Below are 144,179 nucleotides of genomic sequence, written 5' to 3' on the forward strand. Positions count from 1 at the left end.
GTCAGGGTAATTTCAAACTTGGAAGCTAATTGGCTAGTCTTGAATTAGTCCATATAAGCTACTCATGCTGCTGGAGGCCAGATTTTCCTTAATTGAAGGATTGTCACGGGCTCTCCAGGCAACATTTCTATTCTCTGAGTCCTGCAGACTGAAGATCTTGGTTCCAGGGTCATCCTGGGGTCATGGGTTGCTTCCTGGAGATGTGCAGTTCTGTCTCTGTAAAATAACACAAGGTTTGATTAATCAGCAACCTATTTAAGGAGGCAAAACCAGTTTAAGCTGATCAATTGTTTTACGTGCTGTTTCACTAGCCCCGTGAGCTTGAGCACATTAACCAAACAGCAAGACAAAGAAATCGCAATTAACTAAAATGCTGCCTAGCAAGGACAATCATGTAATATCCACACCAGAGGATATAATACATAATGCGCTTGTGGGAGAATCTTTCCTAGTTGGAAACAACTCAAAGTCCTTAGAATTTTTGTCATTGACCAGTATCTTCCCTACCAGCTACGCTTTCTTCTAAATAACCATTATTTCCACTTATTTAACTACCAACAAAAATCTAGAACTTGCCTAGAATTTGCCAAATTACACACAAGACAGAATAATTGAGTACGCTTTTAATGGCGAGGTCTCTGGCTCCCCCAACCCAGGGTAAAGACTGCCAGCCCAGTGGATTCTGGATTCTCTGAGGCCCTCCATCTGAGGCTCTGGCCAGGCTCACCACTCCCACAGTCTCATCTAGCCCACCAGGCAACCTCACTTGAAATTACTTCTCACTGAAGGCTTTGCATTTTCCTAAGGCTCCAAACTGCCTTGCCTCAGGCCATTTACACTTGAGTGCTTTCAGCTCCAACTGCCTGCGCTCTTTAACCCTACTTTTTACTTGTTCTTTAGGTCATAGAGCGCATCCCACCATCTTTTTATATAATAGCAGCTCCTAGACCCTAAAATTCAATGGGCAGGGGCTAGATCTTGTTTTTGTGGTGGTTGTTGTTTGGGGGCTTTTTCTGGGGGGTGGCGGGGGGAAGCATCCACAGTACTAGTATGATGCCTTCCTAAGAGCTCATTCTCGATTAATGATTGGGAAATTAAAAAGGAGTAAGCATGTGGCCTAATGCATTAAAATTTAATTTATCTTACATTCCTGAATAATCTAAGCAAATCCAGGTGTATGACTTCTACTTTTACAAGAAGAAACATGAGAAGGATTTAGGCAAACCACAAATTGACGATCTTTCCCTTATTTATAGTCTTTCTTTCGGCCTTTATTGATTAAATATAAGGTACCTACTGTATACTATGCACTATGCTCTGACTACAACCCCAAATAAAACAAAATATGAGCTTTTTTTTTTTTTTTTTCGGGTATGCGGGCCTCTCACTGTTGTGGCCTCTCCCGTCGCAGAGCACAGGCTCGGGACGCGCAGGCTCAGCGGCCACGGCTCATGGGCCCAGCCGCTCCGCGGCATGTGGGATCTTCCCGGACAGGGGCACGACCCCGTGTCCCCTGCATCGGCAGGCAATTCCTACTGCAGAAATATAAAAGAGCCCATTATGGAGGCAGACATGCTGAAGGTTGTCAACAAAATGTACAGGGAACAATTCCCTGAGATCCTAAGGAGAGCCACTGAGCACACTGGTTTTTAATGAGGTTCCTTACCTCCATGAGAGCTCTGGGAGGAAGTGAGTATGACGCATCATGTCACCATGCCTAAGTGACATAGCCTCAGGTCTGACAACAGGGACAGTGCTCTATGTGGTCCCCTTCTTTCTGGGAGAGATCCTTTCATTGTCAGTCACTGTCATCATGTTGACTCCTGTTAGGAACTGGGTACCCTTCCTCTGCTGAATGAGGCCTCCCCCATCAGTCCAAGGACTTTGAGTCCCTGAAACCATCCTCCTTCAGGCAATAAGGGATAAACTTAGTCTGAAAGCCCTGTCTATTGCCTCCCCAGGCCAATTACAGACGCGGGACTTTCTAAGGATGTATCTGTAACGGGGTAGTTGGTTGCCACACTCCTCATACAGGACTTTTACTTTGACACTGTCACGCCTGGGATTCCACTCTCTGCTGAACAGCCAGCCTATAAACCAAGGTCCTCCCCTCCCTGACACCCTCCAGGCAGAAGTCAGGGGGCACTTGACCCTGCCAGCTCTTGCCTATGCCTCCCAGGGCTAACAGCAGAGGAGGGGCTAAGTGTAGCCCTGACAGTGGTGGACTGAGTGGTCCCCATGTCCACAGACAGGGTCTTCACTATGACTCTGCACACTTCCTGGGGCTCCATTCTCTGCTGATCTAAGGCTGAGGGCTCTGCTGATCCCCAGAGTCCCCACCTTCCCACGACCTGAGTTGAAAGTGTTAGTCACAAGCAGCCAGGACTGTTCTGGACCTCAAGGGGCTGCCAAAGGGGATGGGACTTTATGGGATCCTACTGTTCTGGCTGGGTCTTTATTCAGGTTTATCACTGTCATTTCTGTGAGAGACTCACACTCTCTCCTCTACCAACCTGAGAACTCTGCCCTTAGACAAATTTCTTATGGCCCCAAGAAGCCTGAAGAATAAGTGAGGGTACGGTTAGCCTAACAGGTCTGCCTGAGACCCTCTGTGTCTGATAGCAGACAGGACTGGTGTCCCAATGACCACCCCCCAATATTCTGGGCTTTGGTCTCCTCAGTCCTCCTACACGGGGCCCTCATCTTGCTTTCTATCTCTTGGATTAAAGCCTGCTTAGGAAATTCCACATCTCTGCAAACTCTTGAGCAGTTTTCGCTCTGCAAACCTTACAGAGAATGGGTCCCTGGCCCAGGAGTAATGTGAGATGGGGAAGCTGTAGCACAAGGCAGGAGTCCCAGAACAGGTGGTGGTAGCCTGTCAGGGAAAAAAAGTACACCGATCTATTCTATCTCATCAGCCAGATGAAGATTCCCACGTCACTTCTGTTCTGATAGATTTACTTTCTACAGGGAAGAGACTGTGAGGATGATTTTGAGAGCCCCTAGTCTTTTGAGGTTATCTAACATCGCAAATGTAGATGCTTATACTGTCACCGAATATTGTCTCTTTCATTTATTTATTTATTTATACCTCTCAAATATTTTGGTATTCTTACTGCTCTGGCTACGTATTCCAATCCAGTAGTTTGAGCACAAGGCCATTCTTTTTATCACCTAAGACAAAGTTTGAAGTACTGAGAAAACAACTGAAATAAAAGACACAGGATGTGTCTCAGGGTAGGAGGAGTAGAACAGTACGAGCTCTACAGTAATTTAGACCAGGAGTCTAGTCCCACCCCTGTCATTTACTAGCCTTATGAATTTTGGCACATGACCAAACTCTAACTCTATGAGCCTCAGGATCTTCACTGTGAAGTGAGTTTGATAAGACCTGTCTTGTAGGACTGGTGGAATATACGTAATGTATGGAAAGCAGCTGTCACTGTGCCTGTCTTGTATTGAGACGCTAGGGAATGGCGGTTATTACTATGATTATCTTGACCTCAGACGTTACCATCAATCCAGCTGGGATTTTATTTTTTTTTACATCTAAGATATGTCAGAGAATATGCAGCATTCTAGCCGGAAAAAATCCTCCCAATCAGCCAAAATTCTGCTTTAACAATGAAAACTAAGGAATATGTTCTCTCCACCCTCTCTTTACCCTGCTTTTTTACTTGCTCTTCTTGAAGTAGAGAGTATCTCACCCTTTTCCATACAATAATAGCTTCTCTGAGAAACTGTAATTGCATGGGCAGAGGCTAGGACTTTTTTGATTAAACATCCCCAGTACGAGCACAGAGACTTCTTAAGAGCAGATGCTCAGTTAATGTTTGTGTAAAATAAGAGTCATGAACAAATCATTTGCTATAATTTGTATTCTCAAACATTCTTGAAAACCATAAGCAAATCCAGTATATATCTTTTAAATTTACAAAAGAAAGACTAAATGGAGTAAGGCAAACCAAGAATTGATCAACTTTGACTTTAGCTCTCTATCTGTCTTATCTATCTTATCTCTCCATCTAGCTACCTAGCTATCTTCTGATCCTATTTTAGCATGGTGTTCTTTCATGTTTCCAAGGATATTCTTATCCTAAAGTGATATTATTCTTGTTCTGGACCACAAAAGTGATTTAAGGATTTCCAATTTGTATTTCAAACAACAGAATTCTTACTCCTAAATCTGACAAGCAGCAATAAGTGTGTGATCCATGTCATTCATATACTTTATATTCTGAATCTAAATAAACTTTCTGTTGAAAGGAACACCAATTAAAAATGCAGGAAAAAAGTCAACAAGTTATTTAAGCATATCAGGAACACTGGTTAACAGGCTTTTCCAACCACAAAGTGAAGAATGGGTGGGCTTCAGACCTCACTAGGGGTGTGAGGAGAGGCTGGATGTGGCCCTGGAACGCGCACGGCTGTGGCAGTAGTGCCAGCCCTGGCTGCAGCCCTGGTTCGGGCTCTCTCTCCCTCATCTCTCAAAGCCTCTTCATTGTGGGGTGGAAAGGCAGTGGGGACCGTATCGTGGATCTCCAGATCCATGGAGATACGGTTCTGGTTCCGCATCCAGAACCTCCAGCACTTTCATCTTGCTGGTTTCAGCGCGGGCTCTCGGGCCCCACAGGAACTCAGAGCATGGCGGATCGCTGCTGGGCACCTGGCGGTACTCCAGGCACCTTTCCTGCACCAAATCTTCTGTGATAAGCTTCCTGGGCTCCACCAAGATGAAGTGCCTCCTTCCATCAAAAACACCCAAAACATTCAGGGATTCCCAGATCTCCTCCTCAGAGGCGCGGTCGCCATGCAAGAAGATCACACCGAGGAGAGGCATCAGGGGCCCATTCTTCCAAAACCGCCCGCCACTGCTCCGACGCCCATCATCGGTGAGATCTAGCTTGCCGACAAGGGCATAGGAATGACTGTTGGGCTTGACTTCCTTCAATTCTAGGCCAAAGACCAGCTCCATGCACTCGGAGGCTCTCCTGGGGATCTCGGGGAAGTGCTCCCTATACCTTTTGTTGACAATCTTCAGCTTTTCTCCCTTTTTAATGGGCTCCTTTATCTTATATTTACACAGCATGAACTGCACCAACATCCCTGCCTTCCCGGTTACAAGATCCTTTCCAGGGTCACTGGAGGTTGAGGCCTGGGAGGAATTTTTACTTTCCTCAACTTGGCCCTTGGCACGTACATCATATCCTGGGCACGAAACCCCTGCATCACGAGAGCTAGTGGCTGGGGCTCCCTGAGGCTCCTGGCGAGTGCCAGCAGCAGCGGAGCTCGGGAGAGTACCCTGAGAAACAGAAACGGGTGAGGAAGTGGTCTCTTCTACCCCTGCTGTGGTGGCCTGAGCATTAAGACCTTGGGTCTCACCTCTGTTACGGCGGCGTTCCTCACGAGCACGGAGCTTACTCTTCTGACCACGAGGCATGGTGGCTGTGGTCAGGGACAGCAGACAGGAGTGTGGGCCAATGACAGGTGATTTGGACACCTGGAGGCTGGAGAATGAGATGACGTGAGCACCTTAAAGTAGGGAGATTCCACCTTGGCTTTATCAAAGGCTGCCTCTGCAAGTTTCCTTGAGGGCACTGCTCTGGGAACCCACAAGGTTCCTGTTTTCCCGGTCAGCCTGTCCTCCCAGAATCCCATAGAGGAACCACAGAGGCCTTAGAGTGTTACTCTACATCCTATCAGCCCTGCCTTGGATTTACTCAGGTGACAACAGGTGCTGGCAGTGGGGTCCTCTCGGTTCATCTTCAATATTATCATGTCAGGTCTCTGCAGAGCCTGGGCACCCTCCCCGCTGCTACTCTTAAGCTGACACCTCAAACCTCCCTGCGATCCAGGAGAAGGAAGTGAAGGGGTGCCTCAGTCCACCTCCCTGCCAGGGGACACCAGAGCTGCGAGCTCAGTAGGGTCCTTTCTATCCTGAGTTCGTTGCGATCATCATTCGAGGTCCTCACCTTGGCTCCTTAAAAGGCTTGGAACCACTACTCTCCATTTGCTGACTGGTGGATGCACCTTCAGACTAAGGACCTCACCTCTCTTAGACGTGATATAAAGAAGTGAAGCAGACGCTCTACCTGACAGTCCTTCCCAGAGATTTCTTGGGCTGAAATCCAAGGGTTGGGCTGGACACTTTGAGTCCTAACTCAGGTTTCTCAATTGGGCTCCTGGTAGAGAAGCTCAACTTTTGCCTGAATTGATGTCTATATGATAGTAAGAGCCAAACCACCCTGTGTCCCAATAGGAGGAAGTGAAGATGACCGTATCTAACTAAACGTGGTCTCCCAAGAATGAAAGCTATTGCAGGCATGCTGAAGTCCTTGTGGTCCCACACAAGATCCCAATTCAAGGTCTAAATGTGCCTCCTAATAGGGTCTAAGATTTCTCCCTCTGCTGACATGGGACCACTCTCCTCAGACCAAGACCCTTATTTCCCTGTTAGCCTGTAGTGGGAACTGATGGGCATTTCTGCCTGACATCTATGCTTGAGGTCTCCCAGGGATGCTAATAGTGAGGATTCTTTGTGGCCTGAATGCTTTCATGTGGGACATCCCCACAGTCCTCAAGGTTCTCACCATGACACCTGGCATAACCTGAAATCCTCCCTTGCCAACCCGAGGCTGCCCCCTTTGACCTGGTCTCTCACCTCCCTGAGATGTCCTGGTAATAAGTGAATGCAACTCATGTCAAAATACCCAATTCTCCCAAGCCTGAAAACAGGGCTGGTGCTTTATGCTGCCCCGTTTCTTGTGGGAGGGGCCCCCATCCCCACTCGGTGTCACAACCATGAATGCTGTTGAGGACTAGCTCCCTTTGCGGAATTGGGCTTATTCCATTAGACCAAGGCTCTCATCTCCCTGAGACCATCTCCAGAGGAGATGAGGGGGCACCACAGCCTGCCAGCTCCTCCCGGAGGCTCCTCTCCTGAGTTTGGGAGCCATGAGGTAGCCCTCATTTCCCTTCGTCACTAGAGGGGAATTTAGGTCACTCAACATCTGTCTACCTTGCTAGGGCCTCCTAGAGCTGAGAGCAGGGGCGCTGCTCACTGTGGCCCGCTTTGGGGGTCGAGGTCTGCTCACTAGCACTCAGGGCCCTCATCTAGGACTTAGACCTTCTCCATTTGTAGAATCAGCGCTACTCTCACAGACCAAGGCCTTCTGCCTGAGACATCCTAGGCCGAATTCAGCCCGATAGCTCTGCTGGGGCCTCCAAGAACAAGATGGCAGGGGTGGGATGCAGGTGGGTCACCTTTGCTATGGGGGGAGGGGGGAGGGAAGGTCCCTTCAGGCTACATTTAGGTCCTCACCGTGGCTCCGGACGAGTCCCGAAAACCCACGCTCGGACGAACAAACGCCGCGGCTCCCGGTCGGGCTCCTCGCTTCCGAAGCGGAAGTCGGGGGGAGCCGCATCCGGCGCGGCGTGGGGTCTCCGAGGGCTGACGGCAGGGGCGGGACTCTGCGGGCACGCCCAATGGTCAGGGGTCAGTGGTCCCTGCATCCTGCTAGTGCCTTCTATCAGAGCCTGGGACCCCTCCCTCTATGGTCCCGAGTCCTCCAGCCTCCGAACCAAGCCCTCACCTCCCCGAGGCCCTGGCTGGGGGAAGTCAGGGCGCTGAAATTCATAGAGCAAGGTTAGAAACTCAGATGTTACACTCTTGAGTCCAAGGTCTGTATAGCAGGGCAGGCATACTGGAAACTCAGGCAGGGTTTCTGTGTTGCAGTCCTTTTTTTTTTTTTTAATATTTATATATTTATTTTGGCTGCGCCGGGTCCTCGTTGTGGCATGCGGGATCTTTAGTCGCGGCATGGGAACTCTTAGTTGCAGCATGCATGTGGGATCTAGTTCCCTGACCAGGGATCGAACCGGGGCCCCCGGAATTGGGAGCACGGAGTCTTAGCCACTGGACCACCAGGGAAGTCCCTGTGTTGCAGTCTTGAGGCTGAATTCCTTCAGGAAACCTCAGTCCTTGTTCTTGGGGCCCTCAACTGATTGCACGAGGCCCAGTCACACTATGGGTGGCAATCTGCTTTACTCAAAGCCTACAGATGTAACTATTAATCGCATCTAAAAAATACCTTCACAGTGGACATCTAGACTGATAATTGACTAAACAACTGTGCAGCACAGCCTAGCTAAGATGGTGTACAAAATTAAGAGCTGGGAATGATAGGGAGGAATCTAGACTTGGAAATACGATGCTGCCACTAACTGGGACAAAGAATACAGGAAGAGGACGAATGAGGTTGGGAAAAAAAATAATGTGTTTATATTTTTTCACATTGAGTTTGAGATATCCTTGAATCAGTCATCGTTGGATTTATGTTTAAAGCTTTGTGGGTAGGTCAGGGCTTGGGATAATAGATCTGGAAGTTAGCAGCAGATAGTTTGCAGTTAGAACTGGAGGAGTGGATGAAGGTACCTGGGGATAGTTGTGGGGAGAAAAAAAATAGTGGACCAGATATGGTAACTTGGGGAGCACCAGTTCCCCAAGGGGTGACGGAAAAGAAGTCCATTGAGGAGGCAGAGAAAAAACAGATTGAGTGGTAGAAGAACCAGGACAGGGCAGTGTCTTAAAAACTGTAGAAGACAGTGCTGTGCTCGCCAAACCCAATTCTATATTCCTTCTTCTCAGGCACATGGAGAGCTCCATTTTTCAGACTCCTTGAGGCTAACCGAGGATTTATGACTGGTTTCAGCCAATGAAATGGGAGAAGAAGTGATGGATTTGGCTGAATCAGAGAAGAGCCCTTTAGAGACTCTCTGTCCACTCTCCCCTGCCTCAGTGAATAGGTAAGCCCCAGAGAAAACCCCCAAATGCCCCTCCCTCCCCCATACCCATTGAACATGTAGTGTGGTTGAGAAATAAACCTTTGTTGTGGTAAAACACTGAGATTTCAGGATTAATTTGACACTCTAACATAACCTAGTTTATCTTGACTAATACAGAAGCCAAGGCAGCAGAATATTTTGCAAAGGAGAGAACAGTCACAACAGTCTCACATGCATCAGTGTTCCAGAACAGAGACCCTTCCATGGATTCCCAAATGTGGAATAATTAAGCCAATAAGTCCAAACAATTTAGGGGGTCTCTCAATCATAGCAGTCTGACAGGGAACCTGCATTGTCTTTTGGCTTTAGCAAACAAATGTGCTCATCAGATCAATAAAATGTAGAGTTAACTTGAATTGGACATTGACATCACAACACCTATACACATTACAGTGTACTAGTCTTGTGGTTTGGCTTGAAATCTTGAGGTGATGACATAAATTCTGATTGAATTATCTTTGCCTTAGTTCTCCATTTATGTTTTGCAAAAAGAGTGGTCTCAATATTTCCCCTTAGTACAAGAGACCCCAATTTATAAACAACTTTATCCTATATATTTAGTTATGAAGTTGATTGTTTAGCGTTCTGGGTGCCCTTTCACAAGTGGAAAGAAATGATAAAGGATGATTAGCTTCCCAGGCCATATCCCACCACCTACAGTGCAGCCAGACTAGAAATGCGTATTATTCCAGGACATATTTATGACTTATGTTATTGATTCTAATCAATGAGAAGCAAACTAAATGTCATTTTACATAAGGCACAACAATAGAGTCAAGCAGGAAGCTGTGCCAGATATATATGCATTATACTTGAAAAAGGAGAATTCCAAATTCCAAAAGTACATTGATGTAAAATAAAGGAGGTCCAACTGGCCTAAATGCACACATCTAATCATAGATTCCACATATTTGTATAAATAAAAATGAAATCTCTGATGAGACTAGTAATTATGACACAAAATGTTCCAGCTACAAAACATTAAGCTAAAAAAATCACTTAAAAACTATAAAATATACATGAAAACAATGCTTTGATTAGGCAGCATTTCCAATGTATTCTGGTCCTTCTTCCACATATTACTCTCAAATGAGATCATCACAATCTCTTTTCTTCTCAGATTTATAGAAATTACATTAAGAGGTATCCTTGGATACCAAACAATCCTTAAATCTCACTTAGTCCAAGATGTGGTCAAAGCTGAGTTCCTCAGTTCTTCACTGCTTAGCTATTTACTAATGATAAAACATAAAATCTCTCTCTTTTGAATTACCTCATTTATCCTATACAAACGGGGAGTGAAGTATTAAGGCTAATAAATTTTTCTGATAACCATGGCTTGTATTTAAACATTAATACTTTTTATTGACCTAATTAATATTAATGGAAATCATCCGATAGTGCTTTAGGGACTACATATGTGACAGATTCCCTCTCAGAAGGTTAGTATTTCTACACTGTAGTTTTTAAGTGTTAAGGTTATCTATAGGGCCCATATTCTTCCTGTATTAAATGTCAATTAATCCTTCACTGAAAACTCAGCAAAATGCTTTGATAATAAAATAATGGTTAACACATATATAATACTTATGAATTCGTGGGCACCGTGCTGAATGCCCTACACTTAATTCTCAAAATAATCTTATAGTTAGGTATTATTATCATCACAATTTTACAGACAAGCAAAGAGGCACAAAGAGGTTACAGAATTTACCCAAGATTACACAACTAGTAAATGGTAGTGCTGGGATTGAAAGACCAGGTGTCTGGTTCAGGAATCTCATGCTCTTACGTACTACATATTGCCTTTCTAGATGGTGTGAGATAAACATGCTCCAGAACTATGTTGAAACTCATGAACTAGAACTTATCCTCTGATATAAAATTTCTCTTAATCGGGTGGAGGGGAAGATGGCGGAAGGGTAAGATGCGGAGATCACCTTCCTCCCCACAGATACACCAGAAATACATCTACACGTGGAGCAACTCCTACAGAACACCTACTGAATTCTGGCAGAAGACCTCAGACGTCCCAAAAGGCAAGAAACTCCCCACGTACCTGGGTAGGGCAAAAGAAAAAACAGAGACAAAAGAATAGGGACAGGACCTGCACCAGTGGGAGGGAGCTGTGAAGGAGGAAAGGATTCCACACACTAGGAAGCCCCTTCACGGGCGGAGACTGCGGGAGGCGGACGCGGGAGCTTCAGAGCCGCGGAGGAGAGCACAGCAACAGGGGTGCGGAGGGCAAAGCGGGGAGATTCCCGCACAGAGGATAGGTGCCGACGGGCACTCACCAGCCCGAGAGGCTTGTCTGCTCACCTGCCGGAGCAGACCAGGCTGCGATCTGAGGCTCGGGCTTTGGTCGAAGAGCAGGGAGAGGACTGGGGTTGGCTGCGCAAACACAGCATGAAGGGGTTAGTGCACCACGACTAGCCGGGAGGGAGTCCGGGAAAAGGTCTGGAGCTGCCGAAGAGGCAAGAGACTTTTTCTTCCCTCTTTGTTTCCTGGTGCGCAAGAAGAAGGGTTTAAGAGCGCTGCTTAAAGAAACTCCAGAGACGGGCACGAGCCGTGGCTAAAAGTGCGGACCCCAGAGAATGGCGCGAGCCGCGGCTAAAAGCACGGATCCGAGACGGGTGCGAGCCGCGGTAAAAGCGCGGATCCCAGAGGCGGGCGCGAGCCGCAGCTAAAAGCACAGACCCCAGAGACGGGCGGGAGACGCTAAGGCTGCTGCTGCCACCACCAAGGGGCCTGTGTGCGAGCACAGATCACTGTCAACACCCCTCTTCCGGGTAGCCTGTGCAACCCGCCACTGCCAGGGTCCCGGGATCCAGGGACAACTTCCCCGGGAGAACGCATAGCGGGCCTCAGGCTGGTGCAACGTCACGCCGGCCTCTGCCGCCGCAGGCTCGCCCCGCACTCCGTGCCCCTCCCTTACCCCGGCCTGAGTGAGCCAGAGCCCCCTAAGCAGCTGCTCCTTAAACCCCATCCTGTCTGAGGGAAGAACAGATGCCCTCCAGCGACCTACACACAGAGGCGGGGCCAAATCCAAAGCTGAGCCCCTGTGAGCTGTGAGAACAAAGAAGAGAAAGGGAAATCTCTCCCAGCAGCCTCAGAAGCAGCAGATTAAAGCTCCACAATCAACTTGATGTACCCTGCATCTGTGGAATACATGAATAGACAACGAATCATCCCAAATTGAGAAGGTGGACTTCGAGAGCAATATTTATGATTTTTTCCCCTTTTCCTCTTTTTGTGAGTGTGTATGTGTATGCTTCTGTGTGAGATGTTGTCTGTATAGCTTTGCTTCCACCATCTGTCCTAGGGTTCTATCCGTCCGTTTTTTTTTTTAAATTTTTTTTCTTAATAACTAATTTTAATAACTTTATTATACTTTTCTTTCTTTCTTTCTTTCTTTCTATCTTTCTTTCTTTCCCTCCTTTAGACAACGAATCATCCCAAATTGAGGAGGTGGACTTTGAGAGCAAGATATATGATTTTTTCCCCTTTACCTCTTTTTGTGAGGGTGTATGTGTATGCTTCTGTGTAAGATTTTGTCTGTATAGCTCTGCTTCCACCATTTGTCCTAAGGTTCTATCCGTCCCTTTTTTTTCTAAATAATTATTTTTTAATTTAATAACTTTATTATGTGTTACTTTATTTTATTCTACTGTATCTTCTTTCTTTCTTCCTTCCTTCCCTCCTTTCCTCCTTCCTCCCTCCCTCCCTCCTTTCTTTCCTTCTTCCCTTCTTTCTTTCTTTCTTCCTTCCTTCCTTCCTTCCTTCCTTTCCTCCTTTCCTTCTTTCCTTCTTTCTTTCTTTCTTCCTACTTCTACTAATTCTTTCTCTCTACTTTTTCTCCCTATTATTCTGAGCCATGTGGATGAAAGGCTCTTGGTGCTGCAGCCAGGAGTCAGTGCTGTGCCTCTGAGGTGGGAGAGCCAACTTCAGGACACTGGTCAACAAGAGACCTCCAGGCTCCACATAATATCAAACGGCAAAAATCTCCCAGAGATTTCCATCTCACCACCAGCACCCAGCTTCACTCAATGACCAGCAAGCTACAGTGCTGGACAACCTATGCCAAACAACTAGCAAAAAAGGTACACAACCACACCCATTAGCAGAGAGGCTGCCTAAAATTATAATAAGTCCACAGACACCCCAAAACACACCACCAGACGTGGACCTGCCCACTAGAGAGACAAGATCCAGCCTCATCCACCAGAACACAGGCACTAGTCCCCTCCACCAGGAAGCCTACACAACCCACTGAAACAACCTTAGCCACTGGGGACAGACACCAAAAACAACGGGAACTACGAACCTGCAGCCTGCAAAAAGGAGACCCCAAACACAGTAAGATAAGCAAAATGAGAAGACAGAAAAACACACGGCAGATGAAGGAGCAAGATAAAAACCCACCAGACCTAACAAATGAAGAGGAAATAGGCAGTCTACCTGAAAAAGAAATCAGAATAATGATAGTAAAGATGATCCAAAATCTTGGAAATAGAATGGACAAAATGCAAGAAACATTTAACAAGGACCTAGAAGAACTAAAGATGAAATAAACAATGATGAACAACACAATAAATGAAATGAAAAAGACTCTAGATGGGATCACTAGCAGAATAACTGAGGCAGAAGAACGGATAAGTGATCTGGAAGATAAAATAGTGGAAATAACTACTACAGAGCAGAATAAAGAAAAAAGAATGAAAAGAACTGAGGACAGTCTCAGAGACCTCTCAGACAACATTAAATGCACCAGCATTCAAATTATACGGGGCCCAGAAGAAGAAGAGAAAAAGAAAGGGACAGAGAAAATATTGGAAGAGATTATAGTTGAAAATTTCCCTAATATGGGAAAGGAAATAGTTAATCAAGTCCAGGAAGCACAGAGAGTCCCATACAGGATAAATCCAAGGAGAAATATGCCAAGACACATATTAATCAAACTGTCAAAAATTAAATACGAAGAAAGCATATTAAAAGCAGCAAGGGAAAGACAACAAATAACACACAAGGGAATCCCCGTAAGGTTAACAGCTGATCTTTCAGCAGAAACTCTGCAAGCCAGAAGGGAGTGTCAGGACATACTCAAAGTGATGAAGGAGAAAAACCTGCAACCAAGATTACTCTACCCAGCAAGGATCTCATTCAGATTTGATGGAGAAATTAAAACCTTTACAGACAAGCAAAAGCTGAGAGAGTTCAGCACCACCAAACCAGCTTTACAACAAATGCTAAAGGAACTTCTCTAGGCAAGAAACACAAGAGAAGGAAAAAACCTATAATAACGAACCCAAAACAATTTAGAAAATGGGAATAGGAACGTACATATCGATAATTACCTTAAATGTAAATGGACTAAATGCTCCCACCAAAAGACACAGATTGGCTGAATGGATAGAAAAACAAGACCCATATATATGCTGTCTACAAGAGACCCACTTCAGACCTAGCGACACATACAGACTGAGAGTGAGGGGATGGAGAAAGATATTTCATGCAAATAGAAATCAAAAGAAAGCTGAAGCAGCAATAATCATATCAGACAAAACAGACTTTAAAATAAAGACTATTAGAAGAGACAAAGAAGGACACTACATAATGATCAAGGGATCGATCCAAGAAGAAGATATAACAATTGTAAATATTTATGCACCCAACATAGGAGCACCTCAATACATAAGGCAAATACTAACAGCCTTAAAAGGGGAAAGCGACAGTAACACATTCATAGTAGGGGACTTTAACACCCCACTTTCACCAATGGACAGATCATCCAAAATGAAAATAAATAAGGAAACACAAGCTTTAAATGATACATTAAACAAGATGGACTTAATTGATATTTATAGGATACTCCATCCAAAAACAACAGAATACACATTTTTCTCAAGTGCTCATGGAACATTCTCCAGGATAGATCATATCTTGGGTCACAAATCAAGCCTTGGCAAATTTAAGAAAATTGACATCGTATCAAGTATCTTTTCCGACCACAACGCCATGAGACTAGATATCAATTACAGGAAAAGATCTGTAAAAAATACAAACACATGGAGGCTAAACAATACACTACTTAATAACCACGTGATCACTGAAGAAATCAAAGAGGAAATAAAAAAAATAACTAGAAACAAATGACAATGAAAACATGACGACCCAAAACCTATGGGATGCAGCAAAAGCAGTTCTACGAGGGAGTTTATAGCAATACACTCCTACCTCAGAAATAAGAAACACCTCAAATAAGCAACCAAACCTTACACCTAAAGCAATTAGAAAAAGAAGAACAAAAGAACCCCAAAGTTAGCTGGAGGAAGGAAATCATAAAGATCAGATCAGAAATAAATGAAAAAGAAATGAAGGAAACAATAGCAAAGATCAATAAAACTAAAAGCTGGTTCTTTAGAAGATAAACAAAATCGATAAACCATTAGTCACACTCATAAAGAAAAAAAGGGAGAAGACTCAAATCAATAGAATTAGAAATGAAAAAGGAGAATAATAACTGACATTGTAGAAATACAAAGGATCATGAGAGATTACTTCAAGCAACTCTATGCCAATAAAATGGATAACCAGGAAGAAATGGACAAATTCTTAGAAATGCACAACCTGCCAAGACTGAACCCGGAAGAAACAGAAGATATGAACAGACCAATCACAAGCACTGTAATTGAAACTGTGATTAAAAATCTTCCAACAAACAAAAGCCCAGGACCAGATGGCTTCACAGGCGAATTCTATCAAACATTTAGAGAAGAGCTAACACCTATCCTCAAACTCTTCCAAAATACAGCAGAGGGAGGAACACTCCCAAACTCATTCTATGAGGCCACCATCACCCTGATACCAAAACCAGACAAAGATGTCACAAAGAAAGTAAACTACAGGCCAATATCACTGATGAACATAGGTGCAAAAATCCTCAACAAAATAGTAGCAAACAGAATCCAACAGCACATTAAAAGGATCATACACCATGATCAAGTGGGGTTTATTCCATGAATGCAAGGATTCTTCAATATATGGAAATCATTCATTGTGACACACCATATTAACAAACTGAAGAATAAGAACCATATGATCATCTCAGTAGATGCAGAATAACCTTTCAACAAAATTCAACACCCAATTATGATAAAAATTCTCCAGAAAGTAGGCAAAGAGGGAGCTTACCTCAACATAATAAAGGTCATATATGACAAACCCACGGACACCATCGTCCTCAATGGTGAAAAACTGAAACCACTTCAACTAAGATCAGGAACAAGGCTGCCCACTCTCACCACTATTATTCAACATTGTTTTGGAAGTTTTAGCCACAGCAATCAGAGAAGAAAAAGAAATAAAAGGAATCCAAATCAGAAAAGAAGTAAAGTTGTCACTCTTTGCAGATGACATGATAGTATATATAGAGAATTCTAAGGATGCTACCAGAAAACTACTAGAACTAATCAATGAATTTAGTAAAGTAGCAGTATACAAAACTAATGCAGAGAAATCTCTTGCATTCCTACATACTAATGATGAAAAATCTGAAATTGAAATTAAGAAAACACTCCCATTTAGCATCGCAACAAAAAGAATAAACTACCTAGGAATAAACCTACCTCAGGAGACAAAAGTCCTGTATGCAGAAAACTATAAGACAATGATGAAAGAAATTCAAGATGATACAAACAGATGGAGAGATATACCATGTTCTTGGATTGGAAGAATCAACATTGTGAAAAGGACTGTACTATCTAAAGCAATCTACAGATTCAATGCAATCCCTATCAAACTACCACTAGCATTTTTCACAGAACTAGAACAAAAAAGTTCACAATTTGTATGGAAACACAAAAGACCCCGAATAGCCAAAAGCAATCTTGAGAGAGAAAAATGGAGCTGGAGCAAGCAGGCTCCCCGACTTCAGACTCTACTACAAAGCTTCCGTAAGCAAGACCATGTGGTACCGACACAAAAACATAAATATAGATCAATGGAACAGGATAGAAAGCCCAGAGATAAACCCACGCACATATGGTCACCTTATGATTGATAAAGGAGGCAAGAATATATAGTGGAGAAAAGACAGCCTCTTCAATAACTTGTGCTGGGAAAACTGGACAGCTACATGTAAAAGAATGAAATTAGAAGACTCCCTAACACCATACACAAAAATAAACTTAAAATGGATTAAACACCTAAATGTAAGGCCAGACACTATCAAACTCTTAGAGGAAAACAAAGGGAAAACACTCTACGACATAAGTCACAGCAAGATCCTTTTTGACCTGCCTCCTAGAGAAATGGAAATAAAAACAAAAATAAACAAATGGGACCTAATGAAACCTAAAAGCTTTTGCACAGCAAAGGAAACCTTATACAAGACGAAAAGACAACCCTCAGAATGGAAGAAAATATTTGCAAATGAAGCAACTGACAAAGGATTAATCTCCAAACATTACAATCAACTCATGCAGCTCAATATCAAAAAAACAAACAACCCAATCCAAAAATGGGCAGAAGACATAGACATTTCTCCAAAGAAGATATACAGATTGCCAACAAACACATGAAAGGATGCTCAACATCACTAATCATGAGAGAAATGCAGATCAAAACTACAATGAGATATCATCTGACACTAGTCAGAATGGCCATCATCAGAAAATGTACAAACAATAAATGCTGGAAAGGGTGTGGAGAATAGGGAACCATCTTGCACTGTTGCTGGGAACGTAAATTGATACAGCCACTATGGAAAACAGTACAGAGGTTCCTTAAAAAACTAAAAATAGAACTACCATATGACCCAGCAATCCCACTACTGGGCATATACCCTGAGAAAACCACAATTCAAAAAGATTCATGTACCACAATGTTCATTGCAGCTCTATTTACAATAGCCAGGACATGGAAGCAACCTAAGTGTTCATCAACTGATGAATGGAGAAAGAAGATGTGGCACATATATGCATGGAATATTACTCAGCCATAAAAAGAAACAAAATTGAGTTATTTGTAGTGAGGTGGAGGAACCTAGAGTCTGTCATACAGAGTGAAGTAAGTCAGAAAGAGAAAGACAAATACCGTATGCTAACACATATGTATGGAATCTAAGAAAAAAAATGTCATGAAGAACCTAGGGGCAAGATGGGAATAAAGACACAGACCTACTAGAGAATGGACTTGAGGGTATGGGGAGGGGGAAGGATAAGCTGGGACAAAGTGAGAGAGTGGCATGGACATATATACACTACCAAACGTAAAATAGATAGCTAGTGGGAAGCAGCCGCATAGCACAGGGAGATCAGCTTGGTGGTTGTGACCACCTAGAGGGGTGGGATAGGGAGGGTGGGAGGGAAGGAGACGCAAGAGGGAGGAGATATCGGGATATATGTATATGTATAGCTGATTCACTTTGTTATAAAGCAGAAACTAACACACCATTATAAAGCAATTATGTTCCAATAAAGATGTTAAACAAAATTTAAAAAAATTAAAAGAACTGTCATTACAGAAACCCACCCAGCTAACTTATTCCTTAGTTCACATCTGTATAATAGGCAATGAAAAAGTGAGAGCAGCCAAGAGAAGTACATAACATATTTATATTAGTTAGGCAGATCAGTGATTAAAAAAAAAATAGCAGCAGCATTTGCCTTTTTCCAATGAAATATTATGTAAAATTCCAGTATGTAATCCAATAAAGAAGAAATTCTCTCTTACAATTTGAGATGGGGCGGGGGTGGAATGCTGAACTTATTTCCCAACCTTTCACTCCATCATTATTTAAAACCATTGAAATCTTCCAATTCAGACAATTTCATTCTTTTCAAATTATTTTTAACATTATCATCCCCATAACAGACCTTTAACATTACCCCCTGTCACCAGTGTCTTCTCATCTCATCCACCTTGTAAAGTTTTACAGACTAACCTTCACAGAGGACAGATATTGACCCCTCTCCTAATCATTCAATAGCCCCTCTGTAAAACTGAACACAAAATTCCAAATGTCTCATCAAAGATTTTCAAAAAGTAAATTCCCAAATTCTTAGCTGTTGACTCCCTGTCATTCGCTGAGAAGTGTCTCCATGTTTTACTGTATCCATGTTTTTGCTCTTGCTTTATATTCTGATTGGAATGCCATTCTCTTTGACATACCTCACTTGTTACTTTTAAGTGTGTCTTTTAGACGTGTCTTTTAAGGCATATCTCAAATAGTATGGACTCTAAAATCTTTCCTCATTTCTTTCCTTTCCAAATTGAACATATTCTCTTCTTCAGACCCCTTCTAGTGGATGTCTACTGTTTTCCCTATCCATGCTTTCTTCTCCTGCTTAGAGAACCCCAATTTATCATAAGAAGTCATATCTCTACCTCTGACTCTACACGGCTTTACAATATAGATGCCCAGAGCTGGTCAATAAAGGCATGATGCAACCCTGATTACAGTAACTACCTCTTGCATGGGTACAGAAACAAATCTGTCTTCATAAGATTAAGTTTGGGAGTAAAGTATTAGGAAGAGAGATACTGTCTTTCTGCTCTTCTTTCTGAGATGACAGAATATTAGCTTGGCCCTGCTAGTCATCCTTCTCTTGAAGAAGGAGAGCGCCTAAGATGGTTGCATAGGGAGCCAGCACAGAAGAAAGCAGACCCTAGGGATGGAGAATGTGAGAACAAGTATTGAAGATATCATTCAAGCTTCAGTCATCCCTAAAGTCCCTTATATCTCTAAATTTTCAGGTTTGTTCATCATTAAAATTTGTATTTTGCTTAATCCATTTTGGTTGGTTTTCTATCACTAGCAAATGATGTAATTCTTAAGGATTTTCTCATAGAGTACTTTGTGTTTATATTGGGGGTCCTACTCTAACTCTAATGCATATTATAGTCAAATTTGCATATATTTCCATTTCCATTGCCTTATATTTTTACCCTCCTACTGTAGCCTCCCTCATTTTCTATGAAACTTCTTATAGGACATTATTTTTATTATTCCATATCAAATCTGGCAAACATCCTAAAACATAGTAGACAACTAATTGATTCCTGAATTTTAAAAAGTGCAGCTAATCCATTTATTTCTTAGTATGTGAAGACAGACTAAAACAGCAACCCTCCTTTTGAGTGAAGTGTTTCAATTAGAATAAAAGATATATTGATGACATAGGTCCCATTTTTCTAGTAATTTTTTATACAAAGAAGAAAAATGTGCTATTCACATGACTATAAAAGTTTTTGTTTTTGTTTTAGAATTTAAAAAATTTACCAGCAAACTGATATCAAGTAGATTCCATTTCAAAACCATTACTGGTGGAAAATTTTCCCTATCCTTTTGAAGTTTTTCTGAACCTTCCCTTATGGTAAATTAGCAGTGGTGTGTGGTGCCTGCATCTTTAAACTAAGGAAAGTAAAATTAAAGTCCACTATGTCTGGGTGCTTATGTCTTATGGAATTGATACTTATTTCAGAGTAACTATAGATTAAACAAAGAATCAAAATAATTGGGTAAAAAATAGGCAACTCTCCCTGCTGGTGGAATCATAGAAACCACAAATATTTAGTAGTTAGATGTGTAACAAGAGAATTAACCATATGTTGTCTTGTTTCTCTACTGTCTAGAACATCAAAAGCAATTAGAGAGAATAATTTAATAGGCTGACTCTTCAAAAAATGGAAAATTCTTTTTTTTAATAAAAGGTTAATGAAGTTCTTGTACTCCGTTTGTGAAAAATTAAGCAGTTTGGGCCGTTGAGAAATTAACTCCCTGTAGTTTGTGTCAGTAAATTGAGTCTACTAGCTACAATTTTTTAAGAAATACAGATGTCTGGATGCATGTGATTTGTATTGGTAAAAAATAATGCAAGTTATTCATATGCCTGAAAGTTTTTTAAGAAGAAAATACGGATGCCATTTTTCATTCTTCTATTATGACATCTGGAGTGGATTCCATTGAAACATATAAAATAGAACCATGGAATGAAAGTAAAAAAAATGGTCATCAAAAGAAAGAATTGGCATTTTACTCTCCCTATCCCGTGCTTTTTGTTAATCCAATACTTCACAAGGCATGTGATTTTCTTTCATAGAGTGCGACTATCAAGAAATTATCCAACCAGAAAGTGGCTATGAAAGTAATGGGAGGAAATTCTCTACCTTGTAAACCATAAGGAAATAATATTTTATAAAACTATGCCAAAAATTCAGCAGAGAAAGCCTTTATGTTTACAATATATAGTGTTAATAACTTTAAGCTTTACAATAGCTAAAATACTACATTTATGCTAAATCTGCTATTTCATTGTAAGTTTTTGAATTTACATGAAAATTCCAGCTAAAATTCTAAAATGAAGAACCTACTAGATATTCAAGTTATTTTCATTCTTTAAATTAATTGGAATGGAAACAATAATATCAAATATAAAGCTAGAGTTTATCAGTTAAACATTTTGTCTATTGTAGTTTAGTTGGAGCTAGTAGAATCAACATGATGTCAATGGGAAAAAAAAAAACGTGGCAAATAAGGTTTCCCAATATTATAGATTGATAAATTCGTTAAGAAATTTGTTATTTTTTGCTTCCAATTTTCATAAAATGTTAGTTAAATGAAGAAGGGGAATAGAAGTGTTGTTCTTTGCTCATTAGTTCTGGGGACCTGGGGAAGTAGGTCTATGAGGGTTTCAATTAGGAGTCATTTACAGTACAGTATATTACACCAGCCAACAGCTTAATTCAAGTATGCTTGGAGAACACTGACATTGACCCAAAGGAGTTTTCATATTTCACCCTCTGCAAAATTACAATACTAAGAATTTTTATTTCCCAAGGCCAAGATTCCAGAGTCCAAAGCTATAAAAAAAATACTCGTAACAAGTAGTAATCACTTGGTAAATTGATTTTAATTTATAGTAGTTTACAAGACAAGCTAGAGGGTACCACAGTTTCTGTCAAGGGACACTTGGCCTTAGAAGTGGGTCTGCTTGGGAATTACATGAGTACTTTAGTTTATCTAATGCAAATCCCAGTATGTTAGAACTTTCTTATGCAAACTCAGGAATTTTAATTACTATTTGTTTTGAGAGCTTCTCATTTCTTAGTAATGAAACTAATGTGTTCAATCAATGACAAAACAAAAAAGTCACTTTAAAATCCAGCCTTCAGGGCTTCCCTGGTGGCGCAGTGGTTGAGATTCCGCCTGCCAATGCAGGGGACACGGGTTTGTGCCCCGGTCCGGGAAGATCCCACATGCCGCGGAGCGGCTGGGCCCGTGAGCCATGGCCGCTGAGCCTGCGCGTCCGGAGCCTGTGCTCCGCAACGGGAGAGGCCACAACAGTGAGAGGCCCGCATACCGCAAAAAAAAAAAAAAAAAAAAAAAAAAAAAAAAATTCCAGCCTTCAGAAAGACTGTTAGTGTTTACAATATGAAGATATAATATATAAAATCACATCTTATAAGTCTGGATGTGTGATATTTTATTCATAATCGTGCATTCCCCCATATGCAGATAATTACACATAATTATTTATAAATATATACTATGCATATACAATGTGCATGTAGATAATATTCAATATATTTATGAATAAATGTGCATGTCTTTGAGGTAAGGATGGTAAGCCACTATGTAAGCTTATAGTTAATTTACTTTTCATTGTGTTTTGATTTCCCTTTTAAACATTTTATGTTTACTTAATATTTAAGATATGTATGTAGGAGATTCTATAACTTATAAAATGCTAAATGGTATTTTTGGAAGATTGAGGTGTGAAAATTTAGTTTTTAAACCTTTCTTCAACATTTCTGATAATAAAGTCAAGTCCCAATTTTCTCACTTCTTAAGTATAAGAATATTTTGTTATGGGCAAAAGCATAATTTTAAAAATTTTCTTCCAGGGCAAAACATTCTCACTTCTTTTCTCTTTTTGTGGGAAGATTGTTACAAAATTAAAATTTCAAGAAAATAATCTGATGCATATTAATCCCCTAGGTAACAAGTAGTATAGATTTATAAAGACTGTGGCAGGCTTTGAAAGCAGCAAAAATTAGATATGAAAATAATTCCGAAAGTATGAAAAATATATCTTCTGGTGAGGATGTGGAACAATAGGAACTCTCATTCGTTGCTGGTAGGAAGGTCAAATGGTACAGCCACTTTGGAAGACAGTTTGAAGGTTTCTTACAAAACTAAACATACTCTTGCCATATGATCCAGCAACTGAACCCCTTGGCATTTACCCAAAAGAGCTGAAAACTTATTTTCACACAAAAACCTGCATATGATGTTTAGAGCAGCTTTATTCATAATTGCCAAAACTTGGAAGCAATCGAGGTGTCCTTTGGTAGGTGAATGGATAAATAAACTGTGCACAACCAGACAATGGACTATTACTCAGCACTAAAAAGAAATGAGCTATCAAACCAGGAAAAGGCATTGAAAAACCTTAAATTTACATAACTAAGTAGAAGAAGCCAATATAAAAAAGCTACATTTTATATGATTCCAACTATATGACATTCTGGAAAAGGCGAAATTATGGAAACAATAAAAAGATCAGTGGTTGCCAGTGGTTGTGGGGAGAGATGAACAGGAAAGGCATAGACAATGTTAAGGGCAGTGGAAATATTCTGTATAATATTATGATGATGGATACATTTCATTATACATTTGTCCAAACCCATAGAATGTACACCACCAAGAATGAACTATGGAATTTGAGTGATTATGATGTGTAAAAGGAGGTTCATCGTGGGTAAACAATGTACCATTCCGGTGGGTGATGTTGATAACAGGGGAGGCTATGCATGTGTGGGGACAGGGAGGATATGGGAAATCTCTGTACCTTTCTCTCAGTTTTGTTATAAACCTAAAACTGCTCTAAAAAAATAAAGGCTTTAATAAGAAGTATCTTTAACACAAGCTTCCTTTAATTTAAAAATAAAAGGTGTGAAAGAGTAAAAAAAAGCAAAATCTAAAATTTTTATTGTAAACCAAGGAAATTATCACTAAAGGAAGAAGAATCCATCAAATCCAAGAATATTCTGAATGCTTAACTTTCTTCTATCAAAGCCCTCTACAGATCTCAGAAGGTCATGAACTGTGTATGAATAACTTTAAGGATGAATATGGTGACATCACTCCCTGATTGATCATTCAATTCCAGTTTGTATACTGCTAATGTGAAGTTATTTTTTAATATTAAACCAAGATTATTCTACTGGCCTTTTCTGTTCAGTGTTTTTGATTCCACCTTTTATAGACATATTGTTTTGTTTCAAGTCCCTGCATAGGCATCTCACCTTATCATGTGCCCCAGGTTGTGCATTTCCCTATAAAAATGTGGCACACAATTTCTGCTCTGGGAATGACTGGAGCTGATGAGAAAAAAAATCACCCTCCAAGTCCTCAATTTTTACTTTCTATTAATATAGTATAAAATATATATATTTTAAAATTTTGTGGCCATTTTACATTTGTTATGAAATGTATGTTTAGCCAAACAAAATTTTGAGGAAGAAAATACTCTTTATTTTTTAAAGATTATTGAACAATGAATTAAAATAAAATATATTTTGAGATTAGAATTTAGATTTATTAAATTACTGGGAGCATACAAGGAGAGCCAATTACATGTTTTTACTTTTTTGTCATGCCTTTAGAAAGGTTTTAAATTATTATTTCTATAAAATAAGTATTTTGCCAGACTAATTTATTAATTGAAGAAACTGTGACATATTCTAAAGAAAATGGTATAATTAAAAAGTAAAAATGTGGGGCTTCCCTGGTGGCGCAGTGGTTGAGAGTCCGCCTGCCAATGCAGGGGGTATGGGTTCGTGCCCGGGTCCGGGAGGATCCCACATGCCACGGAGTGGCTGGGCCCGTGAGCCATGGCCGCTGAGCCTGTGCGTCCGGAGCCTGTGCTCCGCAACGGGAGAGGCCACGGCAGTGAGCGGCCCGCATACCGCAAAAAAAAAAAAAAAAAAAAAAGGAAAAGTGTTAATAATGATAACTTACTATAAATTATCAAATTTTAGTATCATATTTAAATATTACATGAAATTTTAATTAAGCTCAGTGCAAATATGTCATTTAAAGTAATTGAGAAATTAATTTGATAAAAATAGCAGTATTTAACTATGATCTTGTAGTAAATACAGCCCATTCTTATTACCATGAATGAACTCCTAAATGGAAAGTAGGTAGATCAACTCAGAAATTTTAAAATAAAATAACTTTATTTGTTGCTGATACCCTCCAAAAATTTTTTGTTACTATATAAACTGTGTAGTAATCTCTTTTCAATATTAAATTCTCTTTTCATTTTGTCTGCAGTGATTGTAGTAGCCTATTATAAGTCTTTTTTCCTTTTTAAAAATGCCATGGTGGTCTCCATCTGTAAGATTATTTATCAATGCATAAAATTATTGTATGCAAATAGGCCTAAGAGGGGAAAAAGGCAATCTAGATTTATTATGGCCAGAAATGAAAGGGTATTTGAAGTATCACAGAAGACCTGGAACAGAAACAGAGAGTCCCAGAACATTCTGCCTGTAAGAGAAACTGTAGAACATCTTTAAACATTCTTCTTTTGTTCAAGGATATTGACACACAGAAAGAATGTGATTAAAGAAGGCTCCTGTCTAAACGTATGTGTTTGAAGTTTGAGAAAATTCTAATAATACATACTGTCTAAAGTAATATCAGATTATTTAAAATGTGTATTTTCTTTAATTTTCTTGTTAAAAATTTCCTTATATTTTAACTATAAAACAAATATATCTATATTTCTTTAAAGTTCCAAACATATAGCTCATTTTCAACCTATAGAGCCTGCCATAAAAAACTAGCATCTAGGCCAGCAGCGTCCAATAGAATTTTCTATCATGCACAAGCTAAAACAGCTAAAATAAGAAGATTGTCACCTCCAGAAGCTGACAAGGATTTAGAGCACCTTGACTCTCATATATTGTTGGTGGGAGTATAAAATGGTAAACCAATTTAAAAGTCAGTCTGGCAGTTTGTCATAAGGTTAAACATATACCTACACTATGATCAAGCAATTCCACTCCTAGATATTTACCCAAGAGAAATGAAAACATGTGTCCACAAAAAGACACGTTTAAGAATCTTCAGAGCTATTTTATTTTCAAGAGCTCTATTACTTTTTTAAAACACAGATATGATTGCTTTCTCAAAAACCCATTGCTTGTCAGTTTACTAAGAGGAATAATCAAAGTTTACATCTTTATTGTTTTATTGCCAATGAGATTATAATTATCTCTTTTTCTCATAATAGTATGTCTAATGAAATCAAGGTTCCTTCACACTAATTATATAAGGAAATAAATAATCTGTGTATGACTAACTAATATTGATTTCTGCCTTGTTACATGATGATGACTATCTCCCTAGAAAGTTGTAGCTGTATTGATATCATAAGTTCATTATGAGTAACACAGAAAATATGCAAAGGAGAAACCCAGGAATAAAAAATAACAGGAAACATAAGCAAACTAATAAAATTTTAAGATTCATGTTAGTATAACTTTATGCCCTTATTTATCAATAAAGGCTAATTCTTTAGAAGTAAGTTATATTTTTATAAGTCTTTTGGGCAATAACATTTCATGTTCAAAATAGAATTATATATTTTTACTTTAATTTTCACTTGAGTAGTTTAAAGTATTATGAATATTCATTTATAACCCCAATTCTATCTGACTCTAATTATGACACTTGGATTGAATAAACTATTCCTGTTTTCCTGGATAGAAGTCATAATTATATACAGTTGACCATTTGCATTTATATTCCAAGATAGCAGTAAAATATCAGATGCAGCTTTACTAGATTTGAGGACACTTTGGAGGCTGAGGTATACCAGGAAACAACAATCCTTTAAACTACCTGGATTTGGAACTGATTGAGACATGGACAAAAAAATCAGTTGACTGGTGATAAACAATGTTTACATTATTAACACCGTTACTAAAGAATGCATCTAAATTGGGGAGCAAAAAAACTGGTCTTTACAGTTTAAGGCAGAGTATTATCAAAGCATTCTCTGAATAAAGGTTTCCTTTTGCCTCTTGCATGCAGCTACTCTAGAGGCACTATCAGTGTCAAATCACTTTTTAATCCAGTTACATATTTATGTAATTCAAAGGTGAATTTCAACCACCATGTGAGTTGGTCTATTTCTATGTCACTCTTATTTTGTAGAGTCCTACCACAACTATAGGCTATGATGCTTATAGCAAAGAGATGAAAATGATCAAATCTGTGGTATAAAATGATCATCCTTGTGACTGTGTGGAAAATGGAGTACATAGGAGATAAATTGGAGGCAGGATACCAGTAAGTTATGGCACAAAAGATAAGTGTGAATTAGAACAGTCGAAATAGAGATAAGATGATAAGGTCTTGTTTTTAGATATCTTAAAAATAGAACCAACTGGTGATTGAATAAGAGAGTTTATGTCAGTCTTTACCTTGTGGACACAAAATGATCCTGAGCTTGAAAAACTGAGTACATGGTGATGCAGTTTTCCAAGCCAAGAAAGTAAGTAGGAAAAATAGTCTTTTTCAGGGAAGATATTATGTTGGATTTTGAGCTTGTTGAGTCTGAAGTTAATAGAACCTTATGAAAAGTGGGGAAACTGAGGGTAGGAAAACAAGTTCACAAGGTATTACAATAGCCCTGGGTCCAATTTTCTAGTGACCCATTTCAACTTGAAGTTCAATGCAATGCCATAAGCACTTATTAAGCTCTATGCAAAATAATAAGCTGTATGTAACTATGAGATATAATACCCGTTTTCAAAATATTCTAAAAGTAGTAGGTAGGTTTGGAGATACATTTAAACAAAAAATCATAATGAATGGAAATTTTCTGATTCCTAATTTAGTGATCTTTCCCCTATGCCATTAGATGTGTGATTGGAAATTGCTGGGTTAGGTATAATAAACACTATAAAAGTAAAACTAACATGTTTAGTCACTGAGAGGTTATGTGGAAGAAGTTAGGGCCTATTTAGAGAGAGAGAGAGAGAGAGCGCGCATTAATAAAAGTAATTTTTTTTTTTTTTTTTGCGGTATGCGGGCCTCTCACCATTGTGGCCTCTCCCGCTGTGGAGCAAAGGCTCCGGACGCGCAGGCTCAGCGGCCATGGCTCACGGGACCAGCCGCTCCGTGGCATGTGGGATCCTCCCGGACCGGGGCACGAACCCGTGTCCCCTGCATCGGCAGGTGGGCTCTCAACCACTGCGCCACCAGGGAAGCCAAAGTAATTTTTAAATAATACAAATACATGAATATAATCTCAATGGAAGAGAATAGTAGTGAAAAAAGAGGTGGTATATCCTATTCTGAGCCAGCAAGTTTTGGAGGTCCAAATAAATCTCTACATGGACATTAATCACAGCAAAAGGGAAATTTATGTCTAGAGCTTGGGAAACCATGATTACCTTATAGAAGGTATGGTTTGACAAACTATGTAATGTTTACTTACCTTGTTTTGGATGCTATAAATATTTATGTAGTCTATTTTGCATCTTTTGGAAAATATATCACACTGTTCCATATCAGGCAAATAAAACCAATGGTTCCCTTTCAATTAAATACCTGATAAATTGATTCTTAAACAATCTGTGCATGTAAACTTTGGGTTTCTGAACCTGAATTAAGGGCATGCATCTCTACATCAAACTTTAAATTGTTACCTTACCAATGTGTTTCTTACTTTTAAAGATAGAGTGAAACATTATGCCTAAAAGTGCTAGATCAACCCTGAAAAATGACTCCTAAAATATGCCAAAATTCTCAGACTCATTTTTTGAAAAAAATATTAAGAAGTCTTCAAAGATGAGACTACACATAATAGAAGATTTTAAAAATAGATATTGAAACAATAGATATATGAAACCAAAACTATCACTTGGTGTGAAGAGATAAATTTCCATCACACATATGGAAACAATATCACATTTCTAGTGGGAGGAATGTCCTGATGTGCTAAGTGCTCTACATTTATCCCAATCCCCATGTGCTCATAAACACCAATGAATGATGAGACTGCCTTTAGGATATTCTGTAACTTCATCAATTATCTGGAGTGTCTGACTTGTTCATTCTGTCAATCAACTATTAGTGTGCTTACTGCCTACAAAAATGGACACATATTGGCCTTTCAATTTTTAACGAGTATTTCTAGGCTGCCACTGACTATGATGAAATGTTTCCTAAGCTCATGAATCACTATAAAGATACTTTCTAACGCCACTTTCTAAAGTCACCTCAATGTTGCATCATTCTAAAGCAACCTAATCACAAACATTGAAATGGGAGAATTAACATAAAATAGCCATTTAATTTCTAGGATTGGGAATTATAAGTATCAGTAGGGTGGTTCTATATATTCCAACTGGTATTTTAGAAAAGCCACTCTGGATTACCTTAAGCAGTCAGTGGTTAGATTCACATTTGCCTTTTTAAGTGTAGTTTAATTTGTACTGAAAAGTCTTCCCATAAATTGGGAAATGATGCTAGTATACATTTATTTCTATCTTCTACCGGTTCTGACTATAGCTGCATGATTCTAGCTTTGCCTCTAGGGTCAATTTTAAGAGTCCATTTGCCATGCTGATACAGACAGGTGTAATCATAGTTAAATATAATTGTCCTCTGGGAAAATAAGAAGAATTATCCTCCAGAGGTTAGCACTAGGGATAGTGGTAGAAGATGATGGTAGAAATTAGAGGGAGAGAGATTATGTCTCTATCTATGTACGACAAGTTTAGCAATTTGAATTAAAAATGAAATGTGGTGCTGTTTGGCATGGTGAATTACCATCACTGGGCATTTTCAAACAGAAGTTGAATCACACACTATTTCACTCACTATTTTATCCCCAACACCTTGCATATTGCCTATTCTTAGTAAAGGTCCAAAAATATTTTTAAATCAAAGAATAGATGACTAACAAAATGAGTGAGTAGCAGAGAATGAACAAATTTGTAGAAGAGATTCCTATAAGGAGAAGACAATGGCAAGAGGCAGGCTTCTACAAGTTTCATACAGTCGTGAGATGTATGAGTCAACATACGGGATTTGGAGACCCAGGTGTAAAATCTAGAAATAGGAATGCAGGTTCCAAAGAAATGATGCTTATGCTGAGAGCTTCAAGTTAGTCCTATACTGAGTTTAAAATATGGGAAATGTGGGAAGAGAAATAGAGTTGTATGACAAAGATAGACAAAGATAGAAACACAACTGTCATAAAGGTGACAAAAATTAGATAACTTGCCCCAGAGACTAACATTACTTTTACATTCTTTGTCAGCAGCAAGATATCCAAGGCCATACTAAGAAATAAAGCTTAAAGCAATACTGGAACAATGGCAGTGAAGCCAGTAGGGAATTTTCCCCTATGTAAAGATTACTCTGTTGGGTCTGGTTGAATAGTGCTTTTTCCCTCACACAGAAAATTAATTCTAACAGGGAACTAAAGTTTGAAGGAAGACTGAACCCCAGAAATTGTCAAATTCTTGTTCCAGGTCCTCATTTATCAGAGGGAAGGATTTCAGCTTGGGCCATGAACAAGAGGAAACTTAGCACTGCCTGAAATAAACATTATATAAGCTGTCACTCCCAAATCGCAGGTGTAGATAGTCCTGAAAAATAACTGTGTGAGAAAACAACTTGCAATAAACAATGTCACTTAGATAATCAGTCTAATACTCAAATACTTCCTGCCTAAAGAGACCTAGCAGCAAATCTGTTCATTACAGCACTAAGAGTTTTGATAAAGGATACTCACTCAACAAATAAAATGAGACTCCTTTTTCAAACTATAATGAAATAAAAATATATGTCACATATTTGGTAAACATTGACATTTCCAATGTCTTTTTCTCTACAAAGCCATAGATAGTCACTAGCATTCTGAGAACACTCTATTACATTTAGAATTTTCTATAACCGAACTAATCTCTAGTTCTCTGGTTATCTAAATTTTTAGAATCCCTAGTGTTTTGATCTAGGTCATCCAGAATTAAATATAATGGTTTTCACACTATGGTCCTCTACTGACAAACATGTTATATTACTTAATGTTCACAATAATCCTGTGATGTCATTAGTCCTAATTTATGTATGTAGAAATGTAGGAGAATGACTGCTTAAGATCAAGTTGATAAATGGCAAGAATTTCCACTTCTGATGAAGAAAGATTAACAAAGACTAGTTTTATTTGCTGCCTGAAACATGTACAAAATGGGTAAAAGACATGAGTCAACAATTTTCAAGGCACTGTTCATTAGGCTAGGAAGGAAGGACAATGATCTCACTGAGATGGGAATCAAACACAGTGAGCCCTAAGATTGCCCCAGATTACTGCCTTGAGAGACTTTTCTGGGCAAATTCTTGGCCAAGAAATAGGTGACTGAAATATGATAGAAGAATTTTGTGGTGTTCCACAAAATTGTTCTTGTTCTAAGACCCTCCCTGGCTTGGCGACAGTCTTGATGATGACAGTTCATGGTCCTGGTATATGTGTCTAGTTCTACAGAGAGCAGAGTAAACCTTGATTTCAATGAATTGTATTTGTCTGTTTTGATCTGTCTGGGGGCTCCCTGCCGTACTGATGTAAGAGGCTTGCCTTTATTAACCTAACTTGGAAATTTCTCAGTGTGCAAAAATGGTTACACAGAGCATATCCCTCAAAAATATTGAGGGGCAAATGAACAAGCCACTGCCCTCTGGGGCAAAAGATTATGTTTGTGTCAAACAATAGACATACTGAAAGACTGGGAAGACAGGCTGGGGAGTGAGATACTTTGGAATATAAGAATTTGAAAAGTTCTTACATTTATCATGGACTCTAGAAAGCCACACATATGCCCAGGATAAGATGCATGCTCAGAAAAGACCTGAGAAGATTTTAAGATTTCACATACGGCTGATCAGTAGGCTCAATGAAAACAGGAAGTGAAGGCTAAGCCACTGTTACAAATGGCCTTGTTAAGCAATGAAGGAGCGCCTCAATACAGAAACAATCAGCAAATTCCAAAAGGTATTTTTGTTTGTTTGTTTGTTCCAGGTGTTTACGGAAATTCATCGAACCACTTGATGACCATTAAGCTAAAAGAAATAGAGGGACTTCCCAGTAGTTAAGAATCCTCCTTCCAATGCAGGGGACATGGGTTCGATCCCTGGTTGGGGAACTAAGATCCCACATGCCACTGGGCAAATAAACCTGTACACTCTAGAGCCTGCGCACCACAACTAGAGAGAAGCCCGCGTGCCACAACAAAGGGCCCACGCACTGCAACTAAGATCTGATGCAGCCAAATAAATAAATATTTTAAAAATAAATAAATAAATAAAAGAAATAGAGATTTCAGAGATCATACACAATAGAGAATGCACTCCTAACAAAAATAGTTTGGCTAAGTCAGTAAAGGAAAAATAACTAAAACCTACAAAAAAGCAGCAACAACAAACACTGGGAGGGAGAGAATCTGATCTCCAGAATTACCATGTTATAATATCAAACCTTCCCGTTTTTAACAAAAAAATACAAGGCATGAAAAGAAACAAGAAAGTATGGAATAAACACAGAGAAAAAAATAAATTAATAGGAATTTCCCCTGAGGACAATTTGACTTACTACACAAAGAATTTGAACCAAATGTCTTACATATGCTCAAAGACACAAAGGAAACCATGAAAAGTATAAATTCAGGAAATGAGGGGGAAAAATCTCAACAAATAGAGAATATTAATAAAGAGACAGAAATTATGAAGAGGGAACCAAATAGAAATTCTGAATCTGCAAGTAAAATAACTGAAATGAAATCTTCACTAGTGGTTTTCAGTAGCAGACTGAACAGACAAAAGACTCGGTGAACTTAAATACAGGTCAATTAAAAATATCCAGTCTGGGGCTTCCCTGGTGGTGCAGTGGTTGAGAGTCCGCCTGCCGATGCAGGGGACACGGGTTCGTGCCCTGGTCTGGGAAGATCCCACATGCCGCGGAGCGGCTGGGCCCGTGAGCCATGGCCACTGAGCCTGCGCGTCCGGAGCCTGTGCTCCACAACGGGAGAAGCCGTAACAGTGAGAGACCCGCGTACTGCAAAAAAAAAAAAAAAAAAAAAAAAAAATCCAGTCTGAGGAGCAGGCTAGTGGGAGTCTCACAAGGAGAGGGAAAAAAGGGGGCAGCAAGAATTTTTGAAGGAAGAATTGCCAAAAACTTCCCAAATTGGATAAAGATAGAAATATACACATCCAAGAAGCTCAATATCTCCAAGTACAAAAAACACAAAGATATTCACACTGAGACACATTATAATTAAACTACCAAAAGCCAAAGACAAAAAGAGGGAATTTTGAAAGCAGCAAAAGAGAAATGACTCGTCATATATGAGGCATCCTCAATCAGAAAATAGCTGATTTCCCATCAGAAATCATGGAGGCAAGAAGGCAGTGGGAAGGTATATTTAAAGCACTGAAGGAAATAAATCTGTCAACCAAGAATTCTATTTCTGGCAAAACTACTTTTCAAAAATAAAGGAGAAATTAAGACATCACCATATTTTTTTTTAAATGAAGGCATTCAGCGCTAGTAGGCCTGCCCTACAAGAAACACTAAATGGTGCCTTTCAGGTTGAAATAAAAGGACACTAAACAGGAACTCAAATGTGTAACAAAAAAAGTAACACTGGTAAAGATAAATATATAGGTAAAGAAAAAAAACAGTATTATTTTATTAAAAAAAATTTTTTTGCAACATTTGTTTCATTTACAACAAAAGGGCAGAAATGTTAATAATTTAGAAATATGAATTTGCTGCACTAATAGAATACGCTGGGGATGAGAGACAAAACTCAAGAAGGCTGTGCTTAGGTAGTGACATATTTCAGGACAAAAGGATTTTGTACTGGGGGATGATTCTATTCTGCTAACAAACAAATGAAGCAAAAGATTATTTTTGTGATCTTTACGTGTTATTCTTGGAAAACTCTTTTCATCATTTGGAGGTGAAAATCTTTTGACTGTTCTGTGATTTCTTTTTAACCAACGATCTGATACTTTTCTCAACAGGTTTTCACTTTATCAAGATGTAATTAACATTCAATAAAATGCATGAACTTTAAATGTTCAGTTTGATGAGCTCTGACAATTAAATATAGCCATGCAACCACCATTCAAAATATATATAGTAGAACAAATGTTCCCTTGCACTCCATTCCAGTCATTTCTCTCCCAACTCCTACGTCTAATACGGGATTTCTATCATCATAGATTACTTTTGTCTGTATTTGGATATTACATATATGAAATCCTACAGTATGTGCTCTTCTGTGTATAGCTTCTTTTGTTTAATATAATGTTGATATGTAACCATATTGTGTATTATTTTATTTTTGATTAGGAACTTCTTATTTTTTCCTGTTTTATTTAAAAGACAAATGCCTAAAAATAATTATAAATGTATGTTAATGGGCACACAATGTAGAAATATGTAATATGTGATAATAACAACAAAGAGGTAGGGAAAGAACTGTATAGGAGTAGAGTTTTGAATACTATTGAAGGTAATTTGGCATTAATTAAAATTAGATTATTATATGCTTAAGATGTTGTAATCTCCAAGTGACCACTAAGAAAAAAAGTGCGCAGGAAAAAGATATGAGAAGGTGATCTGAATGTAACATTAGGAAAAGTATCAACTACAAAAGAAGGTAGTAATAGAGGAATTGAGGGAACAAAAAAATATATATGATATATAGAAAACAAATAGCAAACGGTAGAAGTAAATTCTTCCCAATACTTAAAAAAAAATGAATTGAATTTTCAAGGTAAAAGGTATATATATATACACACATACATATATATATATGCAAAATGGATAAAATACATGATCCAACTATATGCTGTCCACAAGAGATTCACATTGACGGACGAACGGATAAAGACAATGTGATACACACACACACACACACATACACACACACACACACACACACACACACTATGGGATATTATTCAGTCATAAAAAAGTAGAAAAGCTTGCCTTTTGTAACAACATGGATGTATCTTGAAGGCATTATGCTAAGTGAAATAAATCAGGCAAAGAAAGACAAATACTGTACATTCTTACTTACATGCAGTATTTTAAAAACTTGAACTCACAAAAATAAAGAATACAATTGTGGTTTCCAGGGGTGGGGTGGGGTGGAAGAAACAGGAAGATGTTGGTGAAAGTGTATAAACTACCACCTATAAGATGAGTAAGTTCTGGGGACCTAATGTACAGATTGAAGACTATAATTAACAATACTGTATTATATACTTGAAAGATTTTAAGAGAGTAGATCTTAAATATTATCACCACACACAAAAAAATGGTCATTATGTAGAGGGATGGAGATGTTAACTAATCTTATTGTGGTAATCAGTTTGCAATATGTATGTGTCTCAAACTATCATATTGTATACCTTAAACTTACATATGTTATAAAACAATAATATCTCAGTAAACTTAGGGGGGAAAAGAATAGAAGTTAAAGAAATAAAATTGAGAGTCTCCAAATTAATTCATATCTATGGTCAATTGATTTACAGCAAGGGTGTCAAAAGGATTCAATGGAGAAAAATAGTCTTTTCAACAATGTTGCTGGTACAACTAAAAATCCACATGCAAAAGTATGAAGAGAGACCCCATCTCACACCATATTAAAAAACTGAATCAAATGGAAGAAGACTTAAATGTAACTAAAAAAACTGCAATACTGTTAAAAGAAAACATGGGTATAATTTATGATTTTTGATTTGGCAATGGATTCTTAGATATGCCACCAAAAGCACAAACAACAAAAATACATAAACTGAACTTCATGAAAAATTACAAAAAAAAGAACTTCCCTGTATTAAATGACACTATCCAGAAAGGCAACCTAATCTCCTAAGAGATTACTATGAAACATTGTACACCGACAAATTAAAGAACCCATAAGAAATGCATAAATTCCTGGAAACATACTATCTGCTAAGACTGAATCATGAAAAAGAGAAAATCTGAACAGACTGATTAATAGCAACAAAACTGAATCATAATCAAAATACTCCCAATAAACACAAGTTCAGGACCAGATGGTTTCACATGTGAATTCTACATGTGAGTTCTACCAAATATTTAGAGAAGATTTAATACCTATCTTTCTCAAACTATTCCAATAAATTGAAGAGGAAGGAACACTTCCATACTCATTCTACAAGGCCAGTAGATACACTGATACCAAAACCAGACAAAGACACTACAAAAAAAGAAAATTACAGACCAATATCTCTGATGAATGTAGATGCAAAAATTTTCGACAAAATATTAGCAAACCAAATTCAACAGTACATTAAAAGAATCATACACCATGATCAAAACAGATTCATCCCAGGGATGCAAAGTTGGCTCAATATATGCAAATCAATCAATGTGATATACATATTAAAAAATGAAGGATAAAATCATAAAATCATCTCAATATATGCAGAAAAATCTTTTGACAAAATTCAACACCTATTTATGAAAAACAACTCTCCAGAACATATCTGGAGGGAACATATCCCAACATAATAAAGGCCATATTTCAGGGGTCCTCAACCCCTGGGCCGCACAGCAGGAGGTGAGCAGCAGACAAGTGAACGAAGCTTCAACTGTATTTACAGCCACTCTGCATTGCTCGCATTACTGCCTGAGCTCTGCCTCCTGTCAGATCAGCGGCAGCATTAGATTCTCATAGGAACGCAAATGCTACTTTGAACTACGCATGCAAGGGATCTAGGTTGAGGGCTCCTTATGAGAATCTAATGCCTGATCTGAGGTGGAGCTGAGGCGGTGATGCTAGTGCTGGGGAGTGGCTGCAGATACAGATTATCATTAGCAGAGAGGTTTGACTGCACAGAGACCATAATAAATCAATTGCTTGCAGACTCATATCAAAACCCTATCAGTGAGTGGCAAGTGAAAACAAGCTCAGGGCTCCCACTGATTCTGTGTTATGGTGAGTTGTATAATTATTTCATTATATATTACAATGTAATAATAAGAGAAATAAAGTGCACAATGAATGTAATGCACTTGAATCATCCTGAAACCATGCCATCCCCCCCCAGTCTGTGGAAAAATTGTCTTCCATGAAACCAGTCCCTGATGCCAAAAAGGTTGTGGACCACTGCCATATATGACAAACCCACAGCTAACATCATACTCAGTGGTGAAAAGCTGAAAGCATTTCCTCTAAATTTGGTAACAAGATAAGGATGACCACTCTTGTCACTTTTATTCAACATAATATTAGAAGTACTAGTCACAGCAATCAGACAAGAAAAATAAATCAAAGTCATCCAAATTGGAAAGAAGAAGTAAAACCGTCATTGTAGATGTCATAATAATACACAGAAAAATCCCTATATATTCCACCAAAAAACTATTAGGAATAACAAATAGATTCTATAAAGTTGAAGGATACAAAATTAATATACAGAAATCTGTTGTGTTTCTATACACTAACAATGAACTATCAGATAGAGAAATTAAGAAAACTATCCCATTTACAATTTCATCAAAAAGAATAAAATACCTAGGAATTAACCTAACCAAGTGGGTAAAAAAATTTTTACTCAGAAAACTTTAAGACACTGGTGGAGAAATTGAAGACAACACAAATAGATGGAAAGACTACAATGCTCATGAAGTGGAAGAATTAATAGTTTTAAAATGTCCACACTACCCAAAGCAATCAAAAGATTTGGCATTTTTCACAGAACTAGAACAAATAATCCTTAAATCTGTATGAAGCCACAAAAGACCCTGAATATACAAAGCAATCTTGAGAAAGAAAACAAAGATGAGGTGTCATGCTCCCTGATTTCAAACTATAATACAAAGCTATAGTAATTGAAACAATATTGTACTGGCACAAAAACAGACTCATTGATCAGTGGAACAGAATAGAGAGCCCAGAAACAAATCTATGCTTCAATGGGCAATTAATCTATGACAAATTTGTCAAGAATATACAGTAGGGGGGAACAAAAACTAAAAAATAAATGGTGCTGGGAAAACTGGACAGCTAATGCAAAAGAATAAAACTGGACCATTTTCTTATACTATATACAAAAAAAAACCTCAAAATGGATCAAGTACTTAAAAGTAAGACTAAAACCATGAAACAACTAGAAGAAAATGTAAGTAGTATGCTCTTTGACATCAATCGTTTTTTGAATCTGTCTCCTCATGCAAGGGCAACAAAAGCAAAAATAAACAAATGGGACTACATCAAATTAAAACTCTTTTGCACAACACAGGAAACTATCAACAAAATGAAAAGGCAACCTACTGAATGGGAGTAAATATCTGCAATGATATATTTGATAAGGGGTTGATATCAAAATTATACAAAGAAAACAAAGAACTCGACATAAAAAAAAATCAAACAATCCTATTAACAAATGGGCAAGATTTGAATAGATATTTCTCCACAAGAGACAATCAAAGGCCAACAGACACATGAAAAGATGTTCAACATCTCTAATCATCATGGAAATGCAAATCAAACCACAAGAGACATTATCTCATACCTGTCAAAATGGCTATCGTCAAAAAGACAGCAAACAACAAGTGTTGGGGAGGATGTGGAGAAAAGGGAACCCTCGTGCACTGTTGATGGAAATGTACATTGGTGCAGCCACTATGGAAAAGAGTATGGAGGTTTGTAAAAAAAAATTAGACTTAGAACTACCATAAGATCCAGCAATTTCACTTCTGGGTATTTTTCTGAAGAAAACAAAAACACTAATCCAAAAAGATACACACCACCCTATGTTCATTGCAACATTATTTACAGTAGGCAAGATATGGAAGCAACCTAAGTGTCCATCAACAGATGAATGGATAAAGAAGAAGCATACACACACACACATACACACACACACACACACACATACACACACAATGGAATATTACTCAGCCATAAAAAATGAAATCTTGCCATTTATGACAACATGGATGAAAGAGGGTATTTTGCTAAGTGAAATAAGTCAGATAAAGAAAAACAAATACCGTATAACGTCACTTATATGTGGAATCTGAAAATCAAAACAAACGTACAAAGAAAAGAGAAACAGGCTTATAGATACATGGAGCAAACTGGTGGGTTCCATAGGGTAGACAGGTGAGGTGTTTGACAAACAGCTGAAGGAGATTAAGAGGTACAAACTTCTAGTTACAAAGTAAGTCAGGGGGATGTAATATACAATATAAGGAATATAGTCAATAATACTGTAATCATTTTGTATGGTGACATGGTTACTAGACTTATGTTGTGATTATTTCATAATGTATTTGATTGTCAAATCAATATGTTGTATGCCTGAAACTATCTAAATATTGTATGTCAATTATACTTCAATTAAGAAAAAGAGCAAAATGTGGTACACTCATACAATGAAATAATCATTTAACCATAAATAACAATGAAATACTTATACATACTGCAATATGGATGAATCTAAAAACCCTTATGATAACTGAATGAAGCTAGACAAAAATGTCACATATTATATGATTCTGCTTATATGAAATATTCAGAATAGGTAACTCTATAGAGATATAGAAGATTAGTGGTGCCAGGTTCTTGGAGGTTGGGGGAGAATGGGTAGTGATTACCTAATGAATAAATGGTTTGGGGGGTTTGATGAGAATACGTTGGAACCAAACAGAGGTGACAGTTGCACAACACTGTGAACATATTAAATACCATTGAAATGTACACTTTAAAATGGCTAATTTTAAGTTATGTGAATTTCACCTCAATAAAAATAAATTACTGTCATAGATGTTATATTTAGCAGGCAACGGCATTAAAATATTTATTATAACAGCATTCAGTATGCTTAAATAGTTAAGGAGAGTTATACAAGATACAAAAAAGTACCAAATCATACTTATAAAGATGTAAAGTTAAATGTGTTAGATATTTTGGATGTGATCAACAACCAATCAGATTTGGCAACTGAAAAGATTACTAAACTGGCAAGTATAACACAAAGAGAAAGGAGAGTCAAAATACATGAACAGAGAAATTAGTGAACTGTGGGACAGTGCTATGCAGTCTATTACACATGTAATTAGAGTCCCTGAAGGAAAAGAAGGGATGCAGAAGAAATAACTGTATAAATAATGGATGAAAATTCTCTAAATTCAGGAAGCTGTATGAATCCTAAGTACAAGAAAAAAATACACAATGGCATTTCATAATTGAATTGTTCAAACCCACTGATAAAGAGGAAATCATAAAAGCAGCAAGGAAAGAAAGGCTTGTTATGAATAGAGGAACAAAAATAAGGATGACATCAGATTTCCTGTTAGAAACAATGCAAGTGAGAAGACAGTGGGGCATTATCTTTAAATTACTGAATGAAAAGATTCTATTAACCTAAAATTCTATCTGCATGAGCAATCCTTCAAAAATAGAGGTGAATAAAAATTTTCTCAGGCATACAAAAGCTAGAGAATTTATCATTAGCATACTTACACGACAAGAGATTTTAAAGGCAGACCTTCTGGCAGAGAAAAAATGATGCAAGATAAAAATAGGGATATAAATAAGGGAATGAAGAGCATCAGAAATGGTAATTACCTGGGTAAATATACATACAATTTTCTTTTATTTATATCTCTAAAAGATACTTTACTTTTTAAACAAAATTGATAACAGTATATTGTGAGGTTGACAATATACCTGTCGTTAATACATAGGGTAATAATAACACAAAGGTTAATAGGAGAGAAGTGGATGCATACTATTACAAGTTTTTTTACACTATACATAAAGTACATATTATCACATTAATGTAGGCTCTTATAATAAAGACAATAAATGGCAAAGCTCACCTAAATCCACGTGATATGAGTATCAACCTGTTTTCTTTCCACTGTATTAGAATTAACTTTAATTTCAGAGCCATCACATCTCCCTTAGTGCCAAATTTTTCTCTCTGATTAACAGTGATCTACAATTCCTAGGTTGTCACATGTCTAACTAGGCCATCAATAGAAACTACAGTTTGGTTTCTTCTTCCCTGCCTTAATGGAGGGACTCTAAAGAACAATTTCCCATTGTCTATGACTTATCAAACAATGAAAAAAAAATCTGTCCCCATAAAAGACCAGATTCAGTCCAAAATATATAGGGAGGAAAGGCAATAACCCAATTCATCCACTAAAACAGCAGAATTACATGTGATCCAACTCAGGAAGCTTTTTGCCTTTTATTCAAAGGGATTACTCTTTAGTAACTGAATGGTTTGGTTAATAGCAGGGGAAGTTGTGACAGCTATTACTGCTCTTCATGAGGCTATTCATATACCTCTTCTTCTAATCTATCATTTTTTTATAGCACACGCTGAATGTTACTGACACAGGAATGGCAGAACAAGAAATGCAAAAAAGCATTATTTTCAGTATACATTTCACTTCCGTTTTACACCACTATGCGAAACATTTCCTTTACAGGCCCGAAGACAGAACAATCCTTTGAAATCCTGCCCGAAATAGAACCTGTGTGTCAAATTAGAATATCACTTTTTGCCTGTGCCCACTAATTTATTTCTGTGCTTTTTTTGTTGGTTTGTGTGGCCTACCTCCTCTGTTATATTTCAGTTTACTTTCAAAATTAATAAGACATAGGCACTAGAAATATGCTTAAGTATCTATACTTAACTGTCATTCTGGAAAGAGTAACACCATTAATTGGTTCTGTTTTCTAATGCAACCTTGACAGCTTTAAGGATGACACAAATGATTGATTTCCAGAAATCCTCCATTTATTGTCTATGTGTTTGACCATAAATGCTTTTGTTTTCTGGTAATAATAGAGAGGTATATCTACAGTAAATATCTATTTAGAGGTTTAGTCAGTTTTCAGCCAAGGGAATATTTATACACTAGTTATGCTGTAGTCATCATGAACACTTGTGAAATGAAGAACATTACTAAATGGTTTTAATTGCTTTTAAATGACAATTATAGGCAGGATAAAAGTTAGAAACTTTCATCTCTGCCAAGAAATTAAATATATAGTTGCAGGCTTAGATGGTGTAGTAACTCGCATCTGAGACAGAGGTTGAATGAAAATAAGAATGCTATGAGATTAACTGAGGTCTTTAGAACTGTATTAAGACAATGATATCTCAATTATAGTAACATACTGATAGCACAAGTTATGACAACTATATTGAAATATGTTGAAATATTTATCTTAGTGCTAGTGAAAAATATTGGATCATTGAAATTTCTTCAAGTTCTATATTTTCATTTGCCATGTGCATTCTTCATTATACTTTATCTGTTGAATATTATTGATAATTCATTACATCCTATTTTTGTGTCATCATATATCAATCCAGGTGCTAACAAGTCTTGCCTCTTTTGCCTGTTTCATAGCTCAGAGTTTGAAATGTGAACCAGTATGAAATCTAACTTGAAGCTTTCAGCTTTCTTCTTATTCTATTTAATAAAACATTGGTTTAAACTAGGCTATCCATTTAGAATTCAGTAAGAAACAAACTTAAAATGAATATAATCTATAGTTGATTTGTACACTGGATTCTCCTCCCAAAACATTAAATTCTAAGGCATATATTATATATTTTATTATATATTATATGTATACATAAAATATTCTAAAATACAACCCTCTTATACTTTTAAAGTAAAACTATTTCAAGTTACAAATTTCAATGTATCACTGTCAGCTATTCTTTACTATATCCACACAGAGTATTTATTCTACACATTTTGAGCATGATGTACAGTAAGAAATAGTTTACACACACACACACTTCTGTAACTGAAAAAAAATGTTTTATGAAGTGATACCCTTACTATGGCCAAATAATTTTGATATTGCCTTCTATTCTATTCTACTCTTAATGTTCCATTCCATTATCATATTTTAAAATATGCTTACTACAACCCACTGGATTTCATAGAGAATACATTAGTGGGTCCTGCAGTTGAAAAGCTCATTTAATAGATACTTTTGAAAACAGGCCCGATTAATAAAAAGAACTAGGGAGTGAAATTTATTTGGACAAATATTTTCTGTACTTTCAAGAGAGGAAATTCTACATACTCTCAGTAATTAAATCATTGATAAAATTCCACTCTATGGACAAATGCTGTTGACTTCCATATGCATGCTACAGTGAAATATGGTCAGAAATATATTTTCATTGAAATGGACTCAATTTCTCAGTGATTTTAAAGTAATACAAGTAGATACTGAAGTTAAACTATCACAACTGTGTTTGTGTTACCTAATGTCACTATTAAGAAAATTTCACTATGACAATTTAGTCTGATGAGGGTTTCAAATTTTTCTATCTATGAGATCATGGATTCTGTGTCTAGGAATAATGTACTGTGAGTTAGTACCTGGGTCAAGAGTTACAGGAAAACTTGTATACTTCAGTATTTCAGAAAAGGCCATAAATAGAATGCAATTGTTAAAGAGTACTTATATTTCCACTGTATCTGTAGCTCTTGTGGATTGCTATATTATCTGTTATCTATCTATTAACCCCTTTCTAATTTACAGTACAGAATTTCAGTCTTTACAAAACATATTTGAAGTATGTCACATTGTTAGAAATTTCAAACAAATTTTAATTGAAAATCTTTCTGCACAACTTCTGTATCACTCAGCCTCTTGCTTCATTTTATTTCTTTCTTTGCATAAGGAGAATGACAAAACTAGTTACTGAGGGTTAGGAAAGAGAAGTGGAGTCAACTTTATAGTGGGCCACTATAAATTCTTAATAACAAATTTCATTAAACTTTGGTATGGGAAAATATGGATACAAATACTATCTTAGGACTACTGGATAATTTATTAATTTCATACATTTATCCTAATTGATTCAACTGAATGCAGACTATCACTAATATATTCTTTATCACTGTGGTCCTTACCATTGGTCATGATCACCAACCATTTACTTACCGGGTCTGGAGTGTCAAAAAGCAATTCTAACATCTTTGATTTGTGATGTTTTGAAACACACACACAAAAATTGATCTCTTGCCATGTCACACAGCCAATTCATGTCTAGTTTGTGATTTACCATTCATCATTTTTTTCAGAATTACTGCTTTTGCAAGTTTTATTAATCGTTCTCAAATCTAGTATTTTTACTTCTTTTCATGAAACATGTCTGTCCTAATATGAAATTAACATTTTATGTGCAAAAAAGACTGTATTCACCCATAGAAAAGTTCCAAGGAGTCAGAAAGTTTAGAGTCATAAATTTCTCAGAAAGCATGATAAATATCTCCTTTGTTCAAAACACTGTACTTGGTGTTATGACAAGTCAGGGTTGAGTACGACATGGCTGTTACCTTCAAGGTACTTGTAGCCTACAGCAGCTATGGGTTCAAGTGCAAACTCTGTAATATCCTGGCTATGTGTCCACAATTATGTTTTTTAAACTATTGGTTGTGCTAAACTATATGTGGGGAAATCAATTTACTGTGTCACAATCAAAAGATAAAAGGGGAGGGGATTCAAGATGGTGGAAGAGTAAGACGTGGAGATCACCTTCCTCCCCACAAATACATCAGAAATACATCTACATGTGGAACAACTCCTACAGAACACCTACTGAATGCTGTCAGAAGACGTCAGACCTCACAAAAGGCAAGAAACTCCCCATGTTCCCGTGTAGGGCAAAAGAAAAAAGAAAAAACAGAGACAAAAGGATAGGGAATGCACCTGAACCAGTGGGAGGGAGCTGTGAAGGAGGAAAGCTTTCCACACACTAGGTAGGTCCTTCGCGGTCAGAGACTGCGGGTGGCGGAGGCGGGTTAAGCTTCGTAGCCATGGAGGAGAGCATAGCAACAGGGGTGCAGAGGGCAAAGCTCAGAGATTCCCGCACAGAGGATCGGTGCCGGCCAGCGCTCACCAGCCCGAGAGGCTTGTCTGCTCACCCGCCGGGGCGGCCGGGGGCTGGGAGCTGGGGCTTCGAAGGTCAGACCTCAGGGAGAGGGGTGGGGTTGGCTGTGTGAACACAGCCTGAAGGGGTTAGTGCGCCATGGCTAGGGAGGAGGGAGTCCGGGAAAAAGTCTGGAACCGCCGAAGAGACAAGAGACTTTTTCTCGCCTCTGTGTTTCCTGGTGCACGAAGAGAGGGGATTCAGAGCGCCACTTAAAGGAGGTCCAGAGACGGGCGCGAGCCGCGGACCCAAGAGACGGGCATGAGACGCTAAGGCTGCTGCTGCCGCCACCAAGAAGCCTGTGTGCGAGCACAGGTCACTCTCCACACCTCCTCTCCCAGGAACCTGTGCAGCCTGCCACTGCCAGGGTCCCGTGAGCCAGGGACAACTTACCCGGGAGAACACACGGTGCGCCTCAGCCTGTTGCAACGTCACACCGGCCTCTGCCTCCGCAGGCTCGCCCCGCCCTCCGAGCCCCTCCCCCCCCCACCCCGGCCTCAGTGAGCCAGAGCCCCCAATCAGCGGCTCCTTTAACCCCGTCCTGCCTGAGCGAAGAACAGACGCCATCAGGCGACCTAAACGCAGAGGTGGGGCCAAATCCAAAGCTGAACCCCTGGAGCTGTGTGAACAAAGAAGAGAAACGGAAATCTCTCCCAGCAGCCTCAGGAGCAGCAGATTAAATGTTCACAATCAACTTGATATACCCTGCATCTGTGGAATACCTGAATAGACAAGGAAGCATTCCAAATTGAGGAGATGGACTTTGGGAGCAACGATATATATATATTTTTTTCCCCTTTTTGTGAGTGTGTATCTGTGTGTGATTTTGTCTGTATAGCTTTCCTTTTACCATTTGTCCTAGGGTTCTGTCCGTCCGTTATTGTTTTTTTTTTTTTATTTTTAGTATAGTTTTTAGCGCTTGTTATCATTGGTGGATTTTTTTTCTTTTGGTTTGGTTGCTCTCTCCTTCCTTTCTTTTTTTTATTACTTTAAAAATTATTTTTAATAATAATTTTTTACTTTAATAACTATTTTAATTTATTTTATTTCATTATATTTTTTCTTTCTCTTTCTTTCTCCCTTTTATTCTGAGCCGGATGGATAACAGGCTCTTGGTGCACCGGCCAGGGGTCAGGGCTGTGCCTCTGAGGTGGGAGACCCAAGTTCAGGACATTGGTCCACCAGAGACCTCCCAGCTCCATGTAATATCAAATGGTGAAAATCTCCAAGAGATCTCCATCTCAACACCAGCAACCACCTTCACTCAACGACCAGCAAGCTACAGTGCTGGACACCCTATGCCAAACAACTAGCAAGACACGAACACAACCCCACCCATTAGCAGAGAGGATGCCTAAAATCATAAGGTCATAGACACCCCAAAACACACCACCAGAAGCGGACCTGCCCACCAGAAAGACAAGATCCAGGCTCATCCACCAGAACACAGGAACTAGTCCCCTCCACCAGGAAGCCTACACAACCCACTGAACCAACCTTAGCCACTGGGGATAGACACCAAAAACAACGGGAACTACGAACCTGCAGCCTGCAAAAAGGAGACCCCAAACACAGTAAGATAAGCAAAATGAGAACACAGAGAAACACACAGCAGATGAAGGAGCAAGGTAAAAACCTACCAGACCAAACAAATGAAGAGGAAATAGGCAGACTACCTGAAAAATAATTCACAATAAAGATAGTAAAGATGATCCAAAATCTTGGAAATACAATGGAAAAAAATACAAGAAATGTTTAACAATGCCCTATAAGAAGTAAAGAGCAAACAATGATAAATGACACAATAAATGAAATTAAAAATTCTCGAGCTTCAAGACGGCGGAAGAGTAAGACGTGGAGATCACCTTCCTCCCCACAGATACATCAGAAATACATTTACAGGTGGAACTGCTCGTATAGAACACCTACTGAACGCTGGCAGAAGACCTCAGACCTCCCAAAAGGCAAGAAACTCCCCACGTACCTGGGTAGGGTAAAAGAAAAAAGAAAAAACAGAGACAGAATAGGGATGGGACCTGCACCAGTGGGAGGGAGCTGTGAAGGAGGCTTAAAGGTTTCCATACACTAGGAAGCCCCTTCGCGGGCAGAGACTGCGGGTGGTGGAAGAGGGAAGCTTTGGAGCCGCAGAGGACAGCGCAGCAACAGGGGTGCTGAGGGCAAAGCGGAGAGATTCCCTCACAGAGGAATGGTGCTGAGCAGCACTCACCAGCCGGAGAGGTTTGTCTTCTCACCCACCAAGGCAGGCGGGGGTTGGGAGCTGAGGCTTGGGCTTCGGATGGAGCGCAGGGAGAGGACTGGGATTGGTTGCGTGAACACAGTCTGAAGGGGGTTAGTGCACCACGGCTAGCCGGGAGGGAGTCTGGGAAAAGGTCTGGAGCTGCCAAAGAGGCAAGAGACTTTTTCTTCCCTCTTTCTTTCCTGGTGTGTGAGGAGAGGGCTTTAAGAATGCCGCTTAAAGGAACTCCAGAGGCGGGCGTGAACCTCGGCTAACAGCGCGGACGCCAGAGAGGGGCATGAAATGCTGAGGCTGCTGCTGCCACTACCAAGAAGCCTGTGTGCAAGCACAGGTCACTCTCCACACCTCCCCTCCCGGGAGCCTGTGTAGCCTCATACGGCCAGTGTCCCGTGACCCAGGGACAACTTCCCCGGGAGAACGCATGGCGCGTCTCGGGCTGGTGCAACATCATGCCGGCTTCTACCACCGCAGGCTCGCCCTGCATCCGTACCCCTCCCTCCCCCTGGCCTGAGTGAGCCAGAGCCCCCGAATCAGCTGCTCCTTTAACCCCGTCCTGTCTGAGCAAAGAACAGACGCCCTCCAGCGACCTACATGCAGAGGTGGGGCCAAAATCAAAGCTGAGCCCCGAGAACTGTGGGAACAAAGAAGAGAAAGGGAAATTTCTCCCAGCAGCCTCAGTAGCAGCGGATTAAATCTCCACAATCAACCTGATGTACGCTGCATCACTGGAATACCTGAATAGACAAAGAATCATCCCAAATTGAGGAGGTGGACTTTGGGAGCAAGATATATTATGTATTCGCCTTTTTCTCTTTTTGTGAGTGTGTATGTGTATGCTTCTGTGTGTGATTTTGTCTGTATAGCTTTGCTTTCAACATTTGTCCTAGGGGTCTGTCCATCCTTTTTTTTTTTTTTTTACTTACAAAAATTTTTTTCTTAATAATTATTTATTTTAATAACTTTATTTTCTTTTATTTTATCCTCTTTCCTTCTTTTGTTCTACATATTCTCCCTGTTATTCTGAGCAGTGTGGATGAAAGGCTCTTGGTATTCCAGCCAGGAGTCAGTTCTGTGCCTCTCAAGTGGGAGAGCCAACTTTAGGACACTGGTCTACAAGAGACCTCACAGCTCCACGTAATATCAAATGGCAAAAATCTCCCAGAGGTCTCCATCTCAAAGCCAAGACCCTGCTTCACTCAACGACCAGCAAGCTACAGTGCTGGACATCCTATGCCAAACACCTAGCAAGACAGGATCACAGCCCCATCCATTAGCAGAGAGGCTGCCTAAAATCATAATAAGGCCACAGACACCCCAAAACACACCACCAGACGTGGACCTGCCCACCAGAAAGACAAGATCCAGCCTCATCCACCAGAACACAGGCACTAGTCCCATCCACCAGGAAGCCTACACAACCCACTGAACCAATCTTAGCCACTGGGGATAGACACCAAAAACAAAGGGAACTACGAACCTGCAGCCTGCGAAAAGGAGACCCCCAACACAGTAAGATAAGCAAAGTGAGAAGACAGAAAAACACACAGCACATGAAGGAGCAAGGTAAAAACACACTAGACCTAATAAATGAAGAGGAAATAGGCAGTCTACCTGAAAAAGAATTCAGAATAATGATACTAGAGATGATACAAAATCTTGGAAATAAAACAGACAAAATACAAGAAATGTTTATCAAGGACCTAGAAGAACTAAAGAGCAAACAAACAATGATAAACAACACAATAAATGAAATTAAAAATTCTCTAGATGGGATCAATAGCAGACTGAGGCAGAAGAACGGATAAGTGACATGGAAGATAAAATTGGGGGAATTACTACTTCAGACCACAATAAAGAAAAAAGACTAAAAAGAACTGAGGACAGTCTCAGAGACCTCTGGGACAACATTAAACGCACCAACATTCGAATTATAGGGGTCCCAGAAGAAGAAGAGAAAAAGAAAGGGACAGAGAAAATATTTGAAGAGATTATAGTGGAAAACTTCCCTAATACGGGAAAGGAAATAGTTAATCAAGTCCAGGAAGCACAGAGAGTCCCATAAAGAATAAATCCAAGGAGAAACATACCAAGACACATATTAATCAAACTATCAAAAATTAAATACAAAGAAAGCATATTAAAAGAAGCAAGGGGAAAAAAACAAATAACACACAAGGGAATCCCCATAAGGTTAACAGCTGATCTTTCAGCAGAAACTCTGCAAGCCAGAAGGGAGTGGCAGGACATATTTAAAGTGATGAAGGAGAAAAATGCACAACCAAGATTAGTCTACCCATCAAGGATCTCATTCAGATTTGATGGAGAAATTAAAATCTTTACAGACAAGCAAAAGCCGAGAGAGTTCAGCACCACCAAACCAGCTTTACAACAAATGCTAAAGGAACTTCTCTAGGCATGAAACACAGGAGAAGGAAAAGACCTACAATAACAAACCCAAAACATTTAAGAAAATGGGAATAGGAACATACATATCTATAATTACCTTAAATGTAAATAGATTACTGCTCCCACCAAAAGACACAGAATTGCTGAATGGATACAAAAACAAGACCCTTATATATGCTATCTACAAGAGACCCACTTCAGACCTAGGGACACATACAGACTGAAAAGGAGGGGATGGAAAAAGATATTCCATGCAAATGGAAACAAAAGAAAGCTGGAGTAGCAATTTTCATAACAGACAAAATAGACTTTAAAATAAAGACTATTAGAAGAGACAAAGAAGGACACTACATAATGATCAAGGGATCAACCCAAGAAGATGTAACAATTGTAAATATTTATGCACCCAACATAGGAGCACCTCAATACATAAGGCAAATACTAACAGCCATAAAAGGGGAGATCAACAGTAACACAATCATAGTAGGAGACTTTAACACCCCACTTTCACCAATGGACAGATCATCCAAAATGAAAATAAATAAGGAAACACAAGCTTTAAATGATACATTAAACACGATGGAATTAATTCATATTTATGGGACATTCCATCCAAAAAAACAGAATACACATTCTTCTGAAGTGCTCATGGAACATTCTCCAGGATAGATCATATCTTGGGTCACAAATCAAGCCTTGGCAAATTTAAGAAAATTGAAATCGTGTCAAGTATCTTTTCCGACCACAACGTTATGAGACTAGATATCAATTACAGGAATAGATCTGTAAAAAATACAAACACATGGAGGCTAAACAATACACTACTTAATAACCAAGTGATCACTGAAGAAATCAAAGAGGAAATCAAAAAAATACCTGGAAAGAACTGACAGTGGAGACACGATGACCCAAAACCTATAGGATGCAGCAAAGCAGTTCTAAGAGGGAAGTTTATAGCAATACAATCCTACCTTAAGAAACAGGAAACATCTCAAATAAACAACCTAATCTTGCACCTAAAGCACTCAGAGAAAGAAGAATAAGAAAACCCCAAAGTTAGCAGAGAAATGAAAACATAAAGATCAGATCAGAAATAAATGGAAAAGAAATGAAGGAAACGATAGCAAAGATCAATAAAACTAAAAGCTGGTTCTTTGAGAAGATAAACAAAATTGATAAAACCTTAGCCAGACTCATCAAGAAAAAAAGGGAGAAGACGCAAATCAATAGAATTAGAAATAAAAAAGAAGAAGTAACAACTGACACTGCAGAAATACAAAGGATCTTGAGAGATTACTACAAGCAACTCTATGCCAGTAAATTGGACAACCAGGAAAAAATGGACAAATTCTTAGAAATGCACAACCTGCTGAGACTGAACCAGGAAGAAATAGAAAATATGAACAGACCAATCACAAGCACTGAAATTGAAACTGTGATTAAAAATCTTCCAACAAACGAAAGCCCAGGACCAGATGGCTTCACAGGCGAATTCTATAAAACATTTAGACAAGAACTAACACCTATCCTTCTCAAACTCTTCCAAAATACAGCAGAGGGAGGAACATTCCCAAACTCATTCTATGAGGCCACTATCACCCTGATACCAAAACCAGACAAAGATGTCACAAAGAAAGAAAACTACAGGCCAATATCACTGATGAACACAGGTGCAAAAGTCCTCAACAAAACACTAGCAAACAGAATCCAACAGCACGTTACAAGGATCATACACCATGATCAAGTGGGGTTTATCCCATGAATGCAAGGATTCTTCAATATATGCAAATCAATCAATGTGATAAACCATATTAACAAACTAAAGAATAAAAACTATATTATCATCTCAATAGATGAAGAAAAAGCTTGTGACAAAATTCAACACCCATTTATGATAAAAACCCTCCAGAAAGTAGGCAAAGAGGGAACTTACCTCAACATAATAAAGGCCATATATGACAAACCCACGGACAACATCATCCTCAATGGTGAAAAACTGAAACCATTTCCACTAAGATCAGGAACAAGACAAGGTTGCCCACTCTCACCACTGTTATTCAACATTGTTTTGGAAGTTTTAGCCACAGCAATCAGAGAAGAAAAAGAAAGAAAAGGAATCCAAATCAGAAAAGGAGAAGTAAAGCTGTCACTGTTTGCAGATGACATGATACTATACATAGAGAATCCTAAGGATGTTACCAGAAAACTACTAGAGCTTCAATGAATTTGGTAAAGTAGCAGGATACGAAGTTCATGCACAGAAATCTCTTGCATTCCTATACACTAATGATGAAAAATCTGAAATTGAAGTTAAGGAAACACTCCCATTTACCACTGCAACAAAAAGAATAAATTACCTAGGAATAAACCTACCTAAGGAGACAGAAGACCTGTATGCAGAAAACTATAAGACAATGATGAAAGAAGTTAAAGATGATACAAACAGATGGAGAGATATACCATGTTCTTGGATTGGAAGAATCAACATTGTGCATATGACTCTACTACCCAAAGCAATCTATAGATTCAATGCAATCCCTATCCAACTACCACTGGCATTTTTCACAGAAGTAGAACAAAAAAATTCACAATTTGTATGGAAACACAAAAGACCCCGAATAGCAAAAGCAATCTTGAGAACGAAAAACGGAGCTGGAGGAATCAGGCTCCCCGACTTCAGACTATACTACAAAGCTACCATAATCAAGACCGTCTGGTACTGGCACAAAAACAGAAAGATAGATCAATGGAACAGGATAGAAAGCCCAGAGATAAACCCACACATATATGGTCACCTTATCTTTGATAAAGGAGGCAAGAATATACATTGGAGAAAAGATAACCTTTTCAATAGGTGGTGCTGGTAAAACTGGACAGCTACATGTAAAAGAATGAAATTAGAACACTCCCTAACTCCATACACAAAAATAAACTCAAGATGGATTAAAGACCTGAATTTAAGGCCAGACACTCTCAAACTCTTAGGGGAAATCATAGGCAGAACACTCTATGACATAAATTATAACAAGATCCTTTTTGACCCACCTCCTAGAGAAATGGAAATAAACAAATGGGACCTAATGAAACTTTAAAGCTTTTGCACAGCAAAGGAAACCATAAACAAGACCAAAAGACAACCCTCAGAATGGGAGAAAATATTTGCAAATGAAGCAACTGACAAAAGATTAATCTCCAAAATCTAAAAGCAGCTCATGCAGCTCAATATCAAAAAACACACAACCCAATCCAAAAATGGGCTGAAGACCTAAATAGACATTTCTCCAAAGCAGATATACAGATTGCCAACCAACACATGAAAAAATGCTCAACATCTTTAATCATTAGAGAAATGCAAATCAAAACTACAATGAGATATCATCTCAGACTGGTCAGAATGGCCATCATCAAAACATCTACAAACAATAAATGCTGAAGAAGGTGTGGAGAAAAGGGAACCCTCTTGCAGTGTTGGTGGGAATGTAAATTGATACAGCCACTATGGAGAACAGTATGGAGGTTCTTTAAAAAAGTAAAAATAGAACAACCATATGACCCAGCAATCCCTCTACTGTGCATATACCCTGCGAAAACCATAATTCAAAAAGAGTCATGTACCACAATGTTTATTGCAGCTCTATTTACAATAACCAGGATATGGAAGCAACCTATTTGTCCATCAACAAATGAATGGATAAAGAAGATGTGGCACTTATATACAATGGAATATTACTCAGCCATAAAAAGAAACAAAATTGAGTTATTTGTAGTGAGGTGGATGAACCTCGAGTCTGTCATACAGAGTGAAGCAAGTCAGAAAGAGAACAAGAAATACCGTATGCTAACACATATATATGGAATCTAAAAAAAAAAAAAAAAAGGTCATGAAGAACCTAGGGGCAAGAAGGGAATAAAGACAGAGACCTACATGAGAATGGACTTGAGGACACGGGGAGGGGGAAGGGTAAGCTGGGACAAAGTGAGAGAGTGGCATGGATATATATACACTACAAAATGTAAAACAGATAGCTAGTGGGAAGAAGCTGCATCGCACAAGGATATTAGCTCGGTGCTTTGTGACCACCTAGAGGGGTGGGATAGGAAGCATGGGAGGGAGATGCAAGGGGGAGGAGATATGGATATATATGTATATGTATAGCTGATTCACTTTGTTATAAAGCAGAAACTAACACACCATTGTAAAGCAATTATACTCCAATAAAGATGTTTAAAAAAAAAAAAGGTAAACGGGCAAAAACAGAGTAATATAAAACACGAAAAAAATCTGAGTGCACTGCATATAGCAAAAGTCAATTTTCTTTGTGAAACTTTTGTTTCAAATATATGTGTGTGTGTATGTATGTATATGAATGCATATGCATTTTGGTTTGTAAAATAAAATATATTTTACACTCAGCATCACAACCAAAAGTTTAAAAAGTGTGTAAAACACTGATTTGTACCATTTATTTTCTCTCTCAGAGCTTCGGATTTCTCATCTATAAGGTGTAAATAAAAATAACAGCAAATAATATGCATATGCCTACTGTGTTAAACTCTTTCTATAGAGTAACTTATTTAATCCTCTCAAGAATAGAAGTTATACCTATTTTACACATGAGTTATATAACTAGCCAGGGATAAAATTAAAATTTGATGGGACCAAAATTGGAAACCAGGTTGCTTTCCTAAGTGGAGAACCTAATTTATAAAACTAATGCTAAAGGTAAATGATATGAAAAGTGTAAGACACTATAAAAATGTAAGATGTTATTATCTAGACAAAAAAATTTGTACAAAGTCAGGTCCTAGTAGAAACTGAACAACATGATTTGACCCTCAGAGTGATATTGATATTTATATATCTTAATTTTAAACAAACAATTTTCCACATATGGTTAAAAGTTTAATCTTTAGTTTTTTTGAGCAGACTATACTTACTGAGAGTAGCATTTCAATTAGTTGGGAAATTTTGTACACATCTATAATTTTCATTATATCCTGCATCTAAAGTAGTCTAGATCACAGTTCATAGCATTCACTGATTTTTTAAAATTATATTTGATCTTTCAAAATACCAATGAAGTTTCATAATGGGTAGTGAATCTCCACATATTAACTACATTTTCATTTTGAGTCTCATAGAATTAATGTAGTATGTTTGAAAATGATGTATTATTAATCCTGTATCCAAATTATTTTGACAAGTAATTGTATTTTAGTTGTATTTAAATATCTGTATTTATCTCACTCATATTGAGTGTGTGTCAAAAGTGAGACAAATCCTTTTCATTCTTATACTGATTTACAGTAACAAGAAATTGCAAGTGGACTCAGAAGTTAAAATTTAATGATGCATTTTACATTTAGATAAATAACTTTAAAGTAGGAATGTACCAATTTCTTTAGGGTGAGAAAAATATGGAGACATTAAAAATATTTTATGTCCCCCAAATAGGTTATAATGATACTGTTTAAAATTATAATTTCATAATCACAACCATTAACACAATAAGATTATATATATAGTAGATTTTATTTTAAGTGACTGATCATTTTAATTTTTTTGCATGCAAACCTTCAGGCATATAATCATGGGTTCTTATCAGCTTTCCTCAAGGCTTTATATTTGGCGTATTTCATACTATCTCTTTTCAGGAAGCTCCCTCTGAAGTTCGTCTATTTTCTATGTATGATAGGAAAAAGGAAAGAGATAATATGAAATACATCTGTAAATCATAAATTTACCATCCATTTTACTATCAATATATCCTATACCAGTGTAAAAACTTTCAGATGAAGATTTTTGAGTTTTCAATGAAATGACAAAATTCATTGAAAAGAACTCTCACAATAGGTTCTACTTATTTCTGTAGTTTGAAAATTGCATCACCTTATTCCATGTTTCAAATTAAACAATAAGAAAAAGATCCTCATTAGGAGACACTTTCAAGGAATTTGATGGACAACTTAAAGACAACATTTTAAGATTATAAGGTAAAGAGGGAGGAAATGCAGACCACTACTGTTTGCCAGATGCATAACATACTCAACTAATTTTCCCATAACAGTTTCAACTTTGCACAAAGGAAGTTTACACGTTTTCAACAGTTTCCCAAAGTACTGGCAACAAATCATCTACACCAGATTCATCTGCAACACTTGTTAAACCCCACTTCCATCCTACTGTATCAGATTTTGTGAAGGTTAGTGCAGGTAATCTCCAATTATTATACTCCTCTGGGGTTAAATTTGTTCACAGAATTCTAAGAACTGTGGATTTTACCCAAGAACAGAATTAGAACCATGAGGAGACTTATTGAGAGCAGGGTTCTACCTTCTAGAGAGAGTTTTGAAAAATTTCAGTCAAATTTTGGTTGGCATAATGATTGGGGTGCACTACTGGCATTGAGCAGCTAGATCCAGAGATGCTAGATGCCCTGCAATATGCAGGACAGTCCTTCACTATGCATAACTGACCTGCATCCTGCCCAGATTTGGAGTATTGTACCTGGCATTTATGAAAGTGAAAAATATGTTAATAGACATCTGATCATAGAATCTAATTCTGTTTTTCATATAAACAAAAATTTTACATGGATTTAATACACTGAACTTCTCCAGAATCACTACTGTTTAAGTTGAAAGAAGGCTGTACGACCTTCTTGTTTTGTTTGGAATTGTATCGGTTTGCTATTTCAGAAAATTGCACCCCTCACAGTGATGCTGCTCACGTATTTGAGTTGCCGGTACAGCACATCTCTCAGTTTGCATTCGTAGCTGTTGCTTTTATGGTGATTCCCTTTACAGGTGAAAGCATGTAACTGCTTCCTTATCTCTTCTGGTGTAATCGGGCATGAGCATCAACATACTAAAACGCATGTCATTTGCATTTAAGTTACTTTCCTCTTATTTATCATTAGTGTTATAGTTAAAGCTTTTTCAATTATAATTTTGAATTTAAGATAGTAAAAAGAACATTATGTTTTCCCAGAAAAGGTTATATTGATTTGATAAAGCTGAGGAACATTGAGAAAGAAGGATTGTCCCAAACAGGTCAGAATTATTTTGCAACATGAATTTCACAGCATCCTTCTAAGGAGGAGTTCTAATTTCTGATAAAATGCTTAAACAACTTTCTTCTGTCACTAAAAGAGATTAAGAATTTCTGGAACCTAAGTTACCCATCTAACTGTCAGACTAGCCTTATTATTTGTTTTTCTTGTATCTAACCCAGTGGTTGTCAATCAGGGGCGATTTTCCCCTCAAGAGAAAATTGACAATATCTGGAAAAATGTTTGGTTGTCACAAGGAGGTGCTACTGGCATTTTGTGGGTGGAGGCCAGGGTTGCTGCTAACATTCTACAATGCACAAGATGTCCCGGCCACAACAAAGAATTGTCCGGCCCAAAATGTCAATAGTGCAGAGATTGAAAAGTCCTGCTCTAACCATTCTTTTTTCCATATTATGTTCACCCAAAAGGAGAATTTCTGAAATGGTCCACTCCGAGGCCTCGTCCCTTAATGCACGCTTGAACTAAATTTGACAGGAGCTTATTCATAATTTATTTGAAAAGTTTTTTTTTCCTACTACTTAAAGTAGCCCTGAGAAGGCTAAATTTAAAAAAAAGATAAAAGATGCTGTAGAGTTGTATAGCTTCTAGTTATTCCTGTGGTATTTTTTTTTCATGTTTAGGGAGAGATAAGGAAGCATTACAAAACATCTATAAGTAGTTCTAAGGCTATAAGGGAGTTAGTAAAAATAATAATAAGAAGAAGTCAGGTGAGGAAAAAATAAGGATTGGGAAGTGATGGAAATAAAGAGAGAAAGATATATAAGGTATTTAAGAAGGGATATTGATTAAATTTCTTAACCAAGTACCTATGAGAAGATTTGAAAATAATGCCCAAATCCCTAGTTTTATATTGGTGATAACAATGCTACAAGGTTATCCACTTTTGAACAGATTTAAATGATGATAAATTATCCAAAATAATACATAAAACAAATAATTTACCCTCAATTTAAATATCCAGGCTAAAGTTGTCTCATTGGTGTCAAGCAGGACCGAATTTCTCTCTACAGGTTGTTTTTTAGTGAGGAGGCCAGTATCACACAAGCTTCCCAGAGTGGAGATGTAAAGAGAGAAAAATATAGCAGCCTTTTTCGGGGGTTATGAAAATGTTCATATGCTGTTCAGCTGTAAAAATAAAGCTGGTCAAGTTTAAAAATAAATAAGAGAACAGAAAACTATAAATTGGGAAATTGCTTAGACGTTCTTATGTGAAGAAAATTACCTTCCTGGAACTTCTTTCAATTTAGCTTACTCAGACATATAAGCATTCTCTGCTAATTGCAAATGCACATATTATAATAGTCAATTCCAGAGTTGCACACTAAATTTATTTTGAATCTTCAATAATTTCATATGGCTGTAATAGAGTACAGTTAGCATTTATGTTGACAGCTATTGGACCATAAGCCCTGTGTTTTTCAATACCAAGAGACAAGTAATGTTGTTCAAATAGTAAAACTTCTCTTAGCACACACACACACACACACACACACACACACCTATCATGTTCTAAATTGTTCACTGATCATTGTGAAACATCCCTGTTCTTATATCAGTTTTAAAGTACCACAGGGGATATATAAGAATCTTAAATAATTTCTTGGGCTTCAAAATCAGAGTTTTTGTGCCAGGTCATGTGATAGGTCTCCACTTCTAGATCTCATATCAAAGTTGTAAGAAAAATCATGATACCTCAATCCAGGAAATTCTGGAATTTAATTTCAGGAAAGCTGAGAAGGACATAATTAGCAACCTAAAATGGATAGAGACATGAAAATTGAATGCAATGGCTGATCCCGGATTCAATCCTGGATTGCAAAGCAATCACTATAAATTATGTTATTGGGACAATCTTCTATAGATTTGATAATAATATTGTATCAACTTGAGATTTCCTGACACTGTTCATTGTGGTATGGTTATAAAATAGAACCTCCTAGAATTTAGGAGACACACGCTGAAGTATTTAGGTATAAAGGATCATGCTATTTGCAATATAGTTTCAAGTGATATATTAGTCAGAGTTGTCCAGAGAACTCTCTCTCTATATATAGGAAGAGTTTAAGAATTGGCTCACACCATCATACCATTATGGAGGCTGAGAAGTCCCACGATCTGCCATCTGCAAGCTGGAGACCCGGGAAAGCTGGTAGTCTAATTACAGCCTGAGTCCGAAGGCCCATCAACCAAAGAAGCTGGTGATGTAAATCCCAATCCAAGGGCAGGAGAAAACTGACATCCCAGCTCAAATAGGCAGACAGGAAGCAAAAAGGGGTGAGTTTCTCTTTTCTCCTTTTTGTTCTATTCAAACCGTCAGTGGATTGGATGATGTCCACTCACATGGGAGAGAACAATATACTTTGCTGAGTCCACCAATTCAAATGCAAATTCATCTGGAAACACCTTCACAGACATACTCAGAAATAATGTTTAATCTGGGCACTCCTTGGCCTAGTCAGATTGACACATAAAATTAACCATCACAAACAGCAATAATAATAATCTTATTACTATTATTGTTGTTGTTATTATGTACAACAGTAATATTAGCAATATACGTAGTGAATAGTGTAGTACTTCACCCAGGCCCTGTCTTCAGAGTCATGGCATCCTCCTCCCAGCTGCCAGGGATATGAGCTGCCAACTTCACAGCTATGTAACTCACTGGGAATTGTACTTGGCAACAGGGAAATGCTTTGTCCAAGATTAGACCCCCCTTGCAGGAAGCATCCCTTGGCCAATGACTGGTTCATGTGGTGATAAAAATGGCATGGCCGACGCATGGCACAGGGATATTGGCTCGGTGCTTTGTGACAGCCTGGAGGGGAGGGATAGGGAGGGTGGGAGGGAGGGAGACGCAAGAGGGAAGACATATGGGAACATATGTATATGTATAACTGATTCACTTTGTTATAAAGCAGAAACAAACACATCATTGTAAAGCAATTATATCCCAATAAAGATGTTAAAAAAAAGTAATAAATAAAAAAGAAATGAAGGAAACAATAGCAAAGATCAATAAAACGAAAAGCTGGTTCTTTGAGAAGATAAACAAAATAGATAAACCACTAGCAAGACTCATCAAGAAAAAAAGGGAGAAGACTCAAATCAATAGAATTAGAAATGAAAAAGGAGAAGTAACAACTGACACTGCAGAAATAAAAAAGATCATGAGAGATTACTACAAGCAACTCTATGCCAATAAAATGGACAATCTGGAAGAAATGGACAAATTCTTAGAAATGCACAACCTGCCAAGACTGAATCAGGAAGAAATAGAAAATATGAACAGACCAATCACAAGCACTGAAATTGAAACTGTGATTAAAAATCTTCCAACAAAGAAAAGCCCAGGACCAGATGGCTTCACAGGCGAATTCTATCAAACATTTAGAGAAGAGCTAACACCTATCCTTCTCAAACTCTTCCAAAATATAGCAGAGGGAGGAACACTCCCAAACTCCTTCTACGAGGCCACCATCACCTTGATACCAAAACCAGACAAGGATGGCACAAAGAAAGAAAACTACAGGCCAATATCACGGATGAACATAGATGCAAAAATCCTCAACAAAATACTAGCAAACAGAATCCAACAGCACATTTAACGGATCATATACCATGATCAAGTGGGGTTTATTCCAGGAATGCAAGAATTCTTCAATATACGCAAATCTATCAATGTGATAAACCATATTAACAAATTGAAGGAGAAAAACCATATGATCATCTCAATAGATGCAGAGAAAGCTTTTGACAAAATTCAACACCCATTTATGATAAAAAACCCTGCAGAAAGTAGGCATAGAGGGAACTTTCCTCAACATAATAAAGGCCATATATGACCAGCCCACAGCCAACATCATCCTCAATGATGAAAAACTGAAAGCATTTCCACTAAGATCAGGAACAAGACAAGGTTGCCCACTCTCACCACTGTTATTCAACATAGTTTTGGAAGTTTTAGCCACAGCAATCAGAGAAGAAAAGGAAATAAAAGGAATCCAAATCGGAAAAGAAGAAGTAAAGCTGTCACTGTTTGCAGATGACATGATCCTATACATAGAGAATCCTAAAGATGCTACCAGAAAACTACTAGAGCTAATCAATGAATTTGGTAAAGTGGCAGGATACAAAATTAATGCACAGAAATCTCTGGCATTCCTATATACTAATGATGAAAAATCTGAAAGTGAAATCAAGAAAACACTCCCATTTACCATTGCAGCAAAAAGAATAAAATATCTAGGAATAAACCTACCTAAGGAAACAAAAGGCCTGTATGCAGAAAATTATAAGACACTGATGAAAGAAATTAAAGATGATACAAACAGATGGAGAGATATACCGTGTTCTCGGATTGGAAGAATCAACATTGTGAAAATGACTCTACTACCCAAAGCAATCTATAGATTCAATGCAATCCCTATCAAACTACCACTGGCATTTTTCACAGAACTAGAACAAAAAATTTCGCAATTTGTATGGAAACACAAAAGACCCCGAATAGCCAAAGAAATCTTGAGAACGAAAAAAGGAACTGGAGGAATCAGGCTCCCTGACTTCAGACTATACTACAAAGCTACAGTAATCAAGACAGTACGGTACTGGCACAAAAACAAAAAGATAGATCAATGGAACAGGATAGAAAGCCCAGAGATAAACCGATGCACATATGGACACCTTATCTTTGATAAAGGTGGCAGGAATGTACAGTGGAGAAAGGACAGCCTCTTCAATAAGTGGTGCTGGGAAAACTGGACAGGTACATGTAAAAGTATGAGATTAGATCACTCCCTAACACCATATACAAAAATAAGCTCAAAATGGATTAAAGACCTACATGTAAGGCCAGAAACTATCAAACTCTTAGAGGAAAACATAGGCAGAACACTCTATGACATAAATCACAGCAAGATCCTTTCTGACCCACCTCCTAGAGTAATGGAAATAAAAACAAAAATAAACAAATGGGACCTAATGAAACTTCAAAGCTTTTGCACAGCAAAGGAAACCATAAACAAGACCAAAAGACAACCCTCAGAATGGGAGAAAATATTTGCAAATGAAGCAACTGACAAAGGATTAATCTCCAAAATTTACAAGCAGCTCATGCAGCTCAATAACAAAAAAACAAACAACCCAATCCAAAAATGGGCTGAAGACCTCAATAGACATTTCTCCAAAGAAGATATACAGACTGCCAACAAACACATGAAAGAATGCTCAACATCATTAATCATTAGAGAAATGCAAATCAAAACTACAATGAGATATCATCTCACACCAGTCAGAATGGGCATCATCAAAAAATCTAGAAACAATAAATGCTGGAGAGGGTGTGGAGAAACTGGAACACTCCTGCACTGCTGGTGGGAATGTGAATTGGTACAGCCACTATGGAGAACAGTATGGAGGTTCCTTAGAAAACTACAAATAGAACTACCATATGACCCAGCAATCCCACTACTGGGCATATACCCTGAGAAAACCATAATTCAAAAAGAGTCATGTACCAAAATGTTCATTGCAGCTCTATTTACAATAGCCCTTTGTCACTTTGTCCCTCTCTCCAGTCCTTCCTTCCTTACTTCCTTGTGGGAGCATCTTCCTAAAAGGAGTATCTCCCTAAAGCATGCCCTAACAAATCTTCTGCCCATAATTATCATTACCATAGTCTGTTTCCTGGGAACTATCTCTAAAACAATTAGTACCAAGTATGGTCCGAGGAAGCAAACTCTAAACAGGGATTGTAGGGGTATGTTACTCGCTGGCCAGCACGCAAACAGATCCAAACACTACTAGTAGGTCAAATATACTTATTACGGTTAATCCTTGACATGTTTTAGAGGTACAGTTGTTAAAAAATTTCACCAATGGTGGATGTAAATGTACTGGTAGGAAAGAGCACCCTGGCAGGTGTAATATCTCTGCTGCTTAAGAGGTATGAGGAAAAAATTCCATAAATATTACAGAATTGAGTGGGTGCTGCTGTGCACTAGTGGTTCCTAGAAGAGAGGTAATAACAGGCTTAGAGAGACTAATCACTAATTTAAGGAAAACTGTGAAAACCAGAGGATATCTTTCACAGAATTTAAGACGACCTTAATTTATTATAGCCAAAGAACAGATAGAGCAGATGACCAGGCTCTGGACTTAATTCTATGAGTGGTGGAGCTTCAGAGGTTGACTTCTCAGCCTCAGAAGATTTCCTATGCCAACATCAGGGCTCTAATAGGTTCCACTCCTCCTTGTTAGAAATGAGTGCACCCCCGTCTATTAAGGCAATGCAAAGACCTTAAATATTTGCCTCCCTAAGGCACTTCCCTTGCTATCTCCTTTCCTGGAAACCACAATATAACAAGAGTCAAATGCCAACATAACTTGTCCAGAAATGTGCTGGGCTTGTAAAGAGAAAAGAAGAACTATATGTTGAAGGAGCTGGCTAACATATGCTGGAAGGAGCAAGAGAATGGGTAAGGACTAGATGCTGAGGGTTAGAGATCAAAGGAACAGAACATAAGGTCAGTTAGTGTACAAGTTGTACAGTCTCATGATATAGGAATTTAACACCCTAGCAAGGACTCCACTGAAGGCATTAACATGCTGCAAAGATGGCTCTTGGAATCTTGGAAAAAGTGAAGGGCCAAAAAAAAAAAAAAAAAGTGAAGGGCCACACTACTCAAAGTAAAAATGCCTTGAGTGCTGTGACAGATAGTGGGGCAAGGGATCAAAAGGCTCAGAGAAATAGGCATGCTAGACGAATATCCTAATGCTGGGAAACTCACCAGATGATTAAGTTCCAAGGGAAAGCCTCCATTTACCAAAGTGATAAATAAGAAACCTATAGGAGAGGCAAGATCATCACTGAGAAGTCCAGTATTGGCTGTCCTTTGTAGGGCAGGGATGATGGTAGAAACTTTTGTTATAGAACTGAGCTGCCTTATAGCAACGAGGAAGACAGGAATCCAAGCTATCAGATGCCAGGTTGAGGTCCTTAGCTATCACAAGTGGGCACAGTTATCACAATGAATAGCAATGTTAAAGTGGCTGCCAAGAGAGCTACGAAAATGTTTAATAGAATATGACATTCCTAGGGTGAAGATATACAGATACACAATCAAATGAAATCCAAGATGGATTACCAGGAGGCTGAGGGTAGCTGTCCTTCCAAAGAGTCATAGTCCTTTGCGGTTTCTGGAACTGAACTAATTCTCAGATTTGGTACTCACTGCTCAGGGAGAGATTGTGTCCTGATACACTATCCTAATACGTGTATTCATTTGCAATTTCCGCCGTCTTTCCTTAATGTTACCTATGACCATGCAGTAAGGTAATTGTGCATTAGGGAAAGGAAGATACCAAGATCTTCAAGGGTGGCTGGATACCCAGGGACCCACAGTTTTACCACTGGACAGCTCTGTATTAGTTATGTATTGCTGCCTATGGAGTCACCCCAAAACTCAATGGACTAAAACAACAATAATCATTTACTGTCTCAAGCTTTCTCTGGATTATGAATTTGCATGCAGCTTAGGTAAATCATTTGGCTCAACGTTTCCCATGAAGTTTCAATGAAGAACGTAGTTGGCGATGCAATCATAAGTAGACTGGAGGATCCACTTCTTTTTTTTTTTCCCTTGGGTAAATGATTATTCTTTTTTCAATTTTAATTTTTTTACTGATTGAAAGATTCTTTAACTTCTATAGGGCTTTACAATTTTCTTTTTTAAATTTTTTTTTATACAGCAGGTTCTTATTAGTTATCCATTTTATACATATTAGTGTATATATGTCAATCCCAATCTCCCAATTCATCCCACCACCACTACCACCCCTGCCACTTTCCCCCCTTGGTGTCCATATGTTTGTTCTCTTCATCTGTGTCTCTATTTCTGCCCTGCAAACCGGTTCATCTGTACCATTTTTCTAAGTTCCTCATATATGCGTTAATATATGATATTTGTTTTTCTCTTTCTGACTTATTTCACTCTGTATGATAGTCTCTAGATCCATCCATGTCTCTACAAATGACCCAATTTTGTTCGTTTTTATGGCTGAGTAATATTCCATTGTATATATGTACCACATCTTCTTTATCCATTCGCCTGTCAATGGGCATTTAGGTTGCTTCCATGTCCTGGCTATTGTAAATAGTGCTGCAATGAACGTTGGGGTGCATGTGTCTTTTTGAATTATGGTTTTCTCTGGGTATATGCCCAGTAGTGGGATTGCTGGGTCATATGGTAGTTCTATTTCTACTTTTTTAAGGACCCGCCATACTGTTCTCCATAGTGGCTGTATCAATTTACATTCCCACCAACAGTGCAAGAGGGTTCCCTTTTCTCCATACCCTCTCCTGCATTTGTTGTTTGTAGATTTTCTGATGATGCCCATTCTGAGTGGTGTGAGGTGATACCTCATTGTAGTTTTGATTTGCATTTCTCTAATAATTAGTGATGCTGAGCAGCTTTTCATGTGCTTCTTGACCATATGTATGTCTTCTTTGGAGAAATGTCTATTTAGGTCTTCTGCCCATTTTTGGATTGGGTTGTTTGTTTTTTTTAATATTGAGATGCATGAGCTGTTTATATATTTTGGAGATTAATCCTTTGTCCATTGATTCATTTGCAAATATTTTCTCCCATTCTGAGAGTTGTCTTTTTGTCTTGTATAGTGCTTTACAATTTTCAAAAATTTCACACACATGATTTCATATAATTCCATGATAACCCTTTTTCCCCCCCACTCCTATATTGCCCTTCCTCCTTCCCCCCTCCCCACTGGTAAGCACTAATTTGTTCTCTGTATCTGTGAGTCTGCTTCCCTTTTGTTTCATTCACTAATTTGTTGTATTTTTTCAGATTCCACATATAAGTGATATCATACAGTATTTGTCTTTCTCTGTCTGACTTATTTCACATAACATAATGCCTTCAAAGTCCATCTACGTTGCTGCAAATGGCAAAATTTCATTCTTCTTTATGCCTGAGTAGTATTCCATTGTGTGTGTATGTATATATATATATATATATATATATACACACATATATATATATATATACACCACACTTTCTTATTCATTCATCTGTTGATGGATACTTAACGTTGCTTCCATACCTTGGCAATTGTAAGTAAGGCTGCTATGAACATTGAGGCATGTGTATCTTTTCAAATAAGTGTTTTCATTTTTTTCAGATATGCACCCAGGTGTGGAATTGCTGGGTCATATGGTATTTCTATTTTTAGTTTTTTGAGAAACCTCCATACTGGTGAATCCTAGATTTTAGGTGAGACTGCATCCTCAATGAGCTGTTTCCTTTTCATTATCCTGCCTCTGTAACTCCTGTTACAAGTTTTTCCTCAAGAGCACATCCTCAGTAAAACACATGTACCTGAAGCCCTGCCACAGTCTGTTTCTGAGGAATATGAACTAAGACCCATGATATCTGGTAGGCATTCAATACTTTTGTTTCTTGGATTGTTTGATTTGGCAAAACACATGAATGAATGAATGGATGAATGAGTGAATTCATTTGACATACCACTAAAATATGTAAAAGGAAGCACAATGAATGCAAATGTAGAAAAGAAACTGTTTTCTTTTTAGCTCTACAAAAATGTAAGTTGGAACAAGTTCATTAGGTAATATCCTCAGGAAAAGTGTAAAGATTTTTTAATCTTATTTAAAGAGTCAGGGCAAGAAGTGGAATGACAAAATTGTGAGAGACTAAGAAAATAAGTTCTATTTAATTAGTGTAGAGTAAGGGGATAGCATGCTTTATTCTTCAGTAGTGGATTGGGGGCACTATGACTGCTTTATAAATATTAATCATTAAGAAAGCCAAAACTATTTTAAATAATTTATAATAAAGCTATAAATTTGTATTTGATCACATTATTAGGTTCAAAGCACCATATGTAAAATATTTACATTTTCTTATTAATTTGGATTTTTTCCTTTATTTTTATTAAGTTTTTTCTAGAATCATTGAATTTTGGGGTTTGAAGGGACCTAAATGGTCATCAAATTCTAGCCTCTCATTTTATAGATGAGGAGGAAAAACCTAGAAAGATAATTCAATATTTAATTTTCTAAATTCACCTAAGTGTCTTGTAATTCATGATACTTCTATCCACATAATATTTGAATATTACATTTTATTTTATTTGAATTCCTATAACAAGTATATTGGCTTTTTCAGATCACTGAATTATATAACAGTGTAATTTTGGCCCATTGTTTCTCACTGAAAATGAGGCCAAAGGTAATAATAGATGTGGCTCTTCTTCAAAGAAAGCAGACGCCAAGAATGTGGCAGTATTTCGTTATAGAATGCTAAGAATAATTGCTTATTAAATGTTTCATCAAATTATCTTCAAGGCATAAAATCAAGAACAAACAACTTTTAGAAATTTAAACTTGTAAATATGAGGAAATATTTACCCTCAGTCCTGTTGCAGCTTTAGGTCTGAGTGCTGGGATTATGCTAATTAACCAACTTATGTTGTTTTCCAAATACGTGCTCTGAATTATCACGTAATAAATAATCTGTAGGCCTTGATTCCTATGCTTAACAGTTGATCTATAGAGATATTTAAACAAATTGACGTGCTTATTTGGAAGACAATAAATTGTTTTTTCTTCCCTTTTTAAATTCATTTTTGTTTCTTACATATATCAGGTATTCAGAAAATGATGCAAAAAATATTGTGTTATAATTTAAAAACGTAACATATTTTACCATAACACCTGGTACAAAAGATATGAGCATATTAGAAGCAGTGAAGAGGGTAAGGAAACTCCCCTATAATAAAAATAGAGAACAACAAAAAAGAAGAAAACAGACTACGTGTATATCATGACGAATAATAGTGTAATGCTAGGTGAACCTAGTTCATAGGTAAATTAGTAATCTCTGCTGCACAACAAACTCCCAAAATTTAGCAGCTTAAAATAGTTGAAAATTCTTGAGGGCAGCCATTATGGTTGAGTTAACTTGTGTGTTGCACAATTCTATGTGTTGCCATACCCTTGAGCCCATGTGAATGATATCTGGATTTTCATAGGACCCAACTTGCATTATATGTAGTAGCCTTGTAAGCCAAGACAGAGTTTTGCATTTTTCAGAAAAAGCAACTAACATTAAAAATGGAATGGAGGGGTTTTCCTAAAGAGAAAAGGCAAAAAAACAATTCTAGAAAGCTGAAGTCTGAGAAGGGTTTGAATTAGAAAATCATTAGAGTCATGGTTACAGTAACAAAATTGACATTAGCCACCAAATTTCAGAACATTTAGAAATAGAGTTGGAACCATGAAGATAAATAGACATTCACTTAAGACAAATACAGGGTTCGTAATACCAAACAAAACTGATATACATGTCCAACAGAATTAGTATGAAAGATTGTCCTGTTTTCTTTTTCACTGTAGCACTTACTATATAACACATTATATATTTTATTTAAATACTTTTACTGTCTACATGTCTGTACTGCAAGCTTCTCATGGATTTGGTTTGTTCATTGCTGTAACCCTATACCTTAATTGCTCCTGACGTATATGTGTTGACAAATAAATATTTCTTGATGAAGTCAATGAATTAATTCAATCTTGAGCAATATTTTTCTGTTACCACCATCATGATTGCTGTGAAAGTCTTAGAAAAGGGTCCAGTGGAATCTACTGAAAATGGGAGATTGCCAAGTCATGTTTTGCTTCTTTTCTTTTATATTTGCTGTTGGGTGAGTCTAGGATTTGTATGCCATTGATGCTTTATTAACTAGAAACATAATTCCTGCTACTGATTTCTTTTGGAAACCTTATGAAGGTGCATTATCAATTTCCTTTCCTGTTTAAAAATGTCTTTATCTTATTACACAAAATTGTCCAAATTGAGACTCTTAAGAATTTGATAGAGCTGTCTAGGCTAGTTTGAAGCAGCAGTTTTGCCTCATCACTCCCTGACTCTTGTTCCGCCATTTAACTCACATGGCAAATTGAACAAAAGAGCAGATGGAGTTACAACCTGTAGATGTTTCATTAGTGTTGTCATTATTCAGAAGCACTTATTTATAATACTCCAGACAGAGTCCTTGCTATGATGCACAGAAAATGGTTGGCTAAATCTGATAAGTTAATATACTCGGATCTTGTCATTTTCCCCTGAATTTCTTTTTTGTCCTTAGAATAGGATGGTATTTTGTATATTTTAGTTCTTAATATAAAGACAAGATAGCAGTGTGGAGGATATAATTGCTTGCCTCGTATACAACAATTCAAAAAATTTTCAAGATTTCAGTATTACAGAAATATTAAGCATATTAACCCATAATATCATTATGGCATCAAGCCATTGATTGTGGAAATTTTTGTCTGTTCATGCCTAAAAATTACTGTTGCATAGACAATCCTACTCCCCTACCGGACCATTTTCAATTATTTTCCACATTTCTGTGTTTACATATTCATTTTGATGTTTCATTCTTTTAGATGTCTATACACATTAACATTTAGACTATTCACCTGACTTTCATAAAACAGAAATAGCTTTTAAAAGAACAACACCACAGATGTTATTTCATTTCTTTACTGACATTTCCATGAAGCTTTGAATATTGCTTTTTGGTCTGAATTTTTCTTCACCATTTCTTAGAAGTATGAAAATACCTGTTTCCCATGATTAGATATTATTTTGTAGGAAACAAAAATCAATAAACTAATTTATGAAGTCTTATATCCTACAAAGTCAAGAGATTTTTATGTATTATAATGTTTTCTGGGCTTCTACTACAACTTTTGTGTTTTTTATAAATGGGAATAAAAGTGCTTTATTTCTGTTATAGCATTTAACCTCAACTGTGTATTTATTTATATGTCTATTTCTCATATCTCTTGTGTTTAGGACTATGCCTGATCTTAGAAATTACACTTTAGGGTTCTTAAAAATTATACTGTAGTTACTATATTATTATTCTATTTTGTGAAAAATAGTTTTCTTTATAAATCTTATGTTAGGTTTTACCATGTATAGGTAATTTTTTCTGAGGGATATACACTTATTTGTTTTATATTGTCCCCTTGGTTTCTAGATTCAAACTTTAATTTTTTACCTGAAACATAGCATAGAATTATTAAACAATCTATTGTACTGGATTGATCCATACTGGATGTTTTGACTTATGTAATAAAATACATTTTTAAGTTGTAATAAAAAAATTCAAGGTGTCAGCCTTCTAGCAGGGAAAAACAGTTAAACTTGTGCATTTTTAGATCTTTATTTGGTGATGAGTTATTACCATTTTTCCTTTAGTTTAAGGGCCTAAAAGAGAGACAAATTATGCCAAATACTTTTTCTGAGATGTCATTTTTTTTAACCTGAACGATAAGAGACCTGAAGTTTCTCACATAGGGTGAAACACAATTTGATTTATGTGCATTATAATCTCTCATAACTCTGACTGGGAAGAAAATACACTGTTATGCATTTGTAAGTGCCTAGAGGTTTAGTGCAACAATATCTTTAAAGTCAACATGAGTGGATGGAAAGAAAATATTATGTGCTTTGTTAAGATTCCGGTCACTGATGCCAAAGTAAGTATATTCGGTGGGCTAAATGTGCTTAAAATCTGATTTTGGAAGAGAAGAGGAATAGAAAATTTAATGACATAGAGTCTAAAAGTGGTTCAAAAAGATATCCTTGATTGCTTTTTATCAAATAAAGATCATGGTAAATTAGTGATATTACTACATATCATTACTCACTCAGCCATTCCTCCTCCAACATTCCCCAGAGAGGCAAAGGAAATGGCAAGGGAAAACAATGTGCCATTCTTTGACGGCTTATCTTGAAACCTAAGCCCAAAGGGTCTTGGTCAGGGTGAGTTAAAATCTTAAGAGCCTACTTTCTGTAGATGTGTACATTCTCCCGATTCTTTTCCTTTCTTCTGTTAATTTGATTCACTTAACAATAAACCTCACAATTGACCAGGCATGTGGCTTACATCAGGGTGCCAATGATGCAGGATTGGATGATGATTCTACTTCCTGCCTAAACATCCTTGAATCTATGAATAATGACTTCTAGAAGGGATTTCTAGATGTACTAGATGGAAAATCCAGTTGCTTCTTGTTCAAGACCTGGGCATGCAAACAACCTTTCCCCTCTCTGCTTTTTCAGCTAACTTGTTGCTTATTCTAACATCCCTCTACACTTTACATTGTGGGGTTTCTCATACTGTGAAATATGGAAACATGGATGCTTGGTTTGCTAAGAGAACTCACAGATCATTTGCCTGACTACTGTCAAGTGGCAGAGTAGAATAATAACACCTACAATGTTTCATGCCATTCCCACTCCATACTACAACCATATCAGAAGTTGCTTAATTATGGTATTGCCCATTTACCCTTTAATAAACCTTATCGTATCGTCTCTCTAGTCACAACCCAACTACTTCTGTAGCATTTTCCTCAGAGCATAAGCCAGTATCATGTAAAATTGCTCCAACATTTTTAAACTCACCAACTAATGCCTGAAATGTCTTCTACTGAAGTTGCTCATCTTACTTTAAAATCTGCCCATATTTTCTTCAGTCCTGTTACACAGTCATCAAGGGAAATGGGAGTGTTCATTTTATATTTTTATTTGCTCCGTATTAGTAAATTCCAATTATTGCTCTCATTTCTAAATCCAGAGCATCCCTCCTTCTTTGGTTAAATGTACTAGATCCTCACTAAACTTCACAAACATAATAAAACTTCTTTTTCTCTTGTGCCAGGAATATAAACATTTTCCTTTTCATATACAGTAGTTCCCCCCTTAACTGTGGGGAATATGTTCCAGGAACCCCAGTGGATGCCTGAAACTGTAGACAGTACTGAACCCTATATATACTATGCTTTTTCCTATACATACATACATATACATGATAAAGTTTAATTTATAAATTATGCACAGTAGGAGGATACCTAAATGGCCCACATCACTACACTTGCACTTTGGGGCCATTTATCAAGTAAAAACTTGAACACAAACACTGCAATACTGCGATAGTCTTATAACAGATGTGGTTACTAAGTGACTAATGAGCAGGTAGCATATACAACATAGATATGCTGAAGAGAAGGACAATTCACATCCTGGGCAGGACAGAGTGGGATGCCATGAGATTTCATCATGCTACTCAGAATGGCACACAATTTGAAACTTATGAATTATTTATTTCTGGAATTTTCCATTTAATATTTTCAGACTACAGTTGACTTTGGGTAACTGAAACTGCAGAAAGTGAAACTGAGCACAAGGGGTAATTACTGTATGCTGAGGCTGACTTCTAAGACTACAATCCTCTACAAAAAAATATTTCTTCAGCTTAAGCTACTTAGCAGATTTCCTTCACATCTGAATGTAAACTGTCCTTTGAGCAACATATTTCTCTTTATTTAAAAAATTCCACAGTCTCTCTAGAGAAAAGGACAACAAATTCCTTTCATGATAACTTTATTCATACCATACCCAAAGCAATATATTCCGGGTATATGTTATTTTTTTATTTTTCTGGAGAATTTTAAATTATTTTAGTTTTTTAATATTATCTCTATTTAAATTTTTTTATTTCCCACTCCCAGTATTTTCCCTCCATTCACAGGAAATCATTATAATGTGCTTCATGTGTTTTGGTTTGCTTTCTTGCACTGTATTTTATGTGTAAGTATTTTTAATATACAAAACTGTTATTGTGTAATGTATCTTATTCTGTTTTGTATTTATTCTCATGGATTATATAATTGTTTAAAATATTTCCTGCCCCTCATTGTAAGATTATATTTTCCTTCCCCACTGATAGCAGGATTTACCATGTGACTTGCTTTTGCCAACAAAATATGAGAAGTGTTGTGTCATTCTTTCTGATGGTTTTTTTTTTGCTTTTTGCGTTTTCAATATTTCCACGAGTCACAACAAGTTTTTCTGCTAGTTTGAAAGGTAAACATTGCATATTTTTTCATTGATCCTGTCTTAGGACCAAACTCATTGTAATTAGTCCTACACATATTTTAAATGCACAATTTTTTTTCTAAAGAAAAAGAAATATTTCCCCAAATTTCTTGTTCTTTAATCTCTATCACTTCCACTTCTATCAAGTGCATACTGTACAAAACTATAGTTCTTCATTGTTAAGGATACACATTTTTTCTCTTCTTTGATCTTAGATATTTTTAAGAAAAGAAAACAATCACCAAACTGTTGTATAATTCTTTTTTTTTTTTTAACATCTTTATTGGAGTATAATTGCTTTACAATGGTGTGTTAGTTTCTGCTTTATAACAAAGTGAATCAGTCATACATAAACTTATGTTCCCATATGTCTTCCCTCTTGCGTCTCCCTCCCTCCCACCCTCCCTATCCCACCCCTCCAGGCTGTCACAAAGCACCGAGCCAATATCCCTGTGCCATGCGGCTGCTTCCCACTAGCTATCTACCTTACTACGTTTGTTAGTGTGTATATGTCCATGACTCTCTCTCGCCCTGTCACAGCTCACCCTTCCCCCTCCCCATAACCTCAAGTCCGTTCTCTAGGAGGTCTGCGTCTTTATTCCTGCCTTACCCCTAGGTTCTTCATGACATTTTTTTTTCTTAAATTCCATATATATGTGTTAGCATACGGTATTTGTCTTTTTCTTTCTGACTTACTTCACTCTGTATGACAGACTCTAGGTCTATCCACCTCATTACAAATAGCTCAATTTCGTTTCTTTTTATGGCTGAGTAATATTCCATTGTATATATGTGCCACATCTTCTTTATCCATTCATCTGATGATGGGCACTTAGGTTGTTTCCATCTCCAGGCTATTGTAAATAGAGCTGCAATGAACATTTTGGTACATGACTCTTTTTGAATTTCGGTTTTCTCAAGGTATATGCCCAGTAGTGGGATTGCTGGGTCATATGGTAGTTCTATTTGTAGTTTTTTAAGGAACCTCCATACTGTTCTCCATAGTGGCTGAACCAATTCACATTCCCACCAGCAGTGCAAGAGTGTTCCCGTTTCTCCACACCCTCTCCAGCATTTATTGTTTCTAGATTTTTTGATGATGGCCATTCTGACTGGTGTGAGATGATATCTCATTGTAGTTTTGATTTGCATTTCTCTAATGATTAATGATGTTGAGCATTCTTTCATGTGTTTGTTGGCAGTCTGTATATCTTCTTTGGAGAAATGTCTATTGAGGTCTTCTGCCCATTTTTGGATTGGGTTGTTTGTTTTTTTGTTATTGAGCTGCATGAGCTGCTTGTAAAATTTGGAGATTAATCCTTTGTCAGTTGCTTCATTTGCAAATATTTTCTCCCATTCTGAGGGTTGTCTTTTGGTCTTGTTTATGGTTTCCTTTGCTGTGCAAAAGCTTTGAAGTTTCATTAGGTCCCATTTGTTTATTTTTATTTCCATTACTCTAGGAGGTGGGTCAGAAAGGATCTTGCTGTGATTTATGTCATAGAGTGTTCTGCCTATGTTTTCCTCTAAGAGTTTGATAGTTTCTGGCCTTATATTTAGGTCTTTAATCCATTTTGAGCTTATTTTTGTGTATGGTGTTAGGGAGTGATCTAGTCTCCTACTTTTACATGTACCTGTCCAGTTTTCCCAGCACCACTTATTGAAGAGGCTGTCCTTTCTCCACTGTACATTCCTGCCACCTTTATCAAAGATAAGGTGTCCATATGTGCATCGGTTTATCTCTGGGCTTTCTATCCTGTTCCATTGATCTATCTTTCTGTTTTTCTGCCAGTACCATACCGTCTTGATTACTGTAGCTTTGTAGTATAGTCTGAAGTCAGGGAGCCTGATTCCTCCAGTTCCTTTTTTCGTTCTCAAGATTGCTTTGGCTATTCGGGGTCTTTTGTGTTTCCATACAAATTGCAAAATTTTTTGTTCTAGTTCTGTGAAAAATGCCAATGGTAGTTTGATAGGGATTGCATTGAATCTATAGATTGCTTTGGGTAGTAGAGTCATTTTCACAATGTTGATTCTTCCAATCCGAGAACATGGTATATCTCTCCATCTATTTGTATCATCTTTAATTTCTTTCATCAGTGTCTTATAATTTTCTGCATACAGGCCTTTTGTTTCCTTAGGTAGGTTTATTCCTAGATATTTTATTCTTTTTGCTGCAATGGTAAATGGGAGTGTTTTCTTGATTTCACTTTCAGATTTTTCATCATTAGTATATAGGAATGCCAGAGATTTCTGTGCATTAATTTTGTATCCTGCCACTTTACCAAATTCATTGATTAGCTCTAGTAGTTTTCTGGTAGCATCTTTAGGATTCTCTATGTATAGGATCATGTCATCTGCAAACAGTGACAGCTTTACTTCTTCTTTTCCGATTTGGATTCCTTTTATTTCCTTTTCTTCTCTGATTGCTGTGGCTAAAACTTCCAAAACTATGTTGAATAACAGTGGTGAGAGTGGGCAACCTTGTCTTGTTCCTGATCTTAGTGGAAATGCTTTCAGTTTTTCACCATTGAGGATGATGTTGGCTGTGGGCTTGTCATATATGGCCTTTATTATGTTGAGGAAAGTTCCCTCTATGCCTACTTTCTGCAGGGTTTTTATCATAAATGGGTGTTGAATTTTGTCAAAAGCTTTCTCTGCATCTATTGAGATGATCATATGGTTATTCTCCTTCAATTTGTTAATATGGTTTATCACATTGATAGATTTCCGTATATTGAAGAATCCTTGCATTCCTGGAATAAACCCCACTTGATCATGGTGTATGATCCTTTTAATGTGCTGTTGGATTCTGTTTGCTAGTATTTTGTTGAGGATTTTTGCATCTATGTTCATCCGTGATATTGGCCTGTAGTTTTCTTTCTTTGTGCCATCCTTGTCTGGTTTTGGTATCAAGGTGATGGTGGCCTCGTAGAAGGAGTTTGGGAGTGTTCCTCCCTCTGCTATATTTTGGAAGAGTTTGAGAAGGATAGGTGTTAGCTCTTCTCTAAATGTTTGATAGAATTCGCCTGTGAAGCCATCTGGTCCTGGGCTTTTCTTTGTTGGAAGATTTTTAATCACAGTTTCAATTTCAGTGCTTGTGATTGGTCTGTTCATATTTTCTATTTCTTCCTGATTCAGTCTTGGCAGGTTGTGCATTTCTAAGAATTTGTCCATTTCTTCCAGATTGTCCATTTTATTGGCATAGCGTTGCTTGTAGTAATCTCTCATGATCTCTTTTATTTCTGCAGTGTCAGTTGTTATCTCTCCTTTTTCATTTCTAATTCTATTGATTTGAGTCTTCTCCCTTTTTTTCTTGATGAGTCTGGCTAGTGGTTTATCTATTTTGTTTATCTTCTCAAAGAACCAGCTTTTAGTTTTATTGATCTTTGCTATTGTTTCCTTCATTTCTTTTTCATTTATTTCTGATCTGATTTTTATGATTTTTATGATTTCTTTCCTTCTGCTAGCTTTGGGGTTTTTTTGTTCTTCTTTCTCTAATTGCTTGAGGTGCAAGGTTAGGTTGTTTGTTCGAGATGTTTCCTGCTTCTTAAGGTGGGCTTGTATTGCTATAAACTTCCCCCTTAGAACTGCTTTTGCTGCATCCCACAAGTTTTGGGTCGTTGTGTCTCCATTGTCATTTGTTTCTAGGTATTTTTTGATTTCCTCTTTGATTTCTTCAGTGATCACTTCATTATTAAGTAGTGTATTGTTTAGCCTCCATGTGTTTGTATTTTTTACAGATCTTTTCCTGTAATTGATATCTAGTCTCATGGTGTTGTGGTCAGAAAAGATACTTGATACAATTTCAGTTTTCTTAAATTTACCAAGGCTTGATTTGTGACCCAAGATATGATCTATCCTGGAGAATGTTCCATGAGCACTTGAGAAAAATGTGTATTCTGTTGTTTTTGGATGGAGTGTCCTATAAATATCAATTAAGTCCATCTTGTTTAATGTATCATTTAAAGCTTGTGTTTCCTTATTTATTTTCATTTTGGATGATCTGTCCATGGGTGAAAGTGGAGTGTTTAAGTCCCCTACTATGAATGTGTTACTGTCGATTTCCCCTTTTATGGCTGTTAGTATTTGCCTTATGTATTGAGGTGCTCCTATGTTGGGTGCATAAATATTTACAATTGTTATTATCTTCTTCTTGGATCGATCCCTTGATCATTATGTAGTGTCCTTCTTTGTCTCTTTTAATAGTCCTTATTTTAAAGTCTATTTTGTCTGATATGAGTGTTGTATAATTCTTATTTTTAGTATCTTTTGCTGCAACTTGTAGATTTATTTATCCTCTTATTGGGACACACCCTCCAAATGTGTTTTCAACATGAATCTTTTCTTTAACCATTTTAAAAAGTTGAAGTATACTTAATTTACAATGTTGTGTTAGTTTCAAGCATACAGCAAAGTGATTCAGATATATATATATATATACATATATATATATATATTCTTTTTCAGATTATTTTCCCTTAGAGATTATTTAAAAATACTGAGTATAGTTTGCTGTGCTATACAGTAGGTCCTTTTTGGATATATATTTTATATATAGTAGCATGCATATGTTAATCCCAAACTCCTAATTTATCTCTCCCCCTGCCCCCTGCTATCCCCTTCAGTAACTGTAAGTTTGTTTTCTATGTCTGTGGGTCTATTTCTGTTTTGTAAATGAGTTCATCTGTATCTTTTTTTATATTTCACATAAAGTAATATCACATGATATTTATCTTTGTCTGACTTACTTCACTTAATATGATAATCTCTAAGTCCATCCATATTGCTGCAAATGGCATTATTTCATTCTTTTTTATAGCTGAGTAATATTCCATTATATATATATATATATACCTCATCTTTTGCTTCTTTGAAAAGATAAACAATATTGATAAACCTTTAGTCAGACTCATCAAGAAAAAAAGGGAGAGGGCCCTAAATCAATAAAATCAGAAATGAAAAAGGAGGAGTTACACCCAACAGCACAGAAATATAAACGACTATTAGAGACCATATATGAGCAATTATACGCCAATAAAATGGACAACCTAGAAGAAATGGAAAAAATCGTAGAAAGGTAAACCCTTCCAAGACTGAACCAAGAAGAAATAGAAAATATGAAAAGACCAGGTATCAGTATTGAAGTTGAATCAGTAATTTTTTTTTTTTTTTTTTTTTTTTTTTTTGCGGTATGCGGGCCTCTCACTGTTGTGGCCTCTCCCGTTGCGGAGCACAGGCTCCGGACCCACAGGCTCAGCGGCATGTGGGATCTTCCCGGACTGGGGCATGAACCCGTGTCCCCTGCATCGGCAGGCAGACTCTCAACCACTGCACCACCAGGGAAGCCCGAATCAGTAATTTTAAAGCTCCCAAAAAATAAAACTCTAGGACCAGATGGCCTCACAGGTAACTTCTACCAAACATTTAGAGAGAGTTAACACCTATCTTTCTAAAACTATTCCCGAAAGCACAGAGGAAGGAAAATTTCCTAACTCATTCTATCACCGTTACCCTGATACCAAAACCAGACAAAGATACCACACAAAAAAAGAAATTTACGGACGAATGTCACTGATAAACATAGATGCAAAAATCCCCAACAAAATACTAGCAAACTGACTCCAACAATACATTGAAAGGATCAGACACCATGATCAAGTGGGATTTATCCCAGGAATGAAGGATTTTTCAATATCTGCAGATCCATCAATGTGATACACTACATTAACAAATTGAAGAATAAAAATCACATGATCATCTCAATAGATGCAGAAAAAGCTTTTGATAAAATTCAACATCCATTTATGATAAAAACTCTTCATAAAGTGGGCATTTAGGGAACCTACTTCAACATAATAAAGGCCATATATGACAAACCCACAGCTAGCATCATACTCAATGGTGAAAATCTGAAAGCATTTCCTCTAAGATCAGGAACAGGACAAGGATCTCCACTCTCACCAATTTTATTCTACATAGTTTTAGGAGTCCATGCCACAGCAATCAGAGAAGGAAAAGAAATAAAAGGAATACAAATTGGAAAAGAAGAAGTAAAACTGTCACTGTTTTCAGATGACATGAAAATCCTGAAGACGCTACCAGGAAACTATTAGAACTCATCAATGAATTCGGTAAAGTTGCTGTATGCAAAATTAATACACAGAAATCTCTTGCATTCCTATACACTAATAACAAAATATCAGAAAGAGAAATTAAGGAAGCAATCCCACTTACCATCATATCAAAAAGAATAAAATACGTAGGATAAACCCACCTAAGGAGGCACTATCAGATGCTCATAAAAGATAATGAAGATAAAACAAACAGATGAAAAGATACACTGTGTTCCCGGATTGGAAGAATCAATATGGTTAAAATGCCAATACTACTCAAGGCAACGTACAGATTCAATGCAATCCCTATCAAATTACCAATGACATTTTTCACAGAACTGGAACAAAATACTTTTAAATTTGTATGGAAACACAAAAGACCCCAAATAGCCAAAACAATCTTGAGATAGAAGAATGGAGCTGGAGGAATCACACTCTCTGACTTCAGACTACACTACAAAGCTACAGTAATCAAAACAGTACAGTATTGGCACAAAGACATATAGATCAATGGAACACGATAGAAATCCCAGAAATAAACCCATGTACTTATGGCCAATTAATCTATGACAAAGGAGACAAGAATATTCAACAAGAATCTTCATGTGGCAAATTTTCTGAGGTAACTCTCATACTTGACCTTCACATTTGAAGGAAACTTTTGCTGGATATGAAATTTTAGTTTAAAATTTAAAATTCTTTCCCTTCGTTTAGTATGCTAGCATCTCACATTGTGTGGAAATTCTGATTCTTATGTTGTGTGCTGTAGGCGATCTATCTTCCTGTCTGGAAGTTTTAAAACTTTAATAATTTTAAATGTTATCAATATCTAAAAAAGGTATAAGATGATCTCTCCTGTTTAAAAATCTATGAGTTCTTTCAACCTGAATTCCTTCATCTTTATTTCTGAGAATTTTATTTTGACCATTACTTTAAAAATTACACATCTCTTTTTACGTTCCTATTTAAGATGATAAAAATCTAGATATTGATACTCCAATACACTTACTGTTTATATTTTTTACTTGTTATTTTTGCAGAATGTCTTGCTACTTGGAAGAATTCTTCACTCAAATCTTCCACTTCACTTTGTCCACACTATTTGGTTATTGTTTTCTACCCACTATGTTTTCTTTATATGATATTTTCAGTTGGTCCTTTTTATTTGTTTATTTTTCTTTTATATTGCTAATATGTTAAACATAAATTTACCAATATTTATCATGGTTATCTTAAATTTATTTATTTTATTTATTTTTGGCTGCATTGGGTCTTCGTTGCTGTGCGCGGGGTTTCTCTAGTTGTGACGAGCAGGGGCTACTCATTGCGGTGGCTTCTCTTGTTGCAGGGCACAGGCACTAGACACACAGGCTTCAGTGGTTGTGGCACATGGCTTCAGTAGTTGTGGCTCGTGGACTCTAGATCACAAGCTCAACAGTTGTGGCGCACAGGGTTAGTTGCTCCGAGGCATGTGGGATCTTCCTGAATCAGGGCTCAAACCCGTGTCCCCTGCACTGTCTGAGACAGATTCTTTTATTTATTTATTTATTTATTTATTTATTTAACATCTTTATTGGAGTATAATCATTTTACAATGGTGTGTTAGTTTTTGCTTTTTAACAAAGTGAATCAGCTATACATATACATATATCCCCATATCGCCTCCCTCTTGCGTCTCCATCCCACCCTCCCTATCCCACCCCTCTAGGTGGACACAAAGCACTGAGCTGACCTCCCTGTGCTATGTGGCGGCTTCCCACTAGCTAGCTATTTTACATTTGGTAGTGTATATATGTCCATGCCACTCTCTCACTTCGTCCCAGCTTACCCTTCCCCTACCCAGTGTCCTCATGTCCATTCTCTACGTCTGCATCTTTATTCCTGTCCTGCCCCTAGGTTCGTCAGAACCTTTTTTTTTTTTTTAGATTCCATATACACGTGTTAGCCTACGGTATTTGTTTTTCTCTTTCTGACTTACTTCACTCTATATGACAGTCTCTAGGTCCATCCACCTCACTACAAATAACTCAATTTCATTTCCTTTTATATCTTCAAAACTGAGCAAAATAATGAAGAACTACCTCACCTAACATATATAGATACAGATATTTATATAGAGATAGATATAGATGTATATATACATATATATAAAATATTCATCCTCCCAATGGCTAATAAAATTATCTTTATTGTACAGTAGAAACTAACAGAACATTCTAAGCAACTATACTCCAATAAAATAAATAAATAAACTGTGAGGTGATAAATGTGTGATGTTTCTGGCTATTAAATTTGTAGTAATTTGTTACATCAGATGTGGAAAATTAATACACTTATATGCAGCCCAATCCTAGCATTCCCCAGATCCAATCAAGCAATCTACAAATTTAATGCAATCCCTATCAAAATTGCATTTTTTTTTGCCCAAAAGAAAAATCCATTCTAAAATCCACATGTAATCTCAAGGAAACCTGAATAGTCAAAATAATCTTGAAAAAGAAGAACAAAGTAGAGGTGTCACACTACTGATTTTGAAATTTATTACAAATCTTCAGTAATCTCAATAGTATAATGTTGGCATAAAGACTGACGTACAGACCAATAGAACAGAATAGCGAGCCCAGAAATAAACCCTCACATATATAGTCAAATGCTTTTTGATCAGGGTGTCACTTCCTTAAAATGGCGGAAAAGACAGTCTTTGCAACAAATAGTATTGGTAATATTGGATATCCACATACAAAAGAATAAAGTTGAACCCATACCTTACAGAATGTACATATATTAACTCAAAATGGGTTAACAATCTAAATGTAAGACCTAAAACTATAAAACTCTCAGAAGAAAACAGAATGGAAAACTTCACAACATTGGATTTGGCAATGATTTCCTGGACATCACATGAAAAGCACAGGCAACAAAAGTAAAAATAGATAAATTGTACTACATCAAAATTTAAAACATTTATGCATAAAAGGATGCAATCAATAGACTAAAAAAGAAACCTACAGAATGGGAAAATATTTGCAAATCATATATCTGACAACGCATTAATATAGAATATATAAAGAACTCCCACAACTCAACAACCACAAGAAAACCGAAAAAACCTGATTAAAATTTTGGCAAAGGACTTGAATAGACGTTTCTACAAAGGAGATATACAAATATCCAATAAGCACATGAAAAGATGCTCAACATCACTAATCATTAGGGAACTGCAAATCAAAACTACAATGAGATACCATCTCATACCAACTAGGATGGCTATTATCCCCCCAAAAAGCAAAAACAAAACCAAAATCACACAGAAAACAACAAGTGTTGGTGAGAATGTGGAGTAATTTGAACGCTTGTATACTATCTGTGGGAATGTAAAATGGTACAGCTTCTATGGAATACAGTATGGTGATTCCTTAAAAAAATAAAAATAGAATACCATAAGATGTAGTAATTTCATTTCTAAGTATATACCCAAAAGACTTGAAAGCAGGGTCTCGAGATATTTGTATACCCATATCCATAGCAGCATTATTCCCAATAGTTAAAATGAGGAAACAACACAAGTGTCCATCAACAGATGAATGGATAAGCAAAATGTGATATAAACATACAATGGTGCATTATTTAGCCTTCAAAAGAAAGAAAATTCTTCAACATGCCACAACATGGACAAAACTTAAGGACATTATGCTAAGTGAAATAAGCCAGTCACATAAAAGCTAATACTGTATGAATCCACTTACATGAGGTACTTGAAGTAGTCAAAATTACAGAGACAGATAGTAGCAGGGTGGTTGCTGGGGACTTGGTGAAGAGGGGAAAGGAGAGTTATTGTTTAATAGGTACAGAGTTTCAGTTTTACAAGATGAAAAGATTTTTGGAGATAGACAGTGGTGATGGTTGTAGAACATTAACTTATGAATGTACTTAATATCATTGAACTGTACACTTAAAGATGGCTAAACGGTAAATTCTATGTTGTGTAGTTTACTACAAGAAAAAAATTGGAAAAATAAAAACTAATAGAGCCAAATACTGATTCTTTGAAAATAATAAAATTGATAAACTTATGGCTAGACTGATAAAATAAATATAAGACACACAATAATAAAAAGTAAGCACTAAAGATTGTCCCTATAAGACAGTAAGAATATTTTATGCATAACTTGATGCCAATACATTTGAAAATTTACATGAAATAGACCATATCCTAGAGAAATACAAATAACACAAGAAGTTATAATCTTATATCCATTAAATAAATAAAGTTTTTCTTTCAAAAAACTTGCAGAGTACACCCTATACCCAGATGAAAAGTTTCTACAGATAGAATAAATAAGTTAATCAAATACCTAGTTATACATTATAGGAAGTAAAACATTTTACATAGAAAACTATAAAAACATTTTCAGAAATTAATATAAATATAACTTAATAAATATACCAGGTTCTTGGATTGAAGATATAATCAGTAATATAAAAGTATAAATCTTGAATTTCAAAACTGAGCAAAATAATGAAGAAATACCTCACCTAACATATATAGATACAGATATTTATATAGAGATAGATATAGATGTATATATCCATATATATAAAATATTCATCCTCCCAATGGCTAATAAAATTAAGGATTGGAAGTCAACTTTATTAGTCATCAGAGTAATGCACAGAGTAATAATGCACTACTACACAGTGGCACACCCACCAGAATGGCTTAAAATTAAAAAAAAAAAAAAAAAAAAACACTTACAGTACCAGATTCTGACAAGGATGCAGTGCAAATGAAATTCTCATGTACTGTTGGTGGAAGTTTAAATAGAAAAATAGATAGAATCATTTGAGGAATCTGCTACCTATTAAGGTTTAATATAAGCATACCATTTGTTCTAGCAATTTCATTCCTACACATATACACCAAACAAATTCATGTATGTATTCACCAAAAGGCATGCACAGTAATGTCCACAGCACCATTATTTCTAATAGCCCCAAACTGACACCATCTTAAGCGTCCTTCAACAATAGAATGGGTAAATATATAATGGAATATTCATACATTGGAATACCAACAGGCAATGCAAGTGAACTTTACAAGTGAGACCTTTTTGAGGGACTGCTAAGAATAATGCGCATACAGTGGGAAAGAAGAGATTTTTGTATTAAGAGAGGAAGATTACCTGGGTAGGGAATAGTTTTATAAATTAGTATGAATATTTTTGTTCATAGGTATTTTTGTATTTTTAAAAATGTTTTCCCACACACAACTTTATTAAGGAGGGGAATTTTATAATGTGCCCTCAGGAAACAAAGATTCTGCTCTGCCTACATTAAGCAATGTGCACAGTATGTTATATAAACAGTTTTGACTAGGGTAAAAACAATTACAAGCTTCTTAAAATAAATTTTCACAAATAAGTTATTTACAAGGTATAGAAAGAGACTTCAGTGTGAATCAGGCAGTTGGATAGTGTAGATCCAGTAAGTTATCATATATTACTTGGGACGATTAGTTTTTATGTGTTAATTTGGCTAAGCCATAGAGGACAGTTCAATCAAATACTAATCTAGATATTTCTGTGAAGGTATTTTATAGATGTGGTGATGATGTGGTGGATGATATGTGATCTAAAATCAATAGACTTTAAAGGAGATTATTCTCAATAGTAAATGGGCCTCTTGCAATCCTTGGGAAGCCTGTAAAAGCAAATCCGAAGTTTCCCTGAAGAAGAAGAAGTTCTGCCTCAGATTGCTGCATCAACTCCTACCTGAGTGTTTCCAGCCTACAGTTCTGCCCTAAGCTTTTCAAACTTGCCAGCCTGCTCAACTGCCAGCCAATTCCTTTAAAAAAAAAAAATTGATCTATTTACAGTTCTCCCTTGGTATCCATGGAGGATTGGTTCAAGGACCACAACTCCCCTCCCCCCCCCACCCCTTGGATACCAAAATCTGTGGATGCTCAAGTCCCTTATATACAATGGTAGAGTATTTGCACATAGTTTTTGCACATCTTCCGTTATATTTTAAATAATCTCTAGATTACTTATTACCTACTATAATGTAAATACTATGTAAATAATTGTAAATATAATGTGAATGCTAAGTAAATAGTTGCCAGAAGCTGTAAAATTCAAGTTTTGCTTTGTGGAACTTTCTGAAACTTTTGGGGGGAATATTTCTGATCCTCAGTTGGTTGAATCTAACTAATGACTATTTCCAGTGGTAAAGATGCAGTAAAAGTCCATGACATAATGTGGCAATAGAGATATGTAAAACATCATTATTGAATCCTTCAAGTCAAATACTTATAAAAGGCAAGTTTCTGTTTACCCTGAATTTGATACCTTAGAATATTTTTGTCAAACAACAAGTATAATGAGATAGGCTGTTTACTCCTAATGTTACTGGAGAGTAGGTTCTTGTTGCAGAAAGAATTCAGAGATGCGATAGGGAGGTCAAGAAAACAAAACAAGGATTTATTGAGCTATAGTACACACTCAAGGGGAGATTGGACAGACTCGGGTGAGTAGCTGCCCTGAGTTTCTTTGGCAAGCTGGTTACAGGGTGTGTGGAAATGAATAGGCGGAATATTCATTGGGAAGGGAGGAGTTTTAAGTCATATTTCCTGATTTTCATCCCAGCTTCACCTTCCTGAGGGAAGGAGTGTTTTTTGTCCTTATTTAGTCTTGATGGGAAGCATCACGGTGTAGGTGCCTGATGGATACTTCTTACCTGCAAGGCTAATTTTATTGTAATGAGGGCATAATGAGCAAAAGGCTACATTCAGACACAAGATTCCAGTGTTTCTCCACCTTTCTTTGTCTGCCTCCAGGACCCCTGTCATCCAAAATGTGTAGTTTCCTGTCAGTCTGGAGGTTCCTGCTTTTCTTTGCTCATGGACCCCTGTTGTTCACAAGATGTATGGTTTCCTGCCATTTGGTCCGTGCCCCCCTTTCTCTGCTCATATCTAGCTATCTGCCTATTCTAATACTAACTGCACTGAACAAAGTGTGGAAAGAAAAGGATGAGTACAGGGCTTCAAATTCCCAGCTCAAGTACCTTGTAAATGACCTGAAAGTTTCTGGGTTAGCCAGCTCAGGCTGTGTCTTAATCCATTCAGGCTGCTATAAAAAATATCATAGACTGGTTGGCGTAAACAACAGACCTTTATTCTCAGAGTTCTTGAGGCTGGGAAGTCCAAGACTGAGGTCCAACAGGGTTTGGCTTCTGGTTAGGGCTCTCTTCTTGATCTGCACAGGAGCAACCTTCTCACTGTGTCCTCACATGGTCTTTCCTTGATGAGTGTTCATGGAGAGAGAGACAGATCTCTCTTTCTTTTCCTCTTCTTATAAGGCCATCAATCCTACTGGCTCAAAACCCCACCCTTATGACCTTATTTAATCTTAGTTGCCTCCTAAAAGCCAAATTTCAAAGTACATTCACACTGGGAGTTAGGGTTTCAACATATGAGTTTCGGGGAGGACACAGTTCAGTCCACATCAGTTTCTACGTCTGCCCTGAAATAAACTTTAACTCCTATAGCCACAGGGCTGACATTGCTGAAAACCAAACCCAGAGCCTCTTCCTGTGAGGAGCTAAATTCAACACAAATTGAATTACCATCCTTCGGGGGGTCTTCTGTTAAAGTGAGGTTATTTATTAGGAAAGAATGGGATCCTGAATTTTAGAATGGGTATATATGGGCAGATTGCAAATAAAGCTGGAGAAATTAAATCCCTAAGTTCTGCTAAAACCTTTGCCAGAAAAGGCAGTCTTTCTACCCCTATCTGAAGAGGTTAACCCTGATTTGCCTGAGAAACCATTAACAATTATGAGGAACAATTAACTCATGAGGTAATTGTCTGGTAAGACACTACTGATTCTCCCCTGGAGCTACCCTACTATGTTTGCTTCTAGACCTGTAAATAGACCTAATTTCCAGCAGGACTTGAAAGACGAAGGTGAAGTAAAATGGCTGACCCATGAGGAAGTGTGTTTTAAAGGAACTAAATGATTTTTCCAATTTATATGGACAGAAATATGGGGAGTATGTGTGAGAATGGAGAATAAAGGTATCGGGTAAAAGGAACATAAAGTTGGGTCAGCCTGAATTTATTGATACGGACCCATTAAAGAGATTTTGGATTCAGTGTTGCAGCTCAAGGGGTTAGAAAGGGCTCTAATAGTTTAGTTGGTTGGCTGAAACATGTACCAACCAAAAGCTGCCTATAATATATGAATTTGAAGTGCCAGAATTGCGCTGGTATACTATAGAGAAAGGGATCCAAAGGCTTAGGGAGGTTGGAATGTTAGCCTGGTTTTATCATGTAAGAAATGTTCACCCACCTGGGGAGGGTCCAGAAAACACACATTTCACCACAACTGTCACTCTTTTCTGTAGGTCAGAAATTATACCAAAAACTGCTGTTAATTAACTGATATTCCTACATACAATGATAATTAAATCCCAAAGTGGCAGACACCAGTGGTAGCACTTATTCACCAAAGATAAGGTAGAATGTTTACAATAATGAAAAGGAGAGTCAATGAAGACTTACCTATGGCATTGGTTAGTTAATCATGGCATCCCTAAAAAAGAAATAGATGGGCAGTCTACAAACTTCTTACTTTATCTGTATATATGGAAGAGCTCTAGGTGGAATGAAAAGAAGTCTAACTTAAATGATTAAAACAGAGAATGACTATCCCTCAATCAATCCCCAGAGTTGAGCCAGTTTATAGACCCAGAGCTCTTTGAATGAAGGGGAGTCTGGCTCCCCTTGTACAAAGACCTTGCTATGCTGTCAAAAATTTATACTCTTAATTTTTCTCCCAGCCTACCTCAAAGGGACATATAGCCTTTTCCCAGAGTAATTGTGCTTTGAGGAAAAGGAGATACCATTTCTTTAGCGACTATCGGACACTGGCTCTGAACTGATGCTAATTCCAGGAGAACAAAAATGTCTACCAGTCAGAGTAGGGGCTTATGGAGGCCAGGTGATCAATGGAGTTTTAGCTCAGGTCCATTCCCACTGCGGGTCCAATGGGTTCCCAAACCTATCCTGTGGTCATTTCTATACTTCAGGAGTATGTAACTGGAATAGACATAGCCAACAACTGAAAGAATTCAGACTTTAGCTCCCTGACCTGTGAAGTGAGGAATAAGATAGTAGGAAAGGCCGAGTGGAACCACTAGAATTGTCTCTACCCAAAAAATAGTAAAGCAAAGGGAATACCTCACTCCTAGAGAAATGGCAAAGATTAGTGCCACCATCAAGGACTAGAAGGATGAAAGGGTGGTGATTCCCACCTCATCTCCATTGAATTTGTCTATTTAGCCTGTGTAGAAAACAGATGGATCTTGGAAAACAACAGTGGATCATCATAAACCTAACCAGGTGATGATTGCAATTGCAGCTACTGTTCCAGATATGGTTTCATTACTTGAGCAAATTAACATATCCTTGGTACCTGTTATATAGCTATTGACCTGACAAATCCATTTTTTCTCAAACTTGTTAGTAAAGACCACCAGAAGCAATTTGCTTTCACATGGCAAGTGAACAATAAATCTTCACTCTCCTAACTCAGAGGAGGAATATCAACTCCCCAAGCCTATGTCATAATTTAGTCCACAGAGAATTTGTTCACCTTTCCCTTCCACAAGACATTATCAAAAGACCATTAAATTGATGACATTTTGCTGATTGGATTTAGTGACTAAGTAGTAGCAACAACTCTGGCCAAACCCAGCCAAATGTTGGGGAATTAATCCAACAAAAATTCAGGGACCTTCCACCTCAGTGAAATTTCTAGGTGTCCAGTGGTGAGGTGCATATTGAGATATCCTTTCTAAGGTTAAGTTGTTGAATCTGACCCCTCCTACAACCAGAAAAGGTACCCAATGCCTAGTGGGTCTCTGGATGTTGTAGGCAATGAATTCTTTATCTAGTTGTGCTATTCCATCCCATTTACTCAATGGCCCCCAAAGGCTGCTAGCTTTGAGTGGGGCTGAGAAAAAGAGAATAGTCTGCAAAAAGTCCATGCTGTCATGCTCTGCCATGTGGACCATATGATCCACCAGATTCAATGCTGCTTGAAGTTTCAGTGGCAGACAGAAATGCTATTTGGAGACTTTGGCAGGCTCCTATAGGCGAATCACAGTACAGATCCTTATGAATTTGGAGCAAAGCTCTGCCATCCTTGCAGATAACAACTCTCCTTTTGAGAAACAGCTTTTGCCTTGCTACTGGGCCATGTAGACAATGAACACATAGCCATGTACCACCACATTCCCATGCGACCTGATCTGCCCATCATGAACTGGGTGTTACCTAACACATCCAGTAACTGGTTCTAACCAAGCCACAGTGTTAGGCATGCACAGTAGCACTCCATCATCAAATGGAAGTGGTGTATACTTGATTGGGCCTGAGCAGGTCCTCAAGGCACAAGTAAGTTACATGAAGAAGTGGCCCAAATGCCCATGGTTCCCACTTCTGCTGTACGGTCTTCTCTCTCAGCCTGCACCTATATCCTCATGGAGTTCATTACTATCAGTTGGCTGATGAGAAGAAGAACACTTGGGCCTAGTTTACAGATGGTTCTGCACAATATACAGGCACCACCCCAAACAGGGAAGCTATAGCACTAAAGCACTTTTCTGGGACAGTGCTAAAGGACAGAGGTATAGGAAAATCCTTCCAGTGGGCAGAACTTTGAGCAGTACCTCTGCTGGTAAATTTTGCTTGGAAGGAAAAATGGCCAGATATATGATTGTAGACTTATTCATGGTCTGTGGCCGATGATTTGGCTGGATTGGTCAGGGACTTGGAAGGAACACAACTGAAAAATTGGTGACCAGGACATCTGTGCAAGAGGTATGTGGATAGACCTCTCTGAATGTGTGAAAAGTGTAAAGATATGTATTTCCCATGCGAGTGCTCAACAAAGAGTGACATTAGCAGAGAAGGATTTTAATAATCAAGTGGATATGATGACCTGTTCTGTGGACACCAGTTAACTTTTTTATCCAGCCACTCCTGTCATCTCCCAGTGCGCTTATGAGCAAAGTGGCCATAGTGGCAGGAATGAAGGTTATGCATGGGTACAGAAACATGGACTTCCACTCACCAAGGCTATCCTGGTTATAATCACTGCTGAGTGCCCAATATGCTAGCAGCAGAGACCAATACTATGGCACCCAATATGGCACCATTCCTCAGGGTAATCAGCCAGCTATGTGGTAGCAGGTTGATTACAATGGGCTACATCCATCATGGAAGGGGCGACACTTTGTTCTTAGTGGAATAAAAACTTATACTGGATATGGATTTGCCTTCCTTCCACACAATGCTTCAGCCAAAACTACCATCTATGAACTTACGGAATGCCTTATCCATCATTATGGTGTTCCATATAGCATTGCTTTTGATCGAGGAACTCACTTCACAGCAAATGAAGTGCAGTAATGGGGCCCATGCTCAAGGAATTCACTAGTCTTATTATGTTACCTGTAATCCTAAAGCAGCTGGTTTGATAGAATAGTGGAAAGCTCTTTCAAAAATTCTGACACAGGACCAGATAGGTGGAAACTCCTTGCAAGACAGAGGTAACCTTCTGTATATGCTCGAAATCAGCATCCAATATATAGTACTTTTTCTCTGATACCCAGGAGTCACAGGCCTAGGAATCAAGGGGTGAAAATAGGAGTAACACTACTCACCGTTACCTCTAGTGATGCACTAGAAAAATGATGCTTTCTGTCCCCAGGACCTCATGCTCTGTTGGTCTAGAGGTCTTAGTCTCAAGGGAAGGAATGCTTACATCAGGAGATACAACAATGATTTCACTGAACTAGAAGTTAAGACTGATACCCAGCCAAATTGGTCTCCTCATGTCTCTAAATAACAGACAAAGAAAGTAATCACTATACTGACTGGGTTGATTTATCCTGATTTGTGAGAGGAAATTGGATTTCTGTGATTTAACAATAAAGTCTGTCAACAAGAAAAAAAAAAAAGGGACTTCCCTGGTGGTCCAGTGGTTAAGAATCCGCCTGCCAATGCAGGGGACGCGGGTTCCATCCCTGGTCAGGGAACTAAGATCCCACATGCCGCGGGGCAACTAAGCTTGCGTACTCTGGAGCCCACATGCCACAACTAGAGAGAAACCCGCATGCCACAACGAAGATCCCATGTGCCGCAACTAAGACCCGAGGCAGCCAATAAATAAATAAATATTAAAAAAACATGTCAGGCATACATTTCTAAAAAAAAAAAAAAAGTGATCCATGTTCTCTATCCTGCTTAAGGAATTTACCCCCTTCCTTGATCCCCCCGCCTTTTCTCCATCATCAATTTCTTCTCTACTTGCTCAGTCCACAGTGTACAAACATGCTTTAGTGTCTCCCACTTGTAAAAAAAATCTTAACGTTTCCCAATCCCACAATCTGGAATATAGGAGATCCCTTAGGGCATCTCTTAGTGCTATCATGCCCTGTCAATGGAAAACTATGACAACCCAAATCAGAAAGGACTACTAATGACCCAGACACTTCATGAATGAAGGTTTGGGGTGGCGCATTAGGCAAAGAACCATTACCAGCTAAGGGGATTGCTGAGGGTAAAGGAAATACAGAATGGGTAGTAGAAGAAGGTAGTTATAAATACCAGCTATGATCATGTGACCAGTTGCAGAAATGAAGACTGATTACTGCGAGTATTTCTTCTTTATATTGTTGTAAATATTTTTGTGTGTATGTATACATATTATAGTATATTATACCTTTATGTATTATTTTATACATATTAATTATATATACTGTATATAATAAATATTATCTTTTCTTTCTTAACTAATTATCATCTGACATAAGATGTATTCATAATAGTTAAGTTTACATGACAGCATTCAAGTTACAGGATAACATGGAAAAGAATGAACATTACCCAAGGATTTCACATCCCCTCCTGGGGAAAGGGTTAGCACAGTTTTCTTTGTACACAAGAGAGTTGTCTCATGTTAGGTGGAAGTATGACATTGTTATTGTCTTTACTGAAGGTTAAGTATGGTTAAAGAGATGCATATGAGTGTCAAGTTGACAAGGGATAGACTGTGATAGTTTAATGCATCAACTTGGCTAGGCTGTGGTACCCTACTAACTTCAAACACTAATCTATTGTGTTGCTGTGAAGATATTTTGTAGTTGTGGTTAACATCTATAATCAATTGATTTTAAGCAAAAGAGATTATTCGTGATAATGTGGAAGGGCCTCATTCAATTAGTTGGAAGTCCTTAGAAGCAAAACTGAATTTTCCCTAAGGAAGAAGAAATTCTACCTTAAAACTACAGCACCAATTGCTGCTTGAGAGTTCCCAGTCTGCCAGCCTATCCTAGAGATTAGACTAGCTAGTCCTCAAAATCATGCATTTCAATTTCTTGATATCTCTCTCTCTCTCTCCACACACACACACACACACACACACACACACACACTGGTTCTGTTTCTGTGGAGAACCCTGACTAGCGCTGATTTTTTTTTAATATTACTACAATAGGCCCTATTAATCTAGTGTGTTATGTAGAATTTTTTCTGGCATCTGGCTATTAATCTAACATTCAGGGAGAACGAAAATGCTCACAGACTTGAACTCAGTGGAAGGTTGTATTTCTGCTTAAACAAATAATTCAAGGTTAAATGGTTGGAACATTGTTAGATAAAGGATGCTTATGGCTTAAAAATCATTGACAGAGCTCTTACACTGTTAAAGCCCTCAACCCTACTAACTTCATTGCTTTTGGAGTAAGCATAATATAGATATGTATGTAACAACATTTTTAGACTGATATCACAGAAGACAGTATCTATTTTTAAGTGAATTGGTGAGGAAATTATTACTAGAGGAGTGTCAAAACTGAAGAAGAAAAAACATTACCATTCAACTTAGTAAATCTATATAATTATGTTATATTTTTGCTTTTCACATAATTATTTCATAACCTAACTCTAATCACTCTTCTGCCTCCTGATAATTTAGCTAAAATTTAAGTATTAAGTAGTAAAAAGTTGTTGAAAAATCATCGCTCATCCCCTCCAGAGCCTTCCAGTCCCAAATCTCAGCATCAATCACAATCAACTGCTTCTTTATAAAAAAATTTAAATGTTTAATTTCAAAGCTGCAACAATAGCAAAAATAATTTTGAAAAATGAAAAAGAAAATCAATTATGGTCCTACCAGCTAAATACAATTTTCATTTTTGCACGTAAGTTTTAAGTTCTATGTACATAGATATTCTGCATAACTTCAGTCATAGTATATAAGACACACACATATTTTATGCATCTACATACTCCAAAATTGTTATATTAAAGACTGCATAGAAACAGGGGATTAGGTGGGAGTTGAGAGTATGGATCACACTCAAGAACGGGGAGAGAGTTACCCCATGCAAAATCATTTTCCTGAATCTTCTGATCAAAATCTATAAAGTTCATGTGACATAATTTCTTAAACCATATTCCTATTAATGGTTGTTTCTGATTTAATGCCATTTAGATTATACTGTATCATACATAGGTAGGAATAGCTTATGGTTACTCTTACCAGAAACCTAAATACAATGTCTTAAACACAAAAAGGCAGACTGAAGTGGTCAGTCCAAGGCTGATCTTCTTTTCTAAGGAGACAACAGTGATTTAGGCTTCTTCTATCTTTTTGCCCTTTATCCTTTTTTACATGGCACCCATACTCAAGGTTATAAGATAGCTGTAGGAATCCCAACCACCATGACTGATACCAGACAAAAGGCCATCAACTGTTTCCTGAGAGAGTTCTAGATTTCCATATTTATAGATTGTGAGAGTATTTATGTGATTTATATGCAAATATAACTCAGTAATTAACTAATCATAGCTCTAGTAGCACGTACTTATGAAATGCTTAGATATAGGTATATATATGTGTGTGTATATGTAAATGTGGGCATATACATACATATGTAACTAAAAATTAAGTAATTACTGTTCAAGTAGCACATATATACAAAAAGGTATAATTGAAGGAGAGATCTCAAGAAGTTGGCAAGAAAGTAAGAGGAGTCAAATTAGCCTTGGGAGCCAATTACATTGTTCAGTATAAGTTTGATAATAGCAGTTCTGTGCATCCCAGTAGACTGGAGATGATGCCTACCTCTGAAGCACCAGAAATGGTGCTGAACCCCTTGAGCCTTGTGGGTAAAGTGAAGATGTCCACTAATTGAGTTTTTACAAGCTGCTGAGATTGCCTTCCATGAGCAGCATTTGTATTCAAGTTGTTATTATGTCGTAAGAACAATTAATCAGGGGCTATGTGGGGTGATTTTAAGGTAATGAAAACCAATCAAAAATGTCCAGTAATGGGCTTCCCTGGTGGCGCAGTGGTTGGGAGTCTGCCTGCCGATGCAGGGGACGCGGATTCGTGCCCCGGTCCGGGAGGATCCCGCGTGCCGCGGAGTGGCTGGGTCCGTGGGCCATGGCCGCTGAGCCTGCGCATCCGGAGCCTGTGCTTCACGGAGAGGCCGCAGCAGTGAGGGGCCCGCGTACCGCAAAAAAAAAAAAAAAAAAAAAAAGTCCAGTAATAATCTGTTATGGTAATCTAGATATATGCTAATATAGTTCAGAACAAGGACAATGGTAAGGAAAACAGAAAGAGGCATAAATAAAAGGAAGTTCAAGGAAAGAACGTTTCAATTTTTATCTGCGTGCACAGAGGAAAAAAATTAAATACATCAAAAATACTTCAAGATGTCCATCTGTAAATGCCTGAGAAAAAAGTCACACTCCTGAGCAAAAATTTAGCAGTATTTATATTTATATTCCTCCTTCTGACTTATTTCACTTAGCATAATACCTTCAAGGTCCATCTATGCTGTCACAGAAGGCAGAATTTCAGTCTTTTTTTTTTGCCTTTTATTTTTTAATTTTATTTCATTTTTAGAATTTCAGTCTTTTTATGGCTGAGTAGTATTACATTATATATAATGCAGCATTCTAGTTTGATGTGGTTCCACTTGTTTATTTTTGCATTTGTTTCCCTTGCCTTTGGAATCAGATTCACAAAAACATTGCTAAAAGTGATATCAATGAGGTTACTGCCTATGTTTTCTTCTAGAAAATATTTTTTTAAATGTAAAGGATTTATAGACATTAACTGGATATGTTGCTTACAGGTTATACATTTAATACATTTTATGCATAAAACAATTGTTTAAATCTTAAAAGTTAACGAATCCTTACTAGTTTATACCATTCACTCTGCTTTCAGCTTTCTCTAGATGGTGAGATATACCTTGCCAGCTATTTTATTCTTTGTTGTTAAGACAACAACATCTGGAAGTCCCAGAAGGCCAAGCACGTAGGTTTTAAGACATTCAGATTTTTAACAAGTGTCAAGGCTACCGTTCCTAGTTTCTTTACTGAAAATAGCATCATGGTGAATGATTTCAAACCTCTAATTGATGATTTTTCCTCTTGTTTGGACAAGAATGTTTTATGCAGTAAATAAATTCCTCTAGAAGCCCATAGGAGAAGCAATCCTGCTTTAACACTTTCATTTTATTCCATAAGATGAGTGATTTGTGAGTGAATTGAGAATACAGAATCATTTAAAAAAATGTTATATAAAAATCTGTCATTGTGCAGATCATCACATACCTTCCAACAGTTATTGGATACTTGGGAAATGGGAGAGGGAGCTGTTTTATTACCATTTCAGTCTCTTTGAAGTTTAAAGTTTAAAATATTGCTGGTTTCTTGGCAGTTAATAATTAGCTTTTGGCAAAAACATATCTTACAAATTACAAGAAATTTCAAATTTACCTAAACATTTCTGCTTTTTATTTGAACTCTTTATACATTTGGATTGTTCAAAAAGTGAAATTATCTCTCTTGAGGTGACAACTTGAAAGCTGTAATTTCTAAATAGTGTTTTACATAATGCCCACCTCATACAAATAAGATAATCAAAAACAGATCAGGTGGAAATTTCCTATGCCCTATGAAAAAAATTATTAATACCTATCTTAAAGAAGCAGGGACTATTCAATAAAATGAGAATAGAAATCACCCAGAAAGGACAGGAATAATCACACATGAGCTCTACAGTTACATAGCTGAAATATGCAGCCTTAGAAACCAAGATGGAACTCCATTTAAACACAATGGATGCTATTTTGTTTCAAAATTTATATATTTACTCTTTAATCCATGAGGTATTTAGATGACTTGTCATTATTTTCTAGTAGAGAAAAATTATTTTCAGGGGATCATGCCATTTTTTGATTCTTTGCTTTTATTATGACATCTGGTTTTTTATGGTCTGAGAATATGGCCTATAAGAATCTGTTTGGGAGAACATATTTAACTTTTTGTTTGTAGCCAAGCTCAAAACCAATACTTTTAAGTTCTATACAAGTTAAATAGATTAACATATACTCTCTTACAGAGGGTAAAAAACTTACCTTCTGACAGAGGGTAATCCCTCCCCCTCATTCCCTGCACTCATTCATATATATATATATATATATATATATATACACACACACACACACACACACACACACACACACACACACATTGTATTGTTTAAATCCCAAGCAGCCATACTTCTTTTTTGGCTTAAACAAGTATATTAAAATATTTTACCATGATGTTTCTAGTATTCTGGTATTGTCTAGGAGTTTTTGCTTTATGTATTTTATTGCTTTTTTGTTTGGTGCATAAAAATTGTGACAGTTTTATATTCTGTTGATTATTAATTGTGCTATTGTAGAAATCTGTATTAGTTTTATATTGCTGCTGTAAAAAATTACTACAAACTCAGTGGCTTAAAATGATGCACATTTATTATCTTACAGTTCTGTCGATTAGAAATCTGACACGAGTCACTTTGGATTTACATCACCTGCATTCCTTCCTGGAGGCTCTAAGGGAGAATCAGTTTCTTTGACAGTGACAGCTTCCAGAGGCCACTCACATTCCTTGGTTAGTGGCCCTCTTCCTCCATTTTCAAAGCCAGTAACATTACAACTCTCTCATCTTTCTGTGGTCATATCTCCCTCTGTCCACAGACAGGAAAGGTTCTCTGCTTTTAAGCACTCCTGTGATTAGGTTGGGCTATGCCAGATGATCCAAGATAATCTTCCCTTCTCCAGATCCTTAACCTCAGTCACATTTCCAAGTTAAGGTAACATATTCACAAAATTACAGGAATTGTAGCATCCACATCTTTGTGAAGGGGAACACTCTCCCTTTTTGTCATAATTAATGCTTTTGGCTCTAGTGTTGAATGCTGCCTTTTATGATATGAATATTGCGTCTTCTGATAGATTTTTGTTCCTATTTGTTTGGTAAATCATTTCTCATCACTTCTTTGTTCAGCATATCTGTGTTACATTTCTAAAGTAATTTTTAGGGGAATAAATATTTGCCCAAATATTTTTTCACTTTAATTCCTGGCAATTAGGATGAATTAGCCTATTTTAATTTATTGTGATAACTGATTTAATTGATTTTATTTCTTTCATCTTCGTTTAGGTATACCATCTAACTTTTTTTGTTTTAGTAACATAAGAGAAAGGCAGTTACCTCCTAAGTGCCCTGACTAGGATTAATTTAGTTCATCAGGATAAATAACTTTGGGGGCCAACCATATTTTTATGGTGAGGTGGTTTCTTCAAGTATTGCATGTAACAACTTACCTAGAGTAAAATTATCTTTGTTTGCAGATGATATGATCTTATTCATAGAAAATCCTAAAGAGTCCATAAAAAATTGTTAGAACTAATAAATGAATTCAGCAAAGTAGCAGGATGCTGAATTAACACAATACAGTGGACGAACCTTGAAAACATTGTGCTAAGTGAAAGAATCAAGACACAAAAATTGCATATTGTATGATTCTAGCTATATGAAATTTCCAGAATAAGTAACTCCATAGAGACAAAAAGCAGATTAATGGTTGTCAGGGGCCAGGGGTTGGAAAGAATGAGGAGTGATTGTTTAACAAACAGGTATGGGAATGCCTTTTAGGGTGATGAAAATATTTTAGATTTTGATAGAGAAGGTGGTTGCAAAACATGATTGTCCAAAATGCCGCTGAATTGCATAGTTTAAAATGGTTCGTTTCATGTTACATGAATTTCACCTAGATTTTTAAAAATTTTAAGGTGCAGGAGAAATAAAGGCTTTCTCAGACAAACAAAAACTGAGGGATTTTGTCACCAGTAGACCTGACCTGCAAGAATGGTTAAAATATATTCTTCAAAGAGAAGGAATAGGACACAGGTCAGAAATTCAAATTTATGTAAAAAAAGGAAAAGCATTAAAGGAAGAATATATGAGGGTAAAATAAAATGTTCACTTTTCTTATCCTTATTTTATTTAACAGATAACTGTTGAAAATAATTATAGCAACAATGTATTAAGCAATTATAACTTATGGATAAGTAAAATGAATGACAGCAAAGTTTTAAGAGATGAGAGGGAAGAATTGGAAATACTCTATCATAAGGTACCTGCACTACCCATGAAGCAGTGGAGTGCTATTTGAAAGCGGTCTTAAATTACTTGTAAGTGTACATATACTGTAAATTCTAACGCAACCCCCAAAAATCTTCAAAAGAAAAACAAATGGCATGCTAAATGATGATGTTCAATTAAAACCAGAGAAGCAAAATAGAATGGGAGACCAAAAAATTGGGAGGGAAATAGAAAGTAGTTACAAAGATGGTATATATTAATTCAACTATATCAATAACCACTTTAAATGGCAATGTTCTACATACCAATTAAAAGAGAGAGGCTGACAGAGTGGATAAAAAAACAAGACCCAGTTACATGCTGTGTACAAGAAACTCACTTTAAATATAAAGACACAGCTATATTAAATTGAATGGGGGCTTCCCTGGTGGCGCAGTGGTTGTGAGTCCGCCTGCCGATTCAGGGGACGCGGGTTCGTGCCCCGGTCTGGGAAGATCCCACATGCCGCGGAGCGGCTAGGCCCGTGAGCCATGGCCGCTGAGCCTGCGCGACCGGAGCCTGTGCTCCGCAACGGGAGAGGACACAGCAGTGAGAGGCCCACGTACCGCAAAAAAAAAAGAAAAAAAGTGAATGGATGGAGAAAGATATATCATGCTAACACTAACCAAAAAAGCTTGCATAGGTATATTAATTTCAGACAGTTTCCTGGGCAAATTATTAGGAATAAAAAGGTAAATTTTATAATGATAAACTGGTCATTTCCCCAAAATGACAAAACAGTCCTTAATGTGCATGTGCTTAACAGGAGAATGTCAAAATGAGTGAGGCAAAACTGATTGAACTGCAAGGAAAAATAGATGAATCCACTATTATAGTTGGAGACTTCAACACTCCTCTATCAGTAATTGACAGAACCAGCAGGCAGAAAATAGTGAGGTTACAGTTGAAGAGAACAGCACCATCAATCAGTGGATCTAATTGACATTTATAAAACACTTCATCCAACAATAGGAGAACACACATTCTTCTCAAGCTCACATGGAACAGTCAATAAAATAGACCACCGTCTGTATTATAAAACACACCTTAACACATTTTTAAAAAACAAAAATCATACAAAGTATGCTCTCAGATCACAATGGAATTAAACTAAAAAATAACAGAAACATAGCTGGAAAAATCCCAAAATAATTGGAAAGTAAACAACATACTTCTAAATAGCTTTTGGGTCACAGAAGTCCAAGAGAAATTTTAAAATATTTTGAACTAAATGAAAGTGAAAATACTACTTATCAAAATTTCTGTGACATGGTAAACAGAGTGCTTAAGGGAAAATATACCATTGAATACATAAATTAGAAAAGAAATATCTAAATACAATAATCTTCCACCTTAGAAAACTAGAGGAAAAAAAAGCATTATAAACCTAAAGCAAAGGGTATAAAGGGAAAAAGGAGAAGAGATGATTGAAATTGAAAACAGGAAATCAATAAACTCAATGAAAACAAAAGCTGGCTCTTTGAAAAGATCCATGCAACTGATAAAATTCTAGCCAGGCTAACCTAGAGAGAAAAAAAAGACACAAATTCCCAATATCAGAAAGAAGAGCAAGAGCATCACTACTGTTCCCAAGTCATTAAAAAGATAACAAAAGAATACTCTGAACAACTCTATGCCCGCAAATTTGATAACCTAGATGAAATGGACCGATTCCTTAAGAGATACAGTTACCACAATTAACACAAGGAGAAACATATCATCTGAAAAGCTTATATCTATTAAAGAAATTGAATTAATAATTAATTACCTTCCAAAAGAGAAAGTACCAGGCCTACATGGTTTCACTGGTGAATTCTATCATACATTTAAGGGAGAAATTATACCAATTCCTTCAAATCTCTTCCAGCCAATAAAAGCAGAAAGAATACTTTCTAACTCATTCTATAAAGCCAGCATTGCCCTAATTTAAAAATAAAATAAAAGTACAACAAGCAGGGAAAATTGCAGACAGATCAATGTCGTTAACAAACATAGATACAAAAATCCTCAACATAGTATAAGCAAATTGACTCCAACAACATTATAAAACGAATAATACACCATGACCAAGTGGGATTTATTTCAGAGGTACAAGGCTGGTTCAATATTCAAAAATCAATTAATATAGTTAGTCCATTACATCAACAAAGAGCTTATCCTACTGAAGGCAGAAAATCAATACTAATCCTTGCTAGTAAGTTGTTATACATATTAAGGACCAAAAACAACTGTGAATTTCTTCCCCCTCCCCCTACTCAAATGCAGTTGTTTTATTCCTTCTCCCTCACTATATAGTGCATATATTGGGGGCAGGTAATTTATCTTTTTTATATAAAGGAGCCACATCTGGACTTAATGAATAAGTGTAAAACCAGACATCATTTACTTTAAGCTAGATTTGGTAACTAGATGATGAGTCTGTGGGTATTTCTCAGTTTGAGAGGGTATAAATGCATTGAAAAAAAGTAAGAAAAATATCATATGTATGTATCAGGGAAAAGCACCTATATAAGTATTGAACTAGGAAATGAATGGAATGTCACTGTTGGTGGTATTCCCAAGGGCATCCCATGCTCCCTTCCTTAGTTTATGGAAATCCAATTTGTTCAAGTAGCAATATGTGTGTCATTCTCTAAACCTTAGGGAAACTATGATTGACCTAATCTAAGCAAAATAATTCCATTTCTATTTTGTAAGAGATTCTTTTTAGGGGTGGAAAGATAACCCACTTATGCGTAGTCAGAGCCATAAGGTAAAGGATGCTGGAGACTTAAGAGAAAATGTATACTTCTTTTAACTTTAGTTGAAATTTATTTTATGAGCAGATACTTAGAGACACTTCAGTCATTTTTGGACAATGGGAGTATAAAAATAATATGCTGAGAGTGGCATAAGGGATACATAGAAAAAAAGCCTAGCTATTTGCTGCCATTGCTGAGGCGTTTTGCCAAACCTGGAAACATCCAAATTTCTTGTTACGTAATAATTAAATGTCCTTATTGTAGAGTTTTACTTTCCTTACTTATTAATTAGGGTATAAATTACTCTGCTGTAACAAAGAAAATCACAAATAGAGTAGCTCAGACCATATAAAGTTTTGTTTCTCTGTATGTAACAGTCCAGCGATACACAGGCTGTCCAGGGTGAGCAGGCTGCTCAGATCTACAATGCGGTGAAAGAAACTAGGTTTATTCTATCTTGTTTCTTTCCTACTCCCTCTCCCTACCCTTGGTATTGTCCTCATCAACATGGTCAGCTTTGACACTATGGTCATATCAATCATTGCTCTAGCCTGTAAGAAGGGCAAAAAAAAAAGTGAAAGGAAATAAACTTTATTTTTAAAATAGTGTGAGCAGAATGTTGCACACACTTCTATTCATCTTTGAATAGCCAAAAGTTAGTCAAATTGCCACACGCAGCTTCAATGACTTTTGGGAAATGTAACCTCTGGCTGGGAGTTTATGCCCACTAAAACTGTGAGTGGATTGTTGGTTTTATATTACTCAAAAAAATATAAATGAGAAGAAAAATTAACAGTTTTTTTTCCTATATTTGTTGCAACTGAAAGTTTTCAAGAAAGAATTGATCAGGACAGTTATATGACTCTGAGATTTTTAACAAGATAAGCAAAAGTATTTTGATTCTGAAATTCATAATGAAATATGGGAATGTAAATTTAAGACAACTATTTTAAAAGACGGGATGAATAAGCATGTCCCAACATTGGGAGGAAGAACCAAATATTAATATAGTAAATTTTTTGTCATATATTTAAATGTTAAACTGACCATGTGTTCTTGCAATAAATACAAACTGATAGTGACTTCTCCCTTTCCACATACCACTGATTAATGTTGGCAATATTTTATTTAGGATTTTGTATCTATGTTTGTAAAAGAGACGGAACAGGATTTTTTCCATTTATTCAAATATATTTGTCAGATTTGGGAATTAGAATTTTGCTAGCATCATAAACTGAGATGGGAAATATTCCTGCTCAAATATTCAAAGGAAATATTCAAACAATTCCTTTAAGATTCAAAAATTCTTCCTTAATTGGTTGGTAGAATTCTTAAAGCAAGTCATCTAATCCTAGATTTTCTATGTGAGAAGGCTAACTGTAGATATTGTACAATTAGTTTTTTTCTATTTTTCTGTTGTATTACATCAAATGTTCAAAATAAGTGTCATACATTTATATTATTTTGTGTTGATAATATCTGTATGACATGTAATGTTGACCCTTTTTTATTCTTGATATTAGAAGTCTGTGCCTTCTTTCATTGTTTCTTGATCAGTTATGCCAAGGAGTTATAAAATGTACTAGAAATTTCCAAGAACCACCTTTTAGCTTTGCTGATTTTCTATATTTTATATTGTTTTCTCTTACTAATTTTTGCTCATGTATAACTTATGTCCTACTCTCTCTGCAGAGAAATATACAGATAATCAATTTTTAACGTTTTATACTTTTCTAGTGTATGTATTTTAAAGCTATTAGTTTTCTCTACACACTGCTATTGAAACAGGAGTGGGGATTAAAACTAAATCCCCTAAAACTGAGTTCCTCTGCCAAGTTTATGATCAACCTCTACATCCAAAACTTTATTCCCTTTCTTGTTACGCACCTGTTCCTCCTCAGGTTTGAGGAGTATCAAAGAAATAGGGGGATTATAACCAAGCAGGACCTTATGGGGCATTTCCAGGGCAGAACCTCCCCCCCCCACCTTGTCCTCTTGTTTGTAGAAAAGCTTTAGTCTCCCAGCCCTCCCCTGAGTCTCAAAAGGCTGTCTCAAGAGGTAATAATTAGGAAATGTGAAGATGTCAAGAGAAAGAATAGCTGTTGGGCCAGGAAACTGGTAACAATTTAGACTATAAACCAGCCACATAGCAGAGTCACTGAACTCCCAATTCCCTGAAAGATATAGATAAAGGTCTGACACATATTCCTAAGTTGTTTTCACAGGAAGCAGACCCCCACTAGATGAAAACTGCTGACCACAAGCACATAGATACCAGAAGATGGGTGATGCTTGAAACTTCATCTTGATGCCAACCAATCCAAGAATTGCACACGAGCTGCTCATGTAGCCTGCAGTCCCTTCCCTCAGGCTGCCTTTAAAACATTTGTCTCCTAACTGGCAACTGGGAGATGGTCTTAGGACATTAGTCCACCATCTTCCCAGGTTGCTGGCCTCCTGAATAAAACAACTTTTCCTTTTCTACCAACACTTGTCTCTCAAGTATTGGCCTTTGGAGCGGCAAGCAGCCAAACTTGGGTTCAGTACTGGTCTCTTCCGGTTACACTATAGCTGCATTCTACAAGTTTCATTAACAGATATTTTCAGTACCATTGGGCTCATACTATGTCCTACTTTATATTTTGTCCTTAGTGCTTAATTTTGAAATTGTTTGAGGTTTTATTGCTATTATTTTATTTTTTTAATTTTTCTTAATTCCCCTGAGCATAGATAATATACTCAGTATGATTTCAGTCCTATGAATTCTGTTGGAACCCTCTTTATAGCTGAGTATATAACTAATTTTAGAAAACTTATCAATGCTATAATCTTAGAAATACGCACTTCAATAGGATGTTTTTTCTACACTCTGTGCAGTATGTTATATATGCAAATTAGATAGAGTTTGATAATTCTCTTCTGTTTCTTTGTATCCTTACTGATTTTTTGCCTTGCAGGTATTGAGAGACTTCTGTTAAAATCCCCACTCTGTGAAATTCTCTATTTTTTTAGTTTTGTCATTTTCTCTTTTATATATTTCTAGAATATGTACTTAAGATCATAAAAATTAAGGATAGTTATGTGTTCCTCATTGATTAACCATGTTATCATTATGGGATATCTTTCTTTATAATTAATAATGATTCTTGATTTTAAGATAATTTTGTCTGAAATTTGTATATCTACACAAGTTTCTTCATTGTTTAATGTTTTCATTGCATAACTTTATTATTTTATTTAAAATTTTATCTTCCTTATATTTAATGTTTGTCCCCTTTAAGGAGCACACAGTTGGGATTTTATTTAGTCTGCCAATTTTGATCGTTAAATTGGAGGAGTTAGACCTTTTAAATTTTGATGTAATTACTGAGTGATCTGTGTCCACTCTTTCCTCTGTTATTTCCATTCAGCTATTTTTTCTATCAAGTTGTTTTCTGTTTGTTGTTATTTGTTTTCTTTTTTCTTTTTTTTTTAGTTAAAACATTTTTCAGTTCTGAACTTTCCATTTTATTCTTCTTTACATATTAATTTTTTCCCCTGAGATACCTTTTTCAGCCATTAGTTTTAAGAGAGCTTGTGATTGCTTCCCACATCATTTTTTTTACATCTTTATTGGAGTATAATTGCTTTACAATGGTGTGTTCGTTTCTGCTTTATAACAAAGTGAATCAGTTATACATATACATATGTTCCCAAATCTCTTCCCTCTTGCGTCTTCCTCCCTCCCATCCTCCCTATCCCACCCCTCCCATATCATTTTTATAAAACCTATTTTAAATCTTCGTGAGATTGTTCCAACATCTGTGTCATCTTGGCATTTGCTCCTGTTTCATGCATATCGATATTTGCCTCATATATGTATCCTAGATATTCTGAATATACTGTAAATACTGAGTTTTGTTTAGATTCTGAGAATAATCTTGATCTTTTTGTTTTAGAAGGCAACTGACGTGGTTAATTTCAAGCCACAACTTCCATCCCACCTTCTGTGAGCTGTGGTTCCAATGACAATTCAGTTTTCAAAGCATTTTTAGTGCTGTTCTGATTTGCCCACTGTGTGTCATCAGTCTGGAACCTGGGCCTTCATCTACCCATTAGTTCAGTTTTCAAAGTTTATGCTTTGCTAAATAGGAGCAGCTCTACTGCATAAGCCACTTAAGAATGAGTTCAGGATTTCACAAACAACATCACTATCCCAAGCTCCTCTCTCTCAGTGATATCTCAGCTTTCCCCTGAGGCTCCTCTTTTCAGTCCTTGTCCAGAAATTTGGGCTTTAATTTCCTCGTTTTGCTGTGTACTTCTGCAATTTTACCTGTATGAGAGGGGCCAAGCTGTAGGAAGGAAGACAGAGAAAAATAAAACAATTTTTGCCCCATACTCTTGGAACCACAAATACACTGAACAGAGATGAAGGTTCCCCTCCATCAGAGTCTTGGTTCCTGCTGCCACAGTCACCATAGAATTATTGGGTTGACCAAATGGAAAAACCCAAACGAACTTTTTGGCCAACCCAATACTTGGGAACTGGAAAGAGAAAGAACAGAGAAAATTAAAAATATATCCATATGAGGGATTTTCACACTCCCTTTGAACTTTAGGAGTTCCTTTTCCTTCTCCGCTAACTATAACTAGAGGTCTTCTCCTGGAGGTCTCTTTTTCTGTGCTCTGGTTCCACTTCAATTCATTGACTTCAGACTGGAAGATACTGGTGGAGAAAAAAATGGTAAATGTGCCACCAAATTGGGGGTATTTCAAATTCTAATCTTCTTCCCTAACATGCTTGCTAGTATTTACTTTTTAGAAAGCTCAAATAGTTTTATGCATTCTATCCAGTTTTTATAGCTGTATACAGTGAGAGAAATGAAATGAGTTTACTCCATCTTATCCAGAATTAAAAGTTCTGAGGTCCTCTTTTACTTCAAACCTTCTATGAATCCCCGTGAGCTTTTATAACCTTCTTTCCTTCCTACTTTCTTCTTCATGGATTTTTCTTTATGATTTTTCCATTCTTTGGAAGAAATGAAGCTGAAATAGGCTAGCAATGAAATTGGACAGGGAATGCGAATTTAGAAAAGGATGGAGACTTTCAATATGTAGATAATAAGGAATGGGAAACAAACTGTAATGATGCAATTTCTTATAGGACCCCAAACAGAAGGGTAAAAGACAAAGTAAAATATTTCAAATTTCTAAAACATCAGATTAGGACAGAATTTTTATTCTTATTAATATTTTTATTAGTATTTTGGTCTACCTAGGCAGCTCGTTAAAAGTTACCAGCAAGTGAGAATTCACACAGTGAAAATCTTAGCCTCATATAACAAACCATAGCATAATCTTATGAATGCTCACAGCTATAAAGAGAATAGTATTTTAAAGCAACAGAAAAGTATATATTCACTGAAGAGATACATTTCAGATACTATGATGAAATAGAGGCTTTGCTTAGAAGAGTAAGAGACAGTGAGTAATAGGCTTTAAAAAGTTCCAATAATTGTAAAAAATTTAGTTCTAGTTAATTTTCTAGTCTGATACTTTGCAATAAATACAAAAATAATACTATTTATAAAATATGTAAGGAATTTTATTTTCATCATAAAATAAATATATGGAGGAAATGCTGTCAAATTGTATTCTAAAAATGTTCATAAAAAGAAAAAGCCAGTAATGCCTAGCCCCATAGGACTTTGCATTTACATAGAAATTGTTATAAAAAACAGTTATAATAATAGTTTAAAGGCACTGGGTGTGAAGGCAGGTCTGAAAGAACACCATTAGTAATACTGCAAGAATACTGTGTATGTCTGAAAGCACATTAAAATGATAATGAAAATGAGGCCTATTTTTTATGAAGTGTTTATACTTCAACATCTGGTCATCACTTGAAAAAATATAATTTAATTTATACTCTTTCATTATTTTCTTTTAAACTTGAAGATTCCACAATGGTATTTTCAATCACTTTTGGCAAATTTCCTTGCAGTTTCCTCTTGAAATCCTTGAAAAAAATTCCTGAAGATGTTTTTCTGTGTGTGTGTGTGTGTGTGTGTGTGTGTGTGTGTGTGTGTGTGTGTATCAATAAAAGCCTTTAGTATATTGACTAATGCTAATTCATGAGTAATTATTTTGAGCAATTCTGGCCCTTTGTAAAATATACTGACATTATTTACAAATGTGGCATGTACGTCAAAAAACTTTTCATTAGTGTGGTCAGTGATTTTCTGTCATATACATTGTTCAGCATCTTTTTAGTGGTCCAGATCATATGCTAACACCCAGGGCATATCAAATTAAGAAATAATTAGTAATTAAAAATTCTGATTATCACAATGTGATGATTTAAAAAGAAAAACAATATTTACTGTTAATGATATTAAAGCATTAAATAACTGGCTTCTGTATTTATACAATGCTCACTGGTACACAAAATAATTAAATTCTCTAAAGGAGCTTTTTTAAAAATTAATAATTTTCTGTAACAAAATAATACAGAGTTCTATTAACTATAATGCTTTCAATAACAATAAACTCCAAGAGGGAGGAAGAACATTGCCCTAATCAACTCTGCAAAGTTACATATTATTTAAACCTATCAAGACCTATAAATGTCAGATGAAGGCTTAAAGAGGTGATCACATTCTTCTTTGTAACCAGCCTTTATATTACCTCATGAAAATGTATCTCTCACATGGTGAATTATGAGAAACTTTAAGGAACACATATTTACATGTAACTTCTCTGTTGACTGAAAAATGTGCTTATTATTTTGAGGATAATTCACTGTGACTGGGATCCAACCAAGAAACAAGGCAAATGCAAGGTAGCAGGCAAGATATATACAACCCATATATTTTATAAAGTACCAAAAATGGCCAATGTGGGGAAATCATTTTGAAATAAAGACTTAAATGATGGATAAACAAATGGATCGTTATTCAGGGTAATAGTTGTACACCAAACTGTAGCTCTGTAATAAAAATTTTAGAGTAAATGAAGCTGCAATAGTTTGGCAGACTATCTGCATGTGTGCAGATAAATACTCCTCTCAAGAAGCTGAATTTTATGTGCAACTTACATAATATTTTCACAATTGTCCATTAATTTACTGATGCTTCATTTGCATGTCAAATGTGTAGCATATTGGAAGAAGGATAAAGACTACTACATTCAATCTAATTCAATAAGTATTCATGGATCCACTTATGTATTCAAGGCACTGTAAAGAACACAAAAGAGATAATGAAAACTGCCCTGGCCCTCACGCAAATTTTAAACTACCAGGGATCACACATTCACCATTAAATAAGTCATTAACTGTTAAAACAATTGATGCAAAGATTGGGTACTAAAGAATTTCAGACTAGAGAGAGATAAAAAAATGATTTGAATAATCAGGAAGTCTTCATGAAAGAGGACGTTATTTTCTACTGTCACTGATATAAATAAAATAAATTTTAAAATTTACCCAACCAAGAAAGAGAAACTAAGGAAACAATCCCATTCACCATTGCAACAAAAAGAATAAAATACCAAGGAATAAACCTACCTAAGGAAGTAAAGACCTATACTCAGAAAACTATAAGACACTGATGAAAGAAATCAAACATGACACAAACAGATGGAGAGATATACCATGTTTTTGGATTGGAAGAATCAATATTGTGAAAATGACTATACTACCCAAAACAATCTACAGATTCAGTGCAATCCCTATCAAATTACCAATGGCATTTTTCACAGAACTAGAACCAAAAAATCCTAAAATTTGTATGGAGACACAAAAGACCCCGAATAGCCAAAGCAATCTTGAGGAAAAAAAAAAAAAAGAGCTGGAAAAATCAGACTCCCTGACTTCAGAATATACTACAAAGCTACAGTAATCAAGACAATATGGTACTGGCACAAAAACAGAAATATAGATCAATGAAACAGGATAGAAAGCCCAGAAATAAACCCACGCACATATCGTCACCTTATCTTTCATAAAGGAGGCAAGAATATACAGTGGAGAAAAGAAAGCCTCTTCAATAAGTGGTGCTGGGAAAACTGGACAGCTACATGTAAAAGAATGAAATTAGAACACTCCCTAACACCATACACAAAGATAAACTCAAAACGGATTAAAGACCTAAATGTAAGATCAGACACTATAAAACTCTTAGAGGAAAACATAGGAAGAACACAAAAATCACAGCAAGACATAAATCATGGCAAGATCTTTTTTGAACCACCTCCTAGAGTAATGGAAATAAAAACAAAAATAAACAAATGGGACCTAATATAACTTAAAAGCTTTTGCACAGCAAAGGAAACCATAAACAAGACGAAAAGGCAACCGTCAGAATGGGAGAAAATATTTGCAAATGAATCAACAGACAAAGGGTTAGTCTCCAAAATATATAAACAAAAGAAAAAAAATTAAAAAAACAAACAACCCAATAAATAATGGGCAGAAGATCTAAATGGACATTTCTCCAAAGAAGACATACAGATGACCAAGAGGCACATGAAAAGCTGCTCAACATCACTAATTATTAGAGAAATGCAAATCAAAACTACAACGAGGTATCACCTCACACTGGTTAGAATAGGCATCACCAGAAAACCTGCAAACAATAAATGCTAGAGAGGGTGTGGAGAAATGGGAACCCTCTGCACTTTTGGTGGGAATGTAAATTGATACAGCCAATATGAAGAACAGTATGGAGGTTCCTTAAAAAACTAAAAATAGAATTATCATATGACCCAGCAATCCCACTACTGGGCATATAGCCAGAGAAAGCCATAATGCAAAAGGACACACGCACCCCAATGTTCACTGCAGCACTATTTACAATAGCCAGGTCATGGAAGCAACCTAAATGCCCATCGACAGATGAATGGGTAAAGAGGATGTGGTACATATATACAATGGAATATTACTCAGCCATAGAAAGGAATGAAATTGGGTCATTTGTAGAGACGTGGATGGACCTAGAGACTGTCATACAGAGTGAAATCAGAGGAGAAAAACAAATATCGTATATTAATGCATATATGTGTAATCTAGAAAAATGGTACAGATGAACTGGTTTGCAAGGCAAAAATAAAGGCACAGATGTAGAGAAGAAACATATGGCCACCAAGGTGGGAAAGGGGTGGGGTGGGAGGAATTGGGAGATTGGGATTGATATATATACACTAATATGTATAAAATAGATAACTAATGAGAACCCACTGTATAGCACAGGGAACTCCACTTCGCTGTACAGTAGGAACTAACACAACATTGTAAAACAACTATACGCCCCCCCAAAATTTACCCAACCAACATATTTAAACACCATCTGTGTGTAATTGTCCATGCTATATGGTACAGAACATATCAAAATGATTGAACCATGTCCTCAAATATTTTATAATACAGAAGTTAATAAGACAAATTCACAAATAACTGTGACATGAGGTAGAATATTATATTTTGCAAACAAAAAATATTCAATAAAACTATAACAACGTTCAGAGGAGGGAGTTTTCACAAGTAAATAAAAATATTCAGAAAAATGGCCTAGTACTTAAAACATAGCATTTCAAATGTTCAAAGGAAAGGTTAGGATTTCAGCTGTCTAAAACAGAGATAAGAAGTTCCACTAGTAAGAAACAATAGGAACAAAAGCTCTGGAGGCAGGAAAAGCACAGGACTTATTTGACATAAAGTAAATAGTGGTAAATAAATGTAGAAAATGGAATGAATTGTCATACTGAACATTGGGCGGAAAGTCAGGAGCACTATTCTTACTTCTCTAGGTAGTGAAGGGCTACTGAAGTTTCAACAGGGAATAACTTGACTAGAGCTATGATTTAGAAAGATTAGAAAGTTTTAAGGGTGAGATGAAAAGGAGGAAGGTGGAAAATAAAGCAATGAATAGCTTTTACCTCAAGTATTTTGGTGTTCTGTTTTTAAGTGTATACACATTAAGGACTGTTAGGTCTTGGGCACTTGAAGAATGTATCATCATGTGATGTCCCTCTTTAACCCTGATAATTTTCCTTGTTCTGAAGTTGGCTATGTCTGAAGTTAATTAGCTACTCCAGCTTCTTTTTCATTAGTGTAAGTGTGGTATATCTTGCTACATGCCTTCAGTTTTCCTGTATATGTGTCTTTATATTTAAAGAGGGTTTCTTGTAGACAACATCTAGTTGGTCTTGTTTCTGACCTTCTCTGTCTTTTAACTGCTGTATTTATATCATTGAAGTTTAATATGATTGATATAGTTTGATTAATATCTACCATATCTACTGTTTTCTATTTGTCTACCTTGTTTTTGTTCTTATATTGTCTTCCACTCTTTTTCTGCCATTTTTGGTTTTAACTAACCATTTGATATGATTCCATTTTCTCTCCTTTCTTAGCATATTGATTATTCTTTTATTACTTTTTGTAGTGGTTGCCTTAGAGTTTGCAATATACATTTACAACTGATCCAGGTCCACTTTCAAATAACATGATACTGCTTCCCAGGAAGCACAAGTACCTTATAATAACAAAGTATTCCTAAATACTTCCTTCTATCCATTGTGTAATTGCTGTCATTCATTTCACTTATACATAAGCTATAACATTCAACAACATTGAATATACTGTTGCTATGATTACTGTCAACAAACTGTTATCTCTTAAATCAATTACAAATAAGAAAATTAAAATTTTTTTATTTTACCATCACTTATGCCTTCGCTAACATTCTTTATTTATGTAGGTTCAAGTTTCTAATCTATACCATTTTCCTTCTCTCTGAAAAAAAATTAATATTTTTTTTTTTTTTGCAAAGCAAGTCTCCTAGCAACAAATTCTTTCAATTTTTGTTTGAGAAAGTCTTTTTATTTTTTACTTCTTTATTAGAGTATAATTGCTTTACAGTGGTGTGTTAGTTTCTGCTTTATAACAAAGTGAATCAGTTATACATATACATATGTTTCCATATCTCTTCCCTCTTGCATCTCCCTCCCTCCCACCCTCCCTATCTCACCCCTCTAGGTGGTCACAAAGCACCGAGCTGATCTCCCTGTGCTATGCGGCTGCTTCCCACTAGCTATCTACCTTAACATTTGGTAGTGTATATATGTCCATGCCTCTCTCTCGCTTTGTCACAGCTTACCCTAATTCACTTCTGAAAAATAATTTCACAGGATACAGAATTCTAGGTTGGTGAGGTGTTTTGTTTTTTTTTTTCCTTAACATTTTAAATACTTCACTCTACTCTTTTCTTGTTTAATTGGTTTCTGAGAAGTCATATGTAATTATTTTCTTTGCTCCTCTATAGGTAAGGTGTCTCTCCCTCCCCCAGCATATTTCAAGATTTACTTTTCCCCTCCCTCTGCTTGGAGCATAAGAGGATGTCTCTCTGATCTTCACTGTAAGAACATGGTAAGGCTCTGGAGGTAAAACTCACAAAAGTGTGGGCACACTCCACAAACATTGGGACCCACCCTGAAGTTTTTAACTCTCAGACTTCTCCACACTGAGCCTCCAGTAATTTGTCATTACAGTTTATATTTGCCTACCCTGGAAGTGGTTACCATGGAAGTTTCTGTTTATAGGTTTCTGATTCTATAAATTGTGATTCTTTGTATCCACCTGTTGATTGTTCTAATCTGGGGGGCAGCAGTTTGCCCTGCGGCCTTTTATCTCTGATGGATATAAGAAGAGTTGCTTATTTTCGATTTGTTCAGTTTTTTACTTATTGTTGGGATGGAGTGATCACCTACAGGCTCTGTACGTGCTGGATTGGAAATGGGAGGAATGATAAGTAGCTTTTATAATCACAAAATCAGGAAATAAAATACGACAATTCAAGTTAAGGTGATGAGGCGGGATTAGAGAGATCAATAAATTGTGTATAAAGGGCAATTCAGATAAAGGAGTCATAGATGACATCAGATATTTAAGCTTATCATAAAATGTAGAATATAAAAAAGTATGGAAATGCTATCTTTGCATATAATATAACGAGTTCAATTTTCATTGTTTTAAGTTTGATACAATACTCTTACATATAACAAAACTAAATCACTTGTCTTGACATGCATCTATATTTCTTACTGTCTACAAGATAGATTTCGATTATATATGCTTAATTTTTATCTATTGACCATTTCTAACCCACCATAAAACTTCATATTCAGATCAGATAGAGAATTACTTTGAATAATGATTTGGTGACATCACTCAAGAATGTCTACTATAAGTGGCTTCTCCTGGGCAGTGATATAAGGTTTGTTGTTGTTGTTGCTTTAATTATTATCTGTGTATATTTCAACTACTGACCACTCAAAACTTGCTGCAGATTTGTAAGTCATTTTACAGCATATATACATTTGATTCTTTCTACAATAATTTTTGGCAACATACAGTTAGAATCAAAACCTCAGCATGATAAAAAATTTCCAAAAAATGGTTCTAAATCTATTAGGAAAAAATAATCTTGTGATATTATTAGATAAAAGATTATAAATGAATAACAGATAAATTTCCTTATAAGATAGTAATACAATTAAAAGCTATACATTTTAAAGTACAGTGATATTGGTGAGAGAAAAAATGAAGATATCAATGTACTAAAAAAGAAAAGAAATAGTTCTTATATAATTAAGACTTTAATAAATGATAAACGTTGTATCACGATTTATTTTAGAAATGTAAAAGCCATGTCTGGATTATTAAGATAAACTATTTGGAGAAAGTGAGATTATTATATTTCAATATGTGAAATAAATTTCAGGTGAATTTTGAAAATTATCTGTAAAAAATATTTTTTAATTATTACATATTAGAGTGAGGAAAGATATTCTAAGCATAAGAGTTATAGAAGTAATATGTTTTGTATGGAAAAATCATACAAAAAAGAAAATAAGTAAATATATATTAAATATATATATAAATGAAAACTAAGCAATATTAAGCAAATAGAAAAATAAAATGGCTGAAGAAACATATATATATATATATTCAGCCTATCTATATACTCATATATGTTCTATAAACATATATACAAATATTATAAAATATTAGAGTTCTTGCTAATCAATGAGAAATGAAAATATGAAAGGACTACAAATGGTCACTACACAGTTAATATTCATATGGAAAAGACAAAAATTGAGATAAAGGTTACAATAAAAGCACGTTGAACCTTTATATAAAAGCAACAGACATGAGTAATTAATACTTTTTTGGTAATTGAATATCAATGAGAAAGCATAGCTGACATACCAGAGAGCTGAAAGCTTTTATACCTGAGTGATTTTCCAAGGAATATATGAAAGATGAGCAAACTTATACAGATTCAGAGACTGAAAGCACCAGAGACTTAGGGATGTGAGGATGACAGATCAGCTTGAAACAGGGGTATTAGTCGAAATCTCTTAATAAGAACAGCTAACAATCCAGGTCATTACCTACAGAGAGCCATGTGGCTATTTCATATTACAGATGAATAACATTTATTTAGAGAGAAATTGAAACCAATATCTCTAAACTAAAACATGTTAGTGTAAGAGGATAGAACTTGGTGAGAGAAATTTGGTTGTAGTCTACATATTGAATAGTAAAATGCCCAGGCCCATTTCTCCTATCAGAGTTCTTGCATCCAGGTGTATATGTGCCAGAATGAATATGAGAAAATTTACTTTTGGAAAAACTGAATAGTTCCAGGAAAACACCTATTAATGGGCAACCAGTTTCATTACAGTAAAGCACTCTACTCAATAAGCCCCACTCACGTGCTTAAGGTGGCTTTTCAATGCCTCATATTTTTAAAGCTTCCAACATTCTTAGGAAAGCCTTTAACATGTAAGACCAAGACAAAAAACTCTGAACAAGAAAGAAAAAAGAGAGACAATATAGATTGAACAGTGGCTCTCAACTGGGTACAATTTTTCTCCTGAAGGACACTGGAAATATCTGCAGACAGTTTTGATTATCACAACTAGTGAGGTGCTACTGGAATCTAGTAGGTGGAGGCCAGAGATGGTGCTAAACGTATTACAATTCACAGGATATTTCCCCACAACAAATAATTATCTTGCCCCAAAAGTCTATAGCACCAAGATTAAGAAAACCTAGAAGAAGAAAATGAAACAATAATTATAGAAAATACAAATTTCCTCAAAAATAAGAGACCTGAATGCCTCTATGGAATAACAACTGAAGGCTACTAAAAGTGAGAATTCAGTGAACTTGAAATAATTCTGAGTTAAGAAATGATGAAATGTTTACAAAATAATAGAGACTTCTAGTTTCTATTCTGGCATGTAAGAAGCTTAGAAGTCACCACTTTTGTCCACACAAGAAAAAAAAGAGTAATAAAAGGTGAACAAAAAGAAAATGAACAGCTCTTCCTAAGAAGGGCTTAGGAACTGAGGTCACAGGGAAAACCACAGCATCTAAAATTGGAGATACAGAGAGGCATATATAAAGAATTACAACTTTTGGAGCAGAAACATCTATAGGAAGCAATACCAGGTAGGCAAACATACACTATTATGATGAATTGCTGGGGACTCAGTGTGGACATGTTTGAGGGTTAAAAGCTCCAGGAGAGGGCCCCATACTTTTGTGAGTTTTACCTCAAGGAGCCCCACCAGGTTCTCACAGTGAAGATAAAAAAAAAAACCCTTATGCTGCCAGCAGATGGAAAGGAAAAAAAAAAAGGCCATTCTTAAATACACCCAGGGTTTTTTGTTCTTTCTTAACAAGGCTGGACTTCAAGACAATCTGTTTTACCAGAGTCTAACTAACTACCCAACTCCAGCCCTATTTAGTCTCCCTGCTTCATCTAAGAGGGTGGTAGTAATTGAGAAGCATTTGTGAAGGTCACAGACCAGAGCAAGAGTTCAATAAAAGACTGAGACCCACTCATAGAGCTATAGAACCCTTCTTCTCCCCCCAGACTTTATCATAACACCAATAGGGCTCCTGTATAACAACAGGATAATACAACTGAATGAGTAGCATGTCTCAGACATTATTTAAGAAGTCTCTAAGGAAACCCTAAGACAACAGGGGAGGCAAAAACAAGGAAACCAGCGGAAATATAAGCCTCTGACACCTATAGATACAGCCTGATCTCTAGCCAAAGAAACCTAAAACCTAATGTAAAGGCCCAATTTCCTCAATTCCCTTTACCCAGTACATCACATGTGGCATTCAATGAAAAATCAAGTCACACTAAAAGACAAAATACACAGTTGGCTGTCATACAATTCAATGTCAAAAATACAATTTGACTAAAAAATGGGCATAAGACCTGAATAGACATTTTTCCAAAGAAGACATACAGATGGCCAACAGGCACATGAAAGGACACTCAATATCAGTAATCATCAGAAAAATGTAAATCAAAACAACAATGAGATATCACCTCACACCTGTCAGAATGGCTATCATCAAAAAGACCACAAATAGGGGCTTCCCTGGTGGTGCAGTGGTTGAGAGTCCGCCTGCCGATGCAGGGGACGCGGGTTCGTGCCCCAGTCTGGGAAAATTCCACATGCCGTGGAGTGGCTAGGCCAGTGAGCCATGGCCGCTGAGCCTGCACGTCCAGAGCCTGTGCTCCGCAACAGTAGAGGCCACAACAGTGAGAGGACCACGTACCGCAAAAAAAAAAAAAAAAACACGAAAAGACCACAAATAACAAATATTGGCGAGAATGTGGAGAAAAAAGGAACCCTTGTATGCTGTCAATGGGAATGTAAATTAGTGCAGTCACTAACAAAAACATTATGAAGGTTCCTCAAGAAACTAAAATAAAACTACCACATGATCCAGCAATTCCATTCCTGGGTTTATATACAAAGAAAACAAAAATGCTAATTCAAAAAGATACATGTACCCCAATGTTAATAGCAGCTTTATTTACAATTGCCAAGATATGGAAGCAACCTAAGTGTCCATCAACAAACGAATGGATAAGAAATATGTGTTATCTATCTATCTATACACAATGGAATATTACTCAGCCATAAAAAGAATGAAATTCTGCCATTTACAACAATGTGGATGGACCTAGAGAGTATTACGCTTAGTGAAATACATCAGAGAGAGAAAGACAAATACTCCATGTTATCACTTACATGTGCAATCTCAAAAACAAAACAAATGAATGTATATAACAAAACAAAAGCAGACTCACAGATATAGAGAACAAACTAGTGGTTACCAGTGGGGAGAGAGAAGGGTAAGGGGCAAGATAGAGTACAAGATTAAGAGGTACAAACTACTATACAATAGATAAGCAGCAAGGATATATTGTATAGCACAGGTAAATATAGCCATTATTTTGTAATAACTTTTAAAAAGTCAACTAAATCTTATGTCAGGGCAATCTCAAGTAATATGACACACTTTAAAATAGCATAAGAAATTTATCTGCTATCATAAAAAAATTTAAGGAAATAGATGAATGAACCTCTAAGGAATGTAAATTATCAGCTGCTATGCAAGGAGCAACATTTTCTGAAAATGACCCAAGAACCCATTTTGACAAGGGGCTAGGTGAAAGAAGGATTTCCTGCCACTTCTTCTAGCCAGAAGGGTTAAACTCAAGCTCAGTTTCATGTGGGAAAAGTGGCTTCCTCTCACCTCTGCCACCCACAATTTCCCACGTGTCCAAGATGTCCAAGGTCAGGAGGGAGGACTCCAATTTCCCAGTGACCCTTGAAATAACACAGAAACCCACAAGCACACAATTTCAGCTCCTCCAAGGGAATAGTGGGAGCATGGTAAACCATGCCTTCTCTCATCTTGCTCTAAGTTGCACCAATAAAGTCCATACTTCAATTCATCTATCAGATGGTGAGATATTCATCCTGAGTCCTGTTGCAAGACAGTTGTGACTCCAAAGTAACCCACCTTACAGAATATCAACCTACAAGAAACTACTTTTTGTAAACATGGACACAAAAATTAAGAAAACGGATTTTCTCTCAAAAAAAAAAAAAAAAAGAGAATCACATGGCCTTCTCCTAAGAAACCATTCAAAGAAGAAAGTGGAGTGAAATATTTAAAGCGTTGAAGTAAAAGAATCCCACCAACGTAGAATTCTGTACCTGCAAGATTATCCTTCAAAGGTGAAGGATAAATAAGAACTTTCTCAAAAAGAAAATAAATTGAGAAAGTCTTTCACCAGTAGACCTGCCTTGCAAGAAATAATAAAATAAATTGTTCAGGAAGAAGGAAAATGAAGAAGGTCAGGAAGTCAGATCTACATAAAGAAAGGAAGAGCATTAGAGAAAAATTATTGAGGATAAAATCTATTTTTTCTTATATGTAATTGAACTAACAGCAGTTTTGTTTTTCAAAATAATAATAGCAACAATGCAATTAGTGATCACAACTTATGGATAAGTAAATTAATGGCAGCAATATAACAAGGGATGGAAGAGAAAAATTGGAAATACTCTGTTAGAAAGTATTTAAAGCATATAAAGTATAATACATTATTTGAAAGAGGACATGAATAAGTTGTAAATGTATATTGCAAATTCAGGTACAACCACTAGGGAAAGTTAAAGAAAAGTATAATTGATAGGCCAAAAGAGGAGAAAACAGGGAACCATAAAATATGCCCAATTAAAACCAGAGAAGGTAGCAAAGAGTGGAAGAAAAAAAAAGAAAACGCTAATGATTATGTAACAGTAACAGATGTAATAGATATCAATCTAATTATATCAATAATCACTTTTAAATATCAATAGTCTAAATATACCAATTAAAATCACAGACTTAAAAAGACAAGATCCAACTGTATATTGTCTATAAGAAAGACCCACATTAAATATAAAGACATGGATAGATAAAAGTCAAGAAATAGAGACAGATACACCAGGACACCTCTAATCGAAAAGAAGTTGAAAAAGCTGTATTAATCTCAGACAAAGCATACTTTTGAGCAAAGAAAATTATCAGAGATAAAGAGTAGCACTGCATAATAATAAAACCACCGATTGTCCAACAAGATATAATAATCCTTAAAGTGTATACACCTAACAAAAGACCTTCAATATACGTGTGGCAAAAACTGATATAGATAAACTGAATAACATCATCGACCAAGTGGGTCTAATCTACATCTACAGAATACTTCATAAACAACAAACAGAATTCACATTCTTCTCCAGCTCAACCAGAACATTCACTGAGATAGACCACATTCTGGACCATAAAACACCTTAACACCATAAAACACCTTAACAAATTAAAAACACTAGAAGTCACATAAAATATTCTATCTTACCATAATAAAATTGAACTAGAAATCAATAACAGAAAGATAGCTGGAAATTCCCAAATACTTTGAGATTAACAACATACTTTGGGTCAAAGAATAATTCTCAAAAGAAATTAAAAATATTTTGAACTAAAGAAAAATGAAAATATAATTTATCAAAATCTGCCGGATATAATGAAAACAGTGCTTAGAGGGAAATTATAGAATTGAATGCATACTTTAGAAATGAAGAAAAATCTAAAGTGAATAATCTCAGCTTCCACTTTAGGAAAACTAGAAGAAAGAATAAATCTAACTTCAACTAATAAGAAAAATTAAAAATAAGAAGAATTAGCAGAAATCAATGGAATTGAAAAAAGGAAATTAATGGAGAAAATCAATAAAAACAAAAGTTGACCCTTTTAAAAGATTGATACAATTGATAAAACTCTACCCATGTTAACTACGAATAAAAGCAGCAAGACACAAATTACTAACATCAGAAATCAAAGAAGGGCCAATACTACTGATTTCATGGACATTAATGGATAAAAAAGAATATTATGAACAACTCTATGACTATAAATTTGATAACCTGGGTGAAATGAACCAATTCCTTGAAAGATACAATTTATCAAAACTCAGAAAGGAGAAGTAGATATATGAAGAGGCCTATATCTTTTAAAGAAATTCAATCAATACTTAATAACTTTCCTAAACAGAAAGCGTCAGACCCAGACGGGTTATTTGTAAATTCTACCAAACATTTAAGAAAGAAATTATACCCATACTCTGCAAAATTTTCAACATGGAAGCTATGGGAACACTCTAAAACTGATTCTATGGAGCCAATATTACCCTTATATCAAAACCGGGCAAAGTCAAGAAAGGGAAACTATAGACCAATATCTCTCATGAACATATACGCAAAATTTCTCTATAACATTAACAAAGCAAGTCCAATAATGTATAAAATAATTATACACCAGAACCAAGTGGGATTTATTCCGGGCATGCAAGGCTACTTCAACCTTTGGAAATCAGTTAATATAACCCATCACAACAACAGACTAAAGAATAAAAATCATATGATCGGAGCAATAAATGCAGAAAGACTAATTGGAAAAAGCCAACACCAGTTCACAATAAAAACTCTCAGCAAACTAGGAATACAGGGGAATTTCCTCAACTTGGTAAAGAGTTTCTACAAAAAACCTACAGGTAACATCGTACTTAATGGTGAGAAGCTAGATGTTTTCATGCTAAGATAAGGAACAAGACAAGGATGCCCATGCTCACCACTCCTATTCACCATCATACTGGAATCCCTATTTAATGCAAGAAGTCAAGAAATGGAAATAAAAGGTATAAATTGAGAAAATGTATACAAACACTCTTTTTTTCACTGATGGCATGGTTGTCTATGTAGAAAATCCCAAAGAATTAACAAAATCTCCTGGACCTAAAAAGCAATTACAGCAAGTTTGCAGAATACCAAGTTAATATACAAAAGCCCAACCCTTTCTTATATATTAGTAATGAAGAGTTAGAATTTGGAATTTAATAAAACACAATACATTTATATATTAACACCAAAGAAATACAAACTTAGGTATAACTATAACATAACAAATATATATACAAGCTCTACAGGAGCAAAACTAGAAAACAAAAACAAAACTTACAAAAAAAAATCCAAGAGCTAATGAATGAATAGATGTTCCATGTATATGGATGAGAAGACAATATTTTCAAGATGCCGGTTCTTCTCAACTTGATCTTAGGTTGAATGCATTTTAAATAAAAATGCCAGCAAGTTATTTTGTGGACATCAACAAATTGATTCTAAAGTTTATATGGAAAGGCAAAAGACCCAGACTAGATGACATAATATTTAGGATAAGAAAATTGGAGGATGGACACTACCTGACTTCAAGACTTATTATATATTATGGAAAACCAAGTGAACTTTTTGGCCAACCCAATAGCTACAATAATCGAGATATTATGGTACTAGCCAAAGAAAAACAAATATATCAATGGGACAGGATAGAGAGTCCAGAAATAAACCCACACAAATATAATACAATGATCTTTGACAAAGAAGGCAATTCAATGAAGAAATAAAAGTCTTTCAACAAACAGTGCTGGAAAAATTGGACATCCATATGCAATCAATCAATCAATCAGTCAAACAACCCAGACACAGACCTTACACATGTCACAAAAATTAACTCAAAATTCATCATAGACATAAATATAAAATGCAAAACTAAAAAACTCCTAAACAATAACATAGGAGAAAATCTAGGTGACCTTGGTTTTGCCAATAACTATTTAAATACAACAACACAAGCAATATCCATGAAAGAAAAATTGATAATTTAGAATTACTTAAAAATTTCTGCCCTGCAAAAGAATCTGTTATGAGTATGAAAATCAAGCCACAGAGTGGAGCAAAATATTTACAAAACACATATAGGATAACAAAGGACTTGTATCCATAATATACAAAGAACACTTGCAACTAAAACATAAGAAAACAAACATCTCAATTTTTAAAATGGGCATAAGTGCTTTGAGTAGATTTGGAATATGAAGTTATGCTCAAAGTGCAGAAGAATGAAGCCTAATGTAGAAAAATGAACAATATGTGGTGTCAGACGAGTGACACTCATAGAGCCATACAAATACAAAATACCTCGTAAGGGACAATTGAACAAAACTGTGTGAAAAATCTCCACATACAGAGCATTACTGAAGATGCTCAGAATTCAAAATTATAAACAGATAAGAAAACTATCCATCCGAAATTAGTCAGAAGCTTCAACAAGTAAAAGGATCAGTCCTGTTAGAAATAGAAAAAACTAAAAATGCCAATAAAAAAGAATGTTTCAAATGACTGAAAGCATAAAATAAGGAATTTGCATCATAATAAATGCAATTAAAGGACGTAACAGATTACAAATTACACACATACACACACACACCCCACTACAGTAGTTGAAAATATTTTCCAGGTTTATTGAGGTAAAATTGACAAATAAAAAATTGTATATATTTAATGGTGTACAGCGTGATGTTTTGATATATTTATACACTGTGAAATTATTACCACAATTAACCTAATTAAGATATCCATCATTTCACATAATTACCATTTTGTATGTGTGATAATAACATTTAGATCTGTGCTATTAGCAAATATAAAGTATACAATACAGTATCAACCTGAAATTTTGCACACTTTGACCAACATCTCCCCATTTCTCACAACTCCAGCCCCTAGCAAGCACTGTTCTTACTCTCTTCTTCTATGAACTTAACTATTTTTGATCCCACATAGAAGTGATACCATGTAATACCTGTCTTTCTCTGTCTGGCTTATTTTACTTACGATAATGATCTCCAAGTTCACCTACATTGTCACAAATGACAGGATCTCTTTCTGTTTCAGGGCTGAATAACATTGCATTATATACATAATCACATTCATCTGCAAATGACACTTAGGTTGTTCCGATATCTTGGCTATTGTGAATAATGCTGAAGTGAACGTGGGAGTGCAGATATCTTTTCAAGATGCAGATTTTATTTCCTTTGGATATCTACCCAGAAGTGGGATTGTTAGACCATATGATAGTTCTATTTTCAAATTTTTAAGGAAACTCCATACTGTTTTCTACTATGGCTGTACCAAGTTACATCCCACCAACAGTGTACAAGTGTTCCATTTTCTCCATATCCTAACACTTGTTATCTCTTCTCTTTTTAATAAAAGTCATCCTGACAGGTGTGAGAGGACAATATATCATTGTGGTTTTGATTTGAATTTCCTTGATGATTAGTGATGCTGAGTATCTTTTCATGTACCTCTTGGCCACTTGTATATCTTCTTTGGAAAAATGTCTGTTCAGGTCCTTTGATCCTTTTAAATTGGGTTACTTATTTATTTATGTTTGCTATTGAGTTGTATAAATTCCTTATATGTTTTGGATATTAACCCCTTATAAGATGTATGGTTTACACATATTTTCTCCCATTCCATAAGTTACCTTTGCATTTTGTTGATTGTTTCCTTTGCTGTGCAGAAGCTTTTTAGTTAGTTTAGTTTGATGTAGGGCCACTTGTTTATTTTTGCTTGTATTGCCTAGGCTGTTGGTGTCATATTCAAAAAATCATTGCTACTACCAATGTCAAGGTTTTTCCTTGTTTTCTTCTATGAGTTTTACCTTTTCTCAGGTCTTACTTTTAAGTTTTTCATCTATTTAGAGTTGATTTTTGACAATGATGTGACATAAGGGTCCAGTTTCATCCTTTTGCAGGTGGATATCCAGTTTTCACAGCACCATTTATTGAGGAGACTATCCTTTCCCCATTGTGTGTTCTTGTCACCTTTGTCAAATATGAGTTGACTGTATTTGCTTGGGTTTATTTCTGGGCTCTCTATTCTCTTCTGTTGGTCAATGTGTCTGTTTTCATGCCAGTATGAATCTATTTTGATTCCTATGGCTTTGTAATATAGTTTGAAACCAGGAAGTGTGATGCCTCCAGCTTTGTTCTTCTTTCTCAAGATTGCTTTGGCTATTTGGGGTCTTTTGTGGGTTCCAAACAAATTTTAGGTTGTTTTTTTTTCTATTTCTGTGAAAAATGCCATTGATGTTTTGCACTGAATCTCTATATCACTTTGGGTAAAATGTACATATTTAACAATATTGATTCTTCCAATCCATGACCGTGATATACTTTTACATTTATGTCTTCCTCAATTTCTTTCATCAATGTCTTACAGTTTTCAGTGTACAGGTCTTTCATTGCTTTGGTCAATTTTTTTTCTTAACTATTTTATTGTTTATAATGCTACTATAAATGGGATTGTTTTCTTTATTTCTCTCTGATAGTTTGTTCTGTGGGTATAGAAACACAACTGATTTCTCTGTATTGATTTTGTATCCAACAACTTTACTAAATTTGTTAGTTCTAACAGTTTTTTGTAGAGTCTTTAGGGCTTTTTATATATAAAATCATGTAATCTGCAAACAGAAATAATTTTAATTCTTCCTTTCCAATTTGATGACTTTTATATATTCTTCTTGCCTATTTGCTTTGGCTAGAACTTCCAGTACTATGTTGAATACAAGTGGTAAAAATGGTAATGCTTGTCTTGTTCCTGATCTTAGAGAAAAAGCTTTCAGCTTTTTACCACTGAGCATGATGTTAGGTGTGGGCTTGTCATATATGGCCTTTATCATGTTGAGATTCATTCCTTCTATACCTAAATTGTTGAGTTTTTATCATGAAAGAATGCAGAATTTTGTTAGATGCTTTTTCCGAATCTATTGAGAATATCATATAATTTGTATCCTTATTTCTATTAATATGGTGTGTCAAATTTATTGATTTAAGTTGAACCATCTTTGCACCATAAGATATATCTGACTTGATCAAGGAGTATGTTCCTTTCAGCGTCCTCTTCAATTTGTTTGCTAATTCGTTCTTGAGGATATTTGCATGTATGTTAATCATGGATATTGGTTTATAGTTTTCTTATAGTGTCATGATCTGGCTTTGGTATCAGGGTAATGCTGGTCTGGTAAAATAAATTGGGAAGTTCTTTCTCCTTTTCAATATTTTAGAAAAGTTTGAGAAATACTGATATCGATTCTTCTTTAGGTGTTTTGGAGAATTCATCAGTACAGCCATCAGATATTGGGCTTCTCTTTGTTGGGAGGTTTTTGATTACTCATTCAATCTCCTTACTCTGATTATTGATCTGTTCAGATTTTCTGTTCATTATTCAGTCTTGGCAGGTTGTATATTTCTAGGAATTTATCCATTTCTTCTAGGTTGTCCAATTTATTGGTGTATTAATTGTTCATAGCAGTTTCTTATGGTGCGTGGTACTTCTGTATTATCATATTGTGTCTCCTCCTCCATTTCTGGTTTTGTTTGATTCTTTTCTTTTCATAGTCTGATTAAAAAATGTCATTTTTATTCATCTTTACAAAAAAACAATCTTTAGTTTTGTTGATCTTTTCAATTGTTTTTCTTACCTCTATCCTTTATTTATACCCTAATCTTTATTTCCTTCCTTCTGTTAACGTTAGGTTTAATGTGTTCTTTTCTAGTTCCTTGAGGTATAAAGTTAGGATATTTATTTTAGATCTTTTCTTTTCTTCTTAATTTAGGCATTTATTGCTACAAACTTCCCTCTTACATAAGTCCAGTATGGAGCTTCCTTTAAAAACTAAAAATAGAACTACCATACGACCCAGCAATCCCATTACTGGGCATATACCCTGAGAAAACCATAATTCAAAAAGAGTCAAATGTCCATCAACAGATGAATGGATAAAGAAGATGTGGCACATATATACAATGGAATATTGCTCAGCCATAAAAAGGAACGAAATTGAGTTATTTGTAGTGAGGTAGATGGACCTAGAGTCTGTCGTACAGAGTGAAGTACATCAGAAAGAGAAAAACAAATACTGTATGCTAACACGTATATATGGAATCTAAGGAAAAAAAAAAAAGGTCATGAAGAACCTAGGGGTAAGATGGGAATAAAGACACAGACCTACTAGAGAATGGACTTGAGGATATGGGGAGGGGGAAGGGTAAGCTGTGACAAAGTGAGAGAGTGGCATGGACATATATACACTACCAAACGTAAAATAGATAGCTAGTGGGAAGCAGCCGCATAGCACAGGGAGATCAGCTCGGTGCTTTGTGACCGCCTGGAGGAGTGGGATATGGAGGATGGGAGGGAGGGAGATGCAAGAGGGAAGAGATATGGTAACATATGTATATGTATAACTGATTCAGTTTGTTATAAAGCAGAAACTAACACTCCATTGTAAAGCAATTATATTCCAATAAAGATGTTAAAAAAAATAATAAAAGCAATGGTGGAGAATCCTGGTGGTAGGAACACTGGAAAAATGTAATGTAACCCCCTTAGACCTGAAGGGGAAAAGAAATGTAGTGCTTACCAGAAAGACCTCTGGTTACTTCTGTAGCTATGAATGTAGGAGGATTCCAAACAAAATCAAATGTTCCTTTCTTCAGAAGAACACAGCCATTGACAGCCCAGAAGAGTGGGAGCCAGCGGAATAAATACCATGAATTCATTTTCTTACTATCATCCAATCTTCTGGCAGGGCCATTAATTGACTCAAACTAACTAGAATTCAAAGAACAAAGGAGACCACTGATGTTACTTATAAGGGTAAAATGAATAGGAGGAGATTAGATCTTCAGTGACAAAACAGGAAAGATCTACCATAGCATAGTTCAAGGGCAGGCAGTCAAAAAGAACAGATAGACATGGAGGAGAAGAGAACAAGGATAAGCTGCAAACTACTAGAAAATTTTGCACTCATCTATCACCATATTTAAGCATGATGATCCTCAGAGAGTAATAGCCTCCTCATCTTTTGGAAAACTCTAACTTAGAGCCATAGAGAAAAACGGATTTCATGCATTGCAGTTTCAAGATTAACCAACTTGAAAATAGAGCAATCCAGTACAGATAGGTTGACTTTTAAATGCTGTTTTAAAATTAATTATTTGTTTGTTTATATTTATTTGGCCGTGTTGGGTCTTCGTTGCTGCACGTGGACTTCCTCTAGTTGTGGCGAGTGGGGGTTACTCTTGGTTGTGGTGCGCAGGCTTCTCATTGCAGTGGCTTCTCGTTGTGGATCACGGGCTCTAGTAGTTGTGCCTCGTGGGCTCTAGAGTGCAGGCTCAGTAGTTTTGGCACACGGGCTTAGTTGCTCTGCGGCACGTGGGATCTTCCCGGGCCAGGGCTTGAACCCGTGTCCCCTGTATTGGCAGGTGGATTCTTAACCACTGCACAACCAGGGAAGTCCTTGAATACTTTTTAGATATCTAAATCACTAGTACTTCAAATCTCAAGTTTTTAAAACTTTTTTTTTTATGCGGTACGCGGGCCTCTCACTGCTGTGGCCTCTCCCGTCGCAGAGCACAGGCTCCGGAGGCGAAGGCCCAGCGGCCACGGCTCACAGGCCCAGCCGCTCCACGGCATGTGGGATCCTCCCAGACCGGGGCACGAACCCGCGTCCCCTGCATCGGCAGGTGGACTCCCAACCACTACGCCACCAGGGAAGCCCCCTAAAATCTCAAGTTTAATGAAAAGATTTTTCAGACACTTTAGAATTATCAGTGTATAGATATTATTTAAAACCATGAAAATATTGAATTTAACAAAGAAGTAGGTACACATAGGGAAAAGTGGTACAAAAAAAATCTAAGACTCTCTGAAATCAAGAAGTAGGTCAATGAGTAAGAATGAGGACAGGAAATTGAAAACAGCCAATAATCTAGGAGAAAAGTCAGAAGAGTATGGTGTTACAGAAACAAAGTGAAGAAAGCATTTAATCTTGCAAGGATTGACCATTTGTATCAAAATGAGATAAAGACAAAGAAGTAGTAATTAGCCTTAACAATGCACAGATAACCTTAGTAAAAATATTTTGGTGGAAGTGGGGTCAGATGCCTGATTAGAGTGTGTTCAATAGAAATTTGGAGAAGTACGTATAGAGGATCTAATGACTGCAAATCTTTAAGGAATATTCTTGCAAAGTTGAGCAGGGAGATTTCAAGGTAGTTAAGTGGAAAGTGAGGTCATTCTGTAACGCAGAAAATTAGAATATGTGTGATGGTGAAAATGATCCAATATGTAAAAATAATGATTCCGGAGACATTGTGAATGACTGCCATGTGCTTACATATCTCAATCAACTTTTATCCTCCAGATATGTTATCTAATACTCTAATATGTTTTCTTTATAATACTTGTCTGCATTAATCAAATTAGCTAAGAAGATCAAAGATCCTTCTATTTGGACAGATAAATTAACATTATATTTGGATGGAAATATTGGGAATTTTTTTGGCATACTAGAAGAAGGGGAAAATTTTTTCAAGTTTATAATTTGTGTATTGTAGAATCATAACAACAGTCCCACTTGTGGCACGTATCTTCAGTGCACAGTGAGACACTGGGGAGATTCAGATACTGGTACCATGTTATCGCTCTTATGATGTAAATAAACGGTTCTTTATCAGAGTGAGTCCAAAAGCATTCACCTCTAGTTAACTGTATTAATGTGAAAGTCAGGAATTTTGGAAGACAAAGATAGGAGAGTAAGAAAATTTCACATGCAACATGGATATTTGGAGCTCAGTTAAAATGTTTGATCTTAAATTCATTTAAAGTAAACTGTCCATGGTCTTCTTTACCTCTCCCTTTGCCCAAATATTTATCTTTCTCCTTTTATGCCGCATTCTAAAGATATGCTAATCATGTCCCTCACACAGAATTGGATTCAAATATTCTTTTCTGTAGATCTCCTAAGTATACACACACTTGAGCACCAGTATCCATTTAAAACTATGTTCAACTTGACTATTTAAGATACCACTTGAGGGAATTCCCTGGCGGTCCAGTGGTTAGGACTCCGTGCTCTCATTGCTGAGTGCCTGGGTTCAATCCCTGGTTGGGGAACTACCATCCCATAAGCCACGTGGCATGGCCAAAAAAATAAATAAATAAACTTTGTACAACACAGTAAATCAACTATACTTCAATTAAAAAAAATTGAAACAAATTGAAAGATTTTGACTTGACTTCAGAACTGGGTATGCTCAGTTACCACAACACATTACCTTGTAACTAATAAGCTAGAGCTCTTTAATGAAATACACATTGCTTCACTGATATTCATGCACTAGCTATCAATTAAAATCTCAAAAGTTCTAAAGATATTTTCTACCCTACTTTTTAAGTATCATCGAGCAGAATTTTTGTTTCTTCTTCTCAAATAGGCAACAGCTGTAAGTCTGGCAAAACTTAAAACTTTCCAAAACTTTCTCAATGACACTTTAATACAAATATTTGCAAGGTGTTATTTTGCTCTGCTTTGTTCTTCAGTTAAATTCATCTAAATTACATTAAAAATGTGTTTCTAATATGTTTCAAAATCTGTTTCTTTATTATTGGTCAATTAACTTTTATACCATAAAGACTTGAAAGCATTTCTCATATTGTTCTAATTAAGCTTTCAATACTATAATAAATAAATTCATAAATATCAATAAAATACATATTACAGTTTACTTGAAGAATGTCTTTTAACCATTTGATCATCTGTCATGAATTCCATGAGCAAAAACTATAGAACCCCAAATATTTCATTTATATTTTGAAACTACTCTTTCTAAGGTTAAGGGCAGATCTGTAAAACCATATATTCTTAGCTTCACTTTAGAGAATATACTGATATATATCAATATATCATAGGTTAACTTATTTATATTTAGCAAGATATCATTTTAAGTATACAGAAGGTAAAATAGGAAACTGTACCCCAAATTTTGAATTACACAAACACTAATAGCAATGTGATATATAATGCAGAGGGTGTCATTTGACTGATTCCATTCACCAAGTATCAGCTTGTATATCTATAGAGTGATTTTACTTGACCACCTTACTCATTGTAGTTTCCCTCCAACCTTTTGCTCTGCTTTAAATTCTCTTTGTTTCCAAAACAGCTTTATTTGTAATAGTCAAAAACTGAAAATAACTCAAATGTCCACCAACATATGAATGGATAAACAAAGTGTGGTGGAGCTATATAATGAAATAGATCATAGCAGTACAATCGAATAAACCATTCATACGTGCAATAACATAAATGAACCTCAAAGTTACTATGCTGAGAGAAAGCAGCCAGAGAAGAAAACCAGTACATACTCTGATTCCATTTATATAAATTCCTATATTGTAAACTAATATATAGTGACAGAAGTCAGAGCAGTTGTTGCCTTGGAATGGGGAGGATGTGGGGAAGGTTGAGAGGGGATTACAAGGTGCACAAGAAAACTGTGGGGTATAATAAATATGTTTATTATCTTGATTGCCATAATGATTTCACAGGTGCATAATTATTTCAAAACTTATCATATGTAAATATTATGCTTATTTTATGTCAATTTTATTTTATACCAGTTTATTTTATGTCAATTATACATCATTAAGTCTTAATGAAGAAAATAAATAAATTCCCTTCGTTTCCACCATAACACTTCCCTCTTTGATATTATGCTCTATTTTTCTATTGTCTATCTACCTTGCAAGGCTCAGTGGGAAAATTCCAAATCTGTCTTATTTACCTTGTGTCCAATTCTCAGCACAACATCTGGTGCATGGTAAAAATAATTATTTTTGAATGAAAATAATGGCTCAAGTTTAGTTTCCCAAAATGGTTATTGTTTATAAGTGGTGTTATATTGCTTTCGCACATGACAATAAAGATAGTTCTTAACATTCTTTTTCTTATCCAAAGGTTGGCAGTAGCATTTTGGATATCCCTGGTTTTCTCTGCAATTCTATTACTTCTCCACAATCACCCTACAATCTCTTTCCCATGCCCTTCTCCTCTGGGATCTAGCTCTATATAGATATATAAATTCATGAGAAAATATTATTACAGTAAAAATTCAGACTCTCTCTACCCTGTGGGATACTCACTGGTACTCGAGGAGTATTTTTATTTTCTTACTTACAAGATGAATAATGCTAACTTCATCTTACTAAGGTCACCAATAACTTGCATTTTGCTAAATCTATTAAGCACTATTCCAGTCTCATCTTCCTGGATCTCTTAACAGCATTTGACATACTCAGTTACTTCATTCCTCTTAAAATACTTTCATAGTAGCTTTGATATGACTCTCCTGGCTTTGCTCTTATCTCTCTGATTCCTCTTTGATTTCTTGACTTTCTTTGCTAGCCCCCTTTTGTCTAACTTATCTCTAAATTTCAGAGATTCAGTTCTCAGAAATTGTCTTTCTTATCTTTCATTCTACACACTCTATCTTTTGGTGGTATCATCCACTTCCATAGGTTTAACTGCTTTTAATATACCGATAAATCCCACATTTCTCTCTCTTAAACAGACTCCCTCACCTCTCTTCTTCTCTTTCTATTTTAACTGCAGACTAATATATCCATCTGTGTCACTGAGACATCCACAGAGATGAATTAGAAAACTGTTAAACTTACCATACCTCCAAATGAATGTTTGGTAGTCCTTTATAAATATGTTTCTCTTTCAGTCATTTTCCTCTCAGTAGATGGTTCCCAGCCACGCAAGACCAAAAACCTGGGAGTCATCCTGGACATCTCCTTCCTCATTCCCAACATATCAACTCTATCACTCTAATCTGATAAACTGTACTTCTAAGCCAACACCATCTCCTTCCTGAATGACTGATGCTTCCCTCTACAATATATTCTCAAAACAGCAACCAGGACTATTTTGACAACATATATCAGATTATATCACCCTCTTGCTTATAAAATGTCAATAATATCCCATTCTAAAAAATTTGGAAAGTAGATAAGTGTACTACAAAAATAAGAAATTAATTTTAAATTATTAGGCCATTTCTGACTATCTCCTGTCTCTATCCAAATGCACTGATTATTTTATATTCAATCATCAAATGTGAAATTAGCCTATCCAGTTAACTTCTGACCTACTTATATTACTATTGTTAGTTCCCAAATGTGGTATATAATACAGTGGAATATTATACAGCCTTAAAAAAGAAGGAGATCTTACCATTTATGACAACATGGACAGACCTGGAAGGCATTAAGCTAACTGAAATAAGTCAGTCACAGAAGGACAAATACTGCATAATTACACTTATATAAGATATCTAAAACAGTCAAACTTATAGGAGTAGAAAATAGAATGGTGGTTGCCAGGGGGTGGGGAGAGATAAAAATCAGGAATTGTTCTTCAGTGGGTATAAATGTACATATATACACTACCAAATGTAAAACGGATAGATAGTGGGAAGCAGCCGCATAGCACAGGGAGATCAGCTCGGTGCTTTGTGACCAACTAGAGGGGTGGGATAGGGAGGGTGGGAGGGAGGGATATGCAAGAGGGAAGAGATATGGGGATATATGTATATGTACAGCTGACTCACTTTGTTATAAAGCAGAAACTAACACACCATTGTAGAGCAATTATACTCCAATAAAGATGTTAAAAAAAGAAAAAGGATTCTGTATAAATATATTTAATTGCATGGAAAGGTGTTCTTACTGTACTAAGTGAATAAAATAAATGATAAATTAAAAAAATAAAGTTAGCTATACAAGATGAATAAGTTTTAGAGAGCTGCTGTGCACCACAGTGCCTATAGTTAATGATATGTTGTTCTGCACTTAAAAAAGTAAGAGGGTAGGTCTCATGTTAAGTACTCGTACTACAAAATAAAAGACACAGGAAACTTTTGGAGGGGTTGGATATATTTACTACCTTGATTGTAGTGATGGTATCGCAGGTGTATGCATATGCCCAAACTCATAAAATTGTATACATTAAATATATTCAGTGTTTTATATATCAATTATACCTCAATAAAGCTGACAAAAATGCTGATGTGGAAGGAATGATTAATTATGGATGGAAGTCAAAGATATGAATGAAGAGACATTAGAAAGAGCTATAGTGCTAGGACAGTGATGTTGTTTGTATTTCTGGTTAGAAATCAGACCCTAATACTTGGGTGCAGAGACATGTGGTTGACATAGGGAAAACTGCCTCCGACACTGTCCGTGTCTGCTTTCTTAGTTTTATTCATTTGCACTGGTGATTCTTCTAGAGATCATAAAATAACTAAATTAGCATTTGTCTATATTTTCATGGGTATTTCAATGGGCCAAGAAAAGAAAGTGAAACAGTACTGCTAATCAGCTTCCCTTCTAATAAAAATGGCCTCTTTTATTAAACATGTGGCTGTAGAAAATACCATGACCTCTGTTCCTTGTTTGAGTCTTATAGACAGCAATCATAATGCCTTGACTTTTTTACTTCTGTTGAATCCTTCTAAGGACTGTCTAAGTCTGAGGCATGACAAAAATCAATGTTAGAAGATTATAAAATAATCTTGGTAGTGCTTTCTGAATTTTCTCATATGTAAATTAGCTAATACTACTTGTATGGCTGTTTCAAAGTTTTAAGAGATAAGGACCCTGTGACAATTTCTGACACATATTAAACACTCAATGAATGTGTTTTATTATGATTTTTTGCTCAAGAATGTATCAAGCTGAAAGATAATACCTTTTTTCTTATACTTTAAGGTACTTAAAAGGAGAATATATATATATATATATATACATATAAAATTATATTTGTAAACATAAGTGATTTTTGGAGAATAGCAAAATGTACTATGTACTTTCACTCCCCAGAAAAGATGTTACTAAATTACTGTTATGTCTTGAAATAGATAGTATCTGTACTTGATGATATATGGCAATGTCATCACTGTCTATCCACATGGACAAAATGAAAATCTTGGGGATAGCCTCAACTCCTGCATCTTATTTATTTTAATTAGTCAGCTAATCCCAAACTACCTCTCCAGATTTATCTTCCTCCCCTAGTCCATGTTCTCCTTGTTCCCCTATTCCCTATAACAGTTATTATAGCCATGGTATATGGATTTTTGTTCTTTCTACATCTTAGCATAAGATCTTTCCAGTATCTGGACTATACATGTCCCCTCACTCTATTTGCTGAACTCTGTAGGTACATATCAAATGATCAAATATTCCCCCTCTCCTCATATCCCAACTTTTGTTAAGCTAACTTTTATTGAGTATGTACCATATATCAATCACCATGCTAATGCTTATCTTTCAAACTATCATTCAGGGCTCTCTTCATTTACTGGATATGAAAACTGGGGAATGGAGACTTAGAGTTTAAACTGTGTCCAAAATCACACAGTAAGTGGCAGAGTAAAGGTTAAAATTTAGGACTCCAAAGCCTATACTATCAACAACATTATATAACTATTGTCCGAGTCTTTTTCTTCTTTCTACAGTACCTTTTATATATTTAATACATTGTGATCTGTTGAGTATTCTGTCTTCCTCACTAGATTATAAGCATCTTAAAAGCAGGCATGGGGTTTTTACTAATTTTTGTATACTTGGAAGCTTACACAGCACTTGACAAAGAGTAAATGTTTGTAAATGTTCTGAATTGCTGCTTGAAAATTTATCACGTCTTTCTTTATTGAGTATTATGGTAGAAAGAACCTGTATTTTTATTTGCAGGATCTGAGCTTATACCTTAATATGTACATAGTTGTGTGTTCTTCAACAAGTCAAGTCACTCAACATCCAAAAACCTCAGTTTTAAAAGTCTCTCAAATGAGAATAATAGTAATAGTGATGATAATGAGAAGTTTAAGTTTTTGGCATAGTACATTGCTCAAATAACAGCATATAAATGGAATAAAATCACACTTAAGCTAAGGAGATACTCTAAATGTGGCTGATACAATAATTAAAATGAAGAAACTGGGCCTTCTTATAGAGGCCAAATAAAGTCAGCAACTAAAATGAGAGTATAGCTCTACCAAACACTACATTCTGCTTTCAGGATTAAAATAATTCTAATAGATGTTAGAGTTCACTATTTTTTTTAAGTGTTATCTTTGGGTATAAAATATGTGAAAATAGTTTACTATCACATTTGCCTTAGTTTAATATGCATACAGACTCACCAGGGGCAGCAGAGACTAATTGCAAGCCTAGTATTTAGGAGAAAATAACCTCTGCTTCTAACATTGTCAATTCAAAATAGAAATAGCATTGAATGTCACAAACCTACATTTATGTAGAAGGTCTACATCATTACCATTTTCTTCATATTTCTTAGAATCTGCTAGTGAAAACTACTAGCTTCTAGGAATCATATGGAGTTGGAAGGGTGTGAAAACAGGTGCAGTAGGTAATTAGACTAAGAATTACTAGTCATTGCAACCTAAAAAGAAACAGTGGTAGGAATTCAGGTTTCTGTGGCATAAATCCAGTGAAATTTGAGAGGCACACATTTGAAAAATCCCTTACTCTCTCTAAGCTCCAACTTTTCATCTCTAAATGCAGAAGTTAATGTCTACATTTACTTTTTTCATAAGTATGTTGTGAACCACTAATTGGAAAGGATTTTGAGATATGTATGAAAAATGAAAAACATTTCAAATTTTTTTATTTAAAATAAACAATATGTTTAGGAAAAATATAATTAATTTTGAGTTTGGCAAGCTCAAGGACCAATGCTTTTAGAATTAAATATTCTAAATACACCAAGGAGAATAGTGACAACAAAATCAATTTAATATTTGCAGTTTGCATCTAAACAAAAAGATAGTTATTATTCATTAGGCAAATAAAATGTTTTTTTAATACTATGAATAAAAACATCATTTTATATATTATATGTGATGTATGAGAAAAAAATGTGTTTCAATGCTTTAAAGCTCACTTTTTAAATATTGAGAATATCAATTATTAGTTATATTTTCTTAAGTAAGATTTTATAAAATATATTGCTATCATAAGAGGAAAAAATGATAGAGTCATCAAAATAAGAAACAATAACTTCATGAAAATATGGCCTTTCTCCATATCTAAAAATTTTCACTTTTCACTTCAGGATACATAGGTAACAAATCTCATCTCTTAAGTGTTTATTTAGATCACTCATTTTTATTATTATATGTTAATTACAATGTATGCCATTTTTAATTTTCTCTAAAGCAGAAAATTGATTACATATTAATTCAAATATGAAAGAGTAAGACCTTTAGTCAAAATGGTAGATCCTTTCCAATGCTCCAATGGTTTATTTGCCACTTTTAGTATTAGACACTACTGATTTACCTCTCTGAATGGTTATGCATTTTCCTACATAAAGATGACCACTTCATTTTTAATTTAAATATTTGTCTTTATATGGTACTATGTTTTCAAAACATATGTCTCAGCATCCAGTTCAATATGGTGCTACAGAAATTGAATAATGTGGTTAATCTCCTGACTAATAAGAGTCCAATGTGACACAACTGTATACTGCCAAGGGCCCCTGTACCCTCCAGCATGCTGCAGTCACATTGACCTTTAAGAATGAAATAAAACCAGTCATATTTCACACAGAAAAAAATCCAGTGTCTACATCATTCTTGAGGATCCTTGAGTATCTTACATTTGTGTTCCTCATCCCCTGGCTTCATTTTTTTTTTCTCCTTGATCCTGAATCTCTCCTTGCTATCTCACCTTTTGTGTAAGCCATCCTTCCACATGCTAAACCCAGACCATCTTCTTCCTGGACAGTTTTGGCACCTCAAAATTGATACTTTTTTATACAGAGTAATTTAGTTCTCCTTATGGGCTTCCAGAGAGTGCCCTAAAAATTTCCTCTACCATGTTACTGCAGTCTATCAAAGTATTCTCTTTAACAAGGGGCCATACGCCTGAGAATATTATGCTGAGATCCTAGGAAGCGAACATGTCTGTGTCAGCTGTGACTTTAAATAGCTTTTTTCTCAGCTACATATATAATACCTTGAACCCGTGACACCTAAAATGGTAGACGATATCACAGAATTATTGACAGCTTTAGTTGGGCAAAAGAACAAAGTCCTGATATCAGAATTACTCATCGATTATGAGACATACTTGGGTTACATGTGTTTTTGTGTTTATTGTTGTAGTGTATGTTTACTGCACAACTTATTTGCATATATGAGTTCATATTTTATATAACGAATTTGTAAGGTAGATGTCATCACTATTTTATAAATGAGGATATTAAAATTCTAAGTAAAGGTGAATTGCCCATTTTCTTTCAGACCCTAGCTGAGGTGGAATTTGGCATAGATATTTTTACTCCAAATCCAGAAATGTTTCTAACTACTATTAGAATAATTTAGAAAATATTGGATTGGTAGAAAGCTAAAGGAAAACATTTACATTAACTAAAAACTAAGAGCATTAATAGAGTGGTTGGGAAATGTAATGTCAAGAAGATGTGGCATAGAAACTTGACAGTGTTATTTCTGATCATTATTAAGGAAATGCTTCACTGACAGTGGAAGGCAGAAAATGTTTGACTATAAAAGGGAAAAGCTAAGGTGAACGTTATGGGAGTGTAATTCTATCTAAAAGATACAACACACACTGCATTCTGTAAAATTCTTAATTAAAATTTTTATGTGTATATAGACCATATATCAATCACCATTTTATAGATTTTCACCTTGATGCCCTTCTATGTAATCCAATCATTTCTGGAGTGGTGTATCATTATGGAATTGGTTATATTTTATTCTCCCTGTTTCATATAGCATCACTCAAGGATTTAGTAAGAAGAAACACTCTGACAGAGTTTACTTTTAGGCCTTTGGGGAAAAAAATACATTAGTATAAAAAAACCCCACAAGATACACTGGATGAGTTTCCTTATGATGCTGATGTTGAGAAAGGCTTTTCTGTGTCTAAGTGTTTCATTGATATGATCATAGTTTAAAAATTCATTATGATATTAAAAAGGAAAAGCATTTGCTTTAAAATCACCTTCTCATGGTGATTTCTAAGGTTTTTCCAGTTCTAAGTCAATGTTTCTAAGTTACTGACTTTGGAAATATAATTTCCATTTGAAGGTAAAATCCTGAAGAACAGAGAGAGTCGTCTTTTCAACCTTTATTGAATACAGGAGAGACCAAACCAAATAATGAAAACTGACTGATCAAGGTTAGGAAACCTGGAAAAGAACACTTCTGCTTGCCCTTTGCATTAGGAGATAAATATGAGAAAAGTGAGATAGCTTATCCATAGCTAGCAGAAGTTATAAGGACCTGACCCAAGTCTCAGGTCTCTGGGAGCACTGAAATCAAGCCTGATAACTCTGGCTCTGCTGTCTGCCAACTTGAATACTCTATCATTATGAGCCTTAATAATAGTTTCTTACGAAGTTCACCGAGGACACTAAGAAAATTTAGAAAACATTCACTCAGCCTTTCAAAATCTAGTCAGTTATACAGAGAATAGTTTAAAATTAACTTCCCTATTGTCCACCTAAATTTATTTTAATTATAGAAATTTGTATTCTTTTCTTGAATTCAGCCAGTTAAACAATATAATACCAAATGATGAACAAGGGGGCAGATCCATCATAATGAGGGGAAGAATACAGAGAGGATATATTCTGAAATGCCATTCAGAGATCCTATATTTCATAAGTCCACAGAGACTATCTATCGACAACCACTATTTCCATTTGTTATTAATGGTTACAAAAGGTTACATTTTGTGTCGGGACATAGCCCTTCCCACAAGTTAAAAGTTTACTAGATTCTAAATTTTGAATCATAATAACCATAAACTTTTTAAAAAGTTATATTTCATAAATCATCATAAAATTCTTTCTTATTACAATTACTCTTTGAACATAAAAGTCTATCCAAAATAATTTAAAATAAAACAATTCTTCAATGTACACAAGTCAGTTTTTCAACACATGGATGTTGAATGAAGAGGGGAGAAATAAGACCAAGAATATTCAAATGTTTCAATGCCACCAGAGAAATTAAGGACTAATTATTTCACTGAGTGTTCAGTTTTAAGTGAATAATAAACACTTTCAAGCATTTTATGAAATGTAAGTATTTCATGATTTTTAAAATTTCATTTAATATTTGAGGGTAGATCTTTTTATACAAGCTACACTGATTTTTCACCTGAGATAAGTATGTTATTCAACACCATAATGGCTTATGAGTGAAATATTCACCATAGCTTTCCTTTAGAAAGACAGGGGGTTATTACATGCATCACAGATGAAGCTGGTTGTTTTTTCCATATCCTACCCCCTCTCTATCATTCTCACTGAGTTGGAAGTTTTTGTAAGGAAAGTAATGCTAATTTACTCAATCACAGCTCCTGATTCCGAAGGACACCAAAGTAAACGGAAACATAACCTCCTGCCCTCTGGTCAGTATAAATGTTTCAGATGGGAAAGCAGCTGCTACCACCTGCTTGTCCCAAGCAAAATGAGGCCAAGATATGTTGCCCCTTCAAGCCACTATCCTTTATTATCTATTGGTCATTTTGTCATAAGAGAGCTTCAATGGTTTTTAATGGCAGTGGTCCCCAACCTTTTTGGTACCAGGGACCAGTTTCGTGGAAGACAATTCTTCCACAGACCAGGGTGGGGGAATGGTTTTGGGATGATTCAAGCACATTACATTTATTGTGCACTTTATTTCTATTATTATTACATTGTAATATATAATGAAATAATTATACAACTCACCATAATGCTGACAGGAAGCGGAGCTCAGGCAGTAATGCGAGCGATTGGGAGCAGCTATAAATACAGATGAAGCCTTGCTTGCTCGCCCACTGCTCACCTCCTGCTTTGTGTCCTAGTTCCTAACAGGCCATGGACCGGTACCGGTCCATGGCCCAGGGGTTGGGGACCCCAGGTTTATGGGAAACGGTTGACAAGGAAGACTAGTAGAAAAAGATATTTGTCCCTGGCCCCAAATTTGCAGACGCTGCTCAAAAAATAAATGCATGCAGTGGACCATACCTGACCTCCTAGGAAGGCACATTAGTGACCACACACTGTTATGTGAGCATCCTCCCACCGCCCCGCCCAGGAGTCCCATCCTAAGCAGTTTTTCTCCTTTTCCAGTTATTTTCTTTTCAATCATATACACTATTCTCCCTGAGAAGAATAGTGATAAACACAAAGTTTCCCATTCTGTAACATACCAGGGATTTTGTTCTCTGGCACCCCTTATTGATGAGTACCTCTTGTAATTGCCCTATTGTTCGTCTCTTTATCCACTCTTGGATCCAAATAATCCACTGTAACCAACATGGCTACATTATGCTTAGTTTTAAGAGGTTTTCTATCTTGCAGATCAGTATCACAGTTAAAGGTGTGTCTGATATTAACCACTTCAGTGCTAAAAGGATTTGGGAGACAGAAGAAAGACGCAGAAGGGCCACACGTAAAGAGCAGGTGGACCATCCTTATTTCCGGAGAGGTCTGACACAGGGACGTAGTTAGAAATTCAAGGACATCAAGTATGAAAAATGTTAAGCTGACAAAGTCTATAAATTAATGATACCGTTTCTTTATAAATTTCTCGTAAGATAAGTCTTCATTGTCTTGTTTTACTTGAGGCAATGCTGATTTCTACCCTATGAATACAGGGAATCTTCCCTCTTGGCAGAGAAAAAGGACAAGAGCTGTAGTTCAAACTAGCCAACTTAGAAAGGACAACACAAAAAGAACAAGGTTATATGTACATTTTACTTTAAAAATGTCTGTCTCTGGTTTTGATCACCATTGTATCTCCAGGATTTTGTAGAGTACATGGTATATAGTAATTTCTCAATTAATATATGTTTAGTGATTGAATGAATGTTACCTGAGCAAGAGTGTTGAATACGAAGCAAATATGACTGGGGAGAAATATTAATTTTGATAAAATCCAAATCCTATATAAGTTTTCATATGAATATTTGAAAACACAGAGGAAAAATACTCAGTGGTGGTAGAGCATGAGTTTTATAGGTTGGGTTCTTGGGAGGTAAACTCTTAAAGTGATATTTGAATGCAGTAAGTTTATTGGGGAGTAACCTCTGGGAGAACGAAAAAAGATAGGGAAAGATTCTGACACAGTCTTAAGAAAAGCCTCAGCCGGTCCCATGGAGGAGTTCTGGTGCTGAAATGTCCTTGAGAATTGGCTGAACTTGAAGAGAGGGAACCTGGACTTTATACCTCCACCCCTGCATTGACCAGCAATTGGATATGGTTTGCCCCTGGAAGGGTGGATATGTGACCTACAGCAAAACAGCAGAGAGCCAAGCCTTGAAAAGAACACAGAAGACTGTCAGCAGCCAACAGTCTCAGAAGCTGGAAGAATGAGTGAGTCAATCCTGTGGAATGGTTCTGGACTCTGCCTGATGTCATACACTATAATGAGAAAGGATAGGGTTCAGAGGGGATTTCTAAAAATTAGGTCTTGAGAATAAATATTATACCATTGGATAATGACAGATACTCCAGAGAACTCAAAGGCACAGTGGCATGAAAGGTAATAATGTGTTCAAGGAAATATGACTATAAATTAGACATAATATTTATAATTTATAATAATAATATTAATAAGATGATAGAAGTAAAGAGGATTTAGCAAGTGCTAACCCTGTATCAGAGGCCACGTAATTATTTTACATATATAGTAGAGTCAAATATTATTTATGGTAACCTGGACAAAAATTATTAATGCATGAGAGTCATAATCTTTCCTTCTTTTGGCCAGATTTCTGAAGGGAAGGGGTTTCTTTACTTATATATGTCCTCAATCTCTCCTTTGCTGTAAAAAAAATATATGACTAATATATGAAGAGGAAATAATGAGAAACTTTTGAAACAGAACATATTAGTAGTTTCTGGCAAGGGAGTGTAGTCAGTGGGAAGGAGGTTTGTAGTTATCAAAAGTCAATACATGGGGCTTCCCTGGTGGCGCAGTGGTTGAGAATCTGCCTGCCGATGCAGGGGACATGGGTTCGTGCACCGGTCCGGGAAGATCCCACATGCCGCGGAGCGGCTAGGCCCGTGAGCCATGGCCGCTGAGCCTGCGCGTCCGGAGCCTGTGCTCCGCAACTGGAGAGGCCACAACAGTGAGAGGCCCGCGTACCGCAAAAAAAAAGTCAATACAAAGAATTTTTGTGGTGATGTAACTGTTTAGTATCTTGAATGTAATGACAGATACAAAAACCTACACATATAATAAAACTGTATAAAGCTAACACCACACACACACACACACACGAGCAACACACACACACAAACACACATACAGATGAATACAAGTAAAACTGACTAAACCTAAATAAGATGGATGGATTGTATCAATGCCAATATCCTGGTGGTAATATTATACTATAGTTTTTGCAAAATGTTACTATCAGGAAACTGGATAAAGGGTACATGAATCTCTTTTTATTATTTCTTACAACTGTATGTGAATTTACAATTACCTCTATAAAAGTTTCCAGTTAAAATTGAAAAAATATAATAATATGATTGGGCATTTTTAAGGGTTAACTTCCATTTGAGTTCATATTATTGACTGCTACAATAATTTAGGGGTAAACTGAAAGAGATGTTGGAAGTAATAAAGTACTATCTAGAAGGTTTCATTATATTTTGCTTATTTCTTCTGGATACTGAGCACAACAGACTGATACCTGTCTTCTGTCACCAATTCCATAAGCAGTTAAAAGTGAACCCTGTCTCTGAGAAAAGACTATCGCTCTAGCCAGAGTGCAGAACCTGGAGAGCAAACTCTTAGATGAGGTGGAGAACACATAGTACCTTTACGAATGAAAACAACAAAGGCCCATATATATTGAACACTTAAATGTGTCATGCATTGTGCTAACTGTATGTTCTTTAATCTTCAAAACAATATCTCAAGGTAGCTCTTACCATTGCCATTTTACGGGGAGATTTTAAATAAATTTCTAAGGTCATAGAGCTAATGAGAAGCAGAAGTGGGATTCATATTCAGATCTTTTTCGAAGCTTCAGGTCATGACCTCTATGGTAGGTATGTCATGAGCAACACACAGCTTTGTGTAAAGTTGAGTGAAAGCTCAGAATCTAGAGTATAGGACAAAGGATGAAAGACTATGCCTTAACTATATATTTTGTGAATCCAGGTAGACATACTGAAGATTGGGGAGAAAATCAGTTAAAGGATATGGGTAGTAATTCAGAGGTCATCCAATCATTCATTTTAACCACTCTCTAAGAGAGAACATTATGGTCAAATCTCTAGGAAACTGTGGAACATAACTATTGTTGAACAATATATATTTTTCTTTTTGTAGGTTTTCTCTGTTGGAAATTTAAAATAAATATACCTTTTACCTCATATGAATCACAGCTTATGGTTATAATTTGAGAGCAGTGTGGAAATCTAGCTGGGGACTATCCTTGAAAAAGCCACTGTTGCAAAAAAAAAAAAAAAAAAAAAGCCACTGTTGCCTCTTTTCTCCCCAAAGGAAGAGTTGACTCTACAGCAGATAATCTAATAAGAAAATTAGGCCTGCAGATGTAATATGAGAAATGTCTGTCGGTATAGATCCAAATCAGGCATAAAAATAATTACCTGTCTTCATTCTTTTTTATTCACACCTCTTCTACCTCCCTCATTCATTTCCTCTCTCCTCTCTCTTCCTTTTTCTTTTTTAAAAATATTTTTAATTGTCATTCTCTTTCATAGTTTGCTTCCTCTTTCTTCATATCTCTTGGGTTTGCCTTTCCTTCCACTTCCTATCACACAACAATACTGTCTGTACTTAAACACAAATGCAGTCACTTAATCTTTATCACTTTATCTTCATTGTGAAATATGATCTAAGCCCACTCCCACATCCTTCTGTCTCCTCTCAAAAAGCATTTCCTTGTGTCTAGACACTGAGCTACAACTTAGATTTGAATGTATTCTTGCTTAGTACATTTTTATGTAACAACAATGAAAATTATCATGATAATTTCTTTCTTAAGTTGTTAAATTTGTTTCTTATAAAATACATCTTTAAGTTTATCCTTAAGTATATCTCATTTCTTCGCCACATTTTATATTACACATTCTAGTTTATTTTACAGTGTGGGTTATTTTTGTTTTACAAACTCAGAATTTACTTCCTCTCAGCCATTCCTCAGTAATTGTCTATTCTCCTCATGCAGGGCTATCCAAGCTTAGCCCACTGGAGAACTTTGCTGGACATCATCCAAGAGGCACAGGCCAGCATCCTTCTGTGATGATTACAGATGTTCTCATTTTTGATGAAAGGCGAAAGAAGCAACAACCTACAGTTAGCTGTAAGTCCCAGTATACCTGCTTATCCTGATGGAAGTAGATAACTAGCTGAGTGATCTAGAAA

At 36.4% G+C, this 144,179-nt stretch overlaps 1 protein-coding gene across 1 annotated transcript; it reads right to left on the reverse strand.

The window, feature by feature from the left end:
- Nucleotides 1–4,207: 4,207 nt before the first annotated feature.
- LOC125963062 (melanoma-associated antigen B2-like) lies at nucleotides 4,208–5,608 on the reverse strand. The gene is made up of 2 exons (XM_049704802.1): nucleotides 4,574–5,608; nucleotides 4,208–4,539 (listed from the first exon to the last, which is right to left on the reverse strand). The coding sequence occupies exons 1-2, from the start codon at nucleotides 5,438–5,440 to the stop codon at nucleotides 4,372–4,374; spliced, it is 1,035 nt and encodes a 344-aa protein (XP_049560759.1). The 5' UTR covers nucleotides 5,441–5,608; the 3' UTR covers nucleotides 4,208–4,371.
- Between the last annotated feature and the right edge of the window lie 138,571 nt (nucleotides 5,609–144,179).

Source organism: Orcinus orca, chromosome X (genome assembly GCF_937001465.1).
Source record: "Orcinus orca chromosome X, mOrcOrc1.1, whole genome shotgun sequence".
NCBI lineage: Eukaryota > Metazoa > Chordata > Mammalia > Artiodactyla > Delphinidae > Orcinus > Orcinus orca.

What these genes read in the sequence shown, in the direction of transcription:
- LOC125963062 (XM_049704802.1), bottom strand. Translation starts at nt 5,440, where the DNA reads ATGCCTCGTGGTCAGAAGAGTAAGCTCCGTGCTCGTGAGGAACGCCGC. An exon ending in AAGTGCTGGAGGTTCTGGAT is followed by an intron (nt 4,540 to 4,573) that starts GCGGAACCAGAA and finishes ATGGATCTGGAG; the next exon opens with ATCCACGATACGGTCCCCAC.